At 44.1% G+C, this 137638-nt stretch overlaps 2 protein-coding genes across 2 annotated transcripts; both read left to right on the forward strand.

Moving 5' to 3' along the window:
* Positions 1-7224: 7224 nt before the first annotated feature.
* Positions 7225-74878, forward strand: SLC16A10 (solute carrier family 16 member 10). Its single transcript, XM_069974845.1, has 6 exons — positions 7225-7886; positions 64101-64245; positions 65880-66282; positions 68884-69027; positions 71537-71765; positions 72287-74878. The coding sequence occupies exons 1-6, from the start codon at positions 7511-7513 to the stop codon at positions 72520-72522; spliced, it is 1533 nt and encodes a 510-aa protein (XP_069830946.1). The 5' UTR covers positions 7225-7510; the 3' UTR covers positions 72523-74878.
* Positions 74879-105182: 30304 nt separating this feature from the next.
* Positions 105183-121236, forward strand: MFSD4B (major facilitator superfamily domain containing 4B). Its single transcript, XM_069973635.1, has 4 exons — positions 105183-105577; positions 116941-117109; positions 117776-117892; positions 119256-121236. The coding sequence occupies exons 1-4, from the start codon at positions 105305-105307 to the stop codon at positions 120479-120481; spliced, it is 1785 nt and encodes a 594-aa protein (XP_069829736.1). The 5' UTR covers positions 105183-105304; the 3' UTR covers positions 120482-121236.
* Positions 121237-137638: the final 16402 nt, after the last annotated feature.

Below are 137638 nucleotides of genomic sequence, written 5' to 3' on the forward strand. Positions count from 1 at the left end.
ACTACCACCAGTAGTCCTCTTATAACCCTCCTACCACCATACAGAGATTACATATTGCCTCAAAACTGCTCTGAACAAAACAGAAAGATATCACCAATGATGCCATTACATAATACGGCCACACTATGACCACTATCACTACAAGCCTATAACAGAGTGCAGATACATCCAGTTACTCACAGGGGGCGTCTTCTCTGATCAGCGTTTTTTACGTCTTTTTCTCTCTCCATTCAGCATGGGCCACCTTGAAGTCTTCTCCCGGCTGTGAATCCTCTCTCAAGAATCTGTCAGAGAAATATTTTAGGCTCCAACACATACAGTAGTTAGGTGCCCTGTACCCCTCTATAGTAGTTAAACCCCTCTGTGCCCCCACAGATTTAAGGTGTCTCTGAACCACCACTTAATAATTAGGTATGTTCTGTGCCCCAGTATAGTAGTAAGTTATATAGGCACCTCTGTCAGACCGCTGTAGTATATACCCCTTGTACGCTGCCGCCAGTAGTATATACCACTTGTGTGCATCCCCCAGTATTATATACTCCTTGTGTGCTGTCCCTAGTAGTATATAGACCCCTGTGTGCTCCCCCAGTTATATATAGACCCCTGTGTGCTGCCCCCAGTAGTATATACCCCTTGTGTGCTGCCCCAGTAGTATATAGACCCCCCTGTGTGCTCCCCCAGTTATATATAGACCCCCTGTGTGCTGTCCCAGTTATACATAGCCCCCCTGTGTGCTCCCCCAGTATACTATATAGACCCCCTGTGTGCTGCCCCCAATTGTATATACCCCCTGTGTGCTCCCCCCAGTTGTATATACCCCCTGTGTGCTCCCCCACTAGTATATAGCCCCGTGTGCTCCTCCACTTGTATATAGCCCCCCTGTGCGCTCCCCCAGTAGTCTATAGCCCCCCCTGTATGTTCCCCCCTTTTATTTAGACGCTGTGTGCTCCCCCCCGTTATATAGCCCCCGTGTGCTCCCCCGTTTATATAGACCCCCTGTGCGCTTTTCCCCATTTATATAGACCCCCTGTATGCTCCCTCCGTTATACAGACCCCCCTGAGTGCTCCCCCATTTATATAGACCCCCTGTGCTCTCCCATAAGTATATAGACCCCCTGTGCTCTCCCGTAAGTATATAGACCCCCTGTGAGGTCCCCCCATTTTTATATACCCCCTGTGCGCTCCCCCCCATTTATATAGACCCCCGCTGTGTGCTTCCCCAAGTTTATATAGACCCCCTGCTATGTGCTCCCCCTTCCATATAGTATATAACACAAAAAACAAACACTTATACTCAGTAACGTCCTGGTGCAGCTATGGGTTAAAAGTTGTTCTCTTAGGACAATTACTGCGTCACCTGCCGAACGGACCCCAGGACAGCACTTGGAATAAAAGCAGCTATTTAAAGGTAAAAGTGGTTGGGGGGGGGGCAGATTGTGGTTACAGAGTCGCTTCAAGAAATGTAGAAATGTTATCTTGTCTAGGTCTGTTATCAGTTGTATCCACGTTTTCCTGGACTCCCTAGGGTTGCATACAACTTCTTTAGCCACCGGTATTCAAATACTGAACAATCGGACACGAACATGATTGAGTTGCGCTCATCTCTAGTTAATACATGGTCATCAACACACACAAACCAGAAATCCAAAACCACTATGGATGTGGAATCTCTGCATTCCAATATCGTACGCCAGAATGGATTAAAAGCTTACAAAATTCATTCTCACTTATAATTCATTTTAGATTAAGTGACAGCATATATTAACAGACTGGGACAGAAATGGGAAGCAATATGGCAACAGAATATTCATGTCTCATGTCTCTGGCTATTTATTATTACACTAATTATATATTGATCCCCTGGACTCATGGTACTTTTACACGGAGCGATATTTCGCTCGATCGCACGATTAACGATTTTGAATGAACAATGTTTTTTTTATAACGATCAGCGTTTAGACGGAACGATACATCGTACGGAAAATTCGCTATGCGATCGTTTTGCGATCGCTTAAGCCTATCTCACACATAGGTGAAATCGTTGAAAGACTGTTTACACTGAACGATCTGCGAATTTTTTGCGAACGATCAACGATGATTTGAGAACATGTTGAAAGATCAAAATGAACGATTTATCGCTCGTCGTTTGATCGTTCGCTGCGTTTAAACGTACGATTATCGTTCGAATTCGACCGTTATCGTGCAAAAACGAACGATCAATCGTTCCGTGTAAAAGGACCATCAGTTTGAGCAACAACTAAAAACAAAGCCAAAAGACACATCGTACACCCTGGTAGTTATATACAATCTACAGATGGACATGCTTAGGGGAGCTACATGGAAACTCCATGCAGAAAGCTACTTAGAGCCCTTTTACACAGAAAGATTATCTGACAGATTATCTGCCAAAGATTTGAAGCCAAAGCCAGGACTGGAATTGAAAAGAGGAGAAATCCCAGGCTGTATGACCTGATCTCTGTTTATAGTCTGTTCCTGGTTTTGGCTTCAAATCTTTGGCAGATAATCTGTCAGATAATCTTTCTGTGTAAAAGGGCCTTTACAATAGGTGGCAAAGAGAAGCAAGCTGTTATCCTTCTGGAGCAGAACTACTTTGCACACTGCATATAGGGAGTACTGCATGGCCTGTATGGCTATGCAATTGATGGTCTCCTCGATAAAACACAATAACCCCAGCCACAACAAAGGCCTCTCTGCTGGGAAGCCAACGCCTTGCTCTATACGCATGATGGACAAGTATCCCGAAACATTTACTGTTAACTCTTTTTTTTGGAAGGGATACTGAGGAGCTACTAATCCCTGTCGGAAATTATTTTCATTGATATGCTAATTATGTGTTCCCGAAAATATATATTCATAAAAAGGCAATGGGCAAGCAGATCTGTACACTGAGGGGTAAAGTATCACCCCCAGTGCATCAAACACCCTAATGAGCAAATAAATAAAAGGTGTGATTGCCCAAAAATTATGCCTTGAATTGACATAATGAAGGTAGATTAGTAATCAGCAACCCCTGTACTATAGAAACATAGCAGCAGGTTAGATTCTTCTAATCTGCTTTTAGTTTTCCTTTTAAGGGACAATTCTGAGAAAATGTTTCTTTAAAATAAACTGGTGCCATTAAGTGCCAGAAATTTGTAATTTACTTCTATTAACTTCAAGTACTTATCAGCTGCTGTTTGTCCTGCAGGAAATTGTGTATTCTGACAAATCTCTCTGCTGCCACCTCTGTATGTGATAGGAACTGTCCAGAGCAATGGAAAATCTCCAGAAAACTTCTGCTCTCCAGACTGGAAAAAATACACCACTTCCTGTAGGACATACTGTAGCTGATAAGTACTGGAAGACAAGATTTTTTAATAGAAGTAAATTACAAATTTCTGGCACTTTCTGACACTGATTTGAAAGAGTTTTTTTTTTTTTGCTTAAAGGGGTAGTGCGGCACTAAAAAATTATTCACATTATAACACACATTACAAAGTTATACAACTTTGTAATGTATGTTATGTCTGTGAGTCGCCCCCTTCCTGTGTCCCACCACCCCCGCCCGTATACCCGGAAGTGTGTGGTGCATTATACATTACCTGATCCGTGTCGAGGGCCGTTCGCCATTTTGTGCCAAACGTCATCTTCGGACGCACGGCCAAATCCCTGCTGCTGTCCCCCCTCCGCCGCGTCATAACTGTGCTCAGCCGCGACTGGCTGAGCACAGTTATGCTTAGCCAATCGCGGCTGAGCATCGGATGACGCTGCAGAAGGCGGCCGGCATTCGGAACAGTCGGAGCTGTTCGCCGGCCGGCCAAAGAAGACGTCACTGACTGAAGATCGGAGACGGGGGTCGGCACGTGACAGGTAATGTATAGCGCACCACACTTCCGGGTACACGGGTGGGGGTGGTGGGACACGGGGAAGGGGGCCATTCACAGACATAACACACATTACAAAGTTGTATAACTTTGTAATGTGTGTTATTCTGTGAATAATTCTTTACCGCCGCACTACCCCTTTAACTACTAATCTTTAAGGCATCAAGCATTGGCTTAGAACAAGTGTACTATACCTTCAATTGGTGGGACCAGTAAGCAAGCTGTATTCCATCTGGAGCAATTGGATTGCAATGGATGTGTTGCATGGATTTATGTCCTTTTACATCACTCACCTTTCAGATCTCATGAAAGCTTTACGGCCATGGACCAAATCTCAATCAGAGGACAATAAAATCTGCTACCTGCAGGCAGCACCTAATGGGAATAAGCTTTCTCAGGGACCATTCCTTTGCAAATCATTTAGCTGTTTAGATACCATTATCAATAGCGATCACAGCATCTAAACAGTTTTGACAGCTGTCATTGGTGTGAGGTGGGTCCAATCAGCACGCCCCGTGATATAAATGCAAAAACGTAAAGTGCTGCGGAATCTGTGTGCGCTATACAAATAAAAGCATTATTATTATTATAAATGCGGGGTACCAATCAGCTGTCTCAATCCAGCTTAATTGCTATAATTGCTGGGTGCTGACTAGCTAAAAAATGTTTTTAGAAAAAAAATAAAAAATCCCTCCGCTTAAAAATTCAAGTGCCCCCCCCCTTTTTCCAAATAAAAAATGTAAATACATTAATATAAACATATTTTATGTCATTGCATGTCAAATTCTCCAAACTAATAAATTAGAACACAGCTGTACCATACATATTCATGTATATTATACAATATTCCCCAAACATATACAAGTATTTTCTGGGGCTCAAAAGGGCAACATGTATACCGTGACATCTCATTTTAACAGGTTGCAGACATACATGTGAATTGCAGTGTATATGTTTTAAAGGAGACCTGTCACCCCCCCGTGCCGGGACAGAGCCCAGCCGACCCCCCGGTGCAGACCCATATACTCACCACATCCTGGACCCGCTCCCGCCGCCGAGATATCTCCGTCCGAAGCCGTGCGCGCGCTCCCAGAGATGAGTCCGATGCCCATAGAGAATGACGTAATCGACATTGATCGAAAGTATTTACCACCATATGTACACTCTCAATAAAACCTTTTGAATTTGGAAATTTTAAAAAATCCTAAATAATTAAAATTTGGGGAAATAGGAGCTCATGGATAAAAAAGCTATATTTTGTATAATCAGGTGACATTCTTGCACTATCCTGACATTGTCACATGATGTCACAATGATGCTTATAATAGGACATCTTGCTGCATCTTTGGCTGGTAGTTGGGGGTCGTAGCTGCTGGCATGTTTTTGCACATGACTTTCTATATTATCTAAGGAAATTCTTCTGTCACATGACTTATCAGGCAGACTTGGTATCTATGTACGCACAAGACAATCACAATCATTTCATTGCTGAAACTAGCATTAGCCCTTTGGCCCTAGAAAGGCATTAGCTGAATTAAAGCATAATGGTCCTTCTACACGGAACGATAATTCGCCCAATCGATCGTTTAACGATTTTGAAATAACAATGTGTTTTTTATAACGATCAGCGTTTAGACAGAACGATAAATTGTTTGAAAAAATCGTTATTGCAATTGTTTTAAGATCGCTTAAGCCCATCTCACACATAGGGTAAATCACTGAAAGACTGTTTACACGAAGCGATCTGCGAATTTTTTGCGAACGACCAATGACGATTTGAGAACTTGTTGAAAGATCAAAATGAACGCTCGTCGTTTGATGTGTTTACACGAGCCGATTATCGTTCAAATGTGATCATTATCGGGAAAATTCGAAAGATAATCGTTCCGTGTAAAAGCACCATTACTCTTGACATGTTGCACAGATGTCAAGAATTTTAAATCGGTCAGGCCATGGTGCTGACACCACCTCTAATCATGTATTATAGCCCATCGGCGGCAACGGACTTCACTCCCAAGCTGGTTGACTTATTGTGAGCAGTGAGCTCTATTACAAGGCTATGGAGCCTATCACCTGCAATGGGACAGATTGGTTGGCTATAACAAATTATTTGAATTGGTGTCAGCACTGAGGTTCTGAACAATCTTAAAGGGAATCTATCACCTGGGAAGCGGGTGCAGCGCCTGCCCGACCCCTCGTGCAGCCCCGGATACTTACCTTTTCCTGCAAGTCCCACTCCTGGAACCGGTCCCGGGACGGAGATATCGGTGCCCGAATCTGAGCGCGTGCTGTATGCTAATCAGCAGAGATGAGTCCGATGCCCATAGAGAATAAATGGAGCTGTCATTCTCAATGGGCATCGGACTCATCTCTGCAGCTTCCAATGGGGATATCTCCGGCCCGGGAGCGGTTCCAGGATCGGCGCTCTAGCAGATCGGCGCTCGTTTACATAGTTGATCAGGCCCAGGTCGGCCCCTGGAATACCACCCTTAGCCCCGTGTAATAGTGGCTTTATACATGACTTCGCTGCCTTTTGTCTAAGATCAAGTGTTTCTCATCAGTTTAATATTCCATACATCCCCTAAGAGCTTGCTCTGTCCTCTCCAGGCATTGACCTGGCATTGCAGTCCTTCCAGGTTTTTTCCTCAGTACATTGAGGGGAAAAAAAAGACCCTTATGGTCCGTTTACACAAAGCAATAATTCGCCCAATCCATAGTTTAACAATTTTGGAGCAATGATTTGGTTGAATCAGCATTTAAACGAATAAATCGTTAGAAAAATCGTTATTGCGATTGTTTTTAAGATCGCTTAAGCCCATTTTACAAATAGGGTGAATCTTTGAAAAGACTGCTTACACGAAGCGATCTGCGAATTTTTAGCGAACGACCAACGCCGATTTGAGAACGTGTTGAAAGATCACGATGAACGATTTCTCGCTTGATCGTTCGCTGTGTTTCCACGAGCCGATTATCGCTCAAATGCGATCGTTACCGTGATATTTGAAGGATAAACCTTCCATGTAAATGCACCATAACACAATGTTATAAATCCTGACTCCTTTACACATAAGTTTACAATCATGAGGTAAAAACTTGAGGTAAACTTCCTGTGCCCCTGCAGGACATGAGGATGAGCGCTATCAGTGAATGGATTATATGACAGACAGCCATTGTGCAGAGAAAGCAGCTTTATATGACATTTCCTCTTTCCTCACACGCACGCTTCTGGACAGCTGCTCCTGCCACATATAAGCTCCCCTCCCGCGTAGTGAGTGTGGGCGGGGTTTACGGGACACGCCCCTGTCGGTAACCACGCCCCTTCCAGAGGTTTACCCTTAAAAAACATGGGACCTGGATCTAAAGAACAGGCAGTAGCTGTGTCCGAGGTGACCATAACAGGCGGGGGGCAGGAGAGCACAAGTCACAGGGGCCCATTAGCACATGCGTGCACTGTGAGTGGAGTCATAGAATAAGCCCTTTACTACAAGTTCTTCTTATCTCCCTGTAAGTAGCTGATAAGTGACTGCACCCGCTCTCCTGCTCTCCGTGTATGACAGGAGACAGCACAGGACTGCTCTTCCTGTTGTGGCCGGTACTTGTCTTCAGTCTCTTGCACTATAGCAGAGATGACAGACGACACAGCCCATGGTCAAGAAGAAGTGGGCACCGAGGAGTCGCCTAGTTATGTCCCGGCAGAAGAACAGAGCTCAGCACCAGACGAGAGCTCCCCTCTAAACGTGGAGGAGAAGAAAGAGAACGGGGAGTGGAGCGCCGGCCCGGGAGATGAGGACAAGAAGCTGGAAGCCCCTGAGGCCACCACCGGCACAGGGCACAGCTCGGAGTTTACTCCCCCGGAGGGAGGCTGGGGCTGGGTTGTCATGCTGGCTGCCATGTGGTGCAATGGCTCCGTGTTTGGCATCCAGAACGCATGCGGGATCATCTTCGTGGTCCTGGTGAAGGAGTTTGGCAGCGACAATGATCCCCAGCTCATGTTCAAGACAGGTGAGTGCGGCTGGTGTGCGGCCGCTAGGGGCGCCACACCTGGGGCTGGGCAGGGGGGGCAGAAGTTCCTCTGCTCTTTGTTCTTACTCTGACATCACATCTGCTTTGTGCTACAGTCACCACTTCTACATCAGCTGGGGTGGCAGTAAGACTGGCACTGATGGCAGTCCTTGATTTATAGTAACCTGTAATAATAAAGAACACCATCATACACCCAGCTCACTAATAACATAGTAACATCTTTATGGATATGGTGTGCTACATATGGCACAACACAACTTTCTGGTATCTATTAGAGATGAGCGAACCTGGAGCATGCTCGAGTCCATCCGAACCCGAACTTTCGGCATTTGATTAGCGGTGGCTGCTGAACTTGCATAAAGCACTAAGGCTATGTGGAAATCATGGATATAGTCATTGGCTGTATCCATGTTTTCCAGACAACCTTAGAGCTTTATCCAAGTTCAGCAGTCACCGCTAATCAAATGCCGATCATTCGGGTTCGGATCGACTGAAAACCGAACCCGGTTCACTCATCTCTAGTATCTGTCTAGGCAAAGGAAAATCCACAGCACTTCCAAGTTGGTGAAAAAACTTCAAGCTGGTGTTTTATTTCATAAATGTTCTATCAAATACAGCGATGGTGAGACACGACGTTTCGGCCGCCGTCTGCCACTATTTTCAAGCCGAAACGTCACCTCTCGCGATTGCTGTATTTGATCGAACACTTATAAAATAAAACGCCAGGTTTTTTTCCACGAACTTAGGAGTGCTGTGGATTTTCCTTTGCCTATATGAATACAGTCCTTGCATCAGACTTGGATCTGCTGGCACCCCTTACTACCTGAAGTGCCTGCTGCTATCCGTATACAAGTTCTATCTATCTATCTATCTATCTATCTATCTATCTATCTATCTATCTATCTATCTATCTATCTATCCCATCCATCCATCCATCCATCTATCTATCTATTTCAAATCCATAAATCTCTCTATCTATAGTATTTTGTGATATGGTGCACCCTCTTAGCATTTTCTGGAATGAAAGCCAGTACGATTTGGCTGCAGAAATGTTTCTGCCTTGTTTACATACTAGCAGTGCCAGGATTTGTGCAGCTATTACCATATGCTTTGGCTCTGTTAGCATTAGTATTGAGCACTCAGCAGGGAGATGCAGTAACCCCCTCTTGGGATAAGTGCGAATACATAGCTCCAGCTTGACTCTTTAGTTTTGTGGAATGCCAGCAGTGTCTTCCTATTCCTTGGCTTTATTGATCAGCTTGCTTCTCTCCAGGCCTCTCAGGCATGTGTTCAGCCCTTTAGCCATAAATACTTCCAGCACAAATGGCCTAGGAGTCAAAATAGCACAGCACAGATTGCTTCTAGTTGTATTGTAAAGGCAGTGAAGGTGACGTTATAGAGTAGAAGAACTGACAACTATCACTCGTTTCCATTTTGTTTGGCTAGAAATGGTTCTAAATCCCTAGAATTTGTTGTTTAGAAAGAACTTTCATGTAATTGAGGTGTGCAGCAAATTTAGAAAAGGCAAGTCTGACATTTGTAAAGTATTGTAGGGCTTGCCTTTCATACACCATTAGAAATGTGTTCAGAAAATCTACTGCACTACAGCTGTCACTTCTGATTTATTAGGGAAACCTACTACAGTACTCTGTATTATTGTGCAGTTTGGCAACACCTCTCAAACTTTTCTAGTTAAGCATTTTGAGTGCAGTTAACCTCCCCCCCAAACCGCCCCTTCAAAGTTATACCATCATAGGTCCAGGAGTCGTAAATTCTGCCTTATAGAGCCATTACCTTGGAAGAAATACAGAAATGACTTTGTCTTTACATTATTATCACATGCAGACACAAGATCAGTTAAAGGGAATTTCTTAGCAGAAAATGACCTATTTCTTAAAGTGAATGTACCATTAGGTACATTTCTTTTTTTTTTTTTTACCTTAGCCGTTCAGCACGGGGGACCTAGTGGCACAATCCTTTTTTTGAAATGCCACCCACTTTCCACGCTTGGCATCAGTCTTTTCACGAGCATCAGCCCGGAGCACTGGGGGCAGGCTTGCCGCCCCCAGTGTGTGACGAAACCCCCTCTTCTCTGTGACGTGGCTCCATTAGAATCAATGGAGTCGTATCACAGAGGGTAGAGGATATGGTCAAACTGGGGTGCAGTAGCGTGCCCACAGTGCTTTGAGCCAGGACGGTGCTTGGGAAAAGACAGGCACAGAGTGCGGGAACTGGGCAGCGTTTAAAAAAAAGGGCCGTGCCACGGGGATCCCCAGGCCGGCGCTGAGCGGCTAAGGAAAAAAAAACTTTGTACTCGATGGTACATTCGCTTTCAATTACGTTTTTCCATTTTACCATCTATATTATAAAAAAATCCTGAAATCTTTTATTCTTACCACTAAAACTAAAGGCTACACGTCAGTATATTTTTGCAGACCATATTTTGAGTTCATGATTTTGTTTCTGCAATCTGGAAAAATTATTCTACAGTGCAACCGTATTATCATCTGTATTGTCAGTACTTCTGTCTTATCCGTAAGTAGAAAGTACTTGTATAAAAGGAGGAATGCTTCAAAGGATTACACTAGCAAAAATTGCAGTAACATCCGCAAAACATATGGATCCCTTAGACTTGTATAGGTTTGTCTGGATCACGTATCTGCAAAATTTGCAGATGGGTAAATAGGCACATAAAAGCCAATGGGATACAAATTTGTCCGGATTTGTGCATCCGCAATTATGGACAAATTTTTCAGACGTGTGAATGAGGCCTATCTTCCGTAGTTTTCTCAGTAATAGCCGATCCACAATTATGGACAAATTCAGGGCCCATTGATTTCATTTGGGCTGTTCTCACTGTCCGTATATTTACAGATTCACTATCTGCCAAAATTACTGACAAGCTAATTGCAGCACAGATTGTCTCATGGGACAGATTGTCTATGGGAGCGTCCATTATTTCTGCGGATTTGTAATTTTTACTGAAGAAATATAATATCTGCAAATCTGTAAAAAACAAATTATTTGAAACAATTGCCACTTATTAAGCTATCACCTTCCCCTTTTTTGCTGATCTGCAAAAATACAGATTAGGGATGCATTACGGACAATTTTTTTGCGGATTGTGGACGAAAATTTTGGACAATTGCAGACATCATATATGGTCTTTAAAAAGCTACTGAACATGTAAATGTAGCCTAGTTTGAGACTTCCTGTTGTGTCTGTAGTTATAAGAGGAGGCTGCTGTAAAGTGATCTGTACAGAATTACAGTGACAGGTGACACCAGTAGATCAATAGCACTAGTATAAGACAATAGTAGCTCCCTCTTCATAGATCACAGACTATGCTAATGTTTTGCATTCATCTCAATGGCATTGGTCTTGTCTGTTGTTCATGAGGCTTGCTGTAAAGCATGTCACTAAAAGCTGCTTAAAACGGCTCAGGCAAGATGTCAGGCCGCATAATAATGTGCAACTAATTAAATAAAAAAATTACAAACAGGAAATAGAAATGCATTAAAGAAAAAAAAAAGTATGTGATACATTCCCTTTAAAACAGGCTTAAATTAGGTTTAAATTAGGAGTAATGTTTAGGTTTTCGGTGGACGTGTGTTATAACTGGCATTTAGTAGAGCGCATGCATTTCTTTAGTTTTTTTTAATTATGGTAATGTATTTTCCATTTTTCTCGCTGAGAGTCTAACGTACAATCTTGGATCAAGAGTTTCCTACCAGATTTATAAAAGTGGTCACAGCTTTGCAGGCTGTAAGCATTTACATTTAAGAAGAAAGCAGCTGAGAGCTACCATTCATTCAGCGTCAGGGAAGAATGTTCCGTATGGTTATTACATCATCCTCAAAATAAAAGAAACCACTCGCTGCAATATGTGGCACGGTTAGTCATTTAGTTAAAGGCAGATTTATGGAAGTTTATTTAAATTGACCGTGTTATTATGTTAAAACTGATTTACTGTACTGTTTGCTGAGGACAGAAGCAGTCAATAGGAAGTCTGGCAGGGGGCTGCATCGGTTCATTTAAGGTTAATGTTGTTCTTATCAAAAACTTCAAGAAAGTAATAGAAACATAGAAAAAGTAAACACTCATAAGTTAATGGCTTGAAGAAAAAAACTATGGTCCACGCAACAGGTCAAGCAAAATTCTTCTTCTTTATTATATCAAGATTGGTTGTATCTTGTGCGCACGGGGTCAGATCTATGTCACTTTGGTTGAACTGATGTACTCTGGATTTAAAGGGGTATGCCGAAAGAAAAAAAAATAGTTTTCAATTCAACTGGCAGATTGTGACTTGCATTGAGGTCAGTGGTGGCAAAGTTGGGTGCAATAAAAAATACAACCGTCGTGTTTCAGTCTCTCTGTGTCGCAATGTGAGACATTACATGCAACACTGTGATCTTTGTGTTGCACGTCAGAATGTAGTGCTAGCTGAAATCTGCTGACACTCTGGTGTTCCCCACTAGGACTGCTGCAGTGACATCAGATACGTCATTCATGTGACACTGTAAGGAAGGGGGGGGGGGGGGCATGGCTGCCCCCATATGATCAGGGATTCTCCAGGGTTAGTATCACATGGTACTCATTTAAATGAATGGTCAACTGTGTACTGTACAGATGACAGTAGACATTGTGTACTGGATCTCTGCTTTAGCTACTACCTTTGTCCTAGTACAGCATATGGAGAAAAGCTGTCCCTTTTTAGATGTAAAGTGCCCTGCAACCAAGTAAACCAAATAACCAAATGATATTATCATTTTCATAATGCATGATGTCTTTTTATGTCATTTTTAGTGTGTTCGAGCATGGTGCTCGATCAAGCAACGTGGTGATTGATGCTCGATCAGGAGGGTGCTCGAGTTAAAAATATGCAAAACGCATTTTATTTTTTGAAAATATTTGGGTGTTTAATAGGGCCCTAACAAGCACTGTTTTTATGTCTTTATTTGTACCACAGATAGATACCCATTACAATGTCTGGACAGACATATTGTTGCTAAGGCTAATGTTCACACAACATCAAAAATATTGAAAAGGCGGCTGATTTCATATTTTAAAAAACGTCTGTTTTTGCCGCGATTTAACTGACTACAATGGCAATGCATTGGAGTCAATGAGAAGATGGACATCCATTGCACACAGTGTGTTGAATTACGGCCGCTTTTGCCACGGACATCAAAATAATGAACGTGATTATTATTTTCAGACGTCTTTTGCAAACACCGGATGTTTTTTATTAGTATTTCTTTTGTCACCGTTCTTTCTCCTTTTTTGCTATTAAATTCAAAGGACTTTTCAATTAAGCCGCATCCAAAGTCCCATTAGTAACCCAAACTAGAATAATGTACAGGCTGCTAAATAACGTCCGTTATTTTAGACTCAAAATAACGGATGTCATTTTAACAAAGCTGAAAAAACGTTGTGTGACTATTCATGACATATGATTTAACTTTGCAGTATCAAACCCGGCTGGCATATCCGGTCAAAAACCTTTGAAAAACTATTACAATGCCATTGTATTACTGAGTATATGTATACATTGTTTAATTTTTCCCTGTCCACCATCATATTAATGGGTATCATACGCCAATATATTTCATGTCTCTTCTTTTCTGTATTTTATGTTAAATTTTATTGTGCAAATCAAAATAAAGGATTGATAATAAAAAAAATGGTTTTAGGATGTTCTCTCGTGGTTTGAGGTTTTCACTGTATATATCTCTAGAATTTCCTGTCTCTACCTATACTTTTCCTCCCAGAGGTTATCAGTCAGAAGAGAGTGGGTGTAAACATCGGGCCTGCTCTATAGGAAGGAAGCTCGTCCAGACATACACAATCAAAACATAAGTAGCTTACACAGTGCAGGCCTCACTTGTATAAATTTGGGTCCAGTATTTAGTCCTTTTCCTCAATAATTCGACTTAAAAAGCATAAAGTTGTGCGTAGAGCTAAGACGGCATGTTTTAATTACTGAAACAAGGCCGATTTTTTTCCTAGAAGCAAGGCAGTCCTGATATGGAATCCGGGGATTGCAGGATTGTAGATATTGGCATCCTTCCCATCTGATGTCATTATTTGAAAAAAAATGCACAAATCTTATAGCACGCACAAGGATTTTCTGCACATCTGTCTTTATTTCTCAACCAGAACAAAAATGTTTGAAATCTTTTCTTTGCAGCTAGTTACTTTAGAGTTCATAGTACATCATGGCTCATTTTCCCCCTCGTTTTATTACTTAGGTGTTTTTTTTTTTTTAGTACATTCTTGTGATCAACAGGACACACCCGAGTATTACAAATGGGAACAGGCCGATAAGAAATGCTAAAACTTCTTTCAAGTAATCTCATGCTAATAATTTACATGAATCATATGTAAATTATCTCTGATTAGGAGCAATTACCAGTAGTTCTCACGGCAGCCCTCAGTTCTTTGCATGTATCTGGCACCATTATATTGCTAGTAATAGGTTTCTTATTCAGAAACAGACACACATTTGATGTTGTCTGTGTTCTGTATTGATCTGGCATGCCGGAATCCCCCTCCCCCCAATGATTCCAACTTGCTGATGTTCTGCTGGCTTCTGACATTGATTTGGCAACTCCCTTCTGTTTTCTACTGCCTTTGCTGAATCTTTGCCTGTTCTTCCTGTTGATGACCCAGGCTGTCTGTTTTCTCTTTGACTGCAAAGAGAGACTTCTAACTGCAATATAAGTGCTGTCTTATCCCTATATTATAAAAAGCTGAAGAACTGGGTCCCAAAATCAAAAGAGCAAACAAGGGTGCTACAGACGGGACACCTTAAAGGAGCAGTCCGGCTAAAATTTTTATTATTAAGTATTGTATTGCCCACCAAAAGATATACAAATCACCAATATACACTTATTACGGGAAATACTTATAAAGGGCTCTTTTCCCTGCACTTACTACTGCATCAAGGCTTCACTTCCTGGATAAAATGGTGACGTCACGACCCGACTCCCAGAGCTGTGCGGGCTGTGGCTGCTGGAGAGGATGATGGCAGAGGGATGCTTACTGTCCCTCCAGTGCCCTGTGTCCCTCTGCCATCATCCTCTCCAGCAGCCACAGCCCGCACAGCTCTGGTAGTCGGGTCGTGACATCACCATTTTATCTAGGAAGTGACATCACCATGTTATCCAGGAAGTGAAGCCTTGATGCAGTAGTAAGTGCAGTGAAAAAAAGCACTTTATGTACATTTCCTGTAATAAGTGTATATTGGTGATTTGAATAACTTTAAGGGGGAAATACAATACTTTAATAAAAATTTTCACCGGACTTTAACTGTTTTCTAAGGCGGCATGCACACGTCCGTGATATACGGTGCGTAAACTGACTGTATATTATGTACTGAACTCTTGAACTTATAAACAGTTAAAACTCCATGTTACTGTATTCACGCAGCTGTGACAGTCCAGCGGCAAAGAAGTTTAGCTGCTTCGGATCTCCCGGTATCATTAAAAAATTATTCTGGGAATTCAGTTAGAGTTGAAGAGTTCAGTCTGTGATATACTGTCAGCTTATGGATCGTATATACAGGACCTTTTTTTGTGGATTGTGGATCTGTGGCGTACGTTTTTTGTGGACTCTGCAAAAACATATGGACATGTGAAAAAGGCATAGGTAACATTAACCATACTTAGGCCATGGTCACACAACCTATGTTTTGCATAAATCACGGACGTTGTTGCAATTTGCAATGGAATCCCAGCCAGAGCATATACACAACAGGCCACACGAAAAACTGACATGTTAGATTTGTGCGGCCGCTATTCATTGAATAGTGGCCACACAGAACATGTCAGTTCACACAATGGAAAGTGCGGATACGGCCGCACTCTCCATTGTGTGCAGGGTTGAATTGGGTTTTGGTCACAAACAGGTGTGCCTGCATCCGAATTCAACAAAAATGAAGATCATCTGGCCGGTACTGCAGTACTAGCCGGGATGATCTTCACTAATGCTGCGTTTACACAGATAATTCGCCCGATCGTACGATTAACGATTTCAAAGTAACAATTTTTTTTATAACGATCAGCGTTTAGACGGAACGATATATCGTACAGAAAATTCGTTTTGCGATCGCTTAAGCCTATTTCGCACGACTGTTTACACGGAACAATCTGCGAATTTTTTATGAACGACAATTTTCGAACCTGTTGTAAGATCAAAATGAACGATTTCTCGCTCGTCGTTCGATCGTTCGCTGCGTTTACACGTACGATTATCGTTCGAATTCTATCGTTATCGTGCAAATTCGCACGATAATCGTTCCGTGTAAACGCAGCATTACACCGGCCATTCTGTGAGCTATTTATTTAAATTGATTAAATCCTTTTTTTTTCTTTTTAACCGGAGGGCTGGATTTATCAATAGTTTTGAGTGAAAATAAAACTGTTTGTAAACTGGTGAAAAAAAACGTCTGTTCATAAAATAATAAAAATGTTTATTATTTGGATAGTTGTTATCAATTATGGCCGTTATTCTAAATGCTGTGTGCACTACTGGCCACTTTCCCATTGACTTCAATGAAGCACATTATTATATTGAAAATACGGACAAATTTTGACCACAAATTTAGATATTTTTCAAAATTGCCTACCTAGGCAGGGTGGAAGGGCTGTAATGAAGAGCTGAGGGAAACAACAAGAATCTTATCAGAACTCTGTCTTCTGAAACTTTTGGACCTAGGGATCTAGAGGCAGGATGGAAAGAGGCTGATGCCTTAGGCACTTCCTTGGTTTACTCCAGTATTTGGCCATCATGTGGTGACAGCAATCATCTTATTAGAGGATACAAAAAGTATTCTGTACCATCCACCCTACTGTAATGTACCCATTGATTTTAATAGATCAAAGTCTACTCCATTACTGTGACCGGAGTTTGATGACTCCTGAATATAGAAGAACTACTACAGAAGTATAGTAGAGGAGGAGGGAGGTAGTAGATAAGGGGAGTAGCAGTGATATAGTAGTAATATACATGGACATTTGTGTGTGTGATGCTAATACTGATACATCTCTGTACACACCACAGGCCTTTAGAGCTGCAATCGCTATTCTGCTGTTATATCATGTATTCACATTCAGGAGCCAGTGGCGGGTCCTTACACGCTTTCCAGTAATGACACTCTGGGTCTCTCCTGTCCCGAGGGCTCCTTAGTGCCCGGCTGCTGCTCCTTGAGGATCTCTTGTGTGTGGGTGGCGGGGATCTCCTAGAACATGGCAGTGCTGCATAAAGCAGGGCAGGGGGCACTCTGACCCCAGAAGGAGTAGATTGCAGCTCAGAGCCCGGACACACTCCGTGTTCAAGCTGGAAGTTGCCACCTGAGTGCCACCACTCCCCCTGCAGCAGGTCAGAGCAGACTTTCTTTTTTTTTTTAATTTTATTTGAATTTGTGATTTTCAAAAAAAATAATCAATCTACAAGTTAAAGGGGTATTCCCCCCCCCCCCAATTTTTTTCTGCATTAATACGTTGCCCACCCATAGCTTCCCATCTTTCCAATATCGATTTATTATGGATTCTGCACAGCTTTGCTGTTATCTAGGTACATTCACCCCCACCAAACGCATAGAATCAACAAATCTCTGTCCAACCTCACTCCCTGCTCCTGGCCCCCACCGTCCGAGTCGGCTTCACGTGTCCTCCATCTCTTCAGTGGGCTGGCTTCTAACCCTGCCCATTGAAGTGAGGGAGGACACTGACAGCTGCAGTGTCTCCCGACTCCCTCCCCCCTGGTCACCTTTGTGCCGCCCCCCGCCCCTTAGCTCACCTGTGACCCCCACACTGTTGCCCCCCCTGCAGCTCAATTGCCCCCATGACTCACCAGCAGCGCCCCCCCCCCCCCCCCCGTGACTGACCAGCATCGGGACCCCCCCTTTGTGAATCACCACCAGCGATGGGGATGCGCCCCACCCCATCTACTCCCCCCCGGACTAACCAGCAGCAGCGCGGGTACCAACCCCCACCTCCCCGTGACTCACTAGCTCGTTCACTCATTCAGCTCTGCTATTTTACTCATTCACCTCTGTTCTGCTCTGCTATTTCACTCATTCAGCTCTGCTATTTCAATCATTCAGCTCTGCTATATCTTTTGGATATCATCTCTGCTACATCATGGACCAATCAAGCCTAAGCATTGCATGATGGGAGATGTAGTTTTCTGTCCGGCACCACGTTGGATATAGTTCAGCTTTTTTCAAAAAACTTGTAACTATGGAATGGAAGCAGCTAGAAAGACGGGAGACGGCTCAAAATTCTCAAGGGGACCTGGTGAGTAAGATCAGCTTGGTTTGGGAGCAATTTTTTTTTTTTAGCTCCTGGGGGAATACCCTTTTAAGGGCAAACTAATCAAATTGATTTGAGTAATTGCCCAGCCCTAACCAAAGTATATGTTGGGATACACTTTTCTGGTATTCTTATAAAAGCAGGATGTGAATATGGCTTAAAGCCCTTGTGTTCCATTTTCTGCAAAAAAAAAAAAGCACCTTGACTTTAAGCACTTCTTTTAGTAGATATACTATAGTTTTCTTCTTTTGTTAAAGGTTATATAGACCTTTTGTGTATATATATATATATATATATATATATATATATATATATATATATACACAGTATATGTTTTTTTTCATTAGGAATTTTACGACAGCTGTTTTTGACTTGTCTATAGCCTGAACAGCTGCAACAGTGGAAATTTTTTTTATTTCAGGCAAGTGTGTTAAATTGAATTTATTTCCTTAACGTATATCTTACAGTTCCTTCCTTTCAGATTACGTAGTTTAGCAATGTATGGAGTAAGTTGGAGGAGTATTTAAAGGATGTATAGATGTTCCAACAGCAAGCAACTTTATTCCCTATTTTTTAGGCCTCATCCACACATCAGTATCAGGATCCTGATTTATGAACAGAAAACAATAACCATTCTTTTCACACATCCGTTTTGAAAATGGATCCATGTTTGGACGGAAGCCGGATCTCAAAAAAGTAGACCGACACTTATACCGACTGTTTTGTGGTCTGGGCTCTATAGACTTTAGGCCCCTTCAGAAGTGCAGTCACAAACAGTGCATTACGCACCCACCCACTGATGTGTGGAGGAGGCTTTAGGATTACCTTTTTAGAACACTAGACAAGCCTTTCTTTATTTGATTTTAGAGATGTGCATTCGGTCATAATGGGGTGTGAATGTAGCCTTATGCAATCTTTAAAAAAAAAAAAAAAAGTCCCAGGACACCCTCTTATTTCTTATGTCAGGACACCCTTTTTTCCGTTAACAAAAGGGAAAAATGATGTGTCTGAATACCCCATCAAAAAATGGGTGAGGGGGCCTCCCTTTAGGCTATCTCTGCAACATGGCCGCCATCTTCAAAGCCACTAAATTGGATCAAGGGCAAGTTTTTTCCAATAGGAAGGTGGTCCAGATGGTATTGGTATTTCTTTGAGATGACTTCACAGTCTGGGAGTTGTCAGAGTTATACCTCAAGCAACAGAAAATATTCTCCTTTTTTATATATTTTTTCCCCAGCTTAGTATTGCACAATGTATTTCGGTTCGTGTAAGTTAACTACTCAGAACAGAGTCAGCCGGTTGCTGTTCTGGTCTGTTTCTATATAGCAATGCAAAGAATTTTTATTTCCCAATAGCCTTATGTATTTTGAGAACATGGCTCAGCAGTGATCAGGACATACTTGTCTGTTAGCGTTAGATTAGTGTTAAAGGGGTTGTCCAGCTTTTGAAAATTGATGGTCTTCACTTGGGACAGGTCATCTTTGTCCCATTTGAATAGGGCAGTCCTCCAGTACCCTGCACCATTACTACTATTAAATAGTACCGTTAAATATTGATTTTTAAAAGCTGAATAAACCCTTTAATGATAGCATGAAAAAGGAATGTACAAAGTATAAGACAGCAGTATTTGTTGGCATAAACATATATACCTAAAAAACAGATGACTACAGTTTGTTGATATAAGAAATGCCTAATGTCTGCTAGCTGATATAAAAGGACAACTAAGTTAATATTGTGAACTGTGTGAGAAATAATTTAGTAAATAAGTGTGGTCAATCTGTTTTGCTGTTCAAAACTTGTTGCTCTTGGTAACGGCCCGCCAGGCTTCCAGTTTTTTGGGACGCTCATACTCAGTTCAATTTGAGTCACATGATCTGTCTGATTAGTACTGGCAGTTGGTTTTCACTTCACATGCAGGAAGGGGGATTGTGGAAAAGTCATCAGATGCATAGGGAAGAAAAATGGTACAGTCATGTAAGCTTCTTTATTAAAAACAGCACATTCTTTCTAAACTCTTTGCTTTGTGAAGCAAATGTACTATGAGGTACATCGCTTTAAGTTTTTTATATGAATAGACCGGCGCCAGTGCGGAGATACTAGTTCCGTGGTCCTTTTTTTTTAATTAAATCGGCGCCCAGTTCCATTCTGATCGAGCCGCGTCACAGAGGGGAGGGGGTTTTGTCACACTGGGGCCTCCCTCCAGTGCTTCAGACGGGAAGAGACCGGCGCTGTGCGCGGAAACCAGGTCGTTGTTCAAAAAATGGAGCGGGGCATCGTCATTCCCGCACCAGTTTATTCATATAAAAGATAAATTTAAGCGATGTACCTGAGGGAACTTTTGCTTTAACACCCCCTTCCCATGTCTGTGGCCATTTTTATGGTTAGGAAACACTGATCGGGAAGCCTTCCTGGAGGCTTCAGGAAACCATCAGTGTTTCCTGACCGTAAAAATGGAATAGAAAAAAAATACATACTCACCTGCTGCATGACTGCATTGGTGCTCCTGGCAGGCTTCTCCCTCTCCCTTCCAGCTCTGCAAATGCATGAGGAGTAATGTCACTCGTGTGCTGCAACACTAAAGGGGAGAGAGCGGCATAATGCTGCCTCCGGTTAGAAGAGTGGTTGACAGGGCCGGGGTGAATTGACATTTAAAGGGGTTGTTCACCAAATTTTTTTTCTTTCAAATCAACTGGTTCCATAAAGTGCCAGAGATTTGTAATCCACTTCTATTAAAAAATCTTAAGTCTTCCAGTACTTATCAGCTGCTGTGTGTCCTGCAGGAAGTGGTGTTTTCTTTCCTGTCTGACACAGTGCTCTCTGTTGCCTCCTCTGTCCATGTCAGAAACTGTCCAGAGCAGCAGCAAATCCCCATAGAAAACCTCTCCTGCTCTCCAGACTGGAAATAATACAACTTCCTGTTGGGCATACAGCAGCTGATAAGTACTGGAAGGCTTGAGATTTTTTAATAGAAGTAAATTACAAATCTCTGGCACTTTATGGCAGCAGTTGATTTGAAAGAAAAAATTTTTGGGTGTACAACCCCTTTAACTGTAGTGCATGATCTGAATTTATGGACCTTGCATGGAATGTGTGAATGCCGCCTAAGACAGAATTCAAGGAAGCGCTTACATTCACATGCTTCACAAACTGGAAGACATACACTAGTAGACATACACTGTTTTATGTACGGACACCCCTAAGTTTTCATTAATCTTTGTCATTGAGTTAAAATATAAGGGTGGGGGGGATGAAAGGGTCCACACTCCTTCAGTTTCTCGTACATTTAAAAAAAATAAATTGTAATCTAAACCTTAGCTACTCTTTGAGTATATATATATATATATATATATATATATATATATATATATATATATAAAATGAATTTTTATCTATTTTTTTTATATTTCCGGTCATGATATTAGTAACAGAATTGAATATGACTTTTGCTCCAGCTTTGTGATAGCTGCGGGAATACTGTTTGAAGGTTGCTGGACATGAAGTGTTAACACAGAAATAAAATGGCTCCAGCTAATCTCTATTATGTCAGCTCAGTGTTGAGGATAAAGGAATCATTGTGGACTAATCTATAGGTAATTGCTTGAATTTGCCATGGAAGATTAGTTTGCACAGCGGATAGTTCACTGAGATTTGTCAAGCTGTCACAAGCAGCGCTTATTTGGAAGAAGTTAATTGTCTATGAGATAATACAATAACCCCCCCATCTTTGCCTCATGCCGTTGCACCCAGAAGAGCACAAATCCCAGAGTAAACCAGGCTGAATGTTAAACAAATACCCTCTAACACAACATTGTGTGATACCGCATAGTAGCTGCTGCTCTTTTCCAGCTGTAATCTTCTCTTTGCTGTCTCTTAAAGCACGTTTGATACCTTCTTTGACCATACAGCTAAAAATGATCAAAAAACGAAAGAAAAGGGTCTGTAAATGTTGATGAGTATTGCTGTAAAGCATGTCACTAAATGCTGTTGAAAATAGCCTAAGCAAGATGGCAGCCTCTATAACATTCCACCTTTCATTTCCCAAAGACTCTCTATAAGGGTGCGTTCACACCTACAGGATCTGCAGCTGATTTTCTGCAGCAGATTTCAGTTAAATAACTGAACACAGCATCAGATTTGATGCTGTGTTCAGTTATTTAACTGAAATCTGCTGCAGAAAATCAGCTGCAGATCCTGTAGGTGTGAACGCACCATTAAGTATAATCGAACTGGTTACTAGGGGCGACTGAGCCACTTTACCCCATGTTTGATAAATCTCCCCCTTCATAACCCTATTACACGTAGTGCCCACCTTTTGGACCACCCTATTTTTATTTTTCTATTAAATGGAAACTTATCAGCCTGCTGATGTCTCCCTGTAGCGCATAAGGCGTTGAGGATGAACGTAAGTTTCTAACCTTCATCCTCTGCGCCGTTTCCATGTAGTTAGTGGTTTAACCTTTATGCTAATTATGTGTTTTGGTGCACTGGGGGCGGGACTACTTAAATGCCTCCTTGAATGATGGAAATTAAAGCGAATGTACCATTAGGTGCAGGAATCCTGGTAATGCGGTCCTTTTTGTGAAACGCTGCCCACTTCCCACGCTCGGCGCTGTTCTTTTGATGTGCACTGGCCTGGCGCAGAGCACTGGGCCTGGCCCACCGTCCTCTAGTGTGATGATATGCCCTCCGCACTGTGACGCTGCTCCAATGGCACCAATCTACTAATGTGAAAAAAAGGGGGATGTACCTGATGGTACATTTGCTTTAAGGCTATCTTACTACGCTGTTTAACACTATATACGGTCAGAATTAAGGAACATTGTTTTTACAGTGTGTGACCATTGCCTAACGGTGATATCCCCTTTAATGTACAGTTTAGCACTCAGCCCCGCTGGGTGGGCTGTGGGGAGGGTGGAGGCAGCGGGACTACATGCCACTGTGGCTCCATCTCCATGCATACTTACCAGGAGCAGGGATTAAAGTTCAGAATTTTGAAAATGCCACCTTGCAGCAGACTACTGGGAACTATAGCTATAAGGTACTGGGGAGGGCTGTGGACGTGACTGGTTTCCTTTAAGGAGTTAAAAATCATATAGAGGACTAGTGTGCATTCACACATCTACCAAAACCCTTAAAATTTTATGGATGTATAATAAAATATGTGAAAAGGAATCCCAGGGGTGAATGGCTTGTTTATATAGGTGTAAGTCTAGACTGGGTAAAATAATTGAGATTTTGTATATGTCAAAATGATTTAATTACTGGATCTATAAATGAAATTACAGTAACGTTATAGTGCATACATTTCTTAACGCCAAAGCAGATGTCTGTCTACTCAGTCTATTTATATATTATAAGGGATGTTTTTATATTCTACCTCTGGACGTGTTATGGAAACGCCAAGGGGGGGGGGGGGGTTGGGTAATGTTGGATTCCATCCTTATCTGAAGATCTCAGGAAACACTGACCTTTAGTTTGTGCTATAGTGCGTTACACGATATGGCTATGTTCATCTGACGTTTTTTATTTTTTTAAATTACATCTGTCGTTTTGAGTTCAAAAGACGTCCTCAAATAATTGTCATGATAATTATTTTGACAACGTCCATTTTTTAATACACTGCGCATTGGACGGACGTCTTTCCAAAGACTTTTCAGCATACCGTAACAGCACAAGAAGAGTTATTCTGAGTACGGCACTACAGCGTAATCCAAGCAGGACTCAATGTACATTAGGTAATTAGGCATACGGGGGTCAATGACGGCTTTCGGTGGTGCTCTATGTAAGATTAGTTCTGTCACCATGTATATCGTGAAAGCGTAGCCGTGAAGTGCCGGATAGGCAGGAAACAGCTGTCGCTGCTATGCGCTAGGTGTCCTCTCGTTTGACCTGTTTTTACTGATGATTGCACGAATTCAATAAAGATACTGTGAAGACTTCCAATGGTGAGTGCCATGTCTTTGCTTCTTTCACGATATACTTTTCAGCATTCCATTGATGTCAAGAAAAATGCAGCAAAAAATGTCATTTTAAAAAAACAAAGCGCACCTTTTTTTTCTTACTGTGAACATAGCCTTAGGTGGCATTTTCTTGTAAATTCCTGTATTCTTATTGGACATGGGTGACAGAGTACTCTCCTAAGGATGCCTTTTGGTATGGGTTGTGTATAATCCCGCCCGGCCAGCTAGAGGGAATCCCGGCCGGAGTGTATACACATAGTATACCCTCCGGCCGGAATCACTAGCAGCCGCACAAAAGAACTGACATGTCATGTTCATTGAATAGCGGCCGCAGAAGACATGTAAGTTCACACAATGGGGCATGCGGCTTCGGTCACTTGTGTGCAGCGGTGAATTGGTCTTCTCAAACACCTTCACAGAACGGCCAGTGTTTTACAAAGTGTAAACATGGCCTTACATTGTAATGATCAGGCAGCTTTTATGTGCCGCTTACTGTATGATATGCAGTGTATACTTTGTGCTGTGAGCAAAGTGTCATGTCTATTGTAAAGTAATAACACAATAAATGACTCATTTAGAAAAAGTAAACAGTAGTAGTTAAAGGGAAACTATCAGCAGGTTAAAAGAATCTAACCTGCTGATATGTCCCTATGGCACATGGGGCACTGAGGATGAAGGTAAGTTTCATACCTTCATCTTCAGCGCTGTTTCCATGCTATTAGGAATTGAATCTATATCCTAATTAGGTGTTTTGTTTCACTGGGGTGGGGCTACTGCCCTCAGTTCACCAATTTGCCCCCCACTCGGCCCACCCCTTCTAATGAATATCAGTGCAGTGCACCAAAACACCTAATTAGCATAAAAAATTTACTCCTAGTAGCACAGAAATGGCTCCCTATATGCCTATGTATTGTAGAAATTACGCTTCTACTGTGTTCTATCTAATGACACCTGCATATGGGTGGAACAAAGTCGTGGCTGATACTTTTTGTGGCTACTTGGAATGCTACAGAAGCAGGCGTTCCATGGTGGAGCACACCCTGAATCCAGTGTCTTCATTGCTGCATCGGATCTCTGTATACACCCAGCTCCGTCCTCCATCTGGTGCTAGAAATTGCCCTGCTCCGGCGAAAAGCGTCATGCATATTAATATCAATGCCTGTACTTCAGCTGCTGTATGTCCTGCAGGAAGTGGCATATTCTTTAATTCCTGACACAGTGCTCTCTGCTGCCACCTCTGTCCCTGTCAGGAACTGTCCAGAACAGAGGTTTTCTTTTGGGATTTTCTACTTCTGTGGAAGCTCCTGTCACTGACAGAGGTGGCAGCAGAGAGCACTGTGTCAGGCCATGTTCACACAATGTAAGTTCCGTACTAATCACGGCTGTATGTTGTGCTGAAGGCCAAGGGAATCCCGTCCGGAGTGTATACACATGGTATATACTCCGGCCGGGATCCCTAGTGGTGCCGTAGAAAACTGACATGGCCGCTTGCTCCATTGTGTGCAGTGGGGAGTTCTGATGCGGGTGCGCATGGATGCGCCTGCAACAGAACTCTGCGGCACTAAAGATCATCTGGCCGGGTCACGGAACGGCTGGTCTCATACTAAGTGTAAATATAGCCTCAGAATGGAAAGAATGCACTACTTCCTGTAGGACATTCAGCAGATGATAAGTACTGGAAGGTTATTTTTTTAAAACAGACACACACACATATATATCTATAAATATATATATATATATATATATATATATATATATAAAATCACTAGCTTTATGACATAGTGGGGCATATTTAAAAGTGTCACTGTCATGTTTTTTTTTTTGCAGAGATCAATAGTACAAGCAATTATAAGAAACTGTGTAATTGGGTTTATTAGGCAAATATGCCATTATCTGCATTCGAAAAGACTTTCCCCAGCCCCCCCCCCTTCCTCTCTCTAATTCACTGCTCATTATCAGGAAATCTCGACTCTTTTACATCAGTTGATCCCTGTGTAACCTATGGAGAGGGGAGGAGGGAGGAGGGAGATTAGTCGCCAGCAGAGAGCACAGAACAAAGGATTACACAGTGGGAGCTGTGTGAAAGCCGCTATTAAGAGGTCAGTGCTGACTTAAGAGGAGATAGCCCGGTGATGTAGCTGTAAATTAACTCTTTGTTGTCCTGTTTTGGTGCCTTATCTCCCTCAACCCCTCCCCTCCCCAATAATAGAACAATGAAGACAGGGGGGAGAGCTTTAAACTGCTTTTTTATGATAAAAATTCATTTTTCAGCTAATAAACCCAATTACAACGTTTTTAAAAAATGCCTGTACTATTGATTTCTGCAAAAAGAAAAGTAAACGACAGTGACACTTTAAATGAGACATCTTGGAACAGTAAGTGTTACCATGGCGTGAACAGAACCAAAGTTAGCAGTAGTAATTTTTGAGTATTTGGGATTCTAGGAGCAGCTTTATCCTCTTGGCACATGTACAGGTGCTTGGTAAAGTGCAGATTGTGTTTCCTACAGCATCTGGCGTAGTTCCATAAAATACACAAGTACCAATAATTAAATACGTGTCGCTTCATTAGGAGAAATACTGTGCTATTCCTGTACACCACTGTTGCACATAAATAATCTGATGATGTTTCTGCACTGTAAGCTTAACCCCATAAGGTCTGACCTATTTTAAGCTTTCATGACTGAGCTTTTTTTTTCTTTTTTAATTGCATAACTTTTTCTTTTTTGCCTTTCTGTCTATGTAGCTGTGTCAGGGTTTGTTTTTACAGGACAAGTGGACTTTTTTATTGATACCATTGTGGGGCACGAATAACTTATGGAATAGATTTTTATGATTACTTATGGTTATACTTTATATGTATGTTTTATTGTTCAGTATTAATTTTTTTTATGAAAAAGGGGTTCATTCTTTTTTTTTTTTTTTGAAGGGGGGGTAGGGTTTTCATTTTTAACTTTTAAAAAGAGGTTCCGTTTACTTGCTGTTTAAAAAAAAAAAACTCCAAAAAAGAACTAACCTTCCTGATCCCCTTGTTAGGAATGTAAGGTTTGGGGGTGGGGGTGGGCTGGGGAGGGAATGGGTGCAGAGGGTATGCCCTCTTGGGTTTTTGTTTGTACTGGAGGATAAATTGTTCTAAAACCATTTTCAATAAAAAAAATTTGATAAAAAAAAAAATCCTTCCTGGTCCCCTGTTACTTATGTTCTGCAGCCTTGTCCCTGTTAACATAGTCACGTGATGCTACACCCGATCATTGGCCATGGTCACATGTCCGTGCCAAAAGGAACCAGGCAATACTAATGAGTACTAATTGTTTACAAATTATTTCATTTCCTACTTTATAACTGAGGTTTTCTTTTTTATGTTGAATCTGATTTTATTGAAGGTTATATGAAAAAACAGGATAAAGAAACAGATACAAAGTACTGTGCACTCATAACAAGCGAAAGCATAATCCGCAATCCAATAATGTATCATAACATAGACCAACAACCAACCCCATGTCTCTAGGATTCTAGCTATATGCGCCAACCTCTATCTAGCCGTGCAGTAGGAAAAACTACCACCTGAGTTGGAATGTGGGAACAGACACGACGACATAGGGGGAAGAATCACAAGGAAGACACTAACGATTCAAACTCAACAGTCACGCACCCACAGGTGTGGACACACAACAAAGGGACACCACAAAGACAAGACAAGAAAAAGAAAACAAATACAAGCACAAACATCAACTGAACTTCTCCATCTGAGGTCAGGGAGACATAGGTCGCAGGAGACCGGAGACCGCCTCCGAGCCCCGTCGCAAACGGCAAAGTGGCCCAGGGAGCTCAACGAATCAGTTGTGGAAAATCGGGGGAATCTTTAAACAAGATCCATGCCCTCCACACCTTAGAATAAGCCGTGGTGCGATCCTGATCCTCAGCAATAAGTTCTTCGCACCTACAAATCGCGTTAAGCGAGGTTTTCTTTTTTAATATATATTAAAAAAAGTAAAAATTATCGATGGCATTAAACTTTACTTTAACTTAAACCTCACATAGGAAATTTAATCATTTCATTGCATACAAAGTGCTTTGGAATGCATAGAAGTTGAATGCATATTTGCTTATCATTGTAAGGCTATTTTCACACACGTTTGAAATGACGGATGTTTTTATTGAACGGCCGCCATTTAACAACAAATAACGGCCGTTATTATACAGATAGTGGCCGTTGTTAATTGACTGCCCTATACTGATAAGAAACTTTGTAATTGGGTTTATTAGGCAAATATGCCTTTATCTGCATTTAAAAAGACTTTCCCCAGGTCCCCCCCCCCTCTCTTTTCTCTCATCCACTGCTCATTATCAGGAAATCTCGACTGTTTTATATCAGTCGAACCCCTGTGTAACCTATGGATAGGGGACGGGGGAGGAGGGAGATTAGTCACCAGCAGAGAGCAGAGAACAAAGGATTACACAGTGGGACCTGTGTGAAAGCCTGTATTCAGAGGTCAGAGAGGTCAGTGCTGACTTCCGAGGAGATAGCCCTGTGATGTAGCTGTAAATTAACTCTTTATTGTCCTGTTTTGGTGCCTCATCTCCCTCCACCCCTCCCCTCTCCATAGGAGAACCATGAAGACAGGGGGGAGAACTTCAAACTGCTTTTTCATGATAAAAATGCATTTTTCGGGTAATAAACCCAATTACAAAGTTTCTTAAAATCGCCTGTACTATTGATTTCTGCAAAAAAAATTTAAACAACAGTGACACTTTAAACACTCGGTATACTTTTGTTACAGTAAGGTAGTTTGTTTTCATTCCTCTTATACATCTAAAACAAAGTGCAGAAACTTTACAAATAACCTTTATTTCTTCTTTTAAGTATCCTACATTTTTATGCCTTTAACTCCTATACAACCATACTTGCTTTCATGGTTACATGCTGCAGTCAGACCCTGTGTCAGCGCTTCCATTTCTGGGTCAGGCTTTGTTTCCACCTGAACTGCTTTCTTTCTAGTATCAGAATAGTATAACCCGCTGTTGTAATTTATCCATTGCAGAATGAAAGGATACCAGGTGTAATCCTTATAGACCTAATAGAAAAAAGTGAGTGTTAGGCATTATAAGGAATTAGTTTATTGTTTTCATTTATATAACAACTATTAATTATATTATATAATAACTAGTATATAGCTATATCATTTAGCAGTTTATTCCACAGGGCTGTATAGAGATTGACACTCACTGATCCCATTGGAGCTCACTATCTAAATAGTAACTTATTAGTGTGTTTTTAAATGTAAGAGGAGCAGGATACAAGGGAGAGGAACCTACAAACTCTTTGCAGAGTTTGTTCTTGCTCCGAGCCCAATGCAACAGTGCTAACTAGAGATGTGCGCAACTTCAGTTTGGCACCAGAGATGAGCACAAGTCCGATCATTTGGCATTTGATTACACGATTACCCTATTAGTCCAAGTATCAAAGGAAGAATGAAACAAGTCACCTAATAGGCAATTTAATAGGCATAGTTTAGGGAGTGACGGCACTTACCATTCATGAAGTAAGAACAGGTCATGGTCAGAAACCATGGAATGACTTCAGTATTTACTGCATGAACGGTGAGTGCCATCACTGCTATTTTACACGCTAGAGACACCTTGATGCCGATTATGGCTGAAAATCAATCTGCTATGGATCCTATAAACAAGCGAGCCATGACACCAATGTGTAGAGAGCCGCTACTACTGTCACTGCCGTCTGGCTACTAGTCGATTGTTTTCCCCTTTACAGCTTATAAACTGCATTTGCTTCCATTCATAGTTTCTGCCTAGAACGGAATTCACATTGTTTTTACAGCTTGAGAAGTAGATGTTTTCCAGATTCCAAACTATCCCTCACTTATTGCAACACACACAGCTCAGCCATAACATTAAAACCACTGACAGGAGAAGGGAATTCTATTGACATATCTGCCAACAGTTGAGATTTTGCCAAAATAATCCTGCAAACTAGAGCGCCAGTTAAGCAACCCCACCTAATGTTACCGTTTTGTGGGTCTTACTAGATGGTTTTAGGCATTCTTGTGGTGGGACTTATATGTCCCAGCCTTAGCATTTTATGGCGGCTCTTACACGCCGTGCTGGGTGCTTGTATACGGTAGTGTAATATAGCTCTAAGCAGTAACACTATAACAGTAGTAGTAGTTGAGCAGCAGATACTTTAACCCTTTGAGGACCAGGCCCAAAATGACCCAGTGGACCGCGCAAATTTTGATCTTAGTGTTTCCGTTTTTCCCTCCTCCCCTTCTAAGAGCTCCAGCACTTTCAGTTTTTTATCTACAGGCCATGTAAGGGCTTATTTGTTACAGGAATAGTTGTACTTTGTAATGGCGTCATTCATTTTACCATAACATGTATGATGGAATTCCAAATATATTATTTATGAAGATATAAATTGGTGAAATCGCAAAAAAGAATGCAATATGGTAACGTTTGGGGGGTTCCTGTGTCTACGTTATGCACTATATGGTAACAGCGACATGATACAATTATTCTATAGGTCAGTCCGAACACAACCATATGCAGGTTACACAGATTCTCTAATGTTACATATTTTTTTTAAATGAAATCCTTTTTTTTGGCAATTAATTATAAATAAAATGGGCCTATTGTGATGCTTATAACGGTTTTATTTTTTCACCTACGGGGCTGTATGGGGTGTCATTTTTTCCGCCATGATCTCTAGTTTTTATTAATACCATATTTGTGAAGATCGGACGTTTTGATCACTTTTTATTAATTTTTTTATATATATAATGTAACATAAAATCGGTAATCCGCGCACATTTTTCCTCTTTTCGTGTACGCCGTTTACCGTTCGCAATGACACTTGTTATATTTTAATAGATCGGACAATTACGCATGCTACGGTATATTATATGTTTATCTATTTATTTATTTTTATATGTTTTATGTATATAATGGTAAAGGGGGGTGATTTCAACTTTTATTGGGGGAGGGGTTTTGGGGTAGTGTAATAGTGTTTTTAACTTTTTTTTTTTTTACACATTTGAAGTCCCTTTGGGGGACTTCTACATACATTACTTTGATTTCTACACTGATGAATGCTATGCCATAGGCATAGCATTGATCAGTGTTATCGGCGATCTGCTCATTGAGCCTGCCTGTGCAGGCTTAGAGTAGCAGATCGCCGATCGGACCGCATGGAGGCAGGTAAGAGACCTCCAGCAGTCCGTTTTACCGATCGGGACCCCCGCAGTCACACTGCGGGGGTCCCGATCGGTAAGTGACAGGGGACTCCCCCTGTCACTTACACTTAAACTCCGCGGTCGCGCAGCGATCGCGGCGTTTAAGGGGTTAATGACACGCGGCAGCGCGATCGCTGCAGCGTGTCATTGCCGGTGAGGTCCCGGCTGCTCACTGCAGCCGGCCCCCACCTCCTATGAAGCGCGCTCCGCTCCGGAGCGCGCTTCATAGCGGGAATAACACCCAGGGCGTACAGTTACGCCCTAGGTCGTCTGGGGACAGACTTCCATGGCGTAACTATACGCCCTGGGTCGTCTAAGGGTTAAAGGCAGCCGGCTGATTGCCGGGCTAACAAAGTTATTTGCTTAGTTTGTACTGTAAATTCGCTCAAATTACCTCTTAATTGCTTTGTAATTTACTACTATCTAAAAAAAATCTCTCGTCTTCCAGTACTTATCAGCTGCTGTATGTCCTACAGAAAGTGCCATATTTTTTTCAGTCTTACACAGTGCTCTCTGCTGCCACCTCTGTCCATGACAGGAACTGTCCAAAGCAGGAAATACTGTCCTAGACAGTACCTGTCATGGACAGAGATGGCAGCAGAGAGCACTGTCAGACTGAAAAGAAAACACCACTTCCTACAGGACATACAGCAGCTGATAAGCACTGGAAGACTTCAGATTTTTAAAAAGAGGTAAATTACAATTCTAAAAACAATAACAGGTCTGATACAGCTCACCTATAAATCTCTAACTGAGGTGTACAGACAGAGACACAATGCCCAAACTTTTTACAATTACAATTCTATATAACAATTCTATAAATTACAATTCTATATAACTTTCTGACACCAGTAGATATTTTCTTTTTTTACTGGAGTTCCCCTTTAAGTAGTTTTACAAGTATATTTCTCTTAAATGTAATTGCCCCCTTACATTGGGGGGTAGTATTAGAAAGCTGAGATGCATTACCAAACATACAAAAAAAGACCCAAAAACAAGATTATTTCCACGTGTTTATTTATAGCTGTTCATTTTATATCTTAGTAGCTGCTCTGGGGAAGGTGAATTCCCCTATGTAGCAGAATGCTTTCCACATGTACCTCTTAGATCTTGGTACGACATCCTATGTTATTTAATAGATGGCTTTGAACCATTTTATAGAACAAAGGGGTAGCAATAATTTTTTTAAATTTTAAAGTTTTCATTTAACTACAGAGGAATACAATATTAAGAGCCAGTATTCTATATGATAGCCCCACCTTAGACTCTTACGGCATAATTGTCTCATAAATGCAGGTCCCACCTCTCCAGTGCAATTGCTTGAATATTTACTTAAAGAGGGTTTTTCAGGAAAAAAAGTATTGGTAGCCTATCAACCCTAGGACAAGAAGGCTGGCAGACTATTTCTGTACACCAGATTGTCAGCATCACAGGACAGGGGGATATACTTGAATCGTATATTATATAGTTAGTGATTGTCTAACTACCAGATTGTGAACAGCAAATTGCACTGACTTTCATTATGACGATTTACAGAGATACATGTGGTTTACAAGCCTGTTTTTTAATCATGTTTGAAAAGGTTATTGTATTTAGTTATCGTTTTGTGTTAGAGTTCCCTTAGCTGCATTTTATAAAAAAAAAATCTGCAATTTGCAAGTGCACATGCAGGTCCCATCTGCAATTCGCAAGTGCACACCTACAACCAACTAATCTTGATTGTAGGTGGTATAATGTGGGAACACAGCCTAACACTAATGGTCCTTTTACACGGAACGATTTATCGTTCAAATTTGCACGATAACGATCGAATTCGAACGATAATCGTACGTGTAAACGCAGCGAACGATCAAACGACAAGCGATAAATCGTTCATTTTGATCTTTCAACATGTTCACAAATCATTGTTGATCGTTCACAAAAAATTCGCAGATCGCTCAGTGTAAACAGTCTTTCAACGATTTCACCTATGTGTGAGATAGGCTTAAACGATCGCAAAACGATCGCATAGCGAATTTTCCGTACGATGTATCGTTCCGTCTAAACGCTGAGCGTTATAAAAAAAAAACATTGTTCATTCAAAATCGTTAATCGTGCGATCGGGCGAATTATCGCTCCGTGTAAAAGTACCATTAGCCCTCCTTGCTTCTGTCATTATGGCATCTTCCCCTGCACTGCCACATCTAGTGATGTCCTTTAAAGAGAACCTGTCATCAGTTCCATGCTACCATTGTCAGCAGAAAACAGGAACAGACTTCCTTATTCTATTAGTGTTTAAAGGAGAAGTGCGGCAAAATTCTTTATTCAAAAATTGTGTTGCCCCCCCCATAAATTATACAAATCCCCAATATACACTTATTACGGGAAATGCACATAAAGTGTTTTTTCCCTGCACTTACTACTGCATCAAACTTCAGTTCCTGGATAAAATGGTGATGTCACGACCCGACTCCCAGACCTGTGCGGGCTGTGGCTGCTGGAAAGGGTGATGGCTGAGGGACACAGGGCCCTGGAGGGACACTGAGCATCCCCCTGCCATCATCCTCTCCAGAAGCCACATCTCTGGGAGTCTGGTCGCGACATCACCATGTTATCCAGGAAGTGAAGCTTTGATGCAGTAGTAAGTTCAGAAAAAAAGCATTTCATAAGCATTTCCTGTAATAAGTGTATATTGGTGATTTTTATAACTTTTGGGGGGCAATATTTTAATAAAAATCTTCGTCGGACTTCTCTTTTAATTTAAAACGAATGTACCAGTACAAGCAATACACAAATACGATCCGGTTGACACTACTGCGTGGATTCTGGTGGTGGCGTCTTTTTTTCAAAACGCCAACTGTTTCCTGAGATCTGGTCTGTTTTCTATATATGCTAATGAAGCAGACGGGGCCAGCTCCCCCAGTGCACTGATAACTCCTCTACGGGTGAAGTCGGATGTGTAACCCAGGGGAGGAGATAGCGGTGCACTGTGGGAGTCGGGCCCGTCTTCAGTGCAGCAAACAAGCATATATGCAAAATAGACCAGATCTCGGGAACTGGGTGGCGTTTTGAAAAATAGACAGTACCATAAGAATCTGCGCAGCGGTGCCAACCAGGTTGTATGAAAATATTTGTTTATTGCTTGTAGTGATATATTTGCTTGAATATGCAACACTACAATGTTTTACAGCAGTTACAGTCAGTGTCGCACTGGGGTACCTTGGGCCCACCAGGGAATTTAATTCTTGGGGCCCACACTACTTACACCAGATATAACCAGCGTCAAACCTTTCACATTACTATAGCGACTTTGCACAGCACTGTGTATGTGACCAGTGTTGGACTAAGATACCTGGGGCTTGCCAGAGGAAATTATCCTGGGCCCACCAATAAAGAACCAGTGAGAAATGACATGTCAGTCAGTGTTACTGCAAGTTCTGAGCTGGGGGCCGACCGGAGGATCCTCTGGTGGGCCAGTCCGACACTGTATGTGATCAGCGATGCTAGCTCACTGCTAGTAACTTGTCACTCACTCTATGCAAACAGCATAATATGCCACATAAGTATCTTGAAAGGAGAAGTCCCATGAAACTAACAAATCTCAGGCAGGCAGGGATGTGTGGGAAAATAATAACGAAAGTATACATACCCATCCTTGTGCCCTCGTAACGCTTCCTTAACCCCTTAAGGACCAAGCCCTCCCCATGTTTAAAAGGCCATAGTTCTTGCATTTTGTCACCTACATTTTTCACCTATTTTTTACATAAAATATGCTGTGAAATCCGTGTGCGCCCGCATCCCAATTCACCATAGCACACAATGCAGAGTGTGGCCGGAGCTGCTCTTTTCATTGTGTATCCTCTGGATTTCGCAGGGGGGGAGCTACCAAGGCCACACCTGGATGTATGTGTTTGCGGGTGCAATACTTTACCTTGCCCCTGATGCTGCCCACACACACAAGAGTCACTGAGTTGGGTATATACACTATGATGTATATTTATGGTGGTGTCCATGTTGCAATAATGTGCTACCTTTTGACCTTGTAGCCTTGCAGATATAGGTATAAACCATGCGATGCATGTTTTTGTTCAAGATTTGAGTGCCCCTTTAATCCAGGGATCCGCACATACATGCTCCATCCTATTTGCGCTTATTTTGCAGGTGATAGATCTATGTAGCAGGCAGATGTCCAGCTCTATCACTTTGCAATATGTGACGGGTCCCCAACTCCCAAGAATAAGAAGTTCAACCAAAAACACAAAATAAAGACACAACACATTGTAATCAGGTGTCAAAGGGTGCCAATTTTATTTATGATTACATGACACTGAAAGTGGCAGAACCCCGACTCACGAAGAGTCAGCCTCCAGCACTCAGGCAAGGAAAAACCCCCTGTGGGGGAAACCTTGAGGGAGCCATGGCTGGAGAGTTGCCCCTCCTCTGGGCTTAGAGGGTGATATCATACTATAAATATAATATAGTGGATCTGAGAGAGATCTGGCTGAAATATGTCACCTTATTGATGGCTAGGCAGGCGGATGTATCTCTTCTAGGTGTAGACTCGATAAAGGCATAGTCTAAAGCAGACCACCCCTTTTCCTCTGCTAGAACCTCCAAATTACATCAAGGGGTAGGGGGCGGTAAAGTAGTCAAGCTCAAGGTCCTCTGGCGCATCCAAGATGGCACTGATCAGGACGTGGTGCATTGTTTTATGGAACCTTCATTATGACATAAGCACTTGTCATCACAGTGCATGGTTGCCATGGTTACTGCAGGTAAACACATCCGAAGCATTAACCCATTAATGACTGGCAATGCACTTTACTGCAGAGGTCACTAAGCACACTTGTGACCAAGCAAACAGCTTATGGTTAGGCCACACTAAGGACACTAAATAATATGGTTTCATGTGGCCCATAGCAACCAATCACAGCTCAGCTTTCATTTCTTAAATTACTCTGGCAAAATAAAAGCTAAACTGTGATTGGTTGCCATGTGCAACTTAGGCAGTCTGACTTGCCCATAGCAACCAATCAAAGCTAAGCTTTAATTTCATAAGAGCTTGTTGAGATATGAAAGGTGAGCTGTGATTGGTTGTTATAGGCGAATCAGACTGTGTTTTTTCTCTGGCAGATTAATAAAGCTGCTCCATTGCTGTAAAGCTTATGATGATGATGATGACTGAAAACACATGACATCAAGCTTCCCCATAATGCTTTGCAATCAGCCCTTCCTCCATATCTCCCATCTTTTTGGAGGGACACTTGTGGTTCACAGAAATGTCTATACACTACAATTCCCAGCATTACCTGTCAGTTTAGAATCCACTGGTATACGGTTATATACGGAGGATTTGTTTACATGAAGGAGATGGCTGACTATCTGATGTGATTGTATGTGGAAAGGGCAGCCAAAGAGTATTATACATCAAGCTGTTGAAATGAATAGAGAAGAAGGGGATCCCTACCTGGAAATCCCCCAGAGTAAAGACAAGCAGTATGGGTGCCATGTAACACTACATTTCCCAGGCTTTGATAGGAAATCAGTGATCACCCGATTAGTTGATCACTGGAAAACGGAATTGACTGAATGAAAGGGGTTGTCAAGTTGCTTAAAAGTAAAATAGTCCACAGTATTAATGGGATACTCCACTAAAAAAATTGTAAAAAAAAAAACTGGTGCCAGAAATTTGTAATTTGAAGTGGTTTATTCTTTCCAGTCTGACACAGTGCTCTCTGCTGTCACCTCTGTCCATGTCAGGAACTGTTCAAAGTAAGTTCCTGACATGGACAGAGGTGCCAGCATAGAGCAATGTGTCACACTGGAAAGAATACACCACTTTCTGCAGGATATACAGCAGCTGATATGTACTGGAAGGCTTGAGGGTTTTTAATAGAAGTAAATTACAAATCTATATAACTTTCTGACACCAGTAGATTTGAAAGAAAATTTTTTTAGCTTGTTATCCCCTATCCTATGGATTTTAGCGGGAGCACTGGCCCAGCCAGGCTGGGGTACCTTGGGCCCACGTGGGAATTTGATTTTTGGGCCCACCTTACCTACACCCGATATACCAAGCACCAAACCTTTCACATTACTATAGCGACTTTGCACAGAGCTGTGTATGTGACCAGCGATGCTGGCTCACTACTAGTAACTTGTCAGTCACTCTATGCAAACAGCATAATGTGCCACTTAGGTTTCTTGAAAGAAGAAGTCCCATGAAACTAACAAATCTCAGGTAGGTAGGGGGGTGCAGGAACATAGTAAAGAAAATATAGTTACCCGTCCCTGTGCCCCCAAAGATCTCCCTTAACCCCTTAACGACATCGGGCGTAAATTTACGCCCTGATGCCGGTAAGGGAGTTCAGAGCGGGGCCGCGCGGCGGCCCCGCTCTGAACCGCGCCGGTCCCGGGTGCCGCGTGTAGCCCGGGACCGTAGGTATTAGCGGGCACGGTCCGATCGCCGTGCCCGCTAATACAGTAATCGGATGCAGCTGTCAAAGTTGACAGCTGCATCCGATTACCGGACGCAGCGTCATCCCTGGTGTCTAGTGGGGAGATCGCTCCTCCGGGATGTTATCCCGGAGGAGCGATCTCCGTAAATGAAGCCGGCCGGGGACCGCTCCAAGATGGCGCCGTCCCCGGCTCGGCACTCGTTTACTTCCGGCTGCAGCAGCCGGAAGTAAACGAGTGCCGATCTCATGGATCTCTGCAGCATATCTATGCTGCAGAGATCTCAATGAGAGATCAAAGCACTTATACTAGAAGTCCCCCAGGGGGGCTTCTAGTATAAGTGTAAAAGTTAAAAAAAAAATGTTGTTAATAGTAAAAATCCCCCTCCCCTAATAAAAGTCTGAATCACCCCCCTTTTCCCAGGTTATAAATAAAAGTAAACAAATAAATAAATAAATAAACATGTTTGCTATCGCCGCGTGTGTAATCGCCCGAACTATTAATTAATCATATTCCTGATCTCGCACGGTAAATAGCGTCAGCGCAAAAAAATCCCAAAGTGCAAATTTGCGCATTTTTGCGCATCAAATCCAGAAAAATTGTAATAAAAAGCGATCAAAAAGTCGTATATGCGCAATCAAGGTACCGATAGAAAGAACACATCATGGCGCAAAAAATGACACCTGACACAGCCCCATAGACCAAAGGATAAAAGCGCTATAAGCCTGGGAATGGAGCGGTTTTAAGTGTTGTATATTTGTTGACAATGGTTTAAATTTTTTACAGGCCATCCGATACAATATAAGTTATACATGTTACATATCGTTTTAATCGTAACGACTTGAGGAACATATATAACAAGTCAGTTTTACCCCAGGGCGAATGGCGTAAAAACACATTTCCCCCAAATAAACAAAATGCGTTTTATTTTTCAATTTCATCACACTTTGAATTTTTTTCTGGTTTCGCAGTGTACTTTATGCAAAAATTCAGCCTGTCATTGCAAAGTACAATTAGTGACGCAAAAAATAAGGGGTCATGTGGGTCTCTAGGTGGAAAAATGCAAGTGCTATGGCCTTTTATGCACAAGGAGGAAAAACCGAAAACGCAAAAATCGAAATTTGCTCTGTCCTTAAAGGGTTAATGATATCCAATAGCCACCTGCAGTTCCTCCCGCTGCAACATCACATACTCGGCTGATGGATCGCTCGCTCAGCCAATCACTAACTGAATCTGGTTGAAAATTACTAAAAATGACTTACAGCGGCTGTGGGAGAGAGAACAGTGCAGGGGCACAGGGACTGGTGAGTATAGTTCCTTTATTATCTTCCCGCACTCCCCTGCCTGCCTGTTAATTGTTACGAGACTTCTGTCAGCTGTAATGCGTGTTCCCAACTGCTGACACTGTTAGATGCTGTTAGGTCAAGACACATGGTACCTTAAATGTATTTGTCTGTGCTTGTATAGCATATAATAGGTTCTTATTCTCTAGTAGAAAGAGTCAGACAGGGAGGCCCACCTCCTGCCAGGGGCCCACCGGGGGATTCCCCTGCTCCCCTGTGGGCCAGTCCGAGCCTGGTTACAGTTATGAAACCATCTGGGAATGGAGCTTTGAGTCTTGGGGTCTGTCCCTGTTGTCTCTTTCTTCTCCTCAGAGATTCTAAAAAAAAGTACAGAAGTGGAGAGGCTTCTTCCTCTTTTAGGTTACAATCACATGTCTGTAGTTCAGCCCGCGACCACGGACCCGTGGACCACACTACAAATGTGCATCTGTAGTGCTCCTTGCTTCATAGAGCACCACACTGCCACTCCCTTAGCATAGCAATCCGGTTCGAGAAATTACAGTCCGCATTACAGCAGGTCCTATTTTTTTTTTATTGCCGCATTGCAAGGGCCATTACTTTTCTTTATTTTACCACTGACATAACTGTATTAAAGGGGTATTCCAATATAACAATTTTTAAATGTTTCTGAAGTTGAAGTAAAAATAAAAAAGGTTATATTTACCCTTGTCCCTCGCTGCTGCTCCTCTGCTTCTATGACTAAAACTTTATTTTCAGTGCGATTGCAGGAACCAGAATATAAGTTAAGGCTATGTTCACACAACGTAAGTTTCATATTAATCATGGCCGTTGTTGCCGGTTTGTAACAACGGCCGTGATTAATATGAAACTTACATTGTGCTGCTGTCTATGGAATCACGGCTAGGGGTGCCGGCAAAAAACGTACATGTCAGTTTTCTGTGGCCACTATTCAATAAGCAACCTGTTCACACAATGTGAGGAATTCAGATGCAGGCGCACACTGAATTAAGCAGAAGAAGTGAAGATCATTCACTGCAGTACCGGTTGGGATGATCTTCAGTAACACCGGACGCTCATTGACTTGGCCAGGTCACAGAACGGCCGGTGTTATACTTTGTTTGAACATGGCCTTAAAGAGTATTCCGCTCAATAAGAACTTTTAATATGTTTCTGCCCTTGGGGAGAACATGACAAACAGGCTATTCTTACCTTTTTGTGGTGTCCTCCTATGTCATCTTCAGGTCTTGACTGAACAATCCTGCCCGCACTTCCAAGACACTCGTCACTGGCTGCGTCCCATCTTAGCCAGTGATTGGCTGAGCAGACTGTCGCTGCCAGACGAGTCTGTCATGAAAGCAGAGGTGGAATTGCTCAGCCGGGGACCAAAGATAACATAGGAGGACACCGGGGGAGCGCAAAAAGGTAAGAATAGCCTGTTTGTTATGTTCTCCCCAAGGGCAGAAACATATTAAAAGTTTTGTTTGAGCAGAATACCCTTTTAAGGACAAGGTAAGAAAAATGTTAATAACATGTTTAAGTCAGTTTTAGTGCTTTAATGGGGTTAATGTATGTGACTGGTTCCTTGTAAGTACAGTATACGCGCCCACAGAATCTAGTTTTATTGCATTTTTGCATTTGAGGGTTTATTTTCAGTAAGCATTTTACATCCCTCTTTGTAAACCGGAAGTAGAAGTGGGTCAGAAACACAGGTCTCTCCATCATACTGTTTCTCTGTTCTGTATTTGGTTCTCACTTACAGATACTGCTACAAAATACTGACCCAAATACTGCAATGTAAGAATGACCATGGGCTCTGCTCCAACAGACTAACCGCCTACTATTACTAGACAGGATTCCTGAGCTGCGGTTCCGGCTAATCAGCTCATAAAGCTATCATGACTTGCTTAAGTTTAGGGTTGACTGTACGTAAAAGATAAAAACTTGCTTTTACTGAAAAAATGTACCACTGACACAGCAATGTGGAACGCTAGCTACACCTTACTGACCCCTGTGTACTTGTAACAGGAAAGATATGGATACGTCATGGGAATATGATTTATACCTTAACAATGTTGTTCACCCATGGGCATAAAGGGGTTGTCCAGGCAGGGGTCTTTTTGGATGTATGCCCAGGGAGGGGGTGAGTGGAAAAAATTAACTACACTCACTTCAGTGGCTCCGGTACCACTGCTAGAATCTTACCGCTCCATCCCCGCTGTGCAGGCATTTCCGAGTTCTGGGGCCATGACATTGCTTGCTCTCCCATCCAGTCAGTGGCTGCAGCGGTGTCCTGCCTTAACCTGCACAGTGCCACTATAGCTATACCCAGGCTGTCCACAGTAAGCGCCCTCATTCCTCGCAACTGTCATTATCCTGCGCTTCACTTCCTAATGCTGGAAGACATTGCGAGAAATTGACGCTCATTTCTTTATCAGGAATTTCGGGCATATTCATGTATAAAAAACTTTTTCCTGGACAAACGCTTTGAACACATCATAAATTCAGCACACACACTCCCTGTGAAAAACCTATTTATTCAAACAGCGTATAAAGTCATAGGTTATATAACTGAACAGGAAGGTAAGAAATCGATTTTGCAATATTTTATACAACAAAATAATCACAGATATCCAATATACTTAAAGAGGTATTCCACTCAAACATGCCTTTTTATATGTTGCTGCCCATGGTGAGACTAACAATTATTCCATACTTGTTATTATTTATTAAGGGTGGTATTACACGGGCCGATAGGGGCCCGATAACAACTGTAAACGAGCGCCGATCTGCTAGATCGGTGCTCGTTTACTGGGCCTATTCCACGGCCCGATAATCGTTTAGCGAGGGCTGCAGGGACATCGTTACTGATGTCCTGCAGCCCTTATTTAAACACCATACATTACACATGTTGCAGGGCTTCTGTGCTCCTTCTTCCTCCCGGTCCCGCGCGCAGCAGCAGCTTCTGTGCGGCCTGTCTAAGCTGACAGACCGCTTAGCCAATCACTGGCCGCGGCGGTCCTGGCCAGTGATTGGCTGAGCGGTCTGGACAGGCCGCTCCGTAGCTGCTGCTGCGCGCGGGACCGGGAGGAAGAAGGAGCACAGGAGAAGCCCTGCAACATGTGTAGGTAATGTATGGTGTTTGTGAGATCGTCAGTCGCCCGCCCTGCATCGCTATTCCATGCAGCGATGCGCGTTGGGTGCCCGATGAGTTTAGGTTTTAACCTAAATAAATGATCAGCCAATGACACAACCTATTCGGCCGATTATCGCTCCATGGAATAGGCCCCTTACGTCCATAATGTTTAGATGTGCAGTGTCCAATACCTAGAAACATATGACGTACAGATAGTATTCCTTTTTTATGCTTCCAATAAAAAAACAGCACAAATCAGTGATCTACATGCATGTGACAAATCACCTCTTAAAGTGCTTTGATCATCTTTCGAAACACAGTGTTTGTAGTGCTATTACATAAAAGTTGGAAACATATGGGATTTTGGCTGTTTTTAGTTCATTCGCACATGTACTTTATCAATAGAGCGTCCCCCAGGGTGAAGGATGATTGGTGGAGAGGTGGGTGGGACGGGGCTGCAATCATGATGGCCGGCACCGCCTTCATTCTGTTTTAAGGCAAACAGTTAGTACTGAGCACCTGTGTTGCTTGTAGTATGTCAATAAAACCTGCGCTTCCTTTCATTCATCCAGTGTTCTTACTTCAGTGTCATTGGAAGGCCTGGGGTTAGACAACTCACAGTTTGTGTCATTCAAGGATTTTCCAGATTTATTTTTTCCTTTGTTCCATATTGGAATCAGTTTTATACAATTTACAGATATGTGCTGGGGCTATGGAGGATACTTGTACCATTTAGACCTTTTTTTTGTGTACATATGCTCTTCCCCCCCACCCAGCGATCGATTGTCTTAGCTAAACATTTGTCATGAAAGAGAGAGCAAATGCAATAACATATAGCAAGTCCTGTTATAAGAGTTTAGAATGGTATATAATTAAAAGGTATATATATATATATATAAAACGAAGCAAGCAGAGGACAAGAGGACAGCATCTAATCTTCAAAATGTCAAAATCTTTATTGTGCAAATGGGCACAATAAAGATTTGCTTTTTAAATATCTGCGCTATAGTAGCACAAATATTTAAACAGTTTTGGAGCTCCTGGCATCATCATTCATTATGGTTACGGTAGCTCCAGACCTATTATAAGGTTATAATACAGTAAGAAACAATATAGCAGCCATATTTACCTGTCCGCACTCTTCCTGATGCCCGCCAGCTAACCTCCCTCCCACCCGCTCAGTGACAGCCTGCTCAGCCAATTACTAGCTGTGGCAAGACAGTGCAGTGATTGGCTGAGCGGGCTGGCAGTGAGCGGCATCTTAAAGGAAACCTGTCACCAGGGACGCGGGCACAGAGCCCGCCCGACCCCCCGGTGCAGCCCCCGGATACTTACCCTTTTTGGCGAGTCCCGCTCCTGGAACCTGTCCCGGGACGAACATATCAGCACCCGAAGCCTTGCGCGTGCTGTAGGCAAATTACCTGAGATAAATCCGATGCCCATAGAGAATTAATGGAGCCGTCATTCTCTATAGACATCGGACTCATCTCTGCAGCGCACGCCCGGCTTCAGGCGCTGATATCTTCGACCCAGGATCGGCTCCAGGAGCGGGACTCGCCGGAAAGGGTAAGTATCTGGGGGTTACACCGGGGGGTCAGGCGGGCTCTGTGCCCGCGTCCACAGTGACAGGTTCCCTTTAAGTTTTACAAGATGCTGTGCAAGACAGATGTTTCTGCAAGACACATTAGCACATTAGCAATTGCTGGCATCCTGCTGGAGTTGTTATGTGTCTAGCAATTTGTGTCTATTGCATTTTTACATTCAAATTTTCTTATATTTCGTCCCTTGAGGGGATGTAAAAATAAAATATACAAAAATTAGAACGAAAAAATGCAATAGGTTTCTGCAAAAAAACATTACAACTCTCACGGGATGCAGGCAATTGCAGGCATCCCGCCACAGTTCTAAGGTATCTTGCAGAGATCTATTGCATTGTTTCATTCAGATTTTTGTATATTTCACTTAAACATTCGATCTAGGCACAAAATAAACAAAAATTTGAACGAAAAAATTTAATAGGTTAACCAGGCACCCTCCACTCTGCTGAACAGGGGGCACTTGGTTGAATCCTCGAGTCTCCTAGAACACCATTCACACTAGGCAGGAGCACGTTGCTATGGCTGAAATTGCAAACACACAGAAACTGCTTTTAACTATTTTCATGTCTATGGTGGGTCTGTATCTTGCCATTGCAGTGAGCTGTTGCATTTTTCTGTGGTTTTGTGTGTTTGCAATTTCAGCCATAGCGAAGTGCTCCTGCCTAGTGTGAATGGTGTTCTAGGAGAGCTGACCAAATTTTTTTTTTTTGTGTTCCAGATGGGCGAGTGGCTGCCTCTACTTGGTCGTGCACTCCACCTGTCCCACCCAGGTGGTGTAATTACTTGTGCTGGTATAAGATGGATCTTGCATGCCCAGAGCATAGGCGTATTTCAGGCCATGGAGAGGCCATAGTACAGTGTAGGGTCTGCCCAGAGTATGAGGCCACTTTATCGTGGTGGGATGGTTTACACTGTTTGCAAATGGTAACCAAGAGCCTCATTATTTTTGTGGCAATTTTTTTTAGCAGGGGGGGGGGTGGTGGCTGTTTTTAACTATTTTCATATCTTTAGTGGGTCTGTATCTTGCCATTGCGGTAAGCTGTTGCATTTTTCTGTGTTTTTGTGTGAATGCTCAAGTCTCCCATTGATTTCAGTGGGGCTTGTTACTTGAGTCGAGCACTCAAGCATTTTAGTAGTTGCTCAACACTAATCATCCATTTTAGAGGCAGAGTTCCAAAGTTTCCAAATTTCTGTAAGTTTACGATTTTTCTATGAACTCATAATATACCTCTAAAATAAAGTTCAATCTGTCACCGAAAAAACCCAAAACATTCCAAAGTTATTACCAGAGCCAAAAGCTAACTAAGAAATATGGGGGTGCCTCCTGAAATTCAGAATAGGCTGTATCCTTAAAGTGGTATTCCCATGTCAGATATTTATGTCATAGCAACAGAATATCCCACACCTATGCCTAGAATGGGGGTCCATCTGGGGGTCTCATCTGAATGCAGTGGGCAGAGGTGTTTGGGATCATTCTACGCTGTTTTTAGAATTTTTTTTAGAAATAAGTGTGACATTGGGATCAGGTTTGGATGCTATATTCTCACGGATTCTTACAGTACTCTTTTGTAGGGACTTTTTATGACCCGTATTGACTAGGTTGTAATTCTCCCCTAGAAGCATTGCTGCTAGGAGAGCATAAGGTGTACTGCTAAAGCGCCATATGGTGACATGGGGAGGGCTTATGACCATGCCCTACCATAAAGGCATTATTAGGTTAATTGACCTTTAGGATAGTGCTACAGTTCCGTTGAAAATGGCGACATTAATAACTAACGGTAACATAGGAGGCAGCATCTCAGGCACAGCTGCCGTTTGATAAAGGTTATTTAAGGAGGTCGGTTCAATGAGGACAATGGACAGCGGTAGAATTTACATTGTGTAATTGTATTAGTTCATCCTAATTTACTGTTGTAATTTATGGCTTCAAACAGTCATGGGTGACTTACTGGAGCAGCAGAGATGCCTAACTCAGCAGGTGGAAGCAGCTTTCATGTTTCCATAATAAGCGGTTAATATTTGATAAAGGCAGCAGGACACCGCTAATGCCTAACTTGTAAATATTCTTGACTGCTGTAATTGGTTACTGGGGTCTAGCTGGTCTTTCGGATATCTGCGCTGTCAGAAATATTACAGGGAAACATCTGGTTCACCTTTTCTTTAACCCCTTCTTAGTTCTCAGAAAATGTAAATCTTTCTTAAAGGGGTACTCTGGTAAAAAAAAAAAATTAAAAATGTTCACAACAACTGGTGTCAGAAAGTTATAATGATTTGTAAATTACTGCTATTTACAAATCTCAAGTCTTCCAGTACTTATCATCTGCTGTATGTCATGTCCTGCAGGAAGTGGTGTTTTCTTTCCAGCCTGACACCTCTGTCCATGTCAGGAACTGTCCAGAATAAAAGCAACTTCTCAAAGAACATCTCCTGCTGTGGACTTGGGGAGGGGTTTGCATCAGAGGCAACAGCTGGCGTCTGCGAGTGTATGGATGATCTTCTGGGCTGTGCAGGCAGCAGACGGGCTATCAATAGAGATCAGCGAACCTCGAGCATGCTTGAGTCCATCCGAACCCAATTGTTCGGCATTTGATTAGCCGTGGCTGCTGAAGTTGGATAAAGCTCTAAGGTTGTCTGGAAAACATGGATACAGCCAATGACTATATCCATGTTTTCCACATAGCCTTAGGGCTTTATCCAACTTCAGCAGCCACCGCTAATCAAATGCCGAACGATCGGGTTCGGATGGACTCGGGCATGCTCCAGGTTCGCTCATCTCTAGATATCAATTAAGTCAGTACCACAGTAGCAAGTATTAGAACTGTAGAGGATTATATGATCCCTGGAGTATGAAAGTTAGGTGGAAGGAGAGCTAGGAGCAGTAGCAAAGAAGTCTGCCTCCTCACACCTCCATAGCCAATAAAGTTGAGTGAGTATTTTACCTGTTGCCCCCAGTGAAGGGTGCCTGGTTAACCTAGCCCCTAGCTCATGATGTTGCAATAACTTTTTCTAGTTATATTTCTTTTTTTTTGTTCTAATTTTTGTATTTTTTCGTTCCTTCAAGGAATGTTTAAATAAAATAAACAAAAATTACAACGAAAAAATGTAATATCTTTCTGCAAAACACATTATAAGTGGAAAGGGATTGCCGGCAATGGCAGGCATCCTGCCAGATTTCTAATGTGTTTTGCAGAAAGCTGTTCCACTTTCTCATTCTATTTTTTGTTTAAACGTTCCTTGAAGGAACAAAATATACAAAAATTAGAACAAAAAAAAAAGAAATTATTTTGCGCAGTCTCCGTTGGAGCTATCCCCTCAGTTATTGAGCAGCATCCGAGCGTGCTCACTCAACACTAATAGCCAGGCCATGTCCCCCCAAGTGTACCCCACCTTATCCCGGACAGCCATGCAGTTGTTTAGCTGTTTTAGTGCGGTTCATTTAAAGGAGAAGTCAGGCTAAAATTTTTATTAAAGTATTGTATTGCCCCCCAAAAGTTATACAAATCACCAATATACACTTATTACGGGAAATGCGTATAAAGTGCTTTTTCCCCTGCACTTACTACTGCATCAAGGCTTCACTTTCTGAATAACATGGTGATGTCACGACCTGACTCCCAGAGCTGTGCGGGCTGTGGCTGCTGGAGAGGATGATGGCAGAGGGACACTGAGGGACACAGGGCACTGGAGGGACACTGAGCATCTCTCTGCCATCATCCTCTCCAGCAGCCACAGCCCGCACAGCTCTGGGAGTGGGGTCGTGACATCACCATTTTATCCAGGAAGTGAAGCCTTGATGCAGTAGTAAGTCCAGGAAAAAAAGCACTTTATAAGCATTTCCCATAATAAGTGCATATTGGCGATTTGTATAACTTTTAGGGGCAATACAATACCTTAATAAAAAATTTCCTTTAAGGTTCGGACTAACCCAAAGTTTGCTCATCTCTAGTAATAACAAAACACTGCCGGATGGTTTATGTATATTCTGTAACCATGGTGATCCATAGGTACGCAGAACAGATTGTATTACTAGAATACTTGCAATGTTATTAATGTATTATTTTAAATACACTGTTGGCATATAGTGCATTTGTGATGTATTTCATATATTTTAGGCCAATATAGTTTAGGTCAAAGTTAGAAAACCCTTCGCCCTTACATCAGTGGAGACTGGCGTATACTAGAGGATACAGATGTCACACTGGAAACTGCCCGATTGAAAGATAACCAAAATCTTTAGATAATCGCTATATAAATATCACTCTATTCCACTTAGGAACAAAGACTTATTAATCCATACACAAATATGGAAACGCAAACACTGGTTACTGCTTCTGTGCAGAACAAGAAGTGCACATATTATTGGATTAGCAGTGAGTGAGCGTGTCAGGATGGGGGGGGGGCAATTTGATGTGTATTTGCCAGCTCGCCCCATAAAGCGAAAATTTATTTTGGGGTTAGAAAAATGTATCAGCACATTGCGATAGCAGGTTTCCTAAAGGAGTATGATTTTGCATGTAAGCAGAGCTTTTCACATGATGTGGCTAGTTCTTAGAAAGAGAGCTAAGACATAGCCTTGAAATACTATACATTTTCATGGTCATGCATCTCTTTAACTACTTCGGTTCACATATTTCATTATAATTCTACAGAGATCTGGGCCCCTAAGTGCATAGGCTGAAGTGATGGGACCACTTTAGAGAAAATGAAACCCTTGGCATTACAAAAATTCTACTTTTTCCATGTAATGACAGGTTGTGGTGGTGGTGGTGGTGGCCCTGGATAACAGCAAACAGATCCTCCGCAGCCAACACGGAGCGATTTTTAACGATTAACGACTAACGATAAATGATCGCAAACGAGATTGTTTATTGTTAACCTAAAATCCTTCACCATATTACACAGAACGATGGTTGTTAGTTACGATTGTTACTTCGATTGTTATTGCGATCGTTACTACAATTGTTTACTCCATCTGATCCCAGGAAAACAATGAACAATGTGCAATTACACTGAACGATTAGTGAAAAAATGCAGAACTTGAGCGAACGAACGTGGAATTGCAGCGAACGATTAGCAAACAATTAACAATAATTTTAGGTTCAGATCTAAATCAACGATCAACGACATACAAACGATTTTTCGATGGTTGCCTGCAATTACACAGAACGATTATTGTTTAAATTCAAATGATATATTGATTTTTCGCACGATTAATCGTTCCATGTAATAGGGCCCTAAGGCTACCCCTGTGATTTAGCTGCCAGTATTGAATGAGTGGAAGCAGAGGTCTTCAAATCTAGTAGAAATTGATACAATTGATCTGATCACCCCCAGACGAAGGACACAAAACGTGTGTCGGAGTGGTGGCGTCCTGGGGAAGTTGTCTTACCGGCGGTTACTTTGGTAATTGTATGATTTGAGCAGGGGTATAATAGCTATATAATATACTTTGTTCACTTTATCCAATCTGATATTAGTGATTCTTTGAATGGCGATCATGCTTTGATGTCATGTCTAACGTTTTTATTTAAAAAAAAATTTATTGGGGTTTACTGTTGGGTAATTTTATTGCAACTATGTAATTATAAAAAAAGAATATTTTGGCGACGAATAGCTCTTTTTCTGTATAGGTTAGAAATTAAATCAAGTATATTTCAAATTTGTCTCAGACTTTAGCAGGACCGTCTTACTGTCTGAAGTGTATGGCAGCCTCTCAACTGCCAGGGGCCTGGGGGCAGGTATACTTTTTTATTCTGTTCCCCCCTGCCTGCACTGGATTTTTTATTTTCACCGGACTTCTACTTTAAGGCCCTATTACAAGGAATGATTATCTGCCAAATCAGGCAGATATCTCCCCATGTAAAAGACTCAGCCATCAGCCGATGAGCGTGCAAATGCTTGTTCATTGGCTGATTATAGTCTTTAAAATGTTTAAAAATGTAGTTAAATCAGTTGTACATTATACAAAGTGTTATACAATCAGAATTTTAGATAAATGCAGCAATAAGTCCTTTTTTCTTTTAAAACAAGTCATAGAAAAAAAAAAAAAAAGAATTAACGGAACTCTAAGAACCTGCCATGCCATACACTCGATATTATTTCCTTTATGCTCCCATGTTCATGTTAATTATGATTTATAGAAATATAAAGTCTGAGTCTTGAGTGTGTTCACATTATTTCCACTTCAAGATGTAGGTGATGTAGAGGGGTCCCCCCCAGGTAGTACTTAGATTACTCCCCTGTGATGTTTTTGGTTCGCCCGCTACCGATTAAGAGCATTGAGATATTGCTGAGTAGGGTTCCTACATATGGGCCCATTCACACTGCAGAATGCGCGCCGAAATTCCGTGCGGAACCCCTGCGTGCGGACTGGGCAGCGAATCCTGCCTGCTATCTGTTTGAATGGGAGGGCTCGCGTGCCTCGGCTCTCTGCGTATCTCTATGTCAATTCTTTGTGCTGAGAGGCGCGGAGAGCCCTCCCATTCAAACAGATAGCAGGCAAGATTCAGAGCGGAGGTTCCGTACAGAATTTCGGCGCCAATTCCATAGTGTGAAAGGAAACCAGGAGTATCCAACCACCACCCCCATATTTGCTCAAACTTTTGAATGCTCTTCCTTTTGCTATACACACCTCTCTAACCTATTCATCCTGTTCCTAAATTCAGTTATTATGGGGGGATCTGCCTGTCTCCATATGGAAGCAATTGTTTGCTTGGTAGAGCACTCTTTGTACCCCCAAAGCAGTATATTCCTCCAATTGTCTATCCTCTAATAAACCCAATATGCAGTGTTTAGGTGATACATTCAAAGCTATAGTATACACCTGCTTTATCAGATCCACTATGCTTTTCCAGGAGTCTTCCATATCCCGACATCCCCTAAACATATGGAGAATATGTGCCTCTCATTATTTATCCCTAATTTTATAATAACCTTTGTTCAGGACAAGATAATAGCTGAATAAGCTTGTGGCTTTATGTTGTGCTGACCCAAGTACAATGTGAATGTCATGTATCCGCAGATAGTAGACTAAGCAACTGTGTAATAGACTGAGCAGAAAGCAGGAAGAGTCATCTTGCAGAGTCCTCTGTTTACAGGTCTTATGAACTACCAAAGGTCGCTCTGGATTTGTGTACTTTGTGCATATTTTTAGGTTAATAATTAAGGGGGTACATTGTCTAATGAGCCAAAAAGACTTGGTTTTGTAGCCAATACTGTTTGTGCCATACCTATTATCTCAGGGCAGAATGGATCAATGTACTTGGCATGTGCCTTCCAGATAACAGGATGCTTGATGACCTACTAGTCATTATCAATACAACACGTCTTCATTTACTAGTGAAACTAGCCATCTGTTGCTGTTGTTTCTTGTTAGGACCGTGTGCAATGCTAGTGGAAATGTACTTGAGAGATAAGCAACAGCGGCCTTAGACCTTTATACTAAATGGTACTGTACTACAGTGCACTATCCTTCCTTCCTTCCTTCCTTTTCCTGTGAGAATGACCCCCCCACTGCATTTTTGATGCATAACCCCTTAACGACGCATGACGAGTATATTCGTCATGCAGCCGTTAAGGGCAAACAGAAAGGGCTCCTGGCAAGAGCCCTCTCTGCAGCCCGTGGTCCCAGGCTGCTATGTGCAGCTGGGGACCGGGGGTATTAGCCGGCACAGCTGATTACCGCTCCCGGCTAATGAACTATTTAAATGCAGCTGTCAAAGCTGACAGCTGCATTTAAATAGTATCTGTGCCTCTCCCTGGTGTCTAGTGGGGGGATCGCAGAGGGGATATCCCTTGTACTGAGCTGGCCAGGGCTCAGCATTGGAATGATGCACATCCTGGTTCGGCAATCAGTGTATCTGGTCTGCTGCAGACCAGTATAATAGAGCACTGATCTAATGGATCGGTGCTCTATTATATACACATCATTGATCTCAATGGGAGATCAGTGCTGTGTATATAGAAGTACCCCGTGGGACTTCTAATTGCTGTATGTAAAAAATAAATAAAGTGTTTTTTATTAACCCCTAGACGACCCTGGGCTTACCCGTATGTCCAGCGGTCGCCTAGGGGACTTCAGAGTGGTCCCGGGTGCTGCCCGGGACCGTGGCTATTAGCTGGCACGGTCCGATCGCTGTGCCCGCTAATTAAGTCTTCAGATGCAGCTGTCAAAGCTGACACCTGCATCTGAAGACTTCATAGCAGCCTTATCCCTGCCCCCCCCCCCCCCCCGCGACATAGTCACGGAGGGGCGATCCGTACATCTGGCACTCGCCGGGGTCTGCGCCGTGATGGCGCTGATCCCTGCTCGGCACTCGATTGCTTTCGGCTGCAGCAGCCTAAAGCAATCCAGTGCCTATCTCATTGATCTATGCAGTATAACTCTACTGCATTTTTATTTAGAAATAAATAAATAAATAAACATATTTGGTATCGCCGCATGCTTAATTGCCAAAACTATTAATTTATCACATTCCTGAATTCGCACGGTAAACGGCGCAAGCGCCCAAAAAAAACAAAGTGCAAAATTGAGCATTTTTGCACGCATCAAATCCAGAAAAAATTTAATAAAAAGCATTTAAAAAGTTGCATATGCGCAATCAAGGTAACGATAGAAAGTACAGATCATGGCACAAAAAATGACACCTTACACAGACCCTCACACAGACCCATAGACCCAAAGGATAAAAGCTCTATAACAGGCATGTCCAAACTTTTTTCGAAGAGTGCCAAATTTGCTGAAGTGAACATGTGCTGGGGCCGACCATTTTGCTTGACATTCTTTGGACCATTAAAATGAATGCAAATAAACTTTTTTTTTTACAAAGTTTATTGAAAACGGCATACTTTTTATAATTAAAAAATCCCGGGGCACACCACCAACCAAAATGGCACAAAATGACACTAAAGCAGGACATATTATACATAATAATAATATTATAGATTCTAAATGTATTTATACTCACTCAGTGTGAAACCTGGGCCTGTTTCGAAAAACACAAAAGGGATATCCCCATGTTTCTCTCCCCCCTGCTTCTCCCCCATCCCCATGTTTCTCTCCCCCCTGCTTCTCCCCATCCCCATGTTTCTCTCCCCCCTGCTTCTCCCCCATCCCCATGTTTCTCTCCCCCCTGCTTCTCCCCCATCCCCCTGCTTCTCTCCCCTGTTTCTCCCCCATCCCCATGTTTCTCTCCTCCCTGCTTCTCTCCTCCCTGCTTCTCCCCCATCCCCCTGCTTCTCTCCCCTGTTTCTCCCCCATCCCCATGTTTCTCTCCCCCCTGCTTCTCCCCCATCCCCATGTTTCTCTCCCCCCTGCTTCTCTCCCATCCTCATGTTTCTCTCCCCCCTGCTTCTCCCCATCCCCATGTTTCTCTCCCCCCTGCTTCTCCCCCATCCCCATGTTTCTCTCCTCCCTGCTTCTCCCCCATCCCCCTGCTTCTCTCCCCTGTTTCTCCCCCATCCCCATGTTTCTCTCCTCCCTGCTTCTCCCCCATCCCCCTGCTTCTCTCCCCTGTTTCTCCCCCATCCCCATGTTTCTCTCCTCCCTGCTTCTCCCCCATCCCCCTGCTTCTCTCCCCTGTTTCTCCCCCATCCCCATGTTTCTCTCCCCCCTGCTTCTCCCCCATCCCCCTGCTTCTCTCCCCTGTTTCTCCCCCATCCCCATGTTTCTCTCCCTCCTGCTTCTCCCCCATCCCCATGTTTCTCTCCCCCCTGCTTCTCCCCCATCCCCATGTTTCTCTCCCCCCTGCTTCTCTCCCATCCTCATGTTTCTCTCCCCCCTGCTTCTCCCCATCCCCATGTTTCTCTCCCCCCTGCTTCTCCCCCATCCTCATGTTTCTCTCCCCCCTGCTTCTCCCCTGTTTCTCCCCCATCCCTGCTCACCTTCCTTGAGATGCTCGCCGCGGGCGCCGTCCCCCTCACCTACTGGCCCGGACGTGCTCCTCCAATCAGGGGAGACCCCTGATTGGAGGAGCACGTCCGGGCCAGTAGGTGAGGGGGACGGCGCCCGCGGCACACTGGTTGGAAAACACTGCTCTAGTGCACGGGAAAGGAAAGCCGAAATCTCGGACATCGCGAGATTTCGGCTTTCCTTTTCTGTGCACTAGAGCAGTGTTGCTGCCGGATACCTGGGGGGCCGCAAAAGTTCGGAACGCGGGCCGCAAATGGCCCGCGGGCCGGACTTTGGACATGCCTGCTCTATAAGCATGGAAATAGAGCGATTTTTAGGAACATATATTTGTTAACAATGGTTTGAATTTTTTACAAGCCATCAAATAAAATAATAGTTATACATGTTACATATCGTTGTAATCATTACGACTTGAGGAACATATTTTACCCCAGGGCAAATGGCGTAAAAACAAACACCCCCCAAAAATGCATTTTTTTAATCAATTTCACCACACTTTAAATTTTTGGGGGTTTTGCAGTGTACTTTATAAAAAAATAAATTCAGCCTGTCATTGCAAAGTACAATTAGTGACGCAAAAAATAAGGGCTCATGTGGGTCTCTAGGTCAAAAAGTGCTATGGCCTTTTAAGCACAAGGAGGGAAAAAAACGGAAGTGCAAAAATGCAAATTGGCCCTGTCCTCTAAGGCAGTGATTTTCAACCAGTGTGCCGTGGCACACTAGTGTGCCGCGACACATGGTCGGGTGTGCCGCGGGGAAAGTTCCCCGAACTATGGTGCCCCTGTGAAACAGGAGAAAACAATGGGGGAGAGAAACCTGGGGATGGGGGAGAACCAGGGTGGAGAGAAACATGGGGATGGGGGAGAAACAGGGTGGAGAGAAACATGGGGATGGGGGAGAGAAGCAGGGGGGAGAGAAGTTTGATGGAGAGAAGCAGGGGGGAGAGAAGTATGGTGGACAGAAGCACAGGAGAGAAGCAGGGGGGAGAGAAGTATGGTGGACAGAAGCACAGGAGAGAAGCATGGGGGAGAGAAGCACAGGAGAGAAGCAGGGGGGAGAAGTATGGTGGAGAGAAGCACAGGAGAGAAGCAGGGGGAGAAGTATGGTGGAGAGAAGCACAGGAGAGAAGTAGGGGGGAGAAGTATGGTGGAGAGAAGCAGGGGGGAGAAGTATGGTGGAGAGAAGCACAGGAGAGAAGCAGGGGGGAGAAGTTTGGTGGAGAGAAGTAGGGGGGAGAAGTATGGTGGAGAGAAGCACAGGGGGAGAAGAAAACAGGCCCAGGTTTCACACTGAGTGAGTATAAATACATTTAGAATCTATATTATTAACTATATGTATAATATGTACTGTTTTAGTGTCATTTTGTGCCATTTTGGTTGGTGGTGTGCCCCGGGATTTTTTAAGTATAAAAAGTGTGCCGCGGCTCAAAAAAGGTTGAAAATCACTGCTCTAAGGGCTAATTAAATATCCTCTCCCCTAATAAAAGTTTAAATCACCCCCCTTTTCCAACTGTATAAATAAAAATAAATAAATAATCATATTTGGTATCGCCGTGTGCGTAATCGCCTGAGCTATTAAATTATCACATTCGGCGTAAGCGCAAAAACACGCCAAAGTGCAAAATTGCGCGGTTTTGTTTACATCAAATCCAGAAAAAAGTGTAATAAAAAGTGATCAAAAAATTGCATATACGCAACAAGGTACTGAAAGAAAGAACAGATCGTGGCGCAAAAAATGACACGTCCAACAGCTCCATAGACCAAACAATAAATGCATTATAAGCATGTTAATAGAGCAATTTTAAACACATTTTGTTTTAATTTTTTAAAAGCCATTAAATAAAATAAAAGTTTTGCAAGTTGCATAGCATGTCAGTTTCACCATTGGGCGGACAGCGTAACAGAAACTGTCCAGAGCAGCAGAGGTTTTCTATGGGGATTTGCTACTGCTCTGGACAGTTCCTGTCACGGATAGAGGTGGCAGCAGAGAGCACTATGTCAAACTGGAAATAATTCACCACTTCCTGCAGGACATACAGCAGCTGACAAGTACTGGAAGACTTGAGATTTTTAAATAGAAGTAATTTACAAATCTATTTAATTTTCTGACACCAGTTGATTTGGACACAATTTTTTTTCACCGGAATTTGCGTCCATAGGGGTCTATTATAAGACAGAGACCTCTGTTTGGCCAATACACATTAGTATACTGCTAAAAGTGGAACGTGAAATAGCAGAGAAGACTACTTTATCCTACTTAATCCTCCAGACATACACTTCTGGCTGAAAGCCAAAACAGGATGTAAACAGGGCTCAATAAGCACAGTAATATGGCTAATAAATCATCGTAGGAATTTTACTCAAGAGAAGTAGCGTTACGTTTCTGAGCCATGGTGGAGCCGCCACTTAGTGACGGAAATATAACAATGTAATGTGTATGTGACAATAGATAGAGGACTCTGATATACTTTTACCTGGTGTGATTTTATTACTGCACATTCATTCCTCCGCGACTGTTCGTTACATCAAAGATTGAGAGCTCGAAATTCCAGAACAGTAATTGCTAGTGAACTGAACTTGAGATATTGCATCTGGCAGCGGTGACTTTTCACCATGTGAAATACTTTGAGCACAGCGGGAGAAATGGAACAGAGAAACCGGCCCCTTAAAGACATCTGGGCGTCATATGCTCAGCGGGATGCAAATAGGCTGCTGTTGGACGACAAGAATGTTGTTCTTATACATTTCTGTACAAAATGTAATATCATCGGCTAACCTGCACGTATCATGTCAGTGATGCCAGTGCTTGGTATAGGAAGGAATGCCAATATTTATACAAGTACAGCAGAGTATAATATTTACATACTTTACATTTCATGTTTAAGTTGGATATAGGAAATAGACTTAAAGGAGAAGTCTGGAGAAATTTTTTATAAAAGTATTGTATTGTCCCTCAAAAGTTATACAAATCACCAATATACACTTATTACGGGAAATGCTTATAAAGTGCTTTTTTCCCTGCACTTACTACTGCATCAAGGCTTCACTTCCTGGATAAAATGGTGATGTCACTTCCTGGATAAAATGGTGATGACCCGACTCCCAGAGCTGTGCAGGCTGTGGCTGCTGGAGAGGATGATGGCAGAGGGATGCTCAGTGTCCCTCCAGTGCCCTGTGTCCCTCAGTGTCCCCCTGCCATCATCCTCTCCAGCAGCCACAGCCCGCACAGCTCTGGGAGTCGGGTCGTGACATCACCATGTTATCCAGGAAGTAAAGCCTTGATGCAGTAGTAAGTGCAGGGAAAAAAGCGCTTTATAAACATTTCCCGCAATAAGTGTAAATTGGTGATTTGTATAACTTTTGGGGGGCAATATAATACTTAAATAAAAATTTTCACCAAACTTCTCCTTTAAAGGGGTACTCTGGCAAAAAAAAAAAATCTTTTAAATATTCTAAAAGGTAATAATAATGTTGTGCCGCGCTAAAAAGTTACCATATTATAATAAAATGGTTAACTAATTCACATACTATCTTCCATGTATTTGTTAAAACTAAAGTCACTCACCACATTGGTGTACTGGTTGTGCTCTGACTTGTAGTCCTCCGTATCAGCCGATACTGCATCTGATAGGTTTTAGTTTCTTTCAAATTCCTTTAAGGTCCACGGAATAGATTAGGGTTCTCTACGTCCTTTGTAGTTGTTTGTAACTTCTTTGCAAAGCGTGCGCCCCGGCCGGTGGCGCATACACCGCTTGCTAGGATAATCCTGAACGGAGTCCTCTGTGACGTCACAGTACAGATCGCTGTAGGAGGCAAAAGTGTCCTCAACGCGTTTCAAAGGTTCCGACCTTCTTTCTCAAGAGGGATTTGCCTCACTTACTGGGTTTACTTATATAGGTTCATGTCCTCCGCACAGGATTAACCCTTTAGTGCCAACCAAATTCCTTTTTTTGATATTTACAGACAATTTGATGGCCACCCGTTATCCCGGCATTTTAAGGAACACCATAATGGTCAAATAGGTGTTTCTATATTTGGGGGATTGGAAAGAGTAAATATAGACCGACGAGGTGGTAACTTCATTCATAAGATGTCTAGAAAAGAAAGTGAGTATATCTTCCTATTTAATAGTTTACAGCCAGTAGGATTGAATGCCGACTTCGAACTGTTCGCTTTTTTATAAAAAAGGAATTTGGTTGGCACTAAAGGGTTAATCCTGTGCGGAGGACATGAACCTATATAAGGAAACCCAGTAAGTGAGGCAAATCCCTCTTGAGAAAGAAGGTCGGAACCTTTGAAACGCGTTGAGGACACTTTTGCCTCCTACAGCGATCCGTACTGTGACGTCACAGAGGACTCCGTTCAGGATTATCCTAGCAAGCGGTGTATGCGCCACCGGCCGGGGCGCACGCTTTGCAAAGAAGTTACAAACAACTACAAAGGACGTAGAGAACCCTAATCTATTCCGTGGACCTTAAAGGAATTTGAAAGAAACTAAAACCTATCAGATGCAGTATCGGCTGATACGGAGGACTACAAGTCAGAGCACAACCAGTACACCAATGTGGTGAGTGACTTTAGTTTTAACAAATACATGGAAGATAGTATGTGAATTAGTTAACCATTTTATTATAATATGGTAACTTTTTAGCGCGGCACAACATTATTATTACCTTTTATTATTGTTTTATTGAGTGGGAGCAGTAACCACTTGTTGGTAGCCTGCAGCTATACGGACACTGGTAACCTATTAACAGCTGTGTCTGTCAGGAGCGCGGTTGTTTTTTATACATTTTTTATATTCTTTTAAATATTCTATTGATTTGTAATTTACTTCTTATTTTTTTCTAAACCTTATATTTATTAAGATTTTTTTCAGGACACAATAAAAACATCAATCGACAAAACGGAAAGTACAAAGATTTAGCTCTACAATCTGATATTTGTATGACGCAAGTACTTTCCTTCATAGTCAAGATACAACAACTGAAATGAAATATAAATAAACAGTAGAAGAGTAGAAAACTGCCGCACTCACTAGATGCTAATCTTCACGTTAGCCGTGACGAAGTGCGTAAACGCACGAAACGGTCCGTCGCTAATATGCACCCTGTGTTCGTCCTCCCTCACCTGTATGTATCCTTGGATTGAACTCCTGAACCCATGAAGATTAGCATCTGGTGAGTGCTGCGGTTTTTTACTCTTCTACTGTTTATGGACATTGCGTACATCTTTCTGCTGACTCCGATTGAGCACCACTCTATTTGCTATATTACTTCCAGCTTCCATTAGTCTGGTTGCAAGTTGGGCTGTATACTGCTTGTGACTTCAGTAGTGCCGACCTAGCTTGGTTTCTATCGGGTTGGACTGAAATAAAATATAGTTTACTTTTATTTAAAAATCTCTAGTCTTCCAGTACTTATTGGCTGCTGTATGCCCTGCAGGACAAGTATTCTTTCCAGTCTGACACAGTGCTCTCTGCTGCCACCTCTGTCTGTCACAGGAACTGTCCAGAGCAGTAGCAAATCCCCTAAAAAAACCTCTACTGCTCTTGACATTTCCTGTCACAGACAGCGGAGGCAGAAGAGAGCACTGTGTCAGACTGGAAAGAATAAGGATATACAGCAGCTGATAAGTATTGGAAGAGTTTAAATAGAAGTAAATTACAAATCCATAAAACTTTCTGACACCAGTTTAATTGAAAGAATTGTTTGCGCCAGAGTACCCCTTTAAGTGAGCAGATCCCTCAAATTCTATCTACCAATACCCTATTTCCTATAGGACGTTGTCTATATTAGGGATTCTACAAATCTGTGGAACCTATACAGAGGAAAAACTATAATCTAATGAAAGATTTTCACCTTTTCTGTTTCATATCCATTACTAGTTACTATTAAGAATACTTTTACTTATTACTGTTACGATACTGATGTAACATATGGACAGATACTACCATATGAAAGTGGTCTTACTTAGGTTATGCTCATTTCGATAAAACTAGCCTTAGGGAAATAGGCGTGAAGGAAATTACTACTATTCATTCAAGCACGAGCCCCAGTCCCTTACAATATGGTGTATTTATGGTCTTGCATCCATAAATACAACCTCGGGAATGTACTGCAGTCTTTAAATAGAGCACAATGCTTTTCAGATGTATAGTCACCACCCTTCATCTCAATCACATGATGGAGAGGATGTAAGTAAGTGCTACCTGATTGTCACGATGAAACCTACGGGCATATAGGACTGGCCACATGTCTGTATGACATGTCAAAACTTTTTGTAAGCGACAGTAAAGGGGAACTTTTAGACTATGTTCACATGTAGTACAAGACCGGCCGTTCCGTGACCCGGCCGGGTCTCAGAAAAGATCTTTAGCTCGGCAGAGTTCTGATGCGGGCGCATCCGTGCACGCCTGCATCAGAACTCCCCATAGTGCACTATGCAGTGTGGCCGGAGCCGCTCGCTCTATAGTGTACACTGACAGGGTTTTCTGCGGCCACTATTCAATGAATAGCGGCCGCAGAAAACTGACATGTGTACGCTCCGGCCGGGATTCAATAGACGGCAAGGTAACGTATATTTTTGTATTAATCTCGGCAACAATTGGCAACAATGGCCGTACTTTTACAAAAATATACGTTGTGTGAACATGGCCTTAGCAAGTTAGACAAATCTAACCTGCTGATATCTAGAACAATAGGGGGTCAGGGTGTTGTAATATGACCATGGCAGATCTCAGATCATGGCCTATAGACTGTAGTGCTATGTTATGGGTGCTTAGTTATGTCTGATGTTTACAATCACAAAATCAGTGGTACTTATAGCTTGCAGACTAGAGATGAGCGAACCCGAACGTTCGGCATTTGATTAGCGGTGGCTGCTGAAGTTGGATAAAGCCCTAAGGCTATGTGGAAATCATGGATATAGTCATTGGCTGTATCCATGTTTTCCAGACAACCTTAGAGCTTTATCCAAGTTCAGCAGCCACCGCTAATCAAATACCGAACGTTCGGGTTCGGATCGACTCGAACCTGAACCCGGTTCGCTCATCTCTATTGCAGACCCATGGACCCCTATTAGCATTAGTGTCAATAACATTTGATATTGTTAGGTGTGATAATCCTAAAAGAGGCAATAGAGGCTATATACAACTTGTATTGTATTGTTATAGTATCAGAACTTTCTTCATGACTTTCCTGTGTTTCTCCTAGCTCTGCAGTTGGAGTGCCATCTTCTGGTCAGGAGAAGCACACACCTATTCTTACAGCACATGCTTTTAGGAATCGCGAATGTTGTGAATCAACAAAGTTAACACTTTACCTTTTTCCATTCCATTCCAGTCAGTCTTGGATCACATTTAGAGTTTTTTTTGTGTATTAGGGATATTTTTATACAGTTACTGTACAGCTAATATAAACTGATGACAGAACCGAGGTTAATTGGTTTAGTTCGGTGTAGGAGTAATCTGACCCACTAAATAATCTGTTATGAGCCTTCATATTTTTCATGTTAAATATAAAACAGACTAATCAGAATTCAAATATCAGCTAAGCTTTAAAGGGATTGTCTAATGAAGACAACCTTCTTTTTTAATAAAAGATGGTGTGACAATTGGTTTATTGCTGCTGGTCTAACTCCTTTTTCCAACAGCAAACATCAGCAGTGGAAATGTAGCCTTAGGCCATGTTCACACGGCGTATGAGACCGGCCGTTCTGTGACAGAACGGCCAGTGTCAGAGAAGATAATCCCAGCTGGTACTGCAGTACTGGCCGGATGATCTTCATTTCTGTTAAATTGTAATGCGGGTGCATCTGTGTGCACCCGCATCCCAATTCACCATAGCACACGATGGAGAGTGCAGTTGGTGCTGCACGCTCCATTGTGTGAACTGACATGTCTGTGCGGTTGCTATTCAATGAATAGCGGCCGTACAAAACTCAGTCTTCCCTGCGAGCGGGATTCCAGTCATTCACATAGAACGTATCTTTTGCATTAATCACGGCCGTTGTTGCAAATTGCAACAATAGCCGTGTTTTATGTAACAAATACGTTATGTGAACATGGCCCGAGGGTGTGTTCACACGTACAGGATCCGCAGCACGAGGCACACCCGTACTTTTCACTGCACATGTGTACAGCTGCTGCGCTTCCACATTAAGTAGCAGAGAATCCTGGGGGTGCTCGCATTGTATGGTTAGTTCTCCTGTCACACAGCACCAAATCCTCTGTAACCACACAGTGATATTATACTGACTGCATTGCTACATAACAAAGAGCATTGTCTCCTGGTAAGCTGCAGAGCTGATAATACAATTAGGAAAAGGTAATAATATAATTAGCCCTCAGTTGATATACAACCTGCAAATTTATTTATTTTTTTTTAATTTTCTAAGAATCTAAAAAGACATATGGACAAGGATTGTCATGGCAAATCAACCCATGTAAAGTGTGGCTGTCTGCTCATAGCAAGTGGAGTACAGAGTCCTAATGAGTACTAAGTAGATTTGTGTGTCTTTATTTCTTTCTCTATAATTTTACTTTGTGACAAAAAAATAGGATGAATGTATAATCTCCTATTACATTTACCATTTTTGTTAGCATTCTCTTCACATCTTAAAAGTGTCACTGTTGTTAATTTTTTTTTTTTTTGCAGAAATCAATAGTACAGGCAATTTTAACCCCTTAAGGTCAAAGCCAATTTTCGTTTTTGCGCTTTTGCTTTTTCCATTTTATGTTTAAAACTCCATAGCGCTTGCATTTTTTCACCTAGAGACGTATATGAGCACTTATTTTTTGCGAAACCAATTGTAAAAAAATGAAAAAAAACAAACAAATTTGTTTTGATTTCGGGGAGTTTTGCATTTACGCTGTTCGCCCTATGGTAAAACTGAATGGTTATGTATGTTCCTCAAGTTGTTACGATTACAATGATATGTAACATGTATAACTTTTCTTTTATCTGATGGCTTTTAAAAAATTCAAACCATTGTTAACAAATATATGTTCCTTAAAATCGCTCTATTCCCAGGCTTAAAACGCTTTTATCCTTTGGTCTATGGGGCTGTGTGAGGTGTCATTTTTTGCGCCATGATACGTTCTTTCTATCGGTACCTTGATTGCGCATATACGACTTTTTGATCACTTTTTATTACATTTTTTCTGGATTTGATGCGACCAAAAATGCATAATTTTGCACTTTGGATTTTTTTTTCGCTGACGCCGTTTACCGTGCGAGATCAGGAATGTGATTAATTAATAGTTCGGGCGATTACGTGCACGGCGATACTAAATATGTTTATTTATTTGTTTATTTAATAATTTATATTTATAAAATGGGAAAAAGGGGGGTGATTTGGACTTTTATTAGGAGAGGGGAGTTTTTATTAATAAAAAAACTTTTTTTTACTTTTTTTTTTTTACATAAACTAGAAGTCCCCCTGGGGGACTTGTATATACAAAGCACTGATCTCTCATAGAGATCAATGCTGTGTATATACACAGCAATGATCCATCATATCGGTGATAGATTGCTATGGCCTGCTGCAGGCCATAGCAATCTATTGCCGAGCCGGGATCAGCGTCATTCCGACGCTGAGGCCCGGGCCGGCCAGAAGAACGGATTTCCCCCCCGCGATCGCATCGCGGGGGGGGAGATCCGTGCCACTAGACACCAGGGATGTTTTGCATAAAGCACTTCAATGCAGCCGGCTAATAGAGGCACTGTCCGGCTGCAGATTACAGCCGGGATCGGTGCCGTTCAGAGCGGGGTCCCGGCGGCGTACCAGGTACGTCATGGGTCGCTAAGGGGTTAAGAAACTTTGTAATTGGGTTTATTAGCCGAAAAAGGAGAGGAGGGGGGGGGGCTGGGAAAATGCATTTTAAATGCAGATAATGGCATATTTGTCTAATAAACCCAATTACAAAGTTTCTTAAGATTGCCTGGACTATTAATTTCTGCAAAAAAAAAAATGGCCTTATGTTGCCTTATACATAGTGGCTTCGAGCACTTTCTGAAGATACAATGCACAAGTAAATAGTAAACTATAGAGGCTTCAAAGAGCTAGTCTCATGTGATCACTGGAATCTCCAAAGAACAAGACAGGATAGCTATATTTTTAGCTTTTACAGTCCTTTGAAGTTTTGCTGTTTTTTGCTTTGGAAAGTACTGTAGTATGTAGTATTTCAGAAAAGAAACACACATTTGCTCATACTTCTCATAAGTTTACTAGCTTGCTGTACATCACTGTTACTGTATGTTATTTCATTGGTTCTTTTTTTTCTACAGCATGGGTGAGCTCCTTAGCAATGGGAATGATTTTCTTCTGCTCCCCTGTAGTGAGCATATTCACAGATATGTTCGGATGTCGAAAGACCGCAGTTGTTGGTGCCGGAGTTGGTGTTATTGGCCTTCTTTCAAGTTCTTTTGTCAAGTAAGTTATTGTGATTTGTACTGACTTTTGATATTCAATGACTGTCAGTGTATTAAGATTGCCGATAACAGTCTCCCAGGCCAGACGATGCCATGACAATACACCTAAAGTCCTACCATTTATATGTAAAGGCCCTATTACACAGAGCGATTCTTTGCTGAATCAGGCCGAGGAGCGAGCAATCATTCGCTCAATAACTGATCATTGTCTGTCAATAAGTTAAAATTCATTGGCCGCACATTGCTCCTTGTAAGTGGTTGATTAAAGGCGAACTGTGGCGTCAGTATATAGAAAATCATAAAGATGTTATGCTTACCTCTCCAGACTCCCCTGGTGTCCTCCTCCTGTGTCTCTGGGAATGCAGCCGCTGCTGAACCTGTCTCTTCTGAGACAGCCCACTTAACCAGTCACTGACTGTGGCCCTGTCCCATTTAAGTCAGTGATTGGCTTATTGGACTGTCCCTACCAAGACGGGTTCATCAGTGGCTGGGGCCCAAAGACACAGCAGGAGGACATCGGGGGAGCATGGAGAGGTAAGCATAACATCTTTATGATTTTCTGTGTACTGATTTCGGAGTACCAGCGGTACATCGCTTTTCTGCTTTCATCATGAATAGTGAGTAGTAATTTTTTCGAACGGCAGCCCAGTTCCCGCATACGGCACCAGTCTATTTCCAGTCACAGTCCCAGCCTGAAGCACTGGAGGCAGGCCGGCCTGCCCCCAGTGGGAGGAAACCCGCTCCCCTGTATGACGCCTCTCTATTAGGATCAATGGAGCTGGGTCATAAAGGCGAGGGGGTAGAGCAGCATCATAAGGCCCTATTACACAAAGTGATTATTGTCCGTATTTGGTCAATTATAGGCCATTACGGTCAATAATTGTTTTGTGTACTAGAAGGCAACAAACGACTAAGATATCAACGCTCTGCTGCCATCATTCCGCGCAATAGGAGCTCCTATGTGCTCCCCGGACAATCTAAAGGTCGTCTGGGGAGCCCCCCCTGCAGCTCCCCAGACAACCTTTAGATCGGTCGCATGTGTAATAGCGCTGTCAGCTCGTGTAATAGCGCAGTCAGTGATCGGGGAACGAGGAGCAGCGCTCGCTTGCTCCAGGAGATCGCCCCGTGTAATAGGAGCTATAGAATATGTGTGAACACTAACAGGACACATTACTTCTGTTTAGAGATGAGCAAACCTCGAGCATGCTCAAGTCCATCCGAACCCGAACTTTCGCCATTTGATTAGCGGTGGCTGCTGAACTTGGATAAAGCCCTTAGGCTATGTGGAAAACATAGTCATTGGCTGTATCCATGTTTTCCAGACAACCTTAGAGCTTTATCCAAGTTCAGCAGCCACCACTAATCAAATACCGAACGTTCGGGTTCGGATGGACTCGAACCCGAACCCGGTTCGCTCATCTCTACTTCTGTTGTATTTTCCTCCATCAGCATCAGCTTATTCTCTAGGTAATGAAACCTCAAATACATGTAACGTCATTTCTATTGCTGTTAGTAGTTGCTTCCTAACACTTTGTTCTGTATTCTGATATTGTCCGACTGTATAAACTCATCTCTCAAGTGTTTATTTTTTTTTATCCTAAAATGTGATGTCTTCTTTCTTATTTGTTTCTGTAGGAGCTTGGAGCCTCTTTATTTTACTTATGGAATTTTATTTGCTTGTGGCTGCTCATTTGCTTACCAGCCATCCCTGGTAATCTTGGGACACTACTTCAAGAAGCGTTTGGGTCTTGTAAATGGTATTGTCACAGCAGGCAGCAGTATATTCACCGTCTCGCTGCCCTTTCTGCTCACCTTTTTGCTTGAAAATATCGGACTTTATCATACCCTGCGTGTACTATGTATTCTCATGGTAATACTCTTTTTGGCTGGATTCACCTACAAGCCATTGCTGCCTAGGAACAGCAACAGGTGTAAACAGATCTTCAATTTCTCCATCTTCAAATCCAGGAGTTATTGCATATGGGCATTTGGCATTCCTGTAGCACTATTTGGCTATTTTGTGCCTTACGTTCATTTGGTAAGTGATGGCTTATACAGCAGCTTTGTTTTCAACTTCTTGTCCTGGATGCTTGACAGCAATAGGCAATTTAAGTCCATGGTGTTTTCCATACGCAAAACATATAAAAGTAGAACATACTGGGTATTTAAAATACGCAGCTGTCAATGTGAATAGCCTTATAAATGAAAAGGGTTATCCAGGATTACAAAAAATAAAATTACTTTCTTGCAAAAACAGCACCACCCTATCTTCAGGGTGTATGTGGTATTACAATTCAGCTGCAATCACTTCAGTAAATGTAAGCTGCAAAAACTATACCCAAGAATGGTGCTGTTTCTGGAGGAAAGCAGTGATGTTTTTCTAAGTGTGGATAAGATCAATAACATTAGCTCCTTATTACGGCCGTCAAAATACGGATGTAATATGGAAGTCAAATATGATCATGTGAAAAAGGCCTTAGAAGGAATAGTAACTCCTGGGTTACCTATGTGTGATGGATGCAAACCATCTTTCTCGTACAACTTTATATTAGACCACCTGATAGCATCATACCTAGAGATGAGCACAAATCCGGCATGCTCAAGTCAGATCATTCAGCATTTGATTACCGGTGGCTGAAGAAGTTGGATGGCCATTGACAGTATCCATGTTTTCCCATACTCCCTAGGGCTGCATCCAACTTATTCAGTTGTCGGGATTCAAGTATGGTCAAGTTGCGCTCATCTCTAATCATAACTAACAAAATCCAAAGACACATTATGTTTTTTTGGTAAATTCCGAATGTCCAACGTTGTATGACGTTTCCCCATTCTCAGTGCTTGCATATTGACACACACCTGGAGTTGTTAAAAAAGGTGGAACTTGACTACAAGTTGATCATACCTAACAAACTTCACTGCCTTAAAATAGTTATCTGGTAAGCTAAAATATATGTTACATTATCCCCCCTCCTGCAGACTAACAATTCATTACATACGTGTTATTATCTATTCAGTTTCCTTCTCCCAGTTCTGAGCTGCTGTTGCTTTCTGCTGAAGGCACAAAATACTGTGTGTGGGCTTTTCTCTCCGTCTTCCCCCTCCCTTCCATGACGGCTGATGTAAATGAGTCTCTATCTGTAACTTTGTAGCTTTTTTGTAATATTGCCCCCCCCCCCCCCCAATATTACAAAAAAAGCTACAAAGTTACACATAGAGACTCATTTACATCAGCCGAGGAATCTGAGGATTAGGAATTGTTTACATTAGCTGTCTCAGAAGGGAGAAGAGAGAACGGAGGAGGCAGTTGAGAGCAGAGATGGACTGAACAGCTCAAATACAGTTGTGTCTTTAGCATAAAGCAAAATGCTCAGAACTGAGAAAAGGAGACAGAAAAGGTAACGACAGGTACTACATGAATTGTTAATCTTCAGGAGGGGATGTTTCAACATATAGTTTACCTAAGCGGATAACCCCTTTAAGTATGACACAGTTCTCATTTAAAGCAAAAGGCTGTGTATGTAAGGTTACTTTCTCAAAACAGTGTCTTGTTTTTTGTCAAAATTCCCTTACGGAATATTTAAAAATAGAAGAAAAAAAAAATTCAAGAATTTCTATTTGGACTTCTGGTTTATATATCAATTGCGTTGCAGTTGCATTGCCGTTTTATATACTGCAGTGAAATTCTCTTATTACTTACTTTTGAAAACTGACATGATGCCCTAACAAACCGCAATGCAACCTGATCTTGTGTTTTCACCCCAAGTCTTGAAAGCACCTAATACAACATAAACATACTTTATTTATTGTGCCTTTAAACAGGCCCTTCTTATATTGCATTCAGTTGAGAATTCCACCTTCTCCTGTTGCATATGGTAGATGCAGCTGGAGGTAATTGAAAAAAGATATATGGCTGATGCAACATATGGAACAACATTTGGGATTAAAGGGAATCTGTCAGCTCCCGGGCTCTACCTACTGTAAGTCGCTGACAGTGTGCTGTAGCTGGCAGTCCCCTAGTGACCTTGGTACCTTTTGGTAATTTGTCCATGGAGTCGATTAAGCATAATCTCAGGTCTCCTACTGTAACCAAGAGTCAAAGAGGAGTTGTTTGTGCCACACTTTGGCATGCCTCACCAATCCTTCCTCCTCCCCCTTCTTCATGAAAAATAAATGCTACTGGCTTCCTGTTCGCTCAACTGTCAGTCAGTGTCTCTGTTTGCAGATCAGTCCCCTATAGACAGTTTATGTCTAAAAAAAAACCTAGATTTGGTTGAATCTCTGAGCCCAGACATGTTGGATCTGTGCTCTAGGGGTAACTCACCTGTGTAGAGACTTACCAGCAGTTCATTCTTTGGTTAAAATCCCTATTGAAATTGAGAAATCAGAGATTCAACTACAGCTGAGTGTGATCTGCAATCAGAGACACAAACAACTCCTCTTTGACACTTAATTACAGTAGGATACATGAGATTGTGCATAATCTACTGCACAGATAAATTACCAAAAGGCACCATGCTCACTGGGGGACTGCCAGCTACAGCACAGTCTCAGCACCTTAGGTAGGGCCTGGGGTTGACAGATTCTTTTTTAAAGTTTGCATAACTTTAATTTTACTCTTAATTTATATTTTTTTCTACAGATGAAACATGTTAAGGAGCTTCTGGGACCTGATGTCAAGGAAGAGGTTTTGTTGTTATGTATTGGTGTTACATCCTTAGTCGGAAGGCTTGTTTTTGGCAGAATTGCAGATTACATTCCTGGTGTGAAGAAAGTTTACTTGCAGGTAATGAAAGACTTATTTGCTGTCTTTATCCTAAGGGTATGTTCAAATTGAGCAAAATCATTGGAGCTCTCCGCTGTGGAATCCTGCCTGCCTCAGTGTCAAACAGTATATCTATGTGAGGGCTTGCGTGTCTTCGCTATATGAATTGACATGTCAACTCTTTGAGCAGAGAGCAGAGGCGCGCAAGCCCTCTCATAGACATACTGTTTGACGATGAGGCATGTGGGATTCCGCAGCGGAACGATGATTTTACTCAGTGTGAACATACCCTAATTGTTATAAAATGAAATGTTCACCAATTTGTACCATAGATTTATTAAATGTAAAAAAGTGGATGGGCTCAACTCCAATGTTGATGATATGCAATGGTATATAGGAAAACTGGGTGTCCAGCAATCATATAATTAGAAAAGACCTTTTTTCTAAATGCATTAAAAACTAGGAGCCTTTCTAAATAAAGGACGTTTTTTACTCATCTGACCCCCCAAATTCTCTAATTTCCTCCTATTGTTGCGAATACTCCCTGGTCAAGTAAAGAACCTATTTATTTAAACAGCGTATAAAGTCATAGGTTATATAACTGAACAAAAATGGTAAGAAATCGATTTTGCAATATTTTATAAAACAAAATAATCACAGATATCCAATATACTTAAAGAGGTATTCCACTCAAACATACCTTTTTATATGTTGCTGCCCATGGTGAGACTAACAATTATTCCATACTTGTTACTATTTATTAACTCTCCTTCCCCCAGTTCTGAGCTGCTGATTTCTGTTCAAGACACAAAACACTGTGTGTGAGCCTTTTTCTTTGTCTCCCCCTCCTCCCCCCTCCCTTCCAAGATCTGCAACTTTGTAGCTATTTGTAATGTTGGGAGGGTTAATCTGAGGTCAAGTTGCTGATAACCTCACTGTGAATATCCCTCCTGGCATTACAAGTTTCATTACTTATTTACATGAGCCGTCCCAGAAGGGAGAGGCAGGAGGAGGAGACAGAGAGAAAAGCTCACACTATTTTTTTTGTGTCTTCAGAAAGAAGCAGCAGCTCAGAACTGGGAGAAAGGAGGCTGAATAATTAATAACAAGTGTGGAAAGAATTGTTAGCCTCACTATGGGCACAGGTATATCCAGGGCCGTCTTAACAGCATTATGGGCCCCTGGGCAGAGGTGCGAATTGCCCCCCCCCCAACCGCCGCCATCAAATCCCCCACATCTTTGCATATAGTGCCCCCCATAGTAGCCAATCGCCCCATATAGTGCCCCCCATAGTAGCCAATTCCCCCATATAGTTACCCCATAGTAGCCAATCCCCCAATAGTAGCCAGTGCCCACATAGTAGCCAGTGCCCCCAATAGTAGCCAGTGCCCCCCATAGTAGCCAGTACCCCAATACTAGCCAGTGCCCCCATAGTAGCCAGTGCCCCCCATAGTAGCCAGTGCCCCCCAAAACAACAAACCAGTTACTCACCTGTCCGGCGGCCCCAGCAGCTCCTCTCCCGGCAGAGCGCCACTCCCGTCATCCTCCGGGCACAGGCAGCGGGGTACAGAGAGACTGCCTGTGCCGGAAGTGTCCGGCTGCACAACACGTCCAGGACACAGGCAGCATCTCTGTACCCCGCTGCCTGTGCCCGGAGGATGACGGGAGTGGCGCTCCGCCGGGAGAGGAGCTGCTGGGGCCGCCGGACGGGTGAGTTCCTGGACCGCCCGCCCCTTCTATCGCCGCTCAGCTGAGTCAATCAGAAGCCCAGGAAAGTGCTGCTCATTGCACTTTCCAGGGCTTCTGATCGGCTCAGCTGAGCGGCGATAGAAGGGGCGGGCTGAGCAGCAATAGAAGGGGCCGGCTGAGCGGCAATAGAAGGGGCGGGCTGAGCGGGCTGGGCAGGCGGAGGGGGCAATACAGGGGGCGGAGGGGGCAATACAGGGGGCGGGCGGGACGGCTTCTATGCTCAGCACTGCTTGGGAGCCGTCTTCGCTTTATAGGACGCACTTAGTTTTATAAGTGCGTTTTATAAAGCGAAAAATACAGGTCACAGAGGGCAGGGGCCCCCTAGGACGCAAGGGCCCCCGGGCAGCCGCCTACCCTGCCCAATGGATAAGACGGCCCTGGGTATATCAAAGTTATGTTTGAGTGGAATACTCCTTTAATGTTGCCCCCTTTGGCAGAAACAACCTCCAAAATGCATTTCAATGACTTTAAGAAATATTACCCTATTCATCCATTTAGCAGTGCAAAATGCTTAAAGTGTCCCTGTCATTCTAACTTACAAAATGTAAATCAACAGGGGATGGGATGTGAAATGAAGCACGTTTGCAATTTACATTCTAGGGGGCACCCTTTCATATGGGTTTTTTGTAACTCTATCTGCTCCTGTATTGGTTTATATAGTGTCAGTATCTTATGGTTTTAAACACTATGAAGAAAAAAATGAAAGGTTTTGCCTTTTTTAATAAAAGATGTGATTTATAGATTTATTTATTTTCATATATTATTTTGATTTTTTTTTCAGGTGGTATCTTTTTTTTTCATTGGACTGATGTCTATGATGATTCCGTTGTGCCACAATTTTGGTGGTTTGATTGCTGTCTGTCTCTTCATGGGCCTGTTTGATGGCTGCTTTATAAGTATTATGGCCCCCATTGCATTTGAGCTTGTTGGCCCAGAGAATGTATCTCAAGCCATTGGATTTCTGCTTGGATTTATGTCTATTCCTATGACTGTTGGGCCGCCTATTGCAGGTAAATATAAATGTTGCATCATGTATTACTACAGAAGCATGATGGTTTTATGTTTTGTTTTATGTTAGGGCCGTCATGTAATCGTGGCATCATAGAGTAATGACTTTTCAGTGGTTGACATATAATTGGTTAAAGGGTTTGTCTCATCGCCTCTTTTTCAACTTTGTGGGGAGGAGCGAAGATGGGACGCAGCGGTGCCGAGCTCACTGACATTACATATGTCATTACACATTACATATGTCTTCAGGGACAATCCAAGTCCTGGAGACATGTGAGAGATAAAACCTTAATTTAAAACATACTTACCAGGTCCCGACCACCAGTCCCATCGCTGCCCAACCACCGCTGACATAACTGATGGCATTTCCCAAAAGTTTAGGTTATGGGGATACCTCTTTATTAGTGTCATATTAGGCATCAAGTCACTGTATTTTTTGCATATCCTTTCTTCCTATAATCATGTATGAACCCATTTTTGATATTGGCGACTTATACAACATATAATTTACTGTCTCCTCCAGGCTTTTTGCGCGACAGACTTGGCTCTTACAATGTAGCATTTTACTTGGCGGGTGTCCCCCCTATCATTGGCGGAATTATTCTCTGTCTTATTCCCTGGATCCATGGAAGGACTTTAAAGAATAAGGAAAAAGCACTGGATAGAGAGGTTGAAGAGAAAATGATGGATAACACGGCCAGTGCATTGACACCTGGCACAGCTGAGAATTCTAAAAAGGAAGATGTCTCTGTTATATAATTTCCATTATTTTACAAAAAAAAAGAAAAAAATTTGTATGACTTTTTGTATGACAGTGACTGAATTTTGTAACCGGTGCTACAAAACCAAAGCTGTACGATCACACTGTGCTGTTTGCTTTCCTTGTCAGATTCCTTTATTCCTGCCTATAGAAAAATTCAGCCCCTATATGTGGGTGTCATGCTAGGACTATAGAGCAGCCTCATGAAAAGATGATACATGAGACCTATTCAGTACTAGCTTTAAAGCAATGCAGGGTTTGGTTTTTATAGCATCCACTTTATTACTATTCAGTCATAGTGGCTGAACAATTTTCTACTTTGTTTACCAAATTTCTGTGCAGAAAAATTCTCACATTCGATTGCTGGAGTGATAGCGCCTGAAGCCTTAACAGTATGTGTCACTAGGTATTTTATTTGGCAGCCTGCTGGAGTTAGGACTTTGTTTTTAGACAATGCCAGGTATTGACACAATTCTGCTACGGGGTCTTGATCGTTCAGTATTTCACGATGACCTAAATCAATTGATAATTGCTATCAGCCTGTTTACAGATGTTCACATATGCTGTTTTTAACGTGACAATTTTCAGCTAGATGAATACTATTTGAGACATACTCTTCCTTGATAAGACTTCTATTTAGCATAGTTTGCAGTGCACTATAGGTATTACTTTTGTGCTTAAGGAAAGTGCCTCTTTTAAATTCATGCTATTTACACTCGCAGAACCATTTCTTTCTGCAAATAATCCATATCCATTTTCTGTAGTTGATGGGTGTATTCATACATTTTTTCATGTAAACAGCTGTTTTGGGGGCTCAAGCAAGCAGCTTGTGGTGCTTGGGTAAAGCTGGCCATACACCTTTAATAACTGACGAGCGATCATTCGTCCATTAGTTGTATTCCCGTCCACCGCAGTAACCAATTAAATCTTTTTGTTCAAATTTTTGTACATTTCGTCGCTTGATATTTAAACGAAACATTAAAAAATGACAACAAAAAATGTAACAGGTTTAGAGCTCTGGTGGTATGATGTCTGGCAATTGCCGACATACTGACGGGGTTCTAATGTGCCTTACAGAACCCTATTACATTTTGTCGTTCTAATTTTTGTATATTTCGTTTAAACATCCCCTCAAGGGATGAAATATATAAAATTCAAAAGGAAAAAAAATTAATAGGTTAACAGGCACCCTCTGTTTTGCCGAGCAGGGGGCACCTGGTTAAACACTTAATTCTCCTTTTGATTTCAATTGGGTTTTTAGTCAAGTTGAGCACTTGAGCATTGAGAAATGGTTGACTTGAATAACAAGCACTCCAGCAGTTAAGTGCTCGCTCAAGTCTAGTCTAGACCCATTGGAAATATGTTCAGTGTTCTGTTGATTACAAATGCTCCACAAAAATTAGTAAATTGCATTCTTTTCCATAAAGACCAGGTAATAAGTACAGCAGTTTGCTGAGTATATTTTAGCTATGCATTCCTGCATGAAGTTTGAGGGCATCTTTGTGCATGACAAAATCTCTTTTCCATTTTGGATTTATTACCTATAAGTTGGCTTGGATGATCACCATTCCATATGTAATATTCCTTTTAATTTTTATTGTTATACAACAACTCTGTGTTTGCTGTATATGCACTTTATGACCTAATTATTTGCTGGTAACTACCTTTAATTTTCTGAGTGATCCAAAGACTTTGCAGGTGTCTATATTATCTGTTGCTGGTGCAACTGTAAGGTTAATGTGAGCTATCCATGAATATGTGCCTTATTAGCATGCTATCGAGCAGTATTTGATTACCGGTGGCTGACTAAGTTGATTGAAGCCCCAAGGCTGCCTGGAAAACATGGATACAGCCTATGCCTGTGTCCATGTTTTCCTTGACTCTCTGGGGATTCATCCAACTTCTGTGGCCGCTGTTAACCAAATGCTGCACACTCAGGTTGGGATGAGCCTGAGATTCGCTCATCTCTAGTAACCAGTAAAGAATAACTATGCCAAAGATTTCTTATAAACACAATCTGACCAGTTTGGTCTATTATATGGTATTACGATAAGTTTATATAGTTTGTGTGATGTTGAACTATTGCGATGTACAGTGACTATAAATGAGAAACCTGTTATAATAGGTTACAGGTGCAGAAAGATGTGTGTGCCACAGAGAAATACAATGAAATGTATCTTAATTTGCCTTATCTCCTTTTATAGCTACTTCAGATACCTTACATGCGTAAAAGTTGTGTCCGCGTACATTTCTGATCAGATTACTATCCAAAAGGAAGACGTGATATGGATGTATATTTGTTTGGTTTTGTTGAAGTGTCTTAAGAACATATTAAAACTATAAGTAAATCTAAAAGCTTTATTTATTACCAAACATATAGTATAAAATTAGTAGTAATGCATACAGCCCTCCCTGAGGGAAGATTCTTCACTGATCAGCTGTAATATTAAAACCACCACAGACAATAGCTCCTGCAAAGGGGTAGTAGCCACCAAATTATCATGGTAGAAGAATGGGGTGGAGCATCTCCAAAATTGCTGGTCTTGATGGGTATACCTGCCATAAAATATTCATGGAAGAGCTACTGTGGCGGAAATTGCTGTTTAATGCACATGGGTCTGCATCAGCAGAGACTTGAGCATTTGGTGTCTGAAGAAGTTGGATGCAGCCCTAGGGAGTCTGGGAAAACATGGATACAGCCACCGGTAATGAAATGCAGAATGATCAGACTCAAGCATGACACATCTCTATTGCTGTTGCTTTGTACAATTTGCCAAATAAGGCTATGTTCACACTACGTTTATATTTGTATAATTAGGGCCGTTGTTGCCGATTTCAACAACAGCCGTGATTAATCAGATTATATACGTTACATTGCTGTCTATGGAATCCTGGCAGGAGTGTATACACATAGTATTCATTCTGGCGGCTGTTAGGAACCGGACAGCAGGACAAGACAAGAGAGTGAGCCCTAAGCTCAGCCCCGCCCACTGTCCTCTACCTACTTGCCACAATCCGCCCTAAGATGGTGGCGAGCAACTGGGCGGCAGTCCCTGCACTGGCTAGGTGGGACACAAAGACAAGACAGACAGACAAACACAATGAAGAATAGTTGACAGTCCAGGTCACAACAATCGGGCAGAAAAGTACAAAATCACAATCCAAGAAGCAAGGTCAATAAACAGGCAATATGGTCAGGGGCAGGCGGCTAGCAAGGATGGTCAGAACACTAGGCAGAAGGGTCAGAGAAAATACAGATAATAGCAGAAACACAGGCAGGCAGAGACAAGCTCAATAACCAGCAATAAGTGCACAGACTGAGGTTAGTTATATAGGAGACCAGGGCTCTGATCCAGAACGTAATTGGACCATCCCCCTGATCTCCAAGCACAGACAGCTGAGAACAAAACAGATCCACTGGCAGGATGACCTGTCAGTCACAGCAGAACCAAAACACAGATTAACCATGACATGGCCAAACAGAATTCAGCAGGTGAATTCGGGTGTGTCTCCCAACAAAAGTGAGCATATAAACCAGTGTTCACACACTGCAAACAAAAACACAAACAGAATACATGAATTTCAGCGCCTTCACAGCCGCACAGCACGAGCCGAGGGGCGCATAATGCTTTGCAAAGATATCATCCTGACAGCGGCGATACGAGATCTCTACTCTGGATCTCTAGCGGAGCTACGAGAAACTGACATGTCAGTTTTCTGCTGACGCTATTCATTGAATAGCGGCCGCAGAAAACCCTGTCAGTGCACATTATGTCCATAGTGTGCAGTAAGGAGTTTTTACTGATGCGCCCGCATTAGAACTCAGCGGCGAAAACGATCATCCCGCCGGTACTGCAGTACCAGCCGGGATGATCTTTTCTGAGACCGTCCGGGTCACGGAACGGCCGGTCTCTTACAAGGTCTGAACATGGCCTAACCCTGATCTGATCTGTGCATCTGCTGGAAAACAAGCTTGATCCATAGAGAGCCCATATTACAACCTTTAATGCAGCAAGAAATGATGTCTTGTCAATAGACATCATATGGCACTATGCCTTGATGGGTCAGAGCTGTTTTGGTGGTCTTAGATGTCCCGCAGGTGCTTTTAATGTTATGGCTGATTAATATAATTTGTATCCAAGTCCTAGGATTGATATCAGATATAAATAGTCTGGGTATCAATATATAACTCCTAAAATGTCATCTGGCACCAGTACTTTTTATAGCTTGGCTTGGTAGATTTCCATTTACTATTTTGCTGTTTCTGGCTACTAGATTAGCTGCTATTCATGAATACCTAGTCCGAAGAAAGGGAAAATTTGTATTACCGATCATTTTTGTTTCCTTAATTCCAAAGGCAGCTTGTATATTCCTGCTTCTGCAAGACAATGAGGACAGAAGTATTGGAAATGCAGTAAAGTTTATTCACTGTATAAAGAAATGTTATGCAATATTGATATTGTTTCATAGTTTTATACATTTTTGCTTGCAGTCAGGTCATATGTCCTTTCCAGCTACAGTGCAGTTATTAGACATCTGACCAAGCAAAAAAAAACAAAAGCAAAATAAAAAGTTTACAGTCCAATAACTGCAAGAAAAGATCTTAAAATAGTAAGAAATTTCCACAACAGTATAAGAGTATCACACACTGTTAAGCAATGTAGTGAAAAAAAAAATCTAGTCTTAACACAGTGCTATGACGTGCTGAAATACACAATGTATCCTGTAAGAATCTTCTGCCTCTTTTCCTTCCATTACTTCTGATGAGGGGGTTAACAGTCAACTGAGTCTTGCTCATAAAGCTAATTGGCAGCATGAGAGGTAATCCAATTCCCTGGTGTACACAGCAGACACACTGAAGCACTGGCATCATGTTGAGCCTATGCTGCATGTCATTGTGCCTACTCTACAGGCAGCTTTACTGTTCTATTGAATAAGAACTTAAATAGGAAGAAAAAAGGAAAAAAAAATAGTATGTTATCCAAATGTTTTTATTGCACTAAAGCAGGAACCTGTAGGGTACAAACCCACTTGACGTATTTGCTGCGTGAATCAGTCTTAAAAATAAGCAGGCAAAACGCAGGTTGGCTTTATACAATTGTTCTGCGTTAAAATACGCAATTGCGTAATTTTGAAGCGTGAAGCTACATGCGTTTTTCGCACAGGTTGTTAACAACTGATGCTTTGCTAACAACAAGCTTCACGCTTCAAAAATACACAATTGCGTATTTTAACGCAGAACAATTGTATAAAGCCAACCTGCGTTTTGCCTGCTTATTTTTAAGACTGATTCACGCAGCAAATACGTCAAGTGGGTTTGTACCCGTATGGTACTTTGGCAGAAATTATGTAAGGGTACAAACACACACAGCAGATACGCAGCAGATGCGCAGCAGATTTGATACTGTGTTCAGTAATTTAGATCTAATCTGCTGCGTATCGCAGCAGTAAATACGCAGCGTATAAGCCGTGTGTGTTTGTACCCTAAGGGTACAAACCCACATACCGTATACGCAGCAGATACGCAACAAATACGCAGCAGATTTGATGCTGTGTTCAGTTATTTAGATCTAATCTGCTGCGTATTTGCTGCGTATCGCAGCAGTAAATACGCTGCTTATACGGTGTGTGGGTTTATACCCTTAGACTACATTTATACGTTCAGTAGTTTTTCAGGACCGTAAGTAATGTCTGAAATTGTTGGCAATCTTTGTCTGCAATCCTCAAAAAAACTGTCTGTTATGCATCCGTAATATATCCTTTTTGAGGGTCAGCAAAGAAGGGAAAAGTGGGGGTGGTTTAGACTGATTAATTATCAGTAGAGAGCGAGAGAGAGAGAATAACAATTGATTTTAAAAATCTAGTAGACGGTTATATACAACGCCATGTTTTCCTGTTGCAGCTGTTTCAGTCAAATGTGGAAACTTTTTTTAACAGAATAAACTATAAAGTGTAAAATTCTGGTGTGGTAAAATTTTCGACATTATGCTGGGGCTGGTGGGAAAAAGAAAAACAATTATAATTAATTACCCAAAGTCCTAGACAGGTCCCACTGTAGCTTCCATCCCAGGGATTTGCAGTTCCCCAGTGCCTAATCTCTTCCATCTGATTTTGATATGTGGTGTTGCAGCAGGACCTTCCCGCTCAGCCAATTACTAGGGTGTCTTGTCTTAGACAGTGATTGGTTGATCAGGAAGGTCCTGCTTCTACACTTCATCTTGGAAGCAGGTAGAAGACACAAGCATTGGAGGGACTGGTTAAACAGGAGCTGCAACAGCACCCGTGGGGGACCAGAGTAAGCAGGTACATCTGTTTGTTTGTTTTTTTCTCACCCGCCCCAGCAATATATAAACAATAGTGGCAACCAAAATACCCCTTTAATGTCATAATGACAGTATTGCCACTTGTGAACTTGGGCCAGATTTTTCACATATTAAGGTGTGGCTGTGATTTCAAACTACTTTGCAGAAGTCAATAGTACAAGTGAATATCAGAAACTCTGTAATAGATCCCATTAGGCAAAAGAGCTTCCTTCTGTACTCACAAGGCTGTTTCTCCATCCTCCTCCTTAGGATAAGCAGAGACAGAGATGGATTTTGTAGGATGATAACCATTTGCAAAATGCCATATACCAATAACAGAATGGCCAGGAATAGTGCTGCCGTGATTGGTACAAAACTTGTGGGAACATTGTTGATTCACAAAAAGCTTCTTTTGGCATGCAACAGTGCAGACTCTTCCCCACAACCCCCCTTGCTTTCATGGGAATTGAAAACCAACTGCCAGTACTTATTGGACAGATCATGTGACTTTAATTGAACTGAGCATGTGTGACCCACCTTAGTTGAGGCCTGGTGGGCCTCAACCAAGGTCAACAGGTTATCCAACAAAGCAAGCAAATGGGGGATTAGTAAGACTATATTTTTCAAACAATAAGTTTAAAATGCTTGTAACATAGAAACATAAAAGGTTGTTGGCAGAAAAAGACCACTGGGTTCATCTAGTCGGTCCTTTTAGTATTTCTATTCTTATTATCTTACGATAGATATAGGTTTATCCCAGGCAGGTTTACAATCGGTTATTGTAGATTTACCATCCACATCTGCTGGAAGTTTGTTCCAAGTATCTACTACTTTTTCAGTAATGTAATATTTTCTTACATTGCTTCTGATTAGGGATGGTCCGAACTGAGTTCGGTTCGAGTTCGTACGAACCCGAACTCTCGGTAATGATTCCCGCTGTCTGCCCGCTCCGTGCAGCGGGCGGATCCAGCGGGAGGACCGCCTGGAAAACTGGAATACAGCCATAGCCATAGGCTGTATCCCAGTTTTCCAGGCGGTCCTCCCGCTGTATCAACCCACTCCACGGAGCGGGCAGACAGCGGGGATCTGATGCCGAGCGTTCGGGTTCATATGAACCCGAACCTCGGAGGGTTCGGACCATCCCTACTTCTGATCATTCCCCCAACTAACCTCTCACTGTGTCCTCTTGTTCTTGAGTTCAGTTTGGAAGTGCAGTGAAATACCCAGCAGCTCAGGTTTGTATTGCTGGATTTATTTACATGGCTAAAGTAAGTGATTCTGTTATAACAATATTAGTAAATTGTAGCGTTGGGGTAGCGCTTTGTTTTAAGGTGGGACTAGCAGGTTTCTCTGACTGGCTGCATCTCACACTCACTGCCGACCATCAGTGAATATCATTGATGGACTCATGGAACAAATCTACACGCTTTAGGCTATGTTCCCACCCAGTATTTTTGCTCAGTACTTTGCAACCAAAACCAGGAGTGGATGGAAAACACAGAAAGGCTATGTTCACACACTGTTGAAATTGAGTGGATGGCCGCCATTTAATGGCAAATAATTACCGTTATTTTAAAACAACGGGCGTTATTTGCAGTTAAATGACGGCCATACACTCAATTTCAACAGTGTGTGAACGTGGCCTTTCTGTGTTTTCAATCCACTCCTGGTTTTGGTTGTGAAATACTGGCCAAAGTACTGAGTAAAAATACAGTGTGGGAGCATAGCCTCAGTCTGACGATATAGGAAACCCCTAGATTTATTAACAAGCCTGGAGAACACAGAAATGGCTGCTCATCGCACCCATGGTTGAAACTAAAGCTTGTTCAGCTACATTAAAAAACAACTTCTGATGTTGGTTTTTAATGTAGCTGAGAAGCTTTAGTATCAACCATGGGTGCGATGTGCAGCCATTTCTGTGTTCTCTAGGCTTGTACTTAGATTTATTAACCCCATTCACAAAGGAAGAATTAAAAATATTCTATTAAAATATTGCTCAAGTAGAAAAGTAAAAGGATAACTTAAAGCGGTATTCCCATCACCTAAACTTTTGTTAGGTGATAGGGAATGCAAAAGAAAGTACAGTAATTTTGCAAATGCTTTGCATTAGAAGAATTGCTTTCTTTTGTTGTTTGGCTCCTTCGTGTCCCTGTACAGTCAACAGCTTGTTGCCTGGGTTCCTGCCCACCACTCTCTTCTCTGAGAGAGATCCTGGGATTATTGGGAGCTGGTATGTTTTCTTTCTCCTCCTGAGCTTACATACATCTCCAGAGACAATCCACAAGCCCTTGAGACGTGTGTAAGCTCTGTAGTAGACACAGCAATGCAGAGCTGATTCAGCTCAGCAGTGCTGCATCGAGACCTTACTCCCCCTGCAGCCTTTGTGGCGAACCAGGAAGTGAAAAGGGGGATACAGCGGTGCCAAACTAAATTAGGAGATGAAAAAACCTTTTTAAACACTCTGTGAGTTCCCATAAGGGGGTGCGAAGGAGTGAGAGGTGCAGTAAAGGGAAGTAGAATGTACATATTATCCAGAGTTATGTATACGACCTGTCAAGTCAGCTCTTACTTTCTCACCTTTCCCAGCTTGCTGTCTGTGCTATTACAGGCACAGACATCGAGCAAGGGGGCCGTGGGGAGCAGGGGGAGAGGCTGTCCGGACTGCTCCCCGCGGCCCATAGAATGGAGCGACAGCCGGCAGACCACCGCTATCGTGATTGCTTAAACCATACTGAAAGACAACGATCAGCCAACATCCTGCATATTGGCTGATCATTGCCTTTTAGCATGACTTATTACACTAAACGATTATTGGCTAGAGGTGATCAAACATCGGGATTTTGCAGGTTCGAACGAACTCTAACCTGCAGCATTTAATTCCCGATGCCTTCCCCTTCCGTGGGGAAGGAGGAGACAGCCTGAGTACCACCTGAAATTCTGGGGTACAGCCTAGGTAATAGGCATTCCCCGGAATTACAGGCGGTACCCGGGCTGTCTCCTCCTTCCCCACGGAAGGGGAAGGCATCGGGAATTAAATGCTGCAGGTTCGAGAAGGTTTGAGTTCGCTCGAACCTGCAAAATCCTGATGTTAGCTCATCTCTTTTATTGGCCAGAACGACTGGTAATCGGCCAAGCACGGCCGATAATTACTTGTAATAGTACCCTTAGCTAAAGCTATTTTACTGCAGATATTGAAGATCAGAGTTAAAGGAGAGCTGCAGGCAGGACAATTTTTTCAATATGGCAAGGCAAGGGATAAGTGAACACAATAGCAACCATTTACTTTCCTGACCCCAGCGCTGACACCGCTCCGGTCCCTGGGCACTTTCTGGTGATGAGAAGGAACCTGGGACATGGCAGGCGCTTTCAGCCATTCAGCGGCCAAGTGGCAGATTTTTTTTTCTTCTCATGAATGTTGTATCATTACATTCTTTGTGGTCCATGTTTATATGTACAAGATATAATTGCCTATTTAGCAGAGATTGCAGGTATTCTGTATATACATAGACATATAATTTCCTACAGATTGTGTCACTTTCTATGCTGGTCTTTTTGAGAATATGTAAATTTCTATACTGAACCTGAATAAAGCACTATCAGTCTGTATTCACCTTTAGATAGGGTTTGTCTAGTTTGCTGGTTATGCATGTTAAAGGGGTTATCCAGCGCTACAAAAACATGGCCACTTTTCCCCCTATTGTTGTCTCCAGTTCAGGTGCGGTTTGCAATTAAGCTCCATTAACTTTAATGGAACTGAGTTTCAAAACCCCACCCAAACTGGAGACAACAGTAGGGGGAAAGTGGCCATGTTTTTGTAGCGCTGGATAACCCCTTTAATAGTACTGCTCTAAACTGTGCTGTGTGAGTCTTAGTATGAATGTTCTGCTCTTGTCATACCAAAAATATCTGGTACAGCCAACATTGAGTAAATTATTATATATTTAGAACATAATTTATAGCGAATTTGGCAAAAAAAAGGAGTATAAAATGAAAGGATATAAGGATATATTTCAGGAGAATTTCCATTCATCTAAAGTAAAAAAAAAAAACATTAAGGGGGTACTCCGGTGATAATTTTTTTCTTTCAAATCAACTGGTGTCAAAAAGTTATCTAGATTTGTAATTCACTTCTATTTAAAAATCTTCCAGTACGGATCATCTGCTGTGTGTCCTGTAGGAAGTGGTGTATTCTTTCCAGTCCGACACAGTGCTCTCTGCTGCCACCTCTGTCTGTGTCTGACATGGACCGCAGTGGCAGCAGAGAGCAATGTCAATGTCTGGAGAGAATACACAACTTCCTGCAGGACATACATCAGATCAGCAGATGAGTACTGTAAAACCTGAAAAAATTTAAATCGCAATAAATTACAAATATAAATTTCTTACACTGTTTAATATGAAAGCAAAAAATATATTTGCTGGAGTATCCCAACCGCATCTCATTTAGTCACTTTGCAGCTTGTTGCCAAAGAACAATGGACAGAATTTTAAGTGCCTCAGTGGGAAGCATGCTTGAGTCATGTAAAAATATACAAATTGTAATCTCAATTAATTTTGCCAAATATGTGATCACTGCATCAAGGCTTCACTGCCTGGATAACATGGTGATGTCACTTCCTGGATAACATGGTGATGTCACGACCTGACTCCCAGAGCTGTGCGGGCTGTGGCTGCTGGAGAGGATGATGGCAGGGGGACACTGAGGGACACAGGGCACTGGAGGGACACTGAGCATCCCTCTGCCATCATCTTCTCCAGCAGCCACAGCCCGCACAGCTCTGGGAGTCGGGTTGTGACATCACCATTTTATCCAGGAAGTGAAGCCTTGATGCAGTAGTAAGTGCACGGAAAAAAGCACTTTGTAAGCATTTACTGTAATAAGTGTATATTGGGGATTTTTATAACTTTTGGGGGTGTATACAATACTTAAATAAAAATTTTCACCGGACTTCTTAAAAGAGGTTATTCAGGGATTCGAAACGATCCTACCTGTTTTGCTCCTTGGCTGTCCACTTTCTCCCTCTGGCCTTTGCAGAATGTATTTTCAAAGACAAGAGGGGGCAGGTGCATGTAGTGAGCATTGCATGTCTTCTAACTAAGCCCACGAGCAAGGTCAAGTAGCTGTACAATGTCACCACAACATTGGTATCATTGGGCAGCCATTGAAACCATATCACACATGATGCTCAGGACAAGCACCTGCCCCTCTCTCGTCTTCATAGGTATACTTCCGGTACAGACAGAGAGAGAGAAATTGGAGCGCCAGGGAAGAAAACAGGTAGGACCTGCTCCCGAGGTAACCCCTTTAAATAAGTCACATACTCAATATTATTGTACTGTGTGTGATTCCATTGTACTCGCCCTCTCCACTACCACCACCTCCCCTTGAAGCTGTTTACTGCTATTTTTCTTGTTTGTGTTGTTCCTGCCATTGCCCTGCTTCTGCTTCACAGGTTTAGCTCAGAAGGGTTGGAGTGCACAGTGAGGCTCTGCTCACGTATGACATGTGGAAATTGAAGGAAGGGGGATCTACAAAGTCAGGACAACATGCGGTAAAAGAATAGGTTCCCAATAAGACGTCCCAAAGCTTGGGAACTTATTTAAACATAATTTTATCCCACGGATGACCCCTTTATTTTATGACAAAAGGGAATTATTATTACTATTGTTTTCATCAATACAGAAACCACAGTGAAATACAATGGATGCAATTGTCATTGGGGGCTCCTGTTTGCTTGCTGCTTGTGTCCATCATCTGCCATAACTGGTACTATGTCATGCTTTGTGGCTATGGTGGAAACCAAGATGCAAATGGTTGACTGGTCTACTGGAAACCAGGGTGATGCTGAACTCAATTGTATGCTATTATGCATTAGGTATTTGCAGAGTTACTTAGCTTTATACGATTTCCATACTATAACATGATTCTATTTGCTGTAATGAAGAATTGTAGGCTTTAGGTGTTACAAATAGTTCTTATAGCCATATATTACTTGCACTCTATGAAGTTTTTCAGATGTGACTTATGCTGTGTTATTATTATGCCTTATACTGACTTTTGCTAAGGTCATCCAAAGTATTGATTCTTTCAAATATTCTATATTCATGTGTATTATATAATTGTCCTTAAAATGAAGAAATATTACTTAGAAAATAGTTTTTAAACATCTGCCTGAATGACTTAACTTTTTTAATAATGAAATAAAACAAAAACAGTATTCTCTGTTGCCATTTTTGTTATTAAAGGGGTACTCCAGCAGGGGGGCATTTTTTCCCTGGGACCGGGGAGGAGGTGGCTGAGGGAAACGACGTCCACTCACCTCCCCGGTTCTAACGGCGGGTCCCGCATCGCGGCGCTCCGGTCCCTGGTTCCCGGCCGCTTTCTGGTGTCTGACGTGGGCCCGAGATGATACGTCTCAGGTCCACTCAGCCAGTCAGTGACGGAGGTGGAATCTGAGCGGACTTGAAACGGATCCCACCTTCATCACTGACTGGCTGAGCGGACCTGAGGCGTCACGTCGCCGCTGGAACCAGGGAGGTGAGTGGACGTGGTTTCCCTCAGTCATCTCCTCCCCCGTCCCAGGAAAAAATGCTCCCCTGCTGGAGTACCCCTTTAAGACTAATGCTGTGTAACTATGCAATAAAGAAAGGCAGAAGTGCTATAACAACTGCGATTATGTGAATACATAATAAATATGGAAGACTTTACCGGTATGTAGACCTTTGTTGTTTGTGGAATCATAATACAGGTAATATTCTTCAGAGTGGGAATGAGGGAAAAAGATAGAAGAAAAAATAAAATAGCTAAAGAAACCATGGTAATTGCCGCTACAAGCCTGTAAAAAATGGTGGATGGTGCACAACTTGCTTGCAAATGGCTACCTCATTCTTGAAGATTTTCTTTTACTGATTATAGCCACATACTAAAACATGCTTTTTTTCTAATCTATTTTTTCTGATTATAATTTTCTTATTTTTTACATTATTATGGGCGCTGCCATCTTGCCTGAGCATCTGTTAACAGCATTTAGTGATATTACAGGAAGCCCAACAGACATAGACGACAATAGACAGGACCTGTCCCCTTGATATGAAGGTAAAGTTTTATAATGCAAAAACAGGAAAAGTTTAACAAAACAGGAAAGGAAGACCTTGGGGGAAATTTATCAAACTGGTCCAATAAATTTCACTTCCCCTGTGCAAAGGCTCTTTGTAAATCCAGCTAGGCCTAGATTTCAAGCTTTATTTTAAAACATGATAAAAAAAAAATATATATATAAATTGCAAACATGCTTTATATCACTAACAATTAACTATCTATCAACTATCACTATCTATATCAACATCTATTGTTGATTTAGATTTTGAAAGTTATAACAACGGGGACACTTTAACCCTTTGAGGACCAGGCCCAAAATGACCCAGTGGACCGCGCAAATTTTGATCTTAGTGTTTCCGTTTTTCCCTCCTCCCCTTCTAAGAGCTCCAGCACTCTCAGTTTTCTATCTACAAGCCATGTAAGTGCTTGTTTGTTACAGGAATAGTTGTACTTTGTAATGGCTTCATTCATTTTACCATAACATGTATGACGGAATCCCAAATATATTATTTATGAAGATATAAATAGGTGAAATTGTAAAAAAGAATGCAATATGGTAACGTTTGGGGGGTTCCTGTGTCTACGTAATGCACTATATGGTAAAAGCGACATGATACCATTATTCTATAGGTCAGTCCGAACACAACCATATGCAGGTTACACAGATTCTCCAATGTTATATATGTATTTTTTTTATGAAATCCTTTTTTTTTGGCAATTAAATATTAATAAAATGGGCCTATTGTGACGCTTATAACGGTTTTATTTTTTCACCTACGGGGCTGTATGGGGTGTCATTTTTTCCGCCATGATCTCTAGTTTTTATTAATACCATATTTGTGAAGATCGGACGTTTTGATCACTTTTTATAGATTTTTTTTAATATATAATGTAACATAAAATCGGTAATCTGCGCACTTTTTTCCCCTCTTTTCGTGTACGCCGTTTACCGATCACAATGACGCTTGTTATATTTTAATAGATCGGACATATGTTTATCTATTTATTTATTTTTATATGTTTTATTTATATAATGGGAAAGGGGGGTGATTTCAACTTTTATTGGGGGAGGGGTTTTGGGGTTGTGTAATAGTGTTTTGAATTTTTTTTTTTCACACATTTGAAGTCCCTTTGGGGGACTTGTACATACATTAGTCTGATTTCTACACTGATGAATGCTATGCCATAGGCCTAGCATTGATCAGTGTTATCGGCGATCTGCTCATTGAGCCTGCCTGTGCAGGCTCAGTGCAGCAGATCGCCGATCGGATCGCACGGAGGAAGGTGAGAGACCTCCGCCGGTCCATTTTAACGATCGGGACCCCCGCAGTCACACTGCGGGGGTCCCAATCGGTAAGTGACAGGGGACTCCCCCTGTCACTTACACTTAAACACCGCGGTCGCGCCACGGCGTTTAAGGGGTTAATGACACGCGGCAGCGCGATCGCTGCAGCGTGTCATTACCGGTGAGGTCCCGGTTGCTCACTGCAGCCGGCCCCCACCTGCTATGAAGCGCGCTCCGCACTCCGTACAGTTACGTCCAGGGTCGTCTGGTAACAGACTTCCATGACGTAACCCTACGTCCAGGGTCGTCTAGGGGTTAAGTTTTATGTCAGAAATTCTCAGGACACATTATTATTTCTAATTGTCCTGTTTATTACAGGAAGCAGATGATTTTCTCAGGACACAGGAAAATCAGTGGCTTCCTGTAATACACAAGACAATCAGAATATTTATGGAACCTCCTATTCATGAGAAAGAAAGTAGTACAGGAAATTCCTACAGATTAGATGAAATTTTAATCCCGTATGCAGGGTCGGTCTAGATTCTCTGCTGCCTGAGGCGAAAACTGAAGTAGTGTCCCCTGAAAGGCAGTTTTGCTTGCAGAAAATGTACAGTATCTAATAATACTACTATATAAGGAATAAATATTATCACATTATACATATTAGCACATATTACATTATACATATTAGCCAAATAATACTGCTACACAATGACCACATATTACCACCCAATAGTGATTAAATATTTTCACTAGCCATAGGCTGTATCCATGTTTTCCAGGACTCCTTAGGGCTGCATCCAACTTCTCAAGCCACCAGTAATCAAATGAAGAGCATTTGCGTTTAGACGAACCCGAGCGTGCTAGCGATTTGCTAATCTCTAATTATCTCTAATATAATCACTACACAAGGGACAAATAATACCACCTAATCCTGACTACGATACCACTGCCTAATGACTGAAAAATACCAATGGAACTGCTACTGAAAAAAAACCACTGTACAGAGCTTAACATCCCCATGTAGTTAAAATATAGTAATTACAATGCAGTTACATCCAGTGACTCACAGGAGGCGTTTTCTCTCATCAGAGTCGTTGCCTTTACCACAAGCAGTAATAATCCATCCTCCTGTGCTCCCAAGTAACAATACCCCCCTACTGTGCCCCCAAATATTGATATCCTCCCTTTCTGTGCCCACCAAACAGTAATAACCCCTTCCAATGCCCCTAAGTATTAATAATCCCATTGATCCCCCTCCTGTCCGCTCTCCATATCCTAGATATGTCTTTTCAAGTAAAAAAAAAAACAACAACTACTCTGCTCTCCAGTTGCTCCTACGCTGCTGTGCCAGGCAGACCTCACCAGCTGTTTTAGATCACAGGCCTAATGCAGCCTGCAGCTTAGAGGGACACAGAGCAGAATGCTGAACACTTATGCTGCGTTTACACAAAACGATAATTAGCCCAAACGATCGTTTAACGATTTTGAAGCAACGATTTTTTTTTTTAGAACGATCAGCGTTTAGATTAATAAATCGTTAGAAAAACTGTAAGAAAATTCGTAAGAAAAATCGCTATTGAGATCATTTTTTAGATCGCTTAAGCCCATCTTTCACATAGGGTGAATCTTTGAAAGACTGTTTACACAAACTGATCTGCAAATTTTTAGCGAACGACGATTTGAGAACATGTTGAAAGATCAAAATGAATGATTTGTCGCTCGTCGCTTGATCGTTTGCTGTGTTTACATGGAACGATTATCGCTTAAATTCGATCGTTATTGCGAAAATTCGAACGGTAATTGTTCCGTGTAAACGCAGCATTACTGCTCTGTGTCTCCAGTCAGCTGTGTCTGCACCTTACATTTCAAGGAAACAGACACCGATGATAGCAGTGACACCTGTTGCAGTACAGGGCAGGGAGTCCAGCATTAGATGGAAGTTCATTCAGTACACACATTCCGTTTTGCAGCACGCTATTAGCGTAGCATGCCACAGAATATGGGAACAGAACAAGAGACATGAGTCTATTGCTGAACTTCTAGCTCATGTAATGTAGTGAGCAGTCATGGATATAATGTAAATGCATGGCTGCTCACTATGCTGCCCCCCTCCAAAAAAAAAGGCTGTCTAGTCTGCCATCTGAGGTGAGGTATGCTATGGCTGCAGCTGTGTGTGTGTGTGCTATGGATGCAGCAGGCTGTGTGTGGGTATGCTATGGCTGCAACAGGCTGTGTGTGTGTGTGCTATGGCTGCAACAGGCTGTGTGTGTGCTATGGCTGCAGCAGGCTGTGTCAGTGGCGTAGCTATAGGGGTCGCAGCGGTCGCCATGGCGACCGGGCCCCTACGCTAGGGGGGCCCGCACGGCCCCCCTTGCCTCTTGTCTCTGAGCATCCCGAGAAGCTGCGGCCGCGCAGCTTCTCGGGATGCAGAAATCGCTTTGATGTTCCCCCCGCACAGTGAGCGGGCGGAACATTAAAGCGATCAGAATACAGGAGCAGGACCTGTCAGCGTCCTCCTCCTGTATTCCCTCCCATAGGCTGCCGGCACTTCATACCAGCTTCGTCATCACGCCTGCCGGAAGTCCCGTCCCTGCGGCTCGCAAGATGGAGACCGAAGAGGAGGAAGAGCTGCTGCCTGCAGCCACACAGCGCGAATTAGGTAAGTATGATGTTTGTTTTTTTAGGGGCACCTCTGGGGGCATTATTAGCTCATGGGGGCCCCTCAGGGGGCATTATTAATATATGGGGGGTACCTCTGGGGGCATTATTAGTATATGGGGGCACCTCTGGGAGCATTATTAGTATATGGGGCACCTCTGGGGGCATTGTTAGTATATGGGGGCACCTCTGGGGATATTATTAGCTCATGGGGGCACCTCTGGGGGCATTATTAGTATATGGGGGCACCTCTGGGGGCATTGTTAGTATATGGGGGCACCTCTGGGGGCATTATTAGTATATGGGGGCACCTCTGAGGGCATTATTAGTATATGGGGGCACCTCTGGGGGCATTATTAGCTCATGGGGGCACCTCTGGGGGCATTATTAGTATATGGGGGCACCTCTGGGGGCATTATTAGTTCATGAGGGCCACCTCTGGGGGCATTATTAGTACATGGGGGCACCTCTGGGGGCATTATTAGCTCATGGGGGCACCTCTGGGGGCATTATTAGTTCATGGGGGCATTATTAGTATATGGGGGCACCTCTGGGGGCATTATTAGCTCATGGGGGCACCTCTGGGGTATTATTAGTTCATGGGGGCACCTCTGGGGGCATTATTAGTTCACGGGGGCACCTCTGGGGGCATTATTAGTTCATAGGGGGCACCTCTGGGGGCATTATTAGTTCATAGGGGGCACCTCTGGGGGCATTATTAGTTCATGGGGGCACCTCTGGGGGCATTATTAGTTCATGGGGGCACCTCTGGGGGCATTATTAGTATATGGGAGCACCTCTGGGGGCATTATTAGTTCATGAGGGCCACCTCTGGGGGCATTATTAGTATATGGGGGCACCTCTGGGGGCATTATTAGTATATAGGGGAACCTCTGGGGGCATTATTAGCTCATGGGGGCACCTCTGGGGGCATTATTAGTTCATGGGGGCACCTCTGGGGGCATTATTAGCTCATGGGGGCATCTCTGGGGGCATTATTAGTGCATGGGGGTACCTCTGGGGGCATTTTTAGCTCATGGGGGCCACCTCTGGGGGCATTATTAGCTCATGGGGGCCACCTCTGGGGGCATTATTAGCTCATGGGGGCACAGCAGGGAATCCTACATACAGGGGGCACAGCAGGGGATCCTACATACAGGGGGCATCCCACATTCCTACTCGCTTTACTGCACATAACACCACACAGCGCAGTTACTATGGGAGCCGACAGGAGGGAGAAAGGAAAGGAAGTTGCTAGAAATGTGCGGAGCCTAAATTGTTTGTCTCGCAGGTTCTGAAAAGATGAAACGTATCTGGAAGAAATCATCATGGAGGTCTGGGCCGGATGGAGAGGAAAAGGGAAAGTGACGCCTCAGATCAAAGAAGACGTCACCTGTGAGTCACTGTATGACACTTTTCTTATTTTGTAGAACATCATTTAGTAGGGGCCAGGGGCGTAGCTAATGTCTCCTGGGCCCTGGTGCGAGAGGCCAACTTGGGCCCCCCCCCCTCCTTTCACGACCAAGTGATGCTATTGGTGTGTGTATATATATATACACACACACCAAGACAGATATTACCACTAACACCAGCATATTGGAAGAGAAAGTATTATCACCGTACATATTACTGCCATACTGTTACCGACCAAATCCTGTATACTGAGACCTATATTACCAGTAATACCAGTATATAGGAAGGAAACATTACTGCCACACCACAACCACTACCATCACCACCATATTGTTACTGACCAAATCCAGTACACTAAATCACCTCATCCAGTCATATAGAGGTGGCCCCAGCTCTACACAGGCTCTATACACCATATACATTACAGTGCAGATATATCAGGTGACTCACAGGGGGACGTCTTCTCTGATCGGAGTTCTTCCCTTTTCATCTTCTTCTCCATTTGCCCTGAGCCGTTATGAGAACTTCTCCGAGCCACGAATCCACAGAATCTGCCAGACAGACATATTAGTCTCCTCACTCTGGCACCATCCTCATCTATATACACACTGCACATCTGTATTGTCCCCTTTACACACTCCTTTAGTGGGTAGCCTGACTCTATGTGACCCCCTAATAATATATGCCCCCCTCTGTGTATTCCCTCTCCCCCTATGTTGCCCCCCCCCAAATAGATGGCCCCTCTCCCCCCATGTTGCCCTCCTTATAGATGGCCCCCTCTCCCCCCACCCTCCCTTATAGATGGCCTCCTCTCCCCCCTCCATATAGATGGCCCCCTTTACCCCCTCCCTTATGGATAGCCCCCTCTCCCCCCACCCTCCCTTATAGATGGCCCCCTCTCCTCCCCTCCCTTATAGATGGTCCCCTTCCCCCCCCCTCCCTTATAGATGGTCCCCTTCCCCCCCTCCCTTATAGATGGTCCCCTTCACCCCCCCTCCCTTATAGATGGTCCCCTTCACCCCCCCTCCCTTATAGATGGTCCCCTTCACCCCCCTCCCTTATAGATGGTCCCCTTCACCCCCCCTCCCTTATAGATGGCCCCCTCTCCCCCCCTCCCTTATAGATGGTCCCCTTCACCCCCCCCCCTCCCTTATAGATGGTCCCCTTCACCCCCCCCTCCCTTATAGATGGTCCCCTTCACCCCCCCCTCCCTTATAGATGGTCCCCTTCACCCCCCCTCCCTTATAGATGGCCCCCTTCACCCCCCTCCCTTATAGATGGCCCCCTTCACCCCCCCCTCCCTTATAGATGGTCCCCTTCACCCCCCCTCCCTTATAGATGGTCCCCTTCACCCCCCCTCCCTTATAGATGGCCCCCTTCACCCCCCCTCCCTTATAGATGGTCCCCTTCACCCCCCCCCTATAGATGGTCCCCTTCACCCCCCCCTCCTCCCTTATAGATGGTCCCCTTCACCCCCCCCTCCCTTATAGATGGTCCCCTTCACCCCCCCCCCTTATAGATGGTCCCCTTCACCCCCCCTCCTCCCTTATAGATGGTCCCCTTCACCCCCCCCTCCTCCCTTATAGATGGTCCCCTTTACCCCCCCCCCTTATAGATGGTCCCCTTCACCCCCCCCTTATAGATGGTCCCCTTCACCCCCCCTCCTCCCTTATAGATGGTCCCCTTCACCCCCCCCTCCTCCCTTATAGATGGTCCCCTTCACCCCCCCCTCCTCCCTTATAGATGGTCCCCTTCACCCCCCCTCCTCCCTTATAGATGGTCCCCTTCACCCCCCCTCCTCCCTTATAGATGGTCCCCTTCACCCCCCCTCCTCCCTTATAGATGGTCCCCTTCACCCCCCCTCCTCCCTTATAGATGGTCCCCTTCACCCCCCCTCCTCCCTTATAGATGGTCCCCTTCACCCCCCCCCTCCTCCCTTATAGATGGTCCCCTTCACCCCCCCCTCCTCCCTTATAGATGGTCCCCTTCACCCCCCCTCCTCCCTTATAGATGGTCCCCTTCACCCCCCCTCCTCCCTTATAGATGGTCCCCTTCACCCCCCCCTCCTCCCTTATAGATGGTCCCCTTCACCCCCCCCCCTCCTCCCTTATAGATGGTCCCCTTCACCCCCCCCCCTCCTCCCTTATAGATGGTCCCCTTCACCCCCCCCTCCCTTATAGATGGTCCCCATCACCCCCCCCTCCTCCCTTATAGATGGTCCCCTTTACCCCCCCTCCTCCCTTATAGATGGTCCCCTTCACCCCCCCCCCCTTATAGATGGTCCCCTTCATCCCCCCTCCTCCCTTATAGATGGTCCCCTTCACCCCCCCTCCTCCCATATAGATGGTCCCCTTCACCCCCCACCTCCCTTATAGATGGTCCCCTTCACCCCCCCTCCTCCCTTATAGATGGTCCCCTTCACCCCCCCTCCTCCCTTATAGATGGTCCCCTTCACCCCCCCTCCTCCCTTATAGATGGTCCCCTTCACCCCCCACCTCCTCCCTTATAGATGGTCCCCTTCACCCCCCCCCTCCTCCCTTATAGATGGTCCCCTTCACCCCCCCCTCCTCCCTTATAGATGGTCCCCTTCACCCCCCCCTCCTCCCTTATAGATGGTCCCCTTTCCCCCCACCCTCATAGATGCCTCCCTCTTTCCCCCCACCCGTACAGGCTGATAAAAAACAAAACTTAACTCACCTGACAACGCGCTCCCACGTTGATCCTCACTCCTTCGGTCTGTCCCCGGCAGCGCGCAGAGCTCCCTGCGCGCCGGAACCGGAAGTCAGGGCCCAAGGCGCACAGGGAGCTCTGGGATGCGTGCGCTGCCGGGGATAAGACGCGACATCCCCGGCAGCTGCGCAGCAGCCGGGGGAAGACAGAGTCGGACTCTTGTGACCGCAAGCAAAACAATGCTTGCGGTCACAAGAGTGATTGAAAGGGAGGGCCTTGCGGGGCCCCGCGGGCCCCCCTTTGTGGCGGGCCCGGTCGCGGCGGCGACCCCCGCGACTACGGTGGCTACGCCACTGGTAGGGGCGGCCCGAGGTGACAGCTACTACATTATCTGTACTCAGACATATCACTGTGTTATCTGTGGTGTTACATAGGACTGCAGGTGACTACTGCATTATCTGTACTCAGAGGGATATCACTGTGTTATCTGTGGTGTTACATAGGACTACAGGTGACATCTACATTATCTGTACTCAGAGATATCACTGTGTTATCTGTGCTGTTACATAGGACTGCAGGTGACTACTACATTATCTGTACTCAGAGGGATATCACTGTGTTATCTGTGGTGTTACATAGGACTACAGGTGACATCTACTACATGATCTGTACTCAGAGATATCACTGTGTTATCTGTGCTGTTACATAGGACTGCAGGTGAAATCTACTACATTATCTGTACTCAGAGATACCACTGTGTTATGTGGTGTTACATAGGACTGCAGGTGACTACTACATTATCTTTACTCAGAGGGATATCACTGTTATCTGTGGTGTTACATAGGACTGCAGGTGAATTCAGGTGACTTCTCCAGGTTGCAGAAGTTCAAACTTCATCATGCCCTGCTGACATATTATTATGGGAGTTGTAGTTTTGCAGCATGTGGCTCTTCAGGTTGCAGCACTACAACCCCCATCGTTCCCAACTGGATGTTTATGATGAGAGTTGTAGTTTTTCAGCTGGAGAGTCAAAGATTGGAATACAATGATTAGACAATGACACAGTACAGTCCATTAATTATAGGGGGCAGTAGTGCAGTACATGAGGTGGAGGCAGTGGCAGTGCATTAGAACATGGTGGCACATTAGAGTAATTGTATATAACGTTAGATATGACTTTGCCTGATCGGGTGAGATGGGGGGGGGGGGGGGGGGGGCAAGCTAACATTTTGCACCAGGGCCCATCAGCCTTTAGCTACGCCCCTGGGCTGTGTGTGTGTGTGTGCTATGGCTGCAGCAGGCCGTGTGTGTGTGTGTGCTATGGTTGCAACAGGTTGTGTGTGTGTGTTATGGCTGCAGCAGGCTCTGTGTATCAGGGGCGGGCTGGGCCGGGGGGCAGGAGGGCATGTGCCCCCCGGGCTGGTCTTCCCCACCAATGAGTGGGCCGCGACCCGTGGCCGACCCTCTGCTATAATTGAGACTGAAAGAATAGCGCGGCCGGCCGCCGCGCTATTCCCTCAGTCTCTTTCAGGCCGCCTGATCCCCCCCAGTAGCCGCAGACGTGCCGCGCGCAGGCACGTCTGCAGGCACCTACATCAGGTCCCCAGCGGTGACGTCACTTCCCTGACGCGCCGCTGAGGACCTGAGAACGGAGAGAGGAGCCGCCTTGCTGCAGCAGCAGGGAGAAGCTGCTGCAGACTGAAGATCTGGCCCGAGGAGAGGTGAGTTGTTTATCTTATTTTTTTTTTAAACCCCTTCAGGGAGGATGCACAGTGGGGCTATTCTATGAGGGGGGGATGCTTAGGGGGGCTGTTTTATGAGGGAGGATGCACAGGGGGGCTATTCTATGAGGGGGGGATGCTTAGGGGGGCTGTTTTATGAGGGAGGATGCACAGGGGGGCTATTCTATGAGGGGGGGATGCTTAGGGGGGCTGTTTTATGAGGGAGGATGCACAGGGGGGCTATTCTATGAGGGGGGGATGCACAGGGGGGCTATTCTATGAGGGGGGGATGCTTAGGGGGGCTGTTTTATGAGGGAGGATGCACAGGGGGGCTATTCTATGAGGGGGGGATGCACAGGGGGGCTATTCTATGAGGGGGGGATGCTTAGGGGGGCTGTTTTATGAGGGAGGATGCACAGGGGGGCTATTCTATGGGGGGGGGATGCACAGGGGGGCTATTCTATGAGGGGGGGATGCTTAGGGGGGCTGTTTTATGAGGGAGGATGCACAGGGGGGCTATTCTATGAGGGGGGGATGCACAGGGGGGCTATTCTATGAGGGGGGATGCTTAGGGGGGGGCTGTTTTATGAGGGAGGATGCACAGGGGGGCTATTCTATTAGGGGGGGGGATGCACAGGGGGGCTATTCTATTAGGGGGGATGCACAGGGGGGCTATTCTATGAGGGGGGATGCACAGGGGGGCTATTCTATTAGGGAGGATGCACAGGGGGATATTCTATGAGGGGGGATGCACAGGGGGGCTATTCTATTAGGGAGGATGCACAGGGGGCTATTCTATTAGGGGGGATGCACAGGGGGGCTATTCTATTAGGGAGGATGCACAGGGGGCTATTCTATTAGGGGGGATGCACAGGGGGGCTATTCTATGAGGGGGGATGCACAGGGGGGCTATTCTATGAGGGGGGATGCACAGGGGGGCTATTCTATGAGGGGGGATGCACAGGGGGGCTATTCTATAAGGGAGAATGCACAGGGGGGCTATTCTATAAGGGTGATGCACAGGGGGGCTATTCTATAAGGGTGATGCACAGGGGGGCTATTCTATAAGGGGGATGCACCGGGGGGCTTTTCTATAAGGGAGAATGCACGGGGGGGGGGGGCTATTCTATATGGGGGATGCACAGAGAGGCTTTTCTATATGGAGATATGTGCACGGGGGGGGGGGCTATTCTATATGGGGGATGTACAGCAGGGGGGCTTTTCTATATGGAGAGATGTGCAGCGGGGGGGGGGGGGGGCATTCTATATGGAGGGATGTACAAATGAGGATGTTGCTGGAGCAAGAAGCCTAAAATGTCTGTCTGACAGATCCCGTGGAGAGGAGGAGTCATGGCCAGAGAAGCCTTCATGATGGCCGGAGCCGGATGGAGAAGAAAAGGAAAAGTGGACGTCTCTTCATGCAGAGAAGACGCCTACTGTGAGTCACAGGATGTAACTGCTTTATAATCACTTATAAGGTCTTATAACTTATCAGGGGTCTCAAACTCCGTCCCTCCAAGTGTTGCAAAACTACAATTCCCATCATGCTTTATCTGTCCAGTCATGATGGGATTTGTAGTTTTGTAACAACTGGAGGGACGGAGTTTGACAAGTGTGTTCTATTGTCTGTGTTCTTATACCTGAGATAGATAGGAGCTAGATAGATAGATAGATAGATAGATAGATAGGAGATAGATAGATAGATAGATAGATAGATAGATAGATAGATAGATAGATAGATAGATAGGAGATAGATAGATAGATAGGAGATAGATAGGTAGATAGGAGATAGATAGATAGATAGATAGATAGATAGATAGATAGATAGATAGATAGATAGATAGATAGATAGATAGGAGATAGATAGGAGATAGATAGATAGATAGATAGATAGATAGATAGATAGATAGATAGGTAATAGATAGATAGGAGATAGATAGATAGATAGATAGATAGATAGATAGATAGGAGATAGATAGATAGATAGATAGATAGATAGATAGATAGATAGATAGGAGATAGATAGATAGATAGATAGATAGATAGATAGATAGATAGATAGATAGATAGATAGGAGAGATAGATAGATAGGAGATAGATAGATAGATAGATAGATAGATAGATAGATAGATAGATAGATAGGAGATAGATAGATAGATAGATAGATAGATAGATAGATAGGAGATAGATAGATAGGAGATAGATAGATAGGAGATAGATAGATAGGAGATAGATAGATAGATAGATAGATAGATAGATAGATAGATAGATAGATAGATAGGAGATAGATAGGAGATAGATAGTAGGAAGTGGCTATCTAGCAGCTCATTATGTATCTTCGATTACACATGATATCTCGACCAGCAGACACATTTTAATAATGAGAACCTTCTATGGCAGGGGTCTCAAACTCGCGGCCCTCCAGCTGTTGCAAAACTACAATTCTCATCATGCCTGGGACAGCCAAAGCTTTGCTTTGGCTGTCCCAGGCATGATGAGAATTGTAGTTTTGCAACAGCTGGAGGGCCGCGAGTTTGAGACCCATGTTCTATGGGGATGATCCTGGTATTTGTACAGTGGATGTTAGTTAGTAATGGCGGCGGTGGTGAAGGGGTTGTGATATTTGTTTCTTTTATACTGGTATTATTGGTCTGGGTATACTGGATCTCAGTTATGGTTTGGTGGTATTAGTTAGTATGAGGTGGTAATGGTTGTGGTCACAGTGATAATATATGTTTCTTATATACTGGTGTATTTGATTTGGTCAGTAACGGTATATAACTGTATCAGTTCTGTTCTGGGGTCACATCCACATACTGAGCCCCCACAGAACTCTGTATTCTGATCTCCCACAAAGCCTCCAGTATACAATACACCAAGAATCCTCCAAGTACAACAGCTGCAAACACTACAACTTCCAGCATTTACTGACAGTCTGCAGCCCTCAGGATATGCTGGGAGTTGTAGTACCTCCTCTGATAACAGCTGGTGCTGTAGAGATTCAGGGCTGATGGTTGTAACATGATAAGAGAACCAGAAGGGCATTGTAAATGATTACAGCACTGATAACAGGGTCACCAGGTACACAGCATGGTACCTTAACCCTGGTGCATTCACACAGACAGATTTAGCTGACAGATTTTTGAAGCCAAAGCCAGGAATGGAGTTGAAAAGAGGAGAAATCTGTTTTTCCTTTATTACCTGTTCTCTGTTTATAGTCTGTTCCTGGCTTTGGCTTCAAACATCTGTCAGATAAATCTCTCTGTGTAAAGGCCCCCTAAGGTACTATGCTGTGCACCTGAGCTAGGTTCCCTTTAATCCAATAGATATATATCCTGGGATAGCTCTCATTACATACTATATAGCATGTGAGAGACCACTAGGTTTAAAGAAGTACTCAGGGGCTTGAGACATTTCATCCGGAGGTGAGACAATTACAAGGGCTTTTCGTGGCTGGGAACACTGGCCACAATACTATAATTCTGTGGCGCATGTAGTATCTTCCTTTCCCGCACTTATTTGGGGAGGGTAATACCAGGTAAGGGCCAGAGTGGTCCTTAAAGGATGGGCCGCTAGCCTGCCAGTCAAGGGCCAGTGCCGTGTGCTTGCCCCCCAGGCTAAAATCTGCCAGCCAGCCCCTGCTGTGTATGCTAGGGTTGCAGCAGGCTGTGTGTGTGTGTGCTATGGCTGCAGCAGGCTGTATGTGTGTGTGTGCTATGGCTGCAGCAGGCTCTGTGTGTGTGCTAGGGCTGCAGCAAGCTGTGTGTGTGTGTGCGTGTGCTATGGCTGCAGCAGGCTGTGTGTGTGTGTGTTATGGCTGCAGCAGGCTGTGTGTGCATGTGGGTGAGAGGGCAGAAAGAAAGGCAGAAATTAAAAGGGTATTCTGGGCAAGAGTGAAAAATCCAGGGGGGACAGAGGGTGGTTGGTTGATAATAAAGGAGTCCTATTTACCCATCCTCGTGCCCCCACAGTGACCCCTCTATATCACTATGTGTGCCTCCTCTATATCGCTATGACTGACCCCTCTATATTATAGGTATCTGGCACTGTTAGCAGTGTTTCTTTGTGTATGGTGAATATTAGTTAGAAACATAGAAGACTGTCAGCAGAAAAGACCACCTGCTCCATCTAGTCTAGTTCTGAGTTGTTCAGGATAATAGAGGCTGGAGACTGGCTGCATCCACTGCACACACAGGAGAAGCTGCTTTATATCTTTCCTTATTCACTCAGATGTCCCAGGATCATGTAGGACATTAGGGAGAGCCAGTGTAATAAATAACTCCCCTGGTATATGAACGGCCATTTATGAAGGAGCAGGAGTCAGAGTCGGTCCTGATATAATTCACAAGTCGGAGCTGCGGCTCCACAGCCCCGCGCATCTGCATAACTTTCTAACACCAGTTGATTTGATTTTTGTTTTACCCATACGTCCTGGGCCGCCAAGGGGTGTTCAGAGCGGGGCCACGGTCCGATCGCCGTGCCCGCTAATTAAGTAATCAGATGCAGCTCTCAAAGTTGACAGCTGCATCTGATTACTATATGCAGCCTCATCCCTGGTGTCTAGTGGGGGGGATCGCCCCCCCCCGCAACGCGATTGCAGAGGAGCGATCCCCGTGTCCTTACCCGGCCGTAATGGCGCTGATCCTGCCTCGGCACTCGGTTGTTTTTGGCTGCAGCAGCAGAAAGCAATTGAGTGCCGATCTCATTGATCTATGCAGTATAACTGCTTATAGTATAAGTGTAAAAAGACCAAAAAAAGTGTTTTTATTAATAAAAAGCCCCCTTTAAATAAATAAATAAATAAACATGTTTGGTATCGCCGCGTGCGTAATCGCCCGAACTATTAATTTATCATATTCCTGATCTCATATGGTAAACAGTGTAAGCGCAAAAAAATCCCCAAGTACAAAATTGTAATAAAAAGCGATCAAAAAGTCACAAATACACAATCAAGGTACCAATAGAAAGAACACATCATGGCGCAAAACATGACACCTCACACAGCCCCATAGTCCAAAGGATAAAAGCGCTTTAAGCCTGGGAATAGAGCGATTTTAACCTTTTAAGGTCAAAGCTTGCTTTTTCCATTTTATGTTTAAAAGTCCATAGTGCTTGCATTTTTTCACATAGAGACTTATATGAGCGCTTATTTTTTGCGAAACCAATTGTACTTTGCAATGACAGGCATTATTTTTCCATAAAATATGCTGCGAAAAAAATCATTTGCACTGTCAAATAAAAAAAAAAAAGGAATTTGTTTTGATTTTGAGGAGTTTTGCATTAACGCCTTTCACCCTATGGTAAAACTGACTTGTTATCCATGTTCCTCAAGTCGTTACGATCACAACTATATATAACATGAATAACTGAATAACTTTTATATTATGTGATGGCTTTTAAAAAATTCAAACCATTGTTGACAAATACATGTTCCTTAAAATCGCCCTATTCCCATGCTTAGGGTACAAACACACACACCGTATACGCAGCGTATTTACTGCTGCGATACGCAGCAAATACGCAGCAGATACGCAGCATCAAATCTGCTGCGTATCTGCTGCATATACGGTGTGTGTGTTTGTACCCTAATAGCGCTTTTATCCTTTGGTCTATGGGGCTGTGTGAGGTGTCATTTTTTGCGCCATGATGTGTTCTTTCTATCGGTACCTTGATTGCGCATATACAACTTTTTGATCACTTTTTATTAAATTTTTTCTGGATTTGATGCAACTAAAAATGCACAATTTTGCACTTTGGAATTTTTTTGGCGCTGACGTTTACCGTGCGAGATCAGGAATGTGATAATTTAATAGTTCGGGCAATTACTTGCGCGGCGATACCAAATATGTTTATTTATTTATTTATATTAAGGGGGGTGATTTGGACTTTTATTAGGAATGGGGATTTTCTATTAATAAAAACACTTTTTTACCTTTTTTTTACATAAGCAAAGATTATACACAGCAAAGATCGATTAGATCGGTCATAGATTGCTTTGGCCTGCTGCAGGCCACAGCAATCTATTGCTGAGCCGGGATCAGCGTCATTGCGATGCTGAGGCGATCGCGGAGGGAAGATGCGTTCTTCTGCCTGTGTCGGGCCTCAGACACCAGGAAGGAACATATATTTGTTAACAATGGTTTGAATTTTTTACAAGCCATCTCATAATGTAAAAGTCATACATGTTACATATCGTTGTAATCGTAACGACTTGAGGAACATGCATAACATGTCAGTTTTACCCCAGGGCAAACGGCGTAAAAACAAAAACCCTCCAAATAAAAAAAATGCTTTTTTATTTTCAATTTTACCACACATTTAATTTTTTCCTGCTTTTTCAGTGTACTTTATGCAAAAATTCAGCCTGTCATTGCAAAGTACAATTAGTGGCGCAAAAAATAAGGGGTCATGTGGGTTTCTAGGTGAAAAAATGCAAGTGCTATGGCCTTTTAAGCACAAGGAGGAAAAAACGAAAACGCAAAAATTTCAATTGGCCCGGTCCTCTAAGGGTTAAAGGAGTACTATGGCAAAGAATTTTTTTTCAAAATCAGCTAGATATAGTTATATAGATTTTCAAGTCACTTCTATTTATAAATGTCAAGCCTTCAAGTACTTATCAGCTGCTGTATTTCCTGCAGGAAGTGGTGTATTCTTTCCAGCCTGAAACATTGCTCTCTGCTGCCATGTCTGTCCATGCCAAAAAGAGGTGTCCATGTCCGAAGCAGTAGACATATCTATGGGGATTTGCTACTGCTCTGGGCAGTTCCTGTCAGGGACAGAGGTGGCAGCAGAGAGAACTGTGTCAGACTGGAGAGAATACACTACTTCCTGTAGGACATACAGCAGCTCAGAAAGTTATATAGATTTGTAATTTCCGTCTATTAAAAAATCTCAAGTCTTCCCATACTTATTAGCTGCTGTATGTCCTGCAGGAAATGTTGTTTTATTTTCAGCCTGACACAGCGCTCTTTGCTGCCACCTCTGTCCGAGACAGGAACTGTCCAGAGCAGGAGAGGATTTCTATGGGGATTCATAGAAAACCAAGACAGAGTTCCTGTGTCGGCCAGAGATGTCAGCAGAGAGCACTGTGTCAGGCTGAAAATAAAACAACATTTCCTGCAGGACATACAGCACCTAATAAGTATGGGAAGACTTGAGATTTTTTAATAGAAGTAAATTACAAATCTATATAACTATCTGATATCAGTTGATTTGAAAGAAAAAGATTTTTGCTGGACAACCCCTTTAATTTGTGTACCCCTTTAATTTGAGACTAAGGAAAATCGTCCATCTGTGCAGCATTTAGTTTTTTTGTGTTGGGGGCGTGGTTTCATATTAGCTACCTTCAGCGTGGAGTGATTTGTTTTACTGTACTTTTTACACCAAGTTTTAGGCAAAAATTGTGCAAGAATTATGACTGCATGTACAGTATGCCTAAGGCTCCATGCACACGGAGCAAAAGTGGCGGAATTCCGTGGCAGAGAATATGTTCATTCTTCAGCGCGGAGAGAGGAGGCGCGTGAACCTACCACAGATTGTCATTATGACAGGGGGGCTGGCGGCATTCCGCGGCAGAGAATTCCGCCACTTTTGCTCCGTGTGCATGGAGCCTAATGGTAAATTAGTCATAAATAGCACATAGCAAAAAAATGTGCTACATTTCCAAAATTTATAGAATTTTGTGACACTGTCAGTGCCCCCCCTGCTCTCCTGGTCACTAATAAGGGCCGTTATAGAGGCCCCTGTGCCCCAATGACTGATTGGCTGAGCGGGACCTATGGGAGTCCTCACTAATAAGGGCAGTTATAGAGGCCCCTGTGCCCCAATGACTGATTGGCTGAGCAGGCAGTTGGGATTTAAAGCAGGATGACCTTGGCCGATGCATTTAACTTGTTTATTATGTTTACACCACCCCGTACTGCCATGCAATTTTTTACTTTGCCGGGACAACCCCTTTAATAAATGCTCAGGACAGTTTCATACCTGCAGAATACGGAAGCGTTTTTATTCCCCAATTATGGCCGACCTTTGATCTAATAAAAACTAACATCATGGATCTCTATTATGTGCCGGCTTGGGATTTATGGCTGCAGTAAAGATGAACCACATTCCATTGTTGTGATCCTGATCTTTGACCCTGTGCAGGTTTTACCATTGGTCACTGGCCCCTGCTCGCACCCGAGCCCCAGTAACTGAGGGATGTCCCTGCACCCCAGTAACTGAGGGATGCCCCTGCACCCCGGTAACTAAGGGATGCCCCTGCACCCTAGCCCCAGTAACTGAGGGATGCCCCTGCACCCTAGCCCCACTAACTGAGGGATGCCCCTGCACTGGAGCCCCAGTAACTGAGGGATGTCTCTGCACCCCAGTAACTGAGGGATGCCCCTGCACCCTAGCCCCAGTAACTGAGGGATGTCCCTGCACCCGAGCCCTAGTAACTGAGGGATGTCCCTGCACCCTAGCCCCAGTAACTGAGGGATGTCCCTGCACCCTAGCCCCAGTAACTGGAGGATGTCCCTGCACCCTAGCAACTGAGGGATGTCCCTTTACCCTAGCCCCAGTAACTGGAGGATTTCCCTTTACCCTAGCCCCAGTAACTGAGGGATGTCCCTGCACCCGAGGGATGTCCCTGTACCTAAGCCCCAGTAAATGAGGGATGTTCCTGCACCCTAGCCCCAGTAACTGAGGGATGTCCTTGCACCCTAGCCCCAGTAACTGAGGGATGTCCTTGCACCCTAGCCCCAGTAACTGAGGGATGTCCTTGCACCCTAGCCCCAGTAACTGAGGGATGTCCTTGCACCCTAGCCCCAGTAACTGAGGGATGTCCTTGCACCCTAGCCCCAGTAACTGAGGGATGTCCCTGTACCAGAGCCCCAGTAACTGAGGGATGTCTCTGCATTGGAGCCCCAGTAACTGAGGGATGTCCCTGCACCCGCGCCCCAGTAACTGAGGGATGTCCCTGCATTTGAGCCCCAGTAACTGAGGGATGTCCCTGCACCCGCACCCCAGTAACTGAGGGATGTCCCTGCATTGGAGCCCCAGTAACTGAGGGATGCCCCTGCAGTGGAGCCCCAGTAACTGAGGGATGTCCCTGCACCCGCGCCCCAGTAACTGAGGGATGTCCCTGCATTGGAGCCCCAGTAACTGAGGGATGCCCCTGCAGTGGAGCCCCAGTAACTGAGGGATGTCCCTGCACCAGCGCCCCAGTAGCTGAGGGATGTCCCTGCACCCGCGCCCCAGTAACTGAGAGATGTCCCTGCACCCGTGCCCCAGTAACTGAGGGATGTCCCTGCACCTAACTGAGGGAAGTTCCTATGAGGTTTCTTTACAGATGATAGGAAATAAAAGCAATAACAATGAGGAAAAGTCTACAAGAATTATGGAGAGTGACAGTCCCCATCCATGCTGCATCACACAGCGAGCTGTCCGGTCTGTCCCTGCCGGGGAGACAGGGAGGGCTGCGGAGAGAAGGGGCCGGCTCTTCCCGCTCCTCCCACCCAGGTACACCCGGCCTGTCACCGCTCGGCTGGGGCTGCTACATCCGGGTTGTTCCCGGTGAGAGGAGGCCGGAGCCGGATCCTTTGGGAAACATGAGGCCGCGGCTGTAGGTGACAGCAGGAGATCGGGCACATGGCGGGGAACGGCAGGAAGAAGCAGGTGCGCTTCGCCCGAGCCGAGGACGACGAGGCCGGGGAGGAGGAGGAAGAGGAAGACACTTTGTTTGAGAAGCGGCCGGCGAGTGTGAGAGGCGCCCGGGAGGATGAGGAAGGCGGGAGCCGGCGGAGGAGAGCGGAGGATGAAGTGCGGCTGGTGCCCGGAGGCCTGAGGGGCAGAGACGGGCAGCAGTGCGGGGGGCTGCGGTGCTGTGTGACCACCGTCATGTGCGCCGCCTTCCTGGGGCTGGTGAGTCATGTGCCCTCCTAGTACTGGAGATCCCATATACACACTGCATGATCGCCTCACATTTATCAGCCAATCAGAGCTCAGGTTATTTATTTTTTAATGATGTGGTAAAACGAAGGGCGCGCTCTGATTGGTCGCTCTGGGTAATGGCCATGAAGGCACGGTGTGTGTGTGATACTTGTTGGTCATGGTGGGGGCAGATCTCTCTCATGTCTTGAAGTGGTTTCCTATGTGCCTCCTCATGCACTATACCAGATGTATACTTATGTCCCCCGCTGCTGCAGTGCTCTGATACAGTGATCACCAATAGTGTAGAGCGGACCTGTCAAAATATTTGCCAACATTGTCCGAGCCCGATTCCCTGCAGCAGCAGACGATGGATGCCACCCTAGGGAGTCCTGAAAAACATTGACAGAACCTCAGGCTTTATCTGTGTTTTGCTGGCAGCCCTAGGACTATACATGTTTTTAAAGGACTCCCTGGTTCGGCAGCCGCGGGGAATCCAAAGCAGATAACATTGCCGAACCCAAACGTGTTGATCGGTTCCCTCAGCATTTGATCGGTTCACCATTCCTGTGGCAGGTGCGGAGGAGCGCGGGGACTTCATTGGAAATAGCACGAACAACACAGGAGCCATTGTGAATCACCTGTATTGGTGTAAATGAAAGTGACAGCTAGTCCAGTGGAGAGACAACAGTCTGAATAAGGGACCTTCACACGTACAGGATCTGCAGCATATTTCACGCTGCCAGTTCCGTAGCGAAATCATCTGCAATCCTATGTCTTGTCATTTTCTATGGTTTTACATACTTTCCATTCTGCTGCGAGTATGTACAGCCCCTTCCCACTTAACCCAGCGCTGCCCGGCTAATACATTACTCGGCCGCGCTCCTGCTCATTTCTCAGGCTTCCGGCTCCCTCACGTCTTGCTCAGCCGATTGGTGTGCTGGCCCGCCGCAGTGCACTGAGCAGGGAGCCGGGAGCCTGAGAAGCAAGCTGGAGGGTGGGCAGGCAATGTATTAGCCGGGCAGTGCTGGGTTAAATGGGATGGGGCTGTACATACAGCGGAAATAAAAACCCACTGCCAGCATAGAAAATGACAGGATACAGGATGACGGCGGAACTCCAGCAGGAAATCCACTGCGGATCCTGTACGTGTGAAGGCACCCTCAGGGTGCGCTCACACGTAACAGACCGCAGCAGATTTCTTGCTGCGGATCCCTGCCCTGTACACTCTGGGCAGACAAACTCGCAGCGGGATGGACATCCCGGTGTGCGTATGTTAACCCCCTCCCCCGCTGCCGGAGTGTATACATCACCTTCTCCCTGCTCCGGCTTGCTTCGGGGATCCCGGCATGTCCCACTCAGCCAATCAGTGCAGATCCGTTACATGTGAACGCACTGAGCAAAATCAGCGGGGCTTTCCCCCACAGAATACCGCCTATTTCAGTGTCAAACACTCTCCGTGACTCTCTGCTGAAAAAATTTCGCAGATTTTGCTCAGTGTGAACATACCCTTAGGCTGCGTTCCTTTATGCCAGTGAAGGCGTTTGGCTAAAATCACTCCCATATGTGTTTACCAATGGCTGCCGGATGTTGCTGGTAACCTTGGCCAGTAGTGAATGTATGAGGGACGTGGTTACGTCCTTGCCTTCATTGGCATGTGGGTAGATGGCCTTCAGCTGCTCTTGCACTGTGCCGTTTTATTGCAACCTCGAAGCCAGAATCAGTTGTGGAGTAGTGAAGTAGATAGTATGAAGAATTGATGCTACTTCTCTTTTTTGAGTCCACTCATGGTTTGAAAAGGATTAGTAAAGAAGAAAAAAGAGAAGTAGCAGCATCTGTTCTTTATTTGCTCCCATTTAGTATTATCAACACCTGGTTGTGGCTTTTAAGCTGTTGTAAAAAATGGTTCTGGACTGCACACCACTTCAATCTGCTATCATCTTGTGTCTGGGACTTGGATATCAGTGAGCTCCAGCACTTATGCTATCTGTTTATACTATAAAGGGCATTTTACATAAGCCGATTATTAGCTAGAAGTATTGCAATAAATGCTCCTTTGGCTGATAATCGGCCTGTGTCAAAGAGACAGCCATCAGCTGAGGGTCAGGAAAATGCCTGATCGTCTTTTTAGAGTGGCCTTTAAAATTTGTCATCATCGGCCATGCATCTTACTGTGTAAACGGGATGTGAGGCCGATGATGATAAAGGGAAACTGACAGCATGTATATATATATATATCCTTTCTGTCAGTTTCCATATCACATAGCAGTACATACTGTACTAATCACTGCTGCAATCCACCATCCTATTCTCGGGCTCTCCTGTCCAGCTGCTGTGTCTTCAGGCTCTGCCTCCTCTGGCTGTCAATCATTCTGGAGGAGGCGGGGCCTGAAGACAGCAGCAGGACAGGAGAGCCTGAGGAACAGGATGCTGGATCACAGCAGAGCTGGTAAGTATGTACTGCTGTATGATATGTATATCCATACTGTCAATTTCCATGGCTGCATAAATGATAAATTAATCATTTGTGCAGCCTGACCCCTAGATTTCTTGTGCCATGTAAAGGCACTGCAAATGAGCGCCGATCTAGCTAAGCAGTGCTTGTTTGCAAGCACCCGTGGCTGAGAAATCTGTCTCTCTAAAAGGACCCTAAGTCTAAGAACCTCGGATCATGGCGGGAAACCCACGCAGTGCAAGAAGGATATGTTTATACATTTTGCCTTATTTTTTTATATTGTATATTTGTAATTATCTAGGAGTTGGTGGTGTATTGTGGCTAGGGTGTAATAGGGTGTTGTGGAGGATAGATGCCGACAAGTGGGAGCGCTCTTCTTAGAGCTGAACCTCCGTTTGTAAATGGGGATAGTGGGCAGAAAAGAGTGCAGGGCAAGTTTATGATATGCAAAATTTTTAATGTTAGTGGGTTATATTTTAGAGCATATCTAGTAAATATTTTTAATGGGGGATTTTTGCTAATTTTTAAGTCCTACTGTCCATAATCCAAAATTATGATTGAAGAGTAAGTCACTGCAGGCAACACCATGCCCCCATGTCATTACCAATCAATCCAGGCAATTTCGCCTGGCCATTGGTGACCACATGGGGAAACACGGGCTTATCCTTCTTATTCTCTAGTTTTGTATTTTACTAGTGTCTGTCGCTACTGGTAGCATGAGCCGATACAACTTATATAGGATGTATAGATAGTCCAGCTCCTCAAACCTGGCACTGCTGAATGTGCCGGTGGGCTGATCTGCAATTAGTGTTCTGGTTTCAAATTTACACTAGTAACATGTAAAAAAAAAAAAGTCTGTACATAGTGAGACCTCATCTGGAATACCAGTTTGGGCTACAAAAATGTTTGACGGTGTGAGGAATTTTCAGTACAGGCAGGGGGTGGGGGGGGGGAACAATAAATAATCTATACTTACTGGTGCCCGTGCCCCCCGCAGTGCCACGTCCCGCTCCCTGACCCCCGCCAGGCTTCTTCATCTCTCCCCTCCTGTTAGGTCACAACTCGGCGGATGGAGAGAAAACACCACATTGTTTACTGCTACACTATTTATGGCTTCATCTCTTTCTTATATCACACTGCTGCTCATATACAATTATCCAGGAAGAGAACAGCACAGATTTTCCCCCTAAAGGTATGTGCACACTGAGTAATTTTGGTGGAATTCTCAGCTCACGCCCGCTCGTGGACCGCAGCGGGCGCACACGTCTCCGCCCGTGTCATAGACTCCATTCTATGCACCAGCGGATTCCGCCCACCGTCCAAAGAATGAACTTGATATATTTTTGAACGGTTGAAAGAATCTGCCCATGCATAGAATGGAGTCTTTGACACGGGCGCTCTCCGTGGTCCGCAAGCGGGCCCGAGCTGAGAATTCCGCAACGGAGTTTCCGCCAAAATTACTCAGTGTGCACATACCCTTACAATAGACTAATGGAGCTCAGAATCAAGCTACCAAATATTGACCTCTAACTTTTCCCCGGCCACCCTTATCTAATAGAGCCAATGCCTTATTACTGATATATGGAGGAAATGCTTTCTAAATGTATGTGTGAGAGTGTTTTTCTGTTGTTTATAAATAAGGGGCTTAGATTGATAGAACATAAAATATATTAATGAGGAACATTTATAAAATTCATATGAAAATTTAATTCAAAAATTTTGAAAGATTTCTTTTAACCTCTTAAGGACCCATGTCGTACCGGTACGTCATGGATCACTGTCACTTAAGGACCCATGACGTACCGGTACGCGGGTCCTTTAAGAGGGCGCCGCTGCCGGCCGGGTCCCGATCGGGGGAGATAGCCTGCTATAATACATAGCAGGCCATCTCTCCCTGTCGGCATGGAGGGTTGTTAACCCCCCCCATGCCGACGATCGCCGCTATTGGCTGATAAGCCCATAGCGGCGATCGGAACCTTTCCGGGCCATCGGTGGCCCGATGACCCGGAAAAAAATGTCAGTCGGTGCTGTCCGAGGGCGGCACCGACCGCCATTACTGTAAAAAGTAATGGTGGTCACGGTACCACCGTCCCGATCACCGTGAACGGCCGGCCGGCCGTTCACGGCGATCAAAGTCCCCACAAGTAATAAATACCTGCTCCGGACCCCTCAGCTAGGTAGCTGAGGGGTCCAGAGCAGGTATTTGTACATTACTCACCTGTCCCGGGGTCCTGATCGGCGTCTTCCGGGTTCCCGGCGTCCTCTTCATCTTGTCGGGTCTTCGGCTTCTTCCGTGAGTCCCGATCGGCTTTTTTCGGCTCCAGCGTCGTCTTTTTTCGTATTTTTCCGGCTCCAGCGTCGTCTTTTTTCGGATCTTGCGCTCTGCTGCCCCCTAGCGGCTGATAAGTGTAATACACGTATCAGCCACTACAGGGATGTTCAGAATGTAGTAAAAAAAATTTTTTTGTTTCCCAATTTTTTTTTTTTCTATTTTCCGCACCCTATCGCCGCTCAGTGTTGATCAGCATCGCACGAAAGTGCGCTGCTAATCAGCAACTCCTCCTTTTTGGCGTAGGGTGTTTTTTTTTTATATCCTACTGCCACGGTCTGCTGATAAATGCCGCACTTATGTTTGGCACTTATCAGCAACACCATTTTTGGCGTAGGTTTTTTTTGTATACTTACTGTAAAAAACACGTAAAAAAAAACTACATTACACCACACTACACTATATTGAATAAAGTTTTACACTACACCACTACATACCCCATATACCAATCCCTATATAAAAGTGGCCCCCGACGTGTTTTCGGTATCGGACGCATACGTTATTATTGCCTCCGACACTGAAACAGCCAGTGAGGATGAATGGGGGGATCCTTCTTTCCTCCATTCATCCTCATCATCCTGTGACGTGTCTGGGGGTAGCGTAGCGTACGCTGCCCCCCAGACACGTCTTTTCCGCCAGTACCGTCCCAATAAGAGATGACGGTATGGTGTGAAATTCTACACACTCTGTGAGCGTACCTCAGGGTACACTTACAGATCCAGGGTACGTGCACACTGCGGAATGACGAAGGATAACCCTTTGTGCATTCCGCAGCTGGCACCCGCCGGCGGACTGATGCAGGCGCGCATCTCCGCCCGTGTCATAGACTCCATGTTATGCACGGGCGGATTCCATCATCCGTCATTCCATCAACACATTGGACGGAGAGCGGAATCCGCCCGTGCATAGAATGGAGTCTACGACACGGACGGAGACGTGCGCCTGCATCAGTCAGCCGGCGGGTGCCAGCTGCGGAATGCACAAAGGGTTATCCTTCGCGATTCCGCAGTGTGCACGTACCCTTAGAGTGTATGTAGGAAGGGACACCCGAATCCAGCCCCCAGATGCCCACTCCCCCCATCCTCGGAGTTAGTGGGAAGATCGTCCGGGAACTGATCTTCCCACTGCTGGATAAAGGTTACCACCTTTACGGGGATAACATTTATACCAGCACCCCCTCTTCTGGTCCCTCGCTGCCCGACCTACTGTAGCTTGCGGCACGATCCGTAAATATCAGAAGCAGTAATAGCGCCCTAATATTTAGCAGCCATGGAGCGGACCCAGCACTTCTGGATATGTGGGACCCCGTATCGCACCAGGACAACATTTTCCAGGTGACGTCCCCCACACTGGAGAAAGGGAGACCCCAGAAGAAGTGCAGAGTGTGGGGTAACAGGGGGATCAGGAAGGACACCATTTTCCAGTGTGACGCCTGTCCTGATCACCCCGGCCTCTGCATACTGGATCGCTCCAAGGCGCACCACACGTCATCGGAGTTCTACATTATCTAAATTCTGTCCCTTATTCCTATTTCAGGGGTCACGTTGATCCAGGGATTATTCTGATCGCCATTATGGAGTCAGGAAGGAATTTTTCCCCTGTGATGAGGCTACTGTCGTCTGCCTCACAAGGGGTTTTTGCCTTCCTCTGGATCAACACAGGTTGAGTTTGATGGACACCTGTCATTTTCAACCTTAAACTAATAATTGGCCTAATACCCCCAAATAAATTAGAATTGTCCCTTTTCCCCAGCTAAATAGGTATGGCCGCCATTCCCATTAGAGGATGCCATGATGCAATTACAAAGCCTCTGTGCGGCCAGCACAGTAGAAACCCCCGACAAGTGACCCCATTCTGGAAACTACACCCCATAAGGAATCTAACAAGTGGGGCAGCGGGTATATGGCCCCCAAGTGACGGCCACATTTGGGACGTGAAAATGAAAAAAATGGTATTTTTTATTTTCACGGCACATGTTCTACACATGTGCCCATCACTAGTGGGGTCCATATGCTCACTGCACCCCTTGTTAGATTCCTTATGGGGTGTAGTTTCTAGAATGGGGTCACTTGTCGGGGGTTTCTACTGTCCTGGCAGCACAGGAGCTTTGTAATTGCGACATGGCCTCCATCCTCCATTCCAGCCTCTAAATGGCGCTCTGTCCTTTTGGTGACTTGCCCTGTGCCCATATGGCACATTATGTCCACATGTGGGGTATTTTCGTACTCAGGGGAAATTACCCTACACGTTTTGCTTTTATTTTCTTTTTTAACCCCTTGTGGAAATGGAAAAAAATCAAGGCTAGACCAACATTTAGTGTAATTTTTTTTTTAATTTTTACTCTAAATCATTGATCTTGTCTTGATTTTTTCATTTTCACAAGGGGCTAAAAGATAAAAAAAAAACATAATGTGTAGAGCAATTTCCCCTGAGTACGGAAATACCCCACATGTGGACATAAAGCGCCATGCGGGTGCAGGGTAAGCCTCCAAAGGGAAGGTGCGCCATTTGGTTTTTGAAGGCTGGATTTGGATGGAATGGATTTCGAGGGGCCATGTTGCATTCAAAAGGCCCCTGTGTTGCCAAGACAGTTAAACCCCCCCACAAGTGACCCTATTATGGAAACTACACCCCTCAAGGAATGTAACAAGGGGTGTAGTGAGCATATGGACCCCACTGGTGACGGGCACAAATGTGGAACAATGTGGCGTGAAAATGAAATATTACATTTTTTACACTATAATGTTGGTCTAGCCTTGAATTTATCATTTTCACAAGGGGTTAAAAGAGAAAAAAAAACACAAAATGTGTAGAGCAATTTCCCCCGAGTCCGTAAATACCCCACATGTGGACATAAAGCGCCATGTGGGTGCAGGGCAAGCCTCCGAAGGGAAGGAGCGCCATTTGGATTTTAGAGGTTGGATTTGGCTAGAATGGATGATGAACGCCATGTCGCATTTACAGAGCCCTTGTGCTGCCAAAACACTGTAAACCCCCCACAAGTGACCCCATTCTGGAAACTACACCCCTCAAGGAATCTAACAAGGGGTGCAATGAGGATATGGACCCCTGGATGACGGGCACATTTGTGCCATGAAAGTGAAAAAATGAAAAGTTTCACTTTCACGTCACATTTTTCCACATTTGTGCCCGTCACCAGTGGGGTCCATATGCTTACTGCACCCCTTGTTAGATTCCTTGAGGGGTGTAGTTTCCAGAATGGGGTCACTTGTGGGGGGTTTCCAGTGTGTTGGCAGCACGAGGGCTCTGTAAATGCGACGTGGCCCTTGAAATCCATTCCAGTGACATCCAGCTTCCAAAAGCCAATTGGCGCTCCTTCCCTTTGGAGGCTCGTCCTGTGCCCGCTTGGCACTTTATGTCCACATGTGGGGTATTTCTATACTCGGGAGAAACTGCGCTACATGTTTTGTGGTTTTTTTTTCCTTTTATCCCTTTGTGAAAATGAAAAATTGAAGGCTAGAACAACATTTTAGTGTAAAAAATACTTTAGTCTTTTTTCAAGCCATATTGTTCGGAAAATCTGTGAAGCACCTGTGGGGTCCAAATGCTCACCGCACCCCTTGTTACATTCCTTGAGGGGTGTAGTTTTCTAAATGGTGTCCCTTTAGGGGTGTTTTTTAGGTTTTGGCACCCCAGAGCCTCTGCCAACCTGAAGTGGTACAGTCAAAAATGACCAAAAATAACGGAGCCATTGAAATTCACTAGGCGCTCCTTTATATCTGAGGCTTGTGGTTGCGTCAAATAGCGCAATAGGGCCACATATGGGGTATTTCTATAAACTGCAGAAACGGGGCAATCAATATTGGGGTGCATTTCTCTGGTAATAAGCTTATAATTATGAAAAATATTGGATTACAATAAAATCTCTGCACAGAAAATTAAAATTTTCAAATTTCTTACACACTTAGCTTTTATTTCTGTGACTCCCCTAAAGGGTTAAAAAACTTTCTGGATGTGCTTTTGCAGAGTTTAGGGGGTGCAGTTTCTGAAATGGGGTGCTTTGTGGGGCTTTTTAACACAAAGTCCCCTCAAATACACTTTAAACCTGAACAGTTCCCTAAAAATATCTGATTTTGAAATTTTACTGAAAATTTGGAAATTTGCTGCTAATGTTTTAAGCTTTCTATTGTCTATAAAAAATGAAATATAGTTTAATAAATGCCGCCAACATAAAGTAGACATGTTGCTAATGCTATTTAATATATAATTTATGTGGTATAACCATTTTCTGTATAAGCAGAAAAGTTTTAAAGTTGGAAAAATGCATTTTTTCACAATTTTTCACGCTATTTTGGGTTTTTTCATAAAGATTCGTTATAAGTATCGACTCCAATTTACAAGAAATGTGAAGTACAATATGTCACGAGAAAACAATCTCAGAATCAGCCGGATAGGTAAAAGCATCCCGAAGTTATTAATGAATAAAGTGACACTGGTCAAATTCATAAAATTTGCTCCGGTCCTTAAGGCCATTTCAGGCCCGGTCCTTAAGGGGTTAAAGCTGGAGTCAGTACATTTTCTCCGACTCCACAGCCCTGGAACTTACACAGCTGTGTGGATGTGGAATTTACCACAGGTCACTCCAATCGCGGTGTAAAAATGTCTCGAGTATAATCAAGAGAGATTGGAGAGCCCAGGGCTAAATTTCAGGTGTGCTAGCAAAGGGTCTGAATACATATGTCTATGTGAAATACTATTTTTGTCCCTTGCAAAATCATTTCCAAGTTTTTGCATTCTTATTCTGTATTGAGTGCAGAATAATGGTGAAAAACATGATTATTATTTTATTTTATTTTTTTTAAAGGGTCTGAAGAATTGACAAATGCATTGTATGTTTGTTTTAACCCCTTAACGACCGCGGGCGTATATTTACGCCCTGCGGTCGGTAAGGACGTTCAGAGCGGGGCCGCGCGTAGCCTGGGACCACAGGCATTAGCGGGCACGGTCCGATCGCCGTGCCCGCTAATACAGTAATCAGATGCAGCTGTCAAAGTTGACAGCTGCATCCGATTACCGGACGCAGCGTCATCCCTGGTGTCTAGTGGGGAGATCGCTCCTCCGGGATGTTATCCCGGAGGAGCGATCTCCGTAACTGAAGATGGCGCCGTCCCCGGCTCGGCACTCGTTTACTTCCTGCTGCAGCAGCCGGAAGTAAACGAGAGCCTATCTCATGGATCTCTGCAGCATTTCTATGCTGCAGAGATCTCAATGAGAGATCAGAGCACTTATACTAGAAGTCCCCCAGGGGGGCTTCTAGTATAAGTGTAAAAGTAAAAAAAAAAAGTGTTGCTATTAATAAAAAGCCCCCTCCCCTAATAAAAGTCAGAATAAATAAATAAACAAACATGTTTGGTATCACCGCGTGCGTAATCGCCCAAACTATTAATTAATCACATTCCTGATCTCGTACGGTAAACTGCGTAAGCGCTAAAAAATCCCAAAGTGCAAAATTGCGCATTTTTGGTCGCGTCAAATCCTGAAAAATGTTAATAAAAAGCGATCAAAAAGTCGTATATGCGTAATCAAGGTACCAATAGAAAGAACATGTCATGGCGCAAAAAATGACACCTGACACAGCCCCATAGACCAAAGGATAAAAGCGCTATAAGCCTGGGAATGGAGCGATTTTAAGGAACGTATATTTGTAAACAATGGTTTTAATTTTTTACAGGCCATCAGATACAATATAAGTTATACATGTTACATATTGTTTTAATCGTAACGACTTGTGGAACATATATAACAAGTCAGTTTTACCCCAGGGTGAACGGTGTAAAAACACACATCCACTAAAAACACAAAATGGGGTTTTTTTTTCAATTTCACCACACATTGAATTTTTTCCTGCTTTTGCAGTGTACTTTATGCAAAAATTCAGCCTGTCATTGCAAAGTACAATTAGTGGCGCAAAAAATAAGGGCTTATGTGGGTTTCTAGGTGAAAAAATGCAACTGCTATGGCCTTTTATGCACAAGGAGGAAAAAACAAAATCGCAAAAATCAAAATTGCCCCGGTCCTTAAAGGGTTAAGTAAATTGCTTACAAAAGAGCTGTTATTGTTCATTCTCTGTACAGCTACTACAACTAATTTAAAGAGGATTTACCATCAGGTACATCCTCTTTAATCTGACCCAGGGATAGAACGGCACCGTCACGGACAAGCCGGTGCCGCAGTCTTTTTTTTTTAACCACGGCCCGGTTCCGGTGTACGGCGCCGTTCTATCCACGGGTATCGGGCCGGGCTGGAGCACAGGAGGCGGGCTGGCCCGTCCCCAGTGGGCGGAATCCCCCACCCCTGTATGACACTGCTCCATTGATTCTAAAGGAGCTGCGTCATACAGGGGAGGGAATTCACTTCCACTGGGGGCAGGCCGGCCCGCCTCCTGTGCTTCAGCCCTGAGCCCGATACCCGTGGATAGAACAGCACCATAAACGGGAACCAGGCCGCGGTTCAAAAACCAGACCACGGCGCCATTCTATCACTGGGTCACATTTAAAAAGAACTTTAACAACCAATCTAAAAACTAACAATTTTTTTTCTTTTATTTTGTAGGGAATGGCCATTTCGGTGTTGGGTCCGACGTTCCCCGATCTGGCAGCCAATGTGAACAGCACTGTTGGAAACATTTCCTACATTTTTGTAGGGAGATCCATGGGATATCTTTGTGGTTCTGTCTTGGGAGGTGTCCTTTTTGAACGCATTAATCAGCACCTGCTTCTAGGTATGTGACATATACAAAAAAAATGTGCTTATTACGCATGGGGTGAGTTTAAGCACATCATTTTTAAAGGGGTACTTACTCTGGTTTAAAGAAAACCAAAAACTGTTCAAATCATCTGGTGTCAGAAAGTTATATACATTTGTAATTTACTTCTATTTCAAAATTTTAAGTCTTCCAGTACCTATCAGCTACTGTAAGTCCTGTAGAAAGTGGTATATTGTTTCCAGTCTGATACAGTGCTCTCTGCTGACGCCTCTTTCCATGTCAGGAACTACCCAAAGCAGTAGCAAATCCCCACAAAAAAACATCTCCTGCATTGGGTAAGACTGGAAAGAATACACATCACGTCCTGCAGGGCATACAGCAGCTGAAGTGCTGGAAGACTTAAGATTTTTAAATAGAAGTAAATTACAAATATATATACCTTTCTGACACCAGTTGATTTGAACACAAATTTTTTCTTCTGGAGTTCCTTTTTAATGTGCTCATTTTCATGGCAGATGGGTCTGTTAAGGGCCTTTACGCACATTAACTTCTTCTAAATGATGATATTCTATGACATGGACTAGTATTCAGCTCACTAAATGTGTATGTAGAAAAGATTTGGAAGTTTTGTCAATTTTTACTTGTTGAAATGTTAAATCCATGTGTTTTTATTTCATATAGGATTGTCAATGCTGGCAACTTGTGCTGGACTTTTTATCTTGCCATGGTGTAAGAAGGCCATCTTGCTGACTGGCGTTATGTCTATTGTGGGAACTTCCATGGGATTCTTAGACACCGGTAAGCACACTGCTCAATGTAAAGTTTTGTGAAAGAAAATAATATGCACTGCAGAAAAAGAAATAGTTGAAGGTCTAATATCACCCCTAAAAAAAAAAGTCTGTGGGACCCTTCGGTTATCTTTATTCATAAAATCTTTATTATTATACATTATCCTTTATCCGTAAGGGTCCTTTTACACTTGCCGATCTTCAGCCGTCCGAGGCCGCAAGCAAGTACCGATCAACAAGATCGACGCTCACTTACCGTGCTGTCACAAGACAGAACTAATCGCGTTTACACAGGGAAATGTGTGGCCAATAGTGATAAATTTTAGCACCATGCAAAAGATGTCGACAAGCATGTATTTTCCCGTTCCTCAGCTGATGACTGACACTTTTACATAGTTCCTCCTTGTCCGCCTGCTGCAGCCGGAAATGGTGGGAAGCTGTAACGGCTGTTTTTTGCGTTTTTCCCAACATATATTGACTTTGGAGGTATATAAACAATGAACCCCTTCCCTAGCGAACTCTGCAAAAAGAGGCGAATCAGAAAACACAGACATTATTGCTACCTATGTGTCTTGTTTCTTTTATTAAAAATTTACTTACTTTACTTTGAATGAAGCTTCTGGTGGCCAGAGCTACTTAAAGGAGAAGTACAGCAATTTTTTTTTTTTTTTTAAGTATTGTATTGCCCCCCCAAAAGTTATACATATTAACAATATATGCTTATTACAGGAAATGCACTTGAAGTGCTTTTTTCCCTGCACTTCCTACTGCATCAAGGCTTCACTTCATGGATAACATGGTGATGTCACTTCCTGGATAACATCGTGATATCACTTCCTGGATAACATGGTGATGTCACTTCCTGGATAACATGGTGATGTCACGACCCGACTCCCAGAGCTGTGCGGGCTGTGGCTGCTGGAGAGGATGATGGCAGGGGGACACTGAGGGACATAGGGCACTGGAGGGACACTGAGCATCCCTCTGCCATCCTCCTCTCCAGCAGCCACAGCCCGCACAGCTCTGGGAGTCGGGTCGTGACATCACCATTTTATCCAGGAAGTGAAGCCTTGATGTAGTAGTAAGTGCAGGGAAAAAGCACTCTATGCGCATTTCCCATAATAAGTGTATATTGGTGATTTGTATAACTAATGGGGGGGGAGCAATACAGTACTTCAATAAAACATTTTGGCTGGACTTCTCCTTCAAGTGCATGAAAGAGATGGTGCCCCATACTTGACGACATATTGAGCATAAATCACAGATACTGAATTATCTGTATAAGGATAACAAGCTGTTTCACATCGGTCTTTATTAAAAACATATTGATGTTTTATGATCATAGTCATTAATTGTACTTTCCTGTACGTCAGGTGGAAACGTTGTCATTCTAAACACTTGGGGAGATGAGGCTGGACCACATGTGCAAGCGCTCCACTTCAGTTTTGCTTTAGGGGCTCTCCTGTCTCCAATATTGGCAAAACTAATCCCAGAAATACTGCCGCTGGATAAGATTCACTTAAAGGGATTCCTGGAAAAACTGGATGTCAACCAAACATCCCAGGAACTGCTTGATATGCCTCTGGGAATAAGAAAGTCCATGTTATCCTATATTGTTATTGCAACATATATTTTACTAGTTTCTTTATTTTTATTCATCTTGTTCAGCAAAACCCAATCAAATCAGTCGGCTGCCACCAAGAGTACGGAAGAGAAAGCATGGACAGCCAAGTACCACAATGCTCTTATATTTCTTCTTTTCTTGTTTTTTTTCTTCTACGTTGGTGCAGAAGTTGCCTACGGCTCCTATATTTTTACCTATGCCATCACTACAGCAGAGATGGACCATGATAAAGCTGCAGGGCTGAATTCAATATTTTGGGGTGTCTTTGCTGCAGTTCGAGGTTTGGCCATCTGTTTTGCAACATGTCTATATCCTGGCACCATGCTACTTCTTAGTGTGATTGGCTGTGCTGTCTCATCTTTGTATTTACTACTTTTTCATACCCACCCCATTGTGCTTTGGATTGGTAGTGCACTGTATGGTGCCTCAATGGCTACCACATTTCCGAGTGGATTTTCTTGGGCACAGCAGTATACAACCATTGGAGGAAAGTCTGCTTCCTTGTTTGTTGTCGGGGCAGCACTAGGTGAAATGGCTATTCCTGCCTCTGTAGGTTACCTTCAGGGATTGTTTCCTGCCTATCCAGTACTTATGTATACAATCTTGGCCTCTTCTTTGTTAACTGCAGTTTTGTTCCCAATTATGTACAGACTGGCAACTTGTCCAAGAGACAAGACACGTTGGAATGGACTCGAAAGTGAAGACCGCCAGGCTTTACTTTCAGGTTCTGGAATAGAAGAAGAGGAAGAAGAGGAGGATGCTCAGAACTGGAACGAAGCCGATTTTGAATCTATTGAAATGAACGATCGAAGCAAGAACTACAGCACTGTGATACAAGAAAGCACCACGTCGGAAGTGACTTCAACTTCAGAAGTCGAGAGCCTGTTGGTATCAAAAAATGGGACAACAAGCGATATGATTGCTAATAAATCTCCCTCCAAAAAACTGAGTGCAGACAGAGAAAAAAATGACTAGACATGTGAAAGCATCCTGGCATGCCCAGCATAAAAAAAAAAACTTTGCTGAAATTACCTACAATCATTGGCTGGAAGGATTTTTCCCCTGTATTGTGCTTCGACGATAGAGCCACCCCGTAATTGTTTTGTTATCTCGCTAAGCAAAAGTGTTAAAAGCAAGTGTGCTTGCCTGTCTTAATACGGTGAATGTCTTGACAATATTGTCAATGTATCTTAAAAACCCTGGAATCATATGGTTACCAATGATGCATAGTGATATGTTTACAGAATGACAACAGAAATACTGCCACCCTATAACTAGTGTTGAGCGAACGTCATAAAAGTGGCTGGGTTCTACAAGGCCGAACCTGAACACTCGGCATTCAACTCCAACCGTCTGCCACCCTAGGGAGTCCTGGAATACATGGATACAGCCATAGGCAGTATCAATGTTTTTCTGGCAGCCCTAGGGCGGCATCGAATTTCTCTCGGTGGTTGGAGTTGAATACTGAATGTTCATGTCAGAACCTGGACACTTTTCTGATGCTTGCTCAACAGTACCTATAACCTATGGGAAAGCAAGTAAATGAAAACCCATTGTAGATTTACTATTTACTATGCTGGCCTTGTCTTGTTCTCAACTGCATTGCTGTTCAACAGCTATTGTTTTATAACAGTGTCTATTGCTGTTCGCAGTAGAAAGGAAGACTTTAAGGCTCCAAGATTAGGCTTAAAGAGGTACTCTGGGCTGGGGTCATTTTTATTGTACAGTCGGGGAGGGGGTGGATATAGGTGCCGCCGGTCACTTACCTCCCTGGTTACAGCGCCGGGTCCCGGATCGCGCAGCCTCCCTCTCCCGTCAGGCTGCCGCTTCCTGGTCTGAGCTGCGGCTTGAGATGTGCCGTCTCAAGGCAGCTCAGCTATTTGGTGGCCAAGGCGGGACCCGGCGCTGGAACCGGGGAGGTAAGTGACCGGCGGCACCTATATCCACCCCCTCCCCATACAATAAAAATGACCCCAGCCCTGAGTACCCCTTTAATGATAAGCTGACCAATGGAAATGCAACCTATTTTTTAATACGGGACCTCCCTTAAAGGCAGGCTTACAAAGACATGGCCACTTTCTTCCAGAAACAGTACCTCGCCTGTCCTCAGTTTGGGTGTGGGTTTTGCAGCTCTGTGTCATTGAAGTGAATGGAGATAAATTGTAATACTACAAACAACATGGGTATAGGGGTGGTGCTGTTTTAGCAAGAAAGTAGCTGTTTTTTTTGTTGGATGAACATGTTATATACTTACAGGTGGTGGCCCCATTACTAACTTCTTTGCACATTGTGCATTTTTATACACTGCTGATTTTGTGTGGGTTTTTGTTTTTCCGAAATCTGAAAGATTTTCACGGCCTAGTGATTATTGCATTTTTTTTCTCTAGTGTTTAGTGTTAAAGCCACAAACTCGGATATTGTCTTCTCTGCTGCACCTGTATGAGGCAGATTGCAAACTAAGGAAATCACGCAAATAACTTTCTGCGGATTCTGTCGCTCGTCCCCCCACGCTCCGCCGGTCCAACAGGCTCAAATTCTATGGTCTGGTGGATTCCGTCGTCCGCCCAAAGAAGTCACATGTCAATTCTTTGGGCTGAATGCGGAATCCGCCTAACCATAGAATGGAGTCTATGGGAAGGGCGGATAGTCTAGCGGGAGCGCGCACTGAATCCGCGGCAAGTTATCCGTGTGATTTCTGTAGTGTGCAAGGGCCCTTAGGATGTGAACATAGGAATAGGTTTACTGCAGTGCTTCTCAATCTCTGAGGCGCCCCCTAGTTGTTGGTGAGGCACAGCCAGGGAGGCAGCTTTCACAAAGTGACTATAAGCTGCACAGTCCTGTCCCTGACTGCAACAGTCTCTGGTTTAAGAACATTATTGACTCATTTTGTACTACTTCTAATGTTATACAGAGATTAGGAGACAAATGAAGGGTAGACTGAGCAAAAGCTTTTTTTTTTTTTTTAATTATTTTTAACAACAGATGGTGATGCCTGATCACTTTGTTGGGTGAAACTGCAATAGAAAAAGTTTGAGAAGCGCTGGTTTAGAGTAACCACAAAACGTTGTGGCCTAAACCTCATACATGATCACTGCATAGATGACTTGACATGGGCATTTTTTCCTTTATTTTACATGTGGGTGTTTCTCTAGAGAATCTGTAACTGAACATGTCTTTTTCTGGATTACTGTTAATAGGTGATGGCATGGGTTTATTTTATTGTCATTAATACTTTATTATGGAATCATTTTCAGATGAGGCACTTTGGAATATTGAAGGGGCACTCCAAAGGAAAAAATAATGTTTTCAAATCAACTGGTGTCAAAAAGTTATACAGATTTATAAATCACTTATATTTAATAATCTCAAGTCTTCCAGGACTTAGCAGCTGCTGCAAGAGGTGGTGTATTTTCTTTCTCATTGTTACACTGTGCTCTCTGCTGCCGCCTCTGTCCATCGCAGCACAGGGGAGGTTTTCTATGGCAATTGTCCACTGCTACAGTTCCTGTTAAAGGCAGAGGTGGCAGCAGAGAGCACGGTTTAAAACTGGAAAAAAATGCAGCAGCTGATAAGTACTGGAAGACTTAAGCTTTTAATTGGAAGTAAACAAAACTTTATAAATGGAAGTTTACAAATCTGTATAACTTTTTAAAACAAGCTGATGGATTTTTTTTCTGGAGTACCCCTTTAAGTGCACACTACATATACTGCTTATGGTGTGTGCTAGAAAAGAATTGCATATCCTTGGATGAAGGGATATAAAGGCACTTGTATCAGTCTGCCTGTGGAGGTAGACTGGAAAATAATCAAAGAAAAAGCTTTGTTTTGTTTTTCCTCATAAAAATGATCTTGCAGCTATATAAACCACTTTCACATTTTGTCATGTGTGTTATCTTATTACACCGGTTAGGCTGGGTTCACACTACGTTTTTTTAAAATCGTTTTGTTTTGTTTTTTTTTACAAAAAGTGGATGGAAAAATGGATGCATTTCATTATATAGAAAAAGCATCAAAACGCATACTTTTATTTTAGCGTGCACAAATGTGGCCAACCATGTTTTTGTGTACATTAAAAAAAAGGATGCATTTTGATCTGTTTTTTTATAATAAAAGTTAATGGAAAAATGGATCTAAACGAATGCACACACATGCATCCTTATTTCCATGTGGATTAAAGAAAAAAAAATGTAGTGTGAACTCAGCCTTCCTTGTTGAAAAAAACTAAACATACTAACATACAGTAGACCTCATGTATGCATCCATTGAAACTTTATAAATTAAAATAGCAGTACTTTCAGGCCAGGTTTTCTAAGGCTTCATGCACACCTTCCATATACACAGACGATGTGCAACTGAACGGATTATTAGAACTCCTGGCATCATATATCATTATGGAGTCGGGAGCTATCATACTGTACTGCATGGAACGTGTGCATGAAGCCTTAGAGATCCAAAAACACTTGTTTAACTGGATGAAAATTCTATCAAACAATATATTTTATCAGTAATGACTAATATGAATACAATATCCTACCAAACTGGAGTAACTGGATGAAAATTCTATCAAACAATATATTTTATCAATAGTGACTAATATGAATACAATATCCTACCAAAAGTTCTAGTGAAAAAATCAATTGCACCAAAATAAAGTGTGGAGAACAATATTGCACATAGACTATATATCATTGCACATGATTTCAACCACATACAGAAAGTTTATATTGAATGTTAGGTACAATCTAGAAAAGGCTAGAGTTTCGAGTTCGTATGAACCATCAGCATTTGAATCCCACTGTCTTCCTGTTCTGTGAGGAAGCCTGAGTCCCGCCAGGAAAACATGAATACAGCCTAGGTCATAGGATGTATACAGTGAGTCCAAGAAGTATTTGATCCCTTGCTGATTTTCTTTGTTTGCCCACTAATAAAGACATGATTATTCTATACTTTTAATGGTAGATGTATTCTTACATGGAGAGACAGAATATTAAAAAGAAAATCCAGAAAATAAATCTAAGGAATATATATTAATTGATTTGTATTTCATGGAGTGAAATAAGTATTTGATCCCTTAGTATTCATTAGCAGTTCTGGCTTTTACAGACCAGTTAGACACTCCCAATCAACTTGTTACCTGACCTGAAGCCACCTGTTCTCACTAATCACTTGTGTGAAAAACAACTGTCCACAGAATCAGACAGATCACACAGATTTCACGTTTCCAACATGTGTAAAACCAAAGAGCTGTCACAGGACCTCAGAGTCAGAATTGTTGACCTTCACAAAGCTGGAATGGGCTACAAACAGATTAGTAAGGTGTTGGATGTGAAAGTAACAACTATTGGTGCAATTATCAGAAAGTTTAAGAGTATAACATGACAATCAACAGACCTCGGCCCGGTGCTCCAAAGAAGATTTCACCTCGTGGGGTGGCAATGATGCTGAGAACAGTCAGAAATCGTCCTGCAACCACTCGGCAGGAGTTAGCAAATGACCTGAAGGCAGCTGGGACCACAGTTTGCAAGGAAACAATTGGCAACACTTTGCGCAACAATGGATTCACATCCTGCAGTGCCCGAAAGGTACCCCTGCTGAAGAGAGCACATGTGGAGGCGCGCCTCAAGTATGCCAATAATCATTTGATAGATGAACCAAGTTATTGGGAGAAGGTTTTGTGGTCAGATGAGACCAAAATTTTACTTTTTGGCCTCAACTCCACCCGCCATGTGTGGAGGAAGAAAAATGCTGCCTATGACCCCAAGAATACTGTGCCCACCGTCAAGCATGGAGGTGGAAGCATAATGTTTTGGGGGTGTTTCTCTGCCAAGGGTACAGGGCTACTTCACCGCATCACTGGGAAGATGGATGGAGCCATGTACCGCACAATCCTGAGAGACAACCTCCTCCCCTCTGCCAGGGTTCTGAAAATGGGCCGTGGTTGGGTCTTCCAACATGATAACGACCCTAAACATACAGCAAAGGCAACAAAGGATTGGCTCAAGAAAAATCACATTAAGGCCATGGAGTGGCCCAGCCAGTCGCCAGACCTCAATCCGATCGAAAATCTATGGAGGGAGCTGAAGGTCAGAGTTGCCAAGCGACAGCCCACCAACCTTCATGATTTAGAGAGAATCTGCAAAGAAGAGTGGGCCAAAATTCCCCCTGGTGTGTGTGCTAAACTTGTGGTTAACTACAACAAACGTCTCACCGCTGTGCTTGCAAACAAAGGCTTTGCCACTAAGTATTGAGTGTGTTTGGCAAGAGGGATCAAATACTTATTTTCCTCATTGAAATACAAATTAATTAAAATATATTCTTTAAAATTATATTCTGGATTTTTTTATTGATATTCTGTCTCTCAATGTTAGAATATATCTACCATTAAAAGTGCTGAAGGATAGTGTTTTTATTAGGGGGCAAACAAAGAAAATCAGCAAGGGATCAAATACTTCTTGGACTCACTGTACCTGTTTTCCAGGCGATACTCGGGTTATCTCCACCTTCCCCACAGAACATGAAGACAGCGGGATTCAAATGCTGATTGTTTGAGTCTGTACGAACCTGAACCTCGGCCAGTTCGCTTATCTCTAGTACAAACCATACTTAACCTGTCACCCCTATGTTTCACCATCGGCTTCAGCTGGAGTGACTGGTGAAATGCATTACACAGTACTTATATAGACAGGAACCAGCAGCAGTATCATTTTCTATATAATGGCCCATGTAAATGAAATAGTGCCATGCAGCACTCAAGGTGGTGATGCACAAACAGAACAGAGCACAGGTGGCTGGAAGCTCTATAGTCTATTCTGGAGACTGAAAAGATAATAACAAGTATTTTACCGAACTAGAATACCCCTTTCTCTGCACCATTCTTCAGCTTACATTCTGGACATTTAATATGTTACCCTATAAAGTTTTTTTTGGCAGTCTCTCCCCTCAAAAATGCATGTTATTGTTGGTGAACAGCGTCTTAAGAGCAGGGCTTACCATCCCTAGTGCCTTATATCTATGCCCACATCAGTGTTGTAGGCCCCACCCCGTCCATGATGTCATAAGAATGGGCCGACCTAGAGGCATAGGCCCTGCCCCCTCTGTGACAGTCGGAACAGGTCCTTTCCAATGGCTGCAGAGGGGTCGGGGGCCTAGACTGTGATGACATCACGGAACGGGTGGGGCCAATGTGGGCGGAGATATTGTGCACTACCATCGTTAAGCATCGTCCCTATGGCACTGTTCACCAACAATAAAATGCATTTTTGAGGGGAGAGACCACCAAGAAATCCATGTTTTTTCCCCCAAATTATTTTTCATTTTTTAGAGTTAGGTAGTTTGTAGATTTTTTTTATTTTTACTATCACTGAAGTACAGAATAAAGATAGTTAAAGAGAATGTTTTATAATAAAATGAAGCATGTCATTACAAAGGTCTATTTTTCCCACAAAAATTAAGCCCTCACATGGCTCAATATATTGAAAAATATACAATATACAAGTTATGGAGAGGTTTGATTCAGAGCAAATATATTTAAATGAGCTATTTAGGAGCACTCGGGGTGTTCCTCAGCTCAATGGAGCACCCCCCTCGACTCACCCACCACTTTGTTTCGGTGACGCCTACTATTTATATTTATACATGCATAATTGTGCCAGACTTTGATGCGCTTGTGCAGTTAGAGCTCCTGTACGGAGATGGACTGCTATCCTGTGCCTGCAGGTTCACAGTGTTTATGCATATATGAATATGCATAGTAGGCATCACCGAAAGAGGCGGTGGGCTGGCCAAGGGGGTGCTCTGAGGGGCAGAGGAACACTCCTAGCTAGCTGATTTGCATATTTTCTCTAAATCTATTTTTTTCCCAAATGACAGGACCTAGAGAAAAAAAGAGCAATGCCACAAAGATGAGGGATGCAGCTGTAGGGGGATATCGTAGGTTTATTTGCATGAATCTGCTGAGGTTCCCTTTAAGGCCCCCATACTCCTCCAGTAACTGATAGCTGAACGATCACTCATATACAGGAACGTTTGGTTGTGTGTTCTCTATGGAAAGGGGAGGGGTAAGCCAAAGCGACAGTACTCTCTCTGTGGCATATCTAAACAAAGGGGTCGGGGGCCACACTGGTGTAACGCCCGGAGTAGTGGATCCACTGGACCGGCACCAGCGATGGCACAAACCTCACCAGGGAGCGGAGTCTAAGGGGCCGCTGGTTTTCACCAGAGCCCGCCGCAAGGCGGGATGGACTTGCTGCGGCAGGCGACCCCCAGGTCGCTACCCCTGGCTTGGTTGCTGGTGTCGGCAGGCGAGGCGTGGCTGGAGATGGCACAGGCAATAGTCTGCAGATGAGAGAGCACGTGACAAGCTGGACACAGGAACAGGTGGAGTGACAGGGGAACAGGAACCAGGAACAGGGACTAGGGACCAGGTAACGGACAGGACTCAGGAACAGGGACTAGGGACCAGGTAACGGACAGGACACAGGAACAACAGGGAGCTGGGCCAAACGCTATGGGAAGCATGTAGAGGCTCCAACACAGGGGACAGGGCATGCTGGGATTTATAGGGGAGTGATTAGGTGCAACTACCAATTAGGAGCGCACTGCCCCTTTAAATCTGAGACAGCCGGCGCGCGCGCGCCCTAGGAGGCGGGGACGCGCGCGCCGGCCGGCACAGCGGGAGACAGGAGCGTGGAGAGGTGAGGCGCCCCCCGGGGCCGAGGTGATAGCAGCGCCGGGTCCCCGACTATGGACACCGGCTGCTGCATGGGGCAGGAAGCGGTCGCGGCGGCGGCCCGGAACGCGGGACGCCGCCGCGGCCGTGACAGTACCCCCCCCTTTGGCCTCCCCCTCTTTCTTGCCTGCAGATGGCACAGGAAGCCACAAAGTCTTTGACATCTTGAAACAGACTAGGCCACCAGTAGTGGCGAGAGATCCGTTGGCCGGTCTTACGGACTCCAGGGTGCCCGGCCTCCAACGAGGAATGACCCCACTTCAAAATACCTCTTCGAAGCGCAGGGTGAACATGAGTCTTACCGGGGGGTACTCTCTGAAGCGAGGAGGTGACGACTGGTGCTAGGCGATCAGGCGGTAAAACATGGCAAGGGACTGTGGGTCTGTGGACGAGGACCTTCTGTAAGTTCTCCCGGTGGTGAGAGGACACGACCTTAGTCTTGGGTACGGAGAGAGGGTACACCTCGGCAGAGAAGGCATCCGCCGAGTCTTGGTCTTCTGCCGGTAGGTCGGGTAGAGGCTTGGCTGGGACAGGAAACGACATAGTACACTTGGTCTGAGGTGACCTGAGACACTGGTTGGAACAGTCCTGACCCCAACTGAGAATCTCCCCGGTTCTCCAGTCCAGTTGAGGGGCATGTTCTTGCAGCCACGGGAGTCCCAGGAGGACCGCGGGGGAAGAATGGGGCAGGACGTAGAAGGATATCTCTTCTTGATGTAAAGGACCCACCTGGAGGACTAAAGGTGCGGTCTGGTAGTACACACGGTCGGTAAGAATTTCGCCTGTGACCGAGGAGATAGACAGGGGCCTGGCTAGTCGGGTCACGGGTAGTCGCCATCTTTGGACCAATGTTGCCGCAATAAAACTGCCTGCTGACCCAGAATCGAGGAAGGCAGTAGTCTGATGATTTCGTCCTGAGAGAGTCCGGATGGAAACTGGCATAGACAGACTTGGAATGGTGGCATTCACACCTAGGGACACCTGTCCCACCGGACCTAGGTGCGAGCATTTTCCGGATGTTTGGGGACGTAGGGGACATCCCAGCCGGAAGTGATCGGAACCACCGCAATAGAGACAGAGATTCTGCTCCAGGCGCCGGATTCTTTCATCAGGCGTCAGGTGAGCCCGTTCCACCTGCATAGGAATCTCAGGAGAGGGTTGGGACATCGAAAGGTCAGGATTCTGGAAAACCGGCGCCAGCTGGGGATGGCGACGGGAACGGGTTAGTAAATGTTCATGCCGAACCTCCTCCTCCCTCTCCGAAAAACGAGTATCAACTCGGGTGGCCAGTAGAATGAGTTCGTTCAGGGAGGTAGGCAGGTCTCGGGCAGCGAGCACGTCTCTCACACGACTAGACAGGCCCTTCTTGAAGGTGGCCAATAGGGCGGCCTCGTTCCAGTCCAATTCGGCTGCCAGGGTGCGGAACTGGATGGCGTAGTCACCAACAGAGGAGCTGCCTTGAGAGAGGTTGAGGAGAGCAGTCTCGGCTGAAGAAGCACGGGCAGGTTCCTCAAAGACGGAGCGAAACTCGAATAGGAAGGCCCGGAGATTGGCAGCAACTGGATCATCACGGTCCCACAGTGGCGTGGCCCAGGCCAGGGCTCTACCTTCTAATAGGCTGATGATGAAAGCCACTTTAGAGCGCTCGGTGGAAAACTGACTACTCAAAAGTTCAATGTGCATGGTGCACTGAGTCAAGAATCCTCTGCACAACTTAGAGTCCCCAGAGTACTTGCTTGGGAGGGCCAGTCGGAGTGAAGAAGAAGCGTCAGGAGGTGGTGTGCGCTGGGCAGTAGTCTGCTGCTGTAAGGCGGCAGTGAGTTGCTGGATCTGCTGTGACTGCTTCTGGATTTGTTGCGCCTGCTGAGTGACCACTCTGGCGACATCACGGAGATCAGGCACCTCGCCGGGATCCATGGTTGGAGCCTACTGTAACGCCCGGAGTAGTGGATCCACTGGACCGGCACCAGCGATGGCACAAACCTCACCAGGGAGCGGAGTCTAAGGGGCCGCTGGTTTTCACCAGAGCCCGCCGCAAGGCGGGATGGACTTGCTGCGGCAGGCGACCCCCAGGTCGCTACCCCTGGCTTGGTTGCTGGTGTCGGCAGGCGAGGCGTGGCTGGAGATGGCACAGGCAATAGTCTGCAGATGAGAGAGCACGTGACAAGCTGGACACAGGAACAGGTGGAGTGACAGGGGAACAGGAACCAGGAACAGGGACTAGGGACCAGGTAACGGACAGGACTCAGGAACAGGGACTAGGGACCAGGTAACGGACAGGACACAGGAACAACAGGGAGCTGGGCCAAACGCTATGGGAAGCATGTAGAGGCTCCAACACAGGGGACAGGGCATGCTGGGATTTATAGGGGAGTGATTAGGTGCAACTACCAATTAGGAGCGCACTGCCCCTTTAAATCTGAGACAGCCGGCGCGCGCGCGCCCTAGGAGGCGGGGACGCGCGCGCCGGCCGGCACAGCGGGAGACAGGAGCGTGGAGAGGTGAGGCGCCCCCCGGGGCCGAGGTGATAGCAGCGCCGGGTCCCCGACTATGGACACCGGCTGCTGCATGGGGCAGGAAGCGGTCGCGGCGGCGGCCCGGAACGCGGGACGCCGCCGCGGCCGTGACAACTGGGCCAAAATGAAAAAAGTGGACAAAGACGCACACCACTGACGGTGCCAGGAACACCGCATTCCCGCTTCAATAGTTATCAAGGTTAGCCTGTCAGCTAAGACAGGCTGCACTGAAGCTGTTGCTGCTGCACGCGGAACCGGGAGGAAGAAGGAGCGCGGGAGAAGACCTGCCACATGCTTATGTAAGCATGGTGCTTGTGAAATTGTCGGTCGCCCGCCGAGCATCACTATTCCAAGCAGCGATGTGCGGTCGGTGCCTGATGATTTTAGGTTTGAACCTAAATAAACGATCATCGGCTGATAGTTGTCTCTATTCCACGGATCGGTAATCGGACGATTCGGCCCCTAATAGGTAAATGGGCCCCTAAGCCTGCCGAAGATGGTATGCTTTTTTTGTGTGTCCTAACCTTGATTGACATACCAAGTCCTGTACATCAGCCAGGCAGCAGCTGGGTGGTTATGATGTGCAAAGAGATGTTCTAGGCTGTGGCACTTGGGCAGCTCAACCCTGCCTCCTTGACACTTGGCTATATAAAAAAAATAAAAAGCTTGGCAAGCACCATTAGCTCCAAGGAAACTACAGTTTGCTTTTATATCCAAACAGCTATCCAACTGTGTCTGCAACTGTTTGTAGCAAATAATGCTGACAAATTCTCTTTAAATAGAACCTGTCACTACATCTCTCGGTCTCTTAGTAATCGCCATGAAATGACGATACCAAATCATCTTCTCGTATAGCTCTGTGTTGTGCCAATCCTCTGATATAGTACCAGTGTAGTGACATAGTAACACTCAGTTGATTGTTATTCTTACTAGAAATGTATGACTAAATAGAGTAAGGCATCACAAAGCTATACAAAACAGGCCACTCAGAATTGATATTTCATAGGCATTGCGCGTCTTTGCTAAAATATACCGGCCAGTGGTGACAGAACCTCTTTAACCCCTTAAAGGGGTTGTCCGGCGATAAAAAATTATTCACAGAATAACACACATTACAAAGTTATACAACTTTGTAATGTATGTTATGTCTGTGAATGGCCCCCTTCCCCGTGTTTCCCCCCACCCACGCTAGACCCGGAAGTGTGGTGCATTATACTCACCGCATGTCGTGTCGTCCACGGTCTCCGATCGTCAGCAGTGACGTCTTCTTCGGGAGCTTGGCGGATCTTCCCGAGTGCCGGCCACCCTCTGCAGCGTCATCCGAAGCTCAGCCGCGATTGGCTGAGCATAACTGTGCTCAGCCAATCGCGGCTGAGCGGCTGATGACGCGGCCACGTCATCAGCTGCTCACCCGCGATTGGCTGAGCACAGTTATGCTCAGCCAATCGCGGCTGAGCTTTGGATGACGCTGCAGAGGGCGGCCGGCACTCGGGAAAATCCGCCAAGCTCCCGAAGAAGACGTCACTGCTGACGATCGGAGACCGTGGTCGGCACACGACAGGTAATGTATAGCGCACCACACTTCCGGGTACACGGGTGGGGGTGGTGGGACACGGGGAAGGGGGCCATTCACAGACATAACATACATTACAAAGTTGTATAACTTTGTAATGTGTGTTATTCTGTGAATAATTTTTTATCGCCGGACAACCCCTTTAAGGACAGAGCCTGAAATGGCCTTAATGACAGAGACAAATTTTATGAATATGACCAGTGTCACTTTATTCATTAATAACTTCGGGATGCTTTTACCTATCCGGCTGATTCTGAGATTGTTTTCTCGTGACATATTGTACTTTACATTTCTGGTAAATTGGAGTCGATACTCATAACGAATCTTTATGAAAAACCCCCAAATAATGTGAAAAAATGCATTTTTCCAACTTTTAAACTTTTTTGCATATACAGAAAGTGGTTATACCACATAAATTATATATTAAATAGCATTAGCAACATGTCGACTTTATGTTGGCGGCATTTATTAAACGATCTTTCATTTTTTTTAGACAATAGGAAGCTTAAAACATTAGCAGCAAATTTCCAAATTTTCAGTAAAATTTCAAAATCAGATATTTTTAGGGACCTGTTCAGGTTTAAAGTGTATTTGAGGGGCCTGTATGTTAGAAAGCCCCACAAAGCACCCCATTTCAGAAACTGCACCCCCCACACTCTGCAAAAGCACATCCAGAAAGTGTTTTAACCCTTTAGGGGAGTCACAGAAATAAAAGCTAAGCATGTAAGAAATTTGAAAATTTTAATTTTCTGTGCAGAGATTTTATTGTAATCCAATATTTTTCATAATTATAAACCTATTACCAGAGAAATGCACCCTAATAATTATTGCCCCGTTTCTGCAGTTTATAGAAATACCCCATATGTGGCCCTATTGCGCTATTTGACGCAACCACAAGCCTCAGATACAAAAGAACGCCTAGTGAATTTCAACGCCTCCGTTATATTTGGTCATTTCTGACTGTACCACTTCAGGTTGGCAGAGGCTCTGGGGTGCCAAAACCTAAAAAACACCCCTAAAGGGACACCATTTAGAAAACTACACCCCTCAAAAAAGGGGTGCGGTGAGCATTTGGACCCCACAGGTGCTTCACAGATTTTCCGAACAATATGGCGTGAAAAAAGAAAAATTTATTTTTTACACTAAAACGTTGTTCTAGCCTTCAATTTTTCATTTTCTTAAAGGGATAAGAGGAAAAAAAAGACACAAAATGTGTAGCGCAGTTTCTCCCGAGTACGGAAATACCCCACATGTGGCGATAAAGTGCCAAAGGGGCGCTGGACGAGCCTCCAAAGGGAAGGAGCGCCAATTGGCTTTTGGAAGCTGAATTTCACTGGAAAGGATTTCAAGGGCCATGTCGCATTTACAGAGCCCTTGTGCTGCCAAAACACTGGAAACCCCCCACAAGTGACCCCATTCTGGAAACTAAACCCCTCAAGGAATCTAACAAGGGGGGCAGTGAGCATATGGACCCCACTGGTGACGGGCACAAATGTGGAACAATGTGACGTAAAAGTAAAAAATTTCATTTTTTCACTTTCATGGCACAAATGTGCCCGTCATCAAGGGGTCCATATCCTCACTGCACCCCTTGTTAGATTCCTTGAGGGGTGCAGTTTCCAGAATGGGGTCACTTGTGGGGGGTTTCCAGTGTTTTGGCAGCATGAGGGCTCTGTAAATGCGACATGGCTTTCATCATCCATTCTAGCCAAATCCAACCTCCAAAATCCAAATGGCGCTCCTTCCCTTTGGAGGCTTGCCCTGCGCCCACATGGTGCTTTATGTCCACATGTGGGGTATTTACGGACTCGGGGGAAATTGCTCTACACATATTGTGTGTTTTTCTCTCTTTTAACCCCTTGTGAAAATGATAAATTCAAGGCTAAACCAACATTATAGTGTAAAAAATGTAATATTTCATTTTCACGCCACATTGTTCCACATTTGTGCCCGTCACCAGTGGGGTCCATATGCTCACTACACCCCTTGTTACATTCCTTGAGGGGTGTAGTTTCCATAATGGGGTCACTTGTGGGGGGTTTCAACTGTCTTGGCAACACAGAGGCCTTTTGAATGCAACATGGCCCCTCGAAATCCATTCCATCCAAATCCAGCCTTCAAAAACGAAATGGCGCTCCTTCCCTTCGGAGGCTTACCCTGCACCCGCATGGAGCTTTATGTCCACATGTGGGGTATTTCCGTACTCAGGGGAAATTGCTCTACACATTTATTGTTTTTTTTTTATCTTTTAGCCCCTTGTGAAAATGAAAAAATCATGACAAGATTAATGATTTAGAGTAAAAATTTTACAAAAATTACACTAAATGTTGGTCTAGCCTTGATTTTTTCCAATTGCACAAGGGGTTAAAAAAGAAAATGAACACAAAGCGTGTAGGGTAATTTCCCCTGAGTACGAAAATACCCCACATGTGGGCATAATGTGCCATATGGGCACAGGGCAAGCCACCAAAGGGACAGAGCGCCATTTAGAGGCTTGAATGGAGGATGGAGGCCATGTCGCAATTACAAAGGTCCTGTGCTGCCAGGTCAGTAGAAACCCCCGACAAGTGACCCCATTCTGGAAACTACACCCCATAAGGAATCTAACAAGGGGTGCAGTGAGGATATGGACCCCACTGGTGACAGTCACTTACGTAGAACATGTGCAGAGAAAATAAAAAATACCATTTTTTTCATTTTTACGTCCCAAATGTGGCCGTCACCAGGGGGCCATATCCCCGCTGCCCGCCTTGTTAGATTCCTTATGGGGTGTAGTTTCCAGAATGGGGTCACTTGTGGGGGGTTTCTACTGTCCTGGCCACACAGAGGCTTTGTAATTGCATCATGGCATCCTCTAATGGGAATGGCGGCCATACCTACTTAGCTGGGGAAAAGGGACCATTATTAATTTATTTGGGGGTATTAGGGAAATTATTAGTTTATAAGGTTGGAAATGACAGGTGTCCATCAAACTCAACCTGTGTTGATCCAGAGGAAGGCAAAAAACCCTCATAAGGCAGACGATAGTAGCCTCATCACAGGGGAAAAATTCCTTCCCGACTCCATAATGGCGATCAGAATAATCCCTGGACCAACGTGACCCCTGAAATAGGAATAAGGGACAGAATTTAGATAATGTGGAACCCCAATGACGTGTGGTGCGCCTTGGAGCGATCCAGTATACAGAGGCCGGGGTGATCAGGACAGGTGTCACACTGGAAAATGGCGTCCTTCCTGATCCCCTGTTACCCCACACTCTACACTTCTTCTGGGGTCTCCCGTTCTCCTGTGTGCGGGACGTCACCTGGAAAATGTTGTCCTGGTGCGATACGGGGTCCCTCACATCCAGAAGCGCTGGGTCCGCTCCATGGCTGCTAAATATTATGGCTTTATTACTGCTTCTGATATTTTCGTATCGTGCCGCAAGCTACAGTAGGTCAGGCAGCGAGGGACCAGAAGAGGGGGTGCTGGTATAAAAGTTATCCCCGTACAGGTGGTGACCTTTATTCAGCAGTGGGAAGATCAGTTCCCGGACGATCTTTCCACTTGTTCCGAGGATAGGGGGGGGGGAGGGGGCATCTGGGGGCTGGATTCAGGTGTCCCTTCCTACATACACTCTAAGGGTACGTGCACACTGCGGAATCGCGACAGATAACCCTTCGTGCATTCCGCAGTTGGCACCCGCCGGCTGACTGATGCAGGCGCACGTCTCCGTCCGTTTCATAGACTCCATTCTATGCACGGGCGGATTCCGCTCTCCGTCCAACGTATTCATTCTTTGGATGGACGACGGAATCCGCCGTACGCTACGCTACCCCCAGACACGTCACTGGATGATGAGGATGATGAGGATGAATGGAGGAAAGAAGGATCCCCCCCATTCATCCTCACTGGCTGTTTCGGTGTCGGAGGCAATAATAACGTATCCCTCTGACGCCGAAAACATCCTGGGGGCCATCTTTATACGGGGATTGGTATATGGGGTATGTAGTGGTGTAGTCTCAAACTTTATTCAATGTAGTGTGGTGTAATGTAGTGTTTTTTACGTGTTTTTTTTACAGTAAGTATAAAAAAAAAACCTACGCCAACAAAGAAGTTGCTGATAAATGCCGCACTTATGTGCGGCACTTATCAGCAGACCGTGGCAGTAGAATATAGAAAAAAAACACCCTACGCCAAAAAGGAGGAGTTGCTGATTAGCAGCGCACTTTCGTGCGATGCTGATCAACACTCAGCGGCGATAGGGTGCGGAAAATAGAAAAAAAAAAAAATTTGGAAAAAAAACCAAAAACTTTTTCTACATTCTGAACATCCCTGTAGCTGCTGATAAGTGTATTACACATATCAGCCGCTAGAGGGCAGCAGAGCGCAAAATCCGGAAAATGACGAGGCTGGAGCCGAAAATAGCCGAAAGAAGACGACGGGGACTGCCGGAAAGACCCGAAGACCGAACGGAATGACGGAGGACGCCGCAAACCCGGAAGACGCCGATCAGGAGCCCGGGACAGGTGAGTAATGTACAAATACCTGCTCTGGACCCCTCCGCTACTTAGCGGAGGGGTCCAGGGCAGGTATTTATTATTTTGTGGGACTCTGATCGCCGTGCCACCGGCCCGATCGCCGTGAAGGGCCGGCCGGCCGTTCACGGCGATCGGGCCGGTGGCATGGTGACCACCATTACTTTTTACAGTAATGGCGGTCGGTGCCGTCCTCGGACAGCACCAACCGCCATTTTTTTCCGGGTCATCGAGTCACCGATGACCCGGAAAGGTTCCGATCGCCGCTATTGGCTGATCTGAATTGATCAGCCTATAGCGGCGATCGTAAGCACGGGGGGTGTTAACCACCCCCCGTGCCGAGAAGCTAAGATGGCCTGCTATGATTTATAGCAGGCCATCTTCCCCGATCGCTGTGTGCGAACACGCAGCGATCGGGGAAACGTCGGGCGTAAATTTACGCCCTGATGCGCCAAGTACCAGGGTGCGAGGGCGTAAGTTTACGCCCGATGTCGTTAAGGGGTTAAAGAGGTTCTCCACCTTTATATTTTTGTAAATATATGAAAAGGAAAAAAAAAATGAACTTTAAAACTAACAGGCAGGGCTTATAATGTTGTTTTTTCCATTTATGTCATGTTAGGTCTAATGAATAGAGATGAGCGAACTGGGTTCGGGTTCGAATCCATCCGAACCCGAACTTTCGGCATTTGATTAGCGGCGGCTGCTGTAATTGTATAAAGCTCTAAGGTTGTCTGGAAAACATGGATACAGCCAATGACTATATCCATGTTTTCCACATAGCCTTAGGGCTTTATCCAA

The sequence above is a fragment of the Dendropsophus ebraccatus genome, chromosome 6, assembly GCF_027789765.1.
Source record: "Dendropsophus ebraccatus isolate aDenEbr1 chromosome 6, aDenEbr1.pat, whole genome shotgun sequence".
NCBI classification, from domain to species: Eukaryota; Metazoa; Chordata; class Amphibia; order Anura; family Hylidae; genus Dendropsophus; species Dendropsophus ebraccatus.

What these genes read in the sequence shown, in the direction of transcription:
- MFSD4B (XM_069973635.1), top strand. Translation starts at nt 105,305, where the DNA reads ATGGCGGGGAACGGCAGGAAGAAGCAGGTGCGCTTCGCCCGAGCCGAG. An exon ending in GCGCCGCCTTCCTGGGGCTG is followed by an intron (nt 105,578 to 116,940) that starts GTGAGTCATGTG and finishes TTTATTTTGTAG; the next exon opens with GGAATGGCCATTTCGGTGTT. An exon ending in CATGGGATTCTTAGACACCG is followed by an intron (nt 117,893 to 119,255) that starts GTAAGCACACTG and finishes CCTGTACGTCAG; the next exon opens with GTGGAAACGTTGTCATTCTA.
- SLC16A10 (XM_069974845.1), top strand. Translation starts at nt 7,511, where the DNA reads ATGACAGACGACACAGCCCATGGTCAAGAAGAAGTGGGCACCGAGGAG. An exon ending in TGAAGAAAGTTTACTTGCAG is followed by an intron (nt 69,028 to 71,536) that starts GTAATGAAAGAC and finishes TTTTTTTTTCAG; the next exon opens with GTGGTATCTTTTTTTTTCAT. An exon ending in TGTTGGGCCGCCTATTGCAG is followed by an intron (nt 71,766 to 72,286) that starts GTAAATATAAAT and finishes TGTCTCCTCCAG; the next exon opens with GCTTTTTGCGCGACAGACTT.